General features: G+C 49.1%; 4 protein-coding genes, 2 long non-coding RNA genes and 2 other non-coding genes across 13 annotated transcripts in view; 4 read left to right on the top strand and 4 right to left on the bottom strand.

Moving 5' to 3' along the window:
- The window catches only part of LOC146423376 (neurofascin-like), a 69,126-nt gene extending 46,249 nt beyond the window's left edge, over window positions 1–22,877 (bottom strand). The window contains 19 exon segments of the mRNA XM_085044827.1: window positions 1–24; window positions 351–452; window positions 1,610–1,645; window positions 2,571–2,695; window positions 3,307–3,454; window positions 4,759–4,797; window positions 4,800–4,924; window positions 5,025–5,136; window positions 5,940–6,083; window positions 6,789–6,920; window positions 7,849–8,033; window positions 9,793–9,904; window positions 15,168–15,218; window positions 17,794–17,964; window positions 19,266–19,388; window positions 20,809–21,005; window positions 21,122–21,227; window positions 22,393–22,410; window positions 22,697–22,877. Coding sequence (XP_084900953.1) covers window positions 1–24; window positions 351–452; window positions 1,610–1,645; window positions 2,571–2,695; window positions 3,307–3,454; window positions 4,759–4,797; window positions 4,800–4,924; window positions 5,025–5,136; window positions 5,940–6,083; window positions 6,789–6,920; window positions 7,849–8,033; window positions 9,793–9,904; window positions 15,168–15,218; window positions 17,794–17,964; window positions 19,266–19,388; window positions 20,809–21,005; window positions 21,122–21,227; window positions 22,393–22,410; window positions 22,697–22,790 — 2,044 coding nt within the window. The 5' untranslated portion in view covers window positions 22,791–22,877.
- A 53,813-nt stretch (window positions 22,878–76,690) lies between these two features.
- Window positions 76,691–93,744, top strand: LOC146423375 (leucine-rich repeat neuronal protein 2-like). 2 transcript variants are annotated; one of them, XM_085044831.1, is made up of 3 exons: window positions 76,691–76,944; window positions 90,848–93,613; window positions 93,653–93,744. In XM_085044831.1, exon 2 carries the CDS (start codon window positions 91,095–91,097, stop codon window positions 93,123–93,125), a length of 2,031 nt encoding a protein of 676 aa, XP_084900957.1. In that variant the 5' UTR covers window positions 76,691–76,944; window positions 90,848–91,094; the 3' UTR covers window positions 93,126–93,613; window positions 93,653–93,744. The 2 variants fall into 2 exon arrangements, with proteins under 2 accessions (XP_084900957.1, XP_084900958.1); XM_085044832.1 differs by lacking the exon at window positions 76,691–76,944 and adding an exon at window positions 77,851–78,118.
- A 64-nt stretch (window positions 93,745–93,808) lies between these two features.
- On the bottom strand, window positions 93,809–113,181 carry LOC146423372 (protein Mdm4-like). 3 transcript variants are annotated; one of them, XM_085044833.1, is made up of 12 exons: window positions 113,102–113,181; window positions 111,992–112,066; window positions 109,421–109,554; window positions 108,288–108,337; window positions 102,136–102,197; window positions 100,910–100,997; window positions 99,659–99,819; window positions 97,641–97,757; window positions 96,649–96,732; window positions 94,603–95,429; window positions 94,321–94,514; window positions 93,809–94,175 (listed from the first exon to the last, which is right to left on the bottom strand). In XM_085044833.1, the coding sequence occupies exons 1-10, from the start codon at window positions 113,162–113,164 to the stop codon at window positions 94,887–94,889; spliced, it is 1,377 nt and encodes a 458-aa protein (XP_084900959.1). In that variant the 5' UTR covers window positions 113,165–113,181; the 3' UTR covers window positions 93,809–94,175; window positions 94,321–94,514; window positions 94,603–94,886. The 3 variants fall into 3 exon arrangements, with proteins under 3 accessions (XP_084900959.1, XP_084900960.1, XP_084900961.1); XM_085044834.1 differs by having other exon boundaries at window positions 93,809–94,546; window positions 94,691–95,429; XM_085044835.1 differs by having other exon boundaries at window positions 93,809–94,514; window positions 113,102–113,180.
- LOC146423374 (uncharacterized) lies at window positions 103,153–106,069 on the bottom strand. The gene is made up of 4 exons (XR_014847565.1): window positions 105,747–106,069; window positions 104,366–105,495; window positions 103,618–104,258; window positions 103,153–103,304 (listed from the first exon to the last, which is right to left on the bottom strand). It is a non-coding gene; the product is annotated as an uncharacterized LOC146423374 (long non-coding RNA).
- Window positions 106,139–106,589, top strand: LOC146423373 (uncharacterized). The gene is made up of 3 exons (XR_014847566.1): window positions 106,139–106,237; window positions 106,299–106,373; window positions 106,490–106,589. It is a non-coding gene; the product is annotated as an uncharacterized LOC146423373 (long non-coding RNA).
- A 7,263-nt stretch (window positions 113,182–120,444) lies between the features above and the next one.
- Window positions 120,445–120,517, top strand: TRNAK-UUU (transfer RNA lysine (anticodon UUU)). Its single transcript has one exon. It is a non-coding gene; the product is annotated as a tRNA-Lys (tRNA).
- Window positions 120,518–120,688: 171 nt separating this feature from the next.
- Window positions 120,689–120,761, bottom strand: TRNAK-UUU (transfer RNA lysine (anticodon UUU)). Its single transcript has one exon. It is a non-coding gene; the product is annotated as a tRNA-Lys (tRNA).
- Window positions 120,762–123,249: 2,488 nt separating this feature from the next.
- Window positions 123,250–138,541, top strand: LOC146423369 (phosphatidylinositol 4-phosphate 3-kinase C2 domain-containing subunit beta-like). 3 transcript variants are annotated; one of them, XM_085044824.1, is made up of 10 exons: window positions 123,250–123,307; window positions 130,359–131,249; window positions 132,231–132,331; window positions 132,418–132,578; window positions 132,650–132,770; window positions 135,655–135,766; window positions 135,864–135,943; window positions 136,408–136,471; window positions 137,090–137,472; window positions 138,292–138,541. In XM_085044824.1, the coding sequence occupies exons 2-10, from the start codon at window positions 130,410–130,412 to the stop codon at window positions 138,530–138,532; spliced, it is 2,103 nt and encodes a 700-aa protein (XP_084900950.1). In that variant the 5' UTR covers window positions 123,250–123,307; window positions 130,359–130,409; the 3' UTR covers window positions 138,533–138,541. The 3 variants fall into 3 exon arrangements, with proteins under 3 accessions (XP_084900950.1, XP_084900951.1, XP_084900952.1); XM_085044826.1 differs by lacking the exon at window positions 123,250–123,307 and having other exon boundaries at window positions 130,204–131,249; window positions 137,090–137,236; window positions 137,439–137,472; window positions 138,292–138,506; XM_085044825.1 differs by lacking the exon at window positions 123,250–123,307 and having other exon boundaries at window positions 130,199–131,249; window positions 137,090–137,236; window positions 137,439–138,431.
- The last annotated feature ends 1,282 nt before the right edge of the window (window positions 138,542–139,823 follow it).

Genomic DNA, 139,823 nt, shown 5'->3' with positions numbered 1-139,823 from the left:
CCTCCTCGAACTGAGCGATGTAGTCTGGGGACAGGTGGGAGAAGGGTGGGATGGGGTTTGATTTGATTTTCCCTGGCTGGGAAGGAAGGGATTTTGTGGAAGGGGATTTTGGGAGTGGGGATTTTGGGGATGGGGATTTTGGGGACAAAGATTTTGGGGATGGGGATTTTGGGGATGGGGATTTTCGGGAGAAAGGTATTTTGGAGATGGGGATTTTGGGGATGGAGATTTTGGGGACGAAGATTTTAGGGAGAAAGGGATTTTGGGGAGGAAGACTTTGGGGACAGGGATTTTGGGGACAGGGATTTTGGGGAGAAAGGGATTTTGGGGACGGGGATTTTGGGACAGACCCGTGATGGGGCTGTTGTTGTCATCGCCGGGGATCCACGTCAGCTTCACGCTCCTCTCAGCCAGGTCCGACAGCTCCAAGTCCCGCGGCCGGTCGGGTCGTTCTGTTGGAATGGGATCAGTGAGGCTGGAATTGTCCCAGGAATTGTCCCAGGAACGAGTCCCAGTTCCCACCACCTCTCCCAGCCCCTGGCGGGATGTGCTCCAGGGCACGATCCACGTCCTGAGGCTCTTTGTGGGACTGGAGAAGGTTTTAAAAATATAAATGTGGTCATTTCAGACAGTTCCTTGCCTGGAAATCCTGCCTTTTCCAGAAAAAATCCTGCCTTTCCCCGAAAAAATCCTGCCTTTCCCCAGAGAAAAACCTGCTTTTCCCAGAAAAAATCCTGCTTTTCCCAGAAAAAATCCTGTTTTCACCAGAAAAAATCCTGTTTTCCTCAGAAAAACTGGCAAGGGAAGCACCAGGTGCAGTTTTAGGGGAATTCGTGACTTTACACCAAAAAAGTGACATGAATTTGTTAGAAATCCCCTGGGTTTTTTAAAATTTGGTCACAAGGAGCAGCTTGTGCGATAAAAGGAATAAATTCCAGGTAAAAATTAAGGAATTCCACATGGGTTTGGGGTTTTTTTTCCCCCCATGGGGATTTTCAAGTGCAGGCAAAGCGATTCCTGCACTCGGGAAATGCCACAAAATTGGGACACAAAATGTGGTGGCATGGGACCTTTCCACCCATCTGGATGGGTTTTCAAGGACAATTTGGAAAAATGAGTTCCTTCAAGGACAATTTGGGCAGGACTTTGAAAAAAATCAGCTTTTTCAAGGACAATTTGGACAGGACTTGGAAAAATTATCTCCATCAAGGACAATTTGGGCAGGACTTGGAAAAATCAGCTTTTTCAAGGACAATTTGGACAGGACTTTGAAAAAAATCAGCTTTTTCAAGGACAATTTGGACAGGACTTGGAAAAATCATCTCCACCAAAGACAAATTGGGTAGAACTTGGAAAAATCAGCTTTTTTAAGGACAATTCGGACAGGACTTGGAAAAATGAGTTCCCTCAAGGACAACCTGGACAGGTCTTGGAAAAATCATCTCCACCAAGGACAACCTGGAATCACCAACTCCCAAAACTTGGAATCACCAACTCCCAATTTTTCCAGCTGCTACCCTTTCCTCTCGCAGTCACCGGCGACGGAAACCAAAACCAAGGCGGAAAAAACAAAAGGAAAAGGTGAGGAATTAGTGGGAAATCCTTTTACCTTTGGGTAAATCTCTCAACCGGTTAGCAGGGACGGCTGCAAGGTAAGACAGTGCTGGTTAACCAGGTTAGTTTAAGCTTGGGTGGCCAAAGGAGCACCTGGCAAACGTAAATTTTGGGATTTCAGCGGGAATGGATCCGGTTTGGGAAGCAGAGCGGGAATATCCTGACCCCAAAGATGTCCTTGGAGGGAAATATCAGCCTGGTGTGGGGTTAATGAGCCTTTAGGGGGGAGGAAATCTAGTTCAGGGGGTTATTTGGGATTTGGGATTCCGGGTTGTGGTGTTGCTGGGAATGGGAGGTGGCCAGGGGAGGATCAATCCCAGTTGGCCAAGCAGGATTTGGGGTTTGTGCGGTGGCAGAAATGGGGAATGGGGTGAGGTTTGTCCTTCCCTTACTGCAAAGGGGACACGCAAGGTCCACCCCAATCCCATTGCTCAGCACCCCAAAATCCCACTAAATTCACCCCCAGATTTCGGACTGTTCTCTTGGAGCTCCAACATCCCCCTGGGGATATTTTGGGCTGCGTGCAATAACAATTCTTTCCTATTTTCTGCTCTCAAACACCATGTTTTTGGACACCATTTCAATGTCACTGCCTGACAACGGAATCCTTGCTCTGCCAGCACCTCCCTGAGCATCCAGGGGACAATCCCAGAGCCTGGATCCCCTTTTCCTTGGGGTTAGGGGGTCCTGTGGGGTCAGGAATCATCCCAGGAGGGGACAATTGGGTCCTGTGGGGTCAGGAATTGTCCTAGGAGGGGACAGTTGGGTCCTGTGGGGTCAGGAATCATCCCAGGAGGGGACAGTTGGGTCCTGTGGGGTCGGGAATTGTCCCAGGAGGGGACAGTTGGGTCCTGTGGGGTCAGGAATCGTCCCAGGAGGGGACAATTGGGTCCTGTGGGGTCAGGAATTGTCCCAGGAGGGGACAATTGGGTCCTGTGGGGTCAGGAGGGCTTTACCCAGCACGGTGAGATAGGCTTTGGCCGAGTCCTTGTCCAGCTCCGTGCTGGCCACACACGTGTAGTCACCCTGGTCCTTCTCCATCACGCCGTAGATCGTCAGACCATCCTCTTCCTTCTTCATCCTTCGGGAAAACAACATCCCAAAACTCTGCCCCGGCAGAGGGTTGGGCGATCCCTGACAAAATCCAGCCAGAAAACCAACTGGGAATGGAGAACATCTGCGGGCTGGAGGTTTTATCAGCTGGGAAAGCTCATTTTATTCCGGGAAAATCTCATTTCCTAAGGGATCGCGTGCCCTGGGGTGTATCTGGGGAATAATCACATTTTGGGACAGCAGCCAACCCCAACCTCGTGCCCTGAGATCAGATCTTGCTTCCCAAGCAAGGAGAGTCAGGTACGGAAAGGAAATTAAAGCCGCGCCAGCCGCGGCTGAGGAATATTAATTTTGGGGCTCCAAGGTTTTATCAAGGTGTCCTGAAATATCCTGGAATAAAACCTGCAGGGAAGTCTGGATTTACTGATAAATCAGCTGTAATTGTTGAAGGAGCTGGCGAGATTAAAAACATCAAGAACATCAAATCTTGCTGAGGTGAGAACTCAGTATTCATCCCTGGAATAATTTTTTTTTTCCTGTTAAAAATATTTTTTTCCGTTAAAAACCCAGCAACGCCGGGATTCCATTAAAAACCCAACAACCCCGGGAGAGGAACCCACGGAATTTCGGGGCACTGACCTGTTCCCCAGGTACAGCGGGGCGTCGTCCTTGAGCCAGTTGACGGTCAGCCGCAGCGTGGGGTCGTGCTTGACCCGGCAGTGCAGCCTGGGCATGGTGCCCCTCTTGACCACCTGGTCCTCGGGGCCTCTCACGATCCGCGTGGGGTCTGTGGGGTCACAAAGAAAGGGGACACGGCCCTAAAGCCTCAGGACCACTCGTGATCTGGGTGGGGTCTGGGTGGGGTCAGGGATCATGTCCCAAAATCATCAGGTTCCCTGCAACCCTTGTGGGGTTTGTATGGGGTCAGAGATCATGTCCCAGATTCCTCAGGTTCCCTCATAACCCTGGTGGGTCAAGGATTGTGTCCCAAACTCCTCAGGTCCCCCACAACCCTTGTGGGGTTTGTATGGGGTCAAGGATTATGTCCCAAATTTCTCAGGTTCCCTCATAACCCTGGTGGGGTCTGTGTGGGGTCAAGGATCATGTCCCAAACTCCTCAGGTCCCCCACAACCCTTGTGGGGTTTGTATGGGGTCAAAGATCACATCCCAAAATCATTGGGTTCCCTCATAACCCTGGTGGGGTCTGTGTGGGGTCAAGGAACATGTCCCAAATTTCTCAGGTATCCTCATAACCCTGGTGGGGTCTCCACGAGGTCACAAATAGTTCCAGAAGATCCAAGATTTTAACCTCAACTGTTTCTCCTGGAAACTTCCAGAAAATTCAATATTTTGACCTCAACTGTTTCTGGTGCAAACTCCAGAAGATCCAAGATTTTAACTTCAGCTATTTCTCCTGAAAACTTCCAGAAAATCCAAGATTTTAACCTCAGATGTTTCTGCTGAAAACTGCCAGAAAATCCAAGATTTTGACCTCAACTACTTCTGCTGCAGCTTCCCAAAAATCCAAGATTTTAACTTCAATTATTTCTGCTGAAAATTCCAGAAGATCCAAGATTTTGACCTCAGCTATTTCTGCTGAAAATTCCAGAAGATCCAAGATTTTAACTTCAACTATTTCTGCTGAAGCTCCCAGAAAATCCAATATTTTGACCTTAACTATTTCTCCTGAAAACTCCCAGAAAATCCAATATTTTGACCTCAACTACTTCTGCTGAAAATTCCCAAAAATCCAAGATTTTAACTTCAACTATTTCTCCTGAAAACTCCCAGAAAATCCAAGATTTTAACCTCAGCTATTTCTCCTGAAAACTTCCAGAAAATCCAATATTTTGATCTCAACTACTTCTGCTGCAGCTTCCCAAAAATCCAAGATTTTAACTTCAACTATTTCTGCTGCAAATTCCAGAAGATCCAAGATTTTGACTTCAAATATCTCTGCTGAAAACTTCCAGAAAATCCAATATTTTGACCTCAACTATTTCTCCCGAAAACCCCCGGAAAACCCAACATTTTGACCTCAGCTACTTCTGCCGAATCTCACAGAAAACCCAAGATTTCTTTGCTCCTACCTTTGACCTCCAGGCGCACCTGGGCCTCCATCTTGCCAGGATGTTGGTGGCCACGCAGGTGTAGATCCCCTGGTCCTCCTTCCGAGCCATGAACATCTCCAAGCTCCCGTTCTCGTGGGCTTTGTAGTTCCCTCCATCCAGCATGTTCCCCTGGCCGTTCTTAAACCTCCCAACACCACAAAGTGCTGTTGGAAGGGAAGGGAAAAGCGGGAAAACCCAACTTTTCCCACCCCTGGGGATGGAGCGGGACGGGCTGCGGGTCTTACCAGCGCAGGGTGGGGATGGGGGAGCCGAAAAAGGGACAGTCCAGGCGGGTGTGGTTGTTCTGGATCACTCGGATCACCTGGTTCCTGGGCGCCAGGATCCGCGGGGAAACATCTGCCAAGGGACAGAATTCCAGCCATGGAGGGGGAGGAAAAATAGATTTTTCTGCTCCTTTCCACCCTTTTCTCAGTTTTTTTTTGTTTGTTTGTTTTATTTTCCTACTGATGCTTTCAAAACCTAGTAGAGTTTTTCCTTTCCCTCTCCTTCCATGACTCACATCCCAGGATTTGCTCAGCCTGGTTGGAATCCATGGGAATGGATTCCTCCTCCAAAGCCTGGGAGCTTTTGGAGCCTTTTTCCCTTTTTCCCTTTTTCCCTTTTTTCCCTTTTTCCCTTGGAGCAGCAAACAGCAAAATCAGGGAAAAAATATGGAAAATTTCTGCAGGGAAAAGGGGGTTTGGAGAAAACAGGGAGAATGAGTTTTATGTTGCCACGAGGGGGAATGGATTTAAATTAAAATAGGAGAGTTTAGATGGGATATTGGGAAGGAATTCTTCCATAGGAAGGTGAGGAGGGGCTGGGATGGAATTCCCAGAAAAGCTGTGGCTGCCTCTGGATCCCTGGAAGTGTCCAAGGCCAAGCTGGACAAGGCTTGGAGCACCCTGGGATCATGGAAGGTTCCATCTCCCACCCACGGCAAGGGGATGGAATTTTAGATGAATCCCAGAACCAACCAGGCTGGAAAAAGGTTGGAAAAGACCTTTAGGATCATTAATCCCAACCCATGACCCAACACCGCCTCACACCCAAACCCCATTATCTGAGATGAGCTTCGAGACGAACTTTCAGCTCCTTTTCCATCTGACCCATCCCGGGATTCCGCGGAATTCCGAGGTTTGGGTGCTGTCAGGACTCACCCAGCACGCTGACGAAGGCGTTGGCCAGCAGGTAGCCGTGCTCGTTGGAGGCGTTGCACTGATAGACGGCGCTGCTGCCGATCTGCGTGTCACGGAACACGATGGTGTCCCCGGCCACCTCCCGGCTCGGGTTGGGCGGAGCCGCTGCGAAAAAAAAAAATGGGGAGAGCTTCTTCAATTCTATTTCTGACCAGCAGTTCTGGTTTGTGCTCAGACGTGAGATCATTGGTTGGGATTTTGGTGGGATTTTGGAGAAAGAGGCAGCTCTGGCTTGTGCTCAGCCATGAGATCCCTGGCTGGGATTTGGGCTGGAATTTTTGGTGGGATTTTGGAGAAGGAAGCAAACTCTGGCTCATGCTCAGCAATGAGGTCCTCTGCTGGAATTTTGGTGGGATTTGGGCTGGGATTTTGGAAAAGGAAGCAAACTCTGGCTCATGCTAAGCCATGAGATCCTTGGCTGGAATTTTGGTGGGATTTTGGAGAAGGGGGCAGCTCTGGCTCATGCTCAGCCATGAGATCCTTGGCTGGGATTTTGGTGAAGGAGGCAGCTCTGGTTTGTGCTCAGTCACAAGATCCTCTGCTGGAATTTTGGTGGGATTTGGGCTGGGATTTTGGTGGGATTTGGGCTGGGATTTTGGTGGGATTTGGGCTGGGATTTTGGTGAAGGAAGCAAACTCTGGTTTGTGCTCAGCCACAAGATCCTCTGCTGGAATTTTGTGGGATTTTGGCTGGGATTTTGGAGAAGGAAGCAAATTCTGGTATGTGCTCTGCCATGAGATCCTCTGCTGGAGTTTTGGTGGGATTTGGGCTGGGATTTTGGTGGGATTTTTGACCCTGCCCCTCACTCACCCTCGATGGGCTCCCCGTTCACCAGCCACTGGATGGTGGGTTTGGGATTCCCGTTAGCCCGGCACACCAGCCTGCCGTCCTCGCCGGGAGACAGGATCAGGTTCTCCGGCTCATCCAGCCAGTAGGGAGCAGCTGGAAAAAAACATCCCGACCCCAGTGACACAGGGACAGCGGCACCACCCCCAAAATGCCCCTCTAACACTCCCTGGGGGAGGAAAACGATGGAAACATGGAGAGGATTTCCCAGGATGTGGTGAAGGTGGGGAAATCCTATTCCCTCTCCATACAAAACCACCCTCATTCCTATCAGAGAAACCCCATCTGCTTTTGGGGCAGCTGGGATAAGATTTATAATGGGAAAAGGGAAGATTTAGATGGGATATTGGGAAGGAATGGTTTGGATTCACAGCAGTGGATTCCTGCTCTGTGCTTTCCCTCAGAGCAGCGAACAGCAGAGAGGAAAACTGATGGAAAATTTCTGCAGGGAAAAGGGGGCTTGGGAAAAACAGGGAGGAAGAGTTTTATGTGAGGATATGGTGATAAGAAAGGGGGAACTTTGAAACTAAAGATTTGAAAGATTTGAAACTAAAATGGGAGAGTTTAGATGGGATATTGGGAAGGAATTTAAAGGTTTAAAATGAAGAAGGTTTAAAATGAAGAAGGTTTAAAATGAAAAGAGGCAGATTCGGGATCTTCTTTAGATGGGATATTGGGAAGGAATTCCTCCCTGTGAGGGTGGGGAGGGACTGGGATGGAATTCCCAGAGAACCCATGGCTGCCCAATCCCTGGGAGTGCCCAAATCCAAGTTGGACAAGGCTTGGAGCAACCTGGGGTCATGGAAGTTTTCCCTGCCCATGGGACTGGACGAACTTCAGCCTCCCTTCCAACCCAAACAATTCCACGAATCCCTGAAGAACACGGCTCCAGCCCATCCCCACCCCCAGGGCGATCCCCCGCCATCCCTCCCAGCATCCCATGAAGATCCCTCCCCAGCATTCCATGAATTCCATGAACTCCCAGGCGGGCAGCTCCCGAAGAGGGAAGGTAAAGGCGACGTACCCTTCACTCTCACCGAGATCGTGTGGCGGATGATGCCCATCTTGTTGGAGGCCAGGCACACGTACTCCCCGGAGTCCTCCTCGGACACGTTGGCGATGCGCAGCGTCTTGTTGAAGTTCTCCAGCTTCTTCTTGTGCGCCGGCAGGTCGCCGCCTTTCTTGTGCCAGTTGATGACCGGCGTCGGTCTGGGGAGAGGGGAGGACATGTGGCAGGACGTTTCCCCCCTTCCCCTTCTCTCTCTCTCCCTGATCGCTAGCTGGAGGTGAATGTCTCAGATTAAGTTGATAAACTTAATCCTAGCTATCGATCCTGGCGCCTGGAAGTCAAGGTGAGACACTGAGAGAATGTGAAGAATTTTTAAGTGACTGCAAATCCACACTCTTTTCCCTATAAAAACACCACGAAATCTCAGAAAGGTAGAAGGTTTTCTACATGGACATTGGAGCGTGAGGGAAAGTTTTCTCCCCAGGGTCTGGACGCAGCCCTGTGGTTACTTCTCGTGGGATTGAGTGAGGAAGTCTAATGTATTCCAGCTCCAAAATCGGATTTGGTAAGATCATTGGTTTCCTAAATTGTATTATTCCGGCTAACTTATAGGTACCTTTCTTAACATGCATTATAGTTCAAGTAAGCATTTCTTAACTTGCATTCTTAACTTGCATTAACTCTCCCTGATCGCTAGCTGGAGATTGATGGCTCAGATTAAGTTGATAAACTTAATCCTAGCTATCTATCCTGGCGCCTGGAAGTCAAGGTGAGACACTTAGAGAATGTGAAGAATTTTTAAGTGACAGCAAATCCACACTCTTTTCCCCACAAAAACACCACGAAATCTCGGAAAGGTAGAAGGTTTTCTACATGGACATTGGAGCGTGAGGGAAAGTCTTCTCCCCAGGGTTGGACGCAGCCCTGTGGTTACTTCTCGTGGAATTGAGTGAGGAAGTCTAACGGATTCCAGCTCCAAAATCGGATTTGGTAAGATCATTGGTTTCCTAAATTGTACTATTCCGGCTAATTTATAGGTACCTTTCTTAACATGCATTATAGTTCAAGTAAGCATTTCTTAACTTGCATTTTTGGAGCTATTTTTATAGTTCAAGCAAGCTTTTACCCCATAATTGCATTTTTAGCTATTGTAGTGTTGCAATTATGCATTCATTGTGTGTCTATGAGTGTAAATCTCTTCTATGTTTGTATGTTTGTTATTTTCTGCGTCTAATAAATGGTATTTTTAGACTAATCGACCAAATATCAAAGATCCTTGCAAACGGGACTAAGTCTTGGGGAGCTAGTTACCTTACAGCCTGGCAAACTGCAGAAACTCATAAAGCTTCTGTCTCCCTTGCAAGACAGGACATCAGTGCTTTTCCGAGGTGAGGGAATTATTCCCGAGGAAAGGGTGGTTATTCCTAAATAACGGGAGAATTCCCGCCCCTGGGAACTGCTCAGAAGCAGGGGAGAGGTCTGATCCAAGTGCTGGCCAACCCGCCTTCCTAAATCATGGTCCTGAGCATTCCCAGATCATCCAGAGCAGTGTTCTCTTCCTGGTTTTTCTGGGAATGCAGGATCATGGAGTTCTGGAATGGTTTGGGGTGGAAGGGACCTCAAAACTCATCCCTGACCGTGGTGTGGGTAGGACCATCAGCCCAGGACACTTCTGGAGGCACAAATGCTCTCTCCCACAGGGTGGTGAGGGTCTCCCTGGAAATTCCCAAACTTTAGGACAAATCCATGGGGAATTATCCTCGGACAAAGATCTGAAAACACCCGGTAACCTCAGCTCTTCCATTCGCTCATCAAGCTGGTCAGGAGCATCGTTAACAATCAAAAAGGTGGGAATGATCCCTTTTTCCCAATCTGTGAGTAATTCCATGCCCTGATTCCATGCCCAGATCCCAATTCCCGCCGGGAATTCCCGGGGATCGCCCTCCCCGTGGTACGTACACGCCGGAGGCGATGCATTCCAGCAGGAGATCCATCCCCCGGAGCACCATGTGGCTGCTGGAAGTTCCGTAGGGATACATGAAGCTGGGAGTCGTCTCCGGGATCCCTCGGGCTGGAATCAGCGGGAGAGAAGGAAAAACCGAAAACCAAAAACAAAACAAAAATAGAGAAAAAGAAAACGTGGGGGTTTTTAAAGTCTCCTTGGATGGTGGGAATCCATGGAAAAGGTCACCTCCCTGGCCATCCCGGGATTCTGAACTCACCTGGGAACGAGCCTGGAAAGGAGAGGATGGATTTGGGATTGGGAAATAGGGGAGAGAGAGGAAGTTGGGCAGGAAGGGAGGGGAAGGAGCAGCAGAGCCACAGGGATTGCTCACATTCCATCAGCTCCCGCTTTTCCTGCCCTCCCTGCCTCTGGAAAACGGGCTGGAATCAGATGGAATCGGGAAATATCGATGGATGTAACGCGCAGTGGAGAACAAAAGGACAAAAGGGCACGGGAAGGGTTTGTTCAGCCCCTGAGCTGCTTTTCCACTGAGATGTCCAGGATATGGAGAATTCCCGGAGCTCCAGCAGCACCAAGGAGGTTTTCCAGCCTTCCAGGAGGCCTGGAAGGACAGTTCCCCTTGGAAAGGGACAGCTCAGCCCCCAAAATGACCCATTTAGGGCTGGAAAGGGAAGTTTAGCGGGAAAAGAGCAAAGGGAAAGACACGAGACAGCTCCCTACGGATCCACGAGCAGGGAGAATTAATTATTCACGGAAAAAATTCCATTAAGGAGAGGGATGGTTGACCTAGATCTGGATCAGCGAGGGGAAAGCGGGATGGGATGGGATGGGCGGGAAAGCGGCAGCAGCGGGGAGGGGAGTTATGGGATTGGGAAAGGGGATGGGATGGGATGTTGGGATGGGATGGGATGGGATATTGGGATATTGGGATATTGGGATATTGGGATATTGGGATATTGGGATATTGGGATATTGGGATATTGGGATATTGGGATGGGATACTGGGATACTGGGATATTGGGATATTGGGATATTGGGATGGGATACTGGGATGGGATGGGATGGGATATTGGGATGGAATGGGATATGGGATGGGATATTGGGATATTGGGATATTGGGATATTGGGATATTGGGATGGGATACTGGGATACTGGGATACTGGGATACTGGGATACTGGGATATTGGATGGGATATTGGGATGGGATATTGGGATATTGGATGGGATATTGGGATATTGGATGGGATATTGGGATATTGGGATATTGGGATATTGGGATGGCATGGGATATGGGATGGGATATTGGGATGTTGGGATGGAACAGGAACAGTGATCCATGTGGAGATCCCGGTGAAGGAAAAGGATTTGGGATCCCAAAACTTCCTTGGCTCAATGAGTGGGAGGCAAGCAGGATTTGGGGAATTTTGGGAAACCTCCGGAGCTGCGGCAGGGGAAGGAGGAGGGGAGGGAGAACAGGGGCTGATCCTGGAATTCCCACCTTTGGGAAGGAAAACTCAACTCCATGGGTTGATCCATGGAATCCCTGGAATTAATCCCACACCCCACCTCTCCCACAGGCTCCACATGCTCTCCCAATTAGTCAATTAGGGATTAATTGATTACCAGGGCAGGAAAATCCCGATTTTATCCCAAAAAGCCAAGTTCTCCACGCCTGTTTGCATCCCTGCTCCCGAAAAAATCTCATTCCCAGCTAAACCCAGTGACTCCCAAACCTCCACCACGCTCAGGAAATTCTCCCATCAGATCAGGGAAGTGGAATTTATTATTTTATCAGCTAAAATCGGCTTTGATCAGGATTTATTCCCACTCCAGATCCCGTGGGATAACCGGAAGAGCTGAGGCAGCAGAGCAAGCTGGATTTTACTGTGTTAATGATGGCAATTAAAAATCAAGGGGATTAATTAGCACCCTCACAGCTTTAATGAACCTAAGCACAACACGGAGAAAAAGGGGATTTTTGCCTCAGCATGGCACCACTGACCAATAATCAATAGTAAGTAATAGATAATGAATATTAAATAATAAATAATTATTAGTAAAGAACAAATATTAAATAAAATAAATATCAAAAAAGTACTAAATGATAAATAAATGATAATGAATGGATGATAAATAAGTAAAATAATAAAGCATAAAGAAGAACTAATAGATAATACATAATAAATTATAAATTATAATTTATAATTTATAAATATTTCTCTGTTTCTAAGAGGGAGCAGCCAGAAATTCCCTCAGAACCAGAGGAAACTCCAGCTGGAAGTGTCAAGGTTTCCCTCATCCCTTTGGATGAATCCAAATCAGAAAAATAAATCCATCCCAGGGCTTTTTATTTTGGCTCAAAAGTCTACTCTGCTCCCAAGGTTTGTGAGAAAGGACTTGGGATCATCCCAGAAATATCCAGTTCTCACCCCGGAGCTGCCAGCTGCCCCTTTCCCATCCGGAATTCCTCCACCAGCTCTGTTTTCCAGACTGGGAAAAAGAGATCATTCCCAACTCATCCCAGCTTCTCAGCCAGGCTCAACCAGCCTCAGGTTTGCCAAAAAAAATTAGAAAAAATATATAAAGAAAAGAGAGAAAAAGGAACAAAACAAGTTCTTATTTCTGGTAAATTTTAAAAAAATATATATCTGCTAAAGAAATATCCAGTTTATCCTTTTAGGTTCTTTTTCCTCGGTAATTGCAGCCGGTTTGCCCATGGAATTCAGGGAATTGTGGCTCCGAGGTGACACTTCCCGTGGTCATCCCTCTCCGTGGGATTTGGGATAAATGTCCCACAAACCCTCCGTGCTCCACATCCACACCGGCAGATCCCACATTCCCAAGCTCGGGATTATCCCGGGAATGGGATCTGCAGCCTTCCGGAGCTTTTCCAGCCCTTTTCCAGCACCCCGAGGAGGAGCAGCAGAGAATCCCAAATCCTCGGGATTGCCGTCCCTCGCCGCATCCCAAACACTCCCTGCTTCCAGCATTCCCAGACAGCTCATTCCAGGGAGAATTCCAGGAAAAGGGCTGAGGGTCAGAGGTTTTGTCCCCCAGCTCGTTAATTAATGGGTTAATTAACGGAGTTCAGGTCTGCACAGGGGTGGGAGAGGGGATTGGAATGGGGAGGTTTTCCAGGGAATGTTACGACACGAGCAGCTGGAAGCTTCTGTGCACCAACAGAGGAACAGAAATCCATGGGATTGTGTGGCTAAAATCCCATTTTCCTGGCGGAGTGACCCTCAAGATCTCTTTTCCCTGAACAAAGGAAAAGTGGGAAATCCGGAAACCCAGGAGAACTCTCCACTAGAATTCCCTTTCTCCCTGTCCCTGTCCCATCTCCCCCAGGAGGTTCACACAACTCCCCCCGGAGTTGATTTTCCTGCCAATCCCTTTTCCCAGCCATTTCCCAACTATTTCCCAATTTCCCAGCCCATTCCAGCAGCGCTTCCCCCAAAGCTGATCTCACTGCGGAGCTTTCACTGTTCCTCATCCTCCCAACAATCCCATTCCCCATTCCAACATCCCGATTCCCTCCGCTGCGCCCAGCCTGGCACTTCACTCCTGCTCTCCCTGCTCCCAGCTGGCAAACGCCACCCTTGTCCCCAAAAGTCCCCGCGGGATGGGAACAGCGCCCTGGGCTGGGCCAGGCGACAAGGAAACTCCGGTTTCCAGGGATTTCACTCCAGGACGTTCCCGGGACGACCCAGGTCATTCCCGGGAGTGAATGTTCCAGCAGGGATTTCACTCCAGGAACATTCCCAGGACATCCCAGGACATTCCCAGGAATGAAAGTTCCCGGGATTTCACTCCAGGACATTCCTGGGACATCCCAGGTCATTCCAAGGAGTGAATGTTCCCAGGATTTCACTCCAGGACGTTCCCAGGACATCCCAGGACATTCCCAGGACATTCCCAGGACATTCCCGGGACATCCCAGGACATTCCCGGGAATGGAAGTTCCCGGGATTTCACTCCAGGACATTCCCAGGGCTGACCCCACACAGTCCCAATCCCAAAAGCAGCAGGAAGGGCAGGAGGTGAATCCAGCACTGGATTTGGGAGCGGGGATTGTCACATCCCTGGAATTCCCTGGGATCCCAAACCAGCCCCATCTGCCTGGGATCCCTAAAATCCCCCATAGCCGCCCTGGTCATCCCAACACATCCCTGACAATTCCAAGCCATTCCCAGGGCACTATCCTGCTTTTTTTAGTGCCTGAAGGATCATTTGGAATAGGATTTTCCCAGCAGGAGCAGGATCCAGAGGGAATTCCCTGCCCGGACAAATTTAGGATTTAGGGATTAATTTCTCACAGCAGGAGCAGGATCCAGAGGGAATTCCCTGCCCGGACAAATTTAGGATTTAGGGATGGATTTCTCCCAGCAGGAGAGGGATCCAGGGGGAATTCCCTGCCGGACAAAAGGAAGGAGCCTATGGAAGCATCCAGTACATGTCCAAGCTCTCTGCACACAAAGCACCCGGATTTCAGGAAAAGCCAAATATTCTTCTTTTTCCCCCTCCTCTTTTTCGCTCCTGGAAATCCCAGGGATGCTCCTTCTGGGAATGTTCTTCCTGGAGCCAGAGAAAAGAGGGAATGTGGGGTGTGATGTTTAAATCCTGAACATTCCCGGGGACAGGACAGGAGGGACAAAACTCAGCCATGCAGGGTCAGATCCTATAAACCCCAAACCCCCCCAAGCAAGGCTTAACTCATGGTCAGATCCTATAAACCCCAAACCTGGCTTAACTCAGGCTCAGATCCTATAAACTCCAAACTTCCCCAGCCAAACTTAACTTGTGGTCAGATCCTATAAACCCCAAACCAGGCTTAACTTGTGGTCAGATCCTATAAATCCCAAACTTCTCCAGCCAAACTGAACTCAGGCTCGAGTCCTATAAACCCCAAACCTCCCAAACCAGACTTAACTTGGGATCAGATCCTAAAAACTCCAAACCAGGCATAACTCGGGCTCAGATCCTATAAACCCCAAACCTGGCTTAACTCAGGCTCAGATCCTGTAAACCCCAAACCTCCCAAACCTGGCTTAACTCAGGCTCAGATCCTATAAACCCCAAACCTCCCAAGCCAAACTTAACTCGGGCTCAGATCCTATAAACTCCAAACCAGGCTTAACTCAGCATCAGATCCTATAAACCCCAAACCTCCCAAATCAGGCTTAACTCTCCCAGTCCTCGCGCGAACCTCGTGGGGTTTTTTGGGTTTGTTTCTGGGATTTTCCCCGGAATTTTTGCCTGGCTAGATTTCGGGCCGGCAGAGGGGACTGGGGCCGGTTAGGCGGGTCGGTGAGCGGGGTTAGGCGGGGCTGGGTTAGGCCGGGACCCCCAAAGCCAGCGTGGACTCACCGCGGTACATGGCGGGGGAATATCCTAGGGACGTTTCGTTATGGGGTTTCTCTGCAATCAAACAGAACACCGTGAGCGGCTCGGGGACAGCGGGGACAGAGCAGGGGGACAGCGAGTTCCCAAAAAACAGCGGCGGATTCCCAAAAAGTTCAGCGGCAGCGGGGATACGGAAGCACTCGGAGCGCGGCGACTTCCAGGACAGACACGGGAACGGGAGGGAAAGGGGCTGGTTTCCTTCTCCAAGGGGTGGGGAGAATTAAAAGTCCTAAAAATTCCCAATGAAAGTGTGGGAATTGTGGCGGAAGTGTTTCCTTGGAATGTTTTGCTCTTTGGGATCTTTTTCTCTTTGGGATTCTTTGGGAAAACCCAAAAATCGGATTGGTTTGGAGGAGAAAATGGGGGTTTTCTCTATTTTTTGGACTGCAAAGGAAAGATATTCCAGCTGTTTTTTCCCAGCTGGAAAATGATGGAGGAAGGCAAGGAAGAGATGGAATAATAATAATAATAACAATAATAATAACAATAATAACAATAATAATAATTCTACAGCAGTCAAATGAGTGACCTCATCCCTTTCCAACACTTCCATGGATAAAGCATTTTTTGGGTCACAATATGAGGAATCAAAACCTCAGTTCTGGAATTTTTAAGGAATCTGGGAGGCTCCCGGGGTGGAATTTGCCTCTGATCCTACAAGGAATTGTTTCCCAAGGAAAACTGGAAGAGAAGGAGCTGATTTTCCATTGGGAGTGAAGGAATTTGGGAGCACCTGAGGGGAGATTTTATCCATGAAAATCCACCAGGATTTCATCCACATTCCTTCCACAGCTGGATAAATCCATCAGGATGGAGCCTTTGGAGGCTCCAAACCCCACAGATCTCTGTTTGCTGGGATTTTTCCCAAAAATAAACACTGGGATTCTTCACCCAGAAAAATATTCAGAATTACTAAATAATATCCAGAATTAATGACCTTCCCACATTCCCAGCACTGGAATTATTTAATTCCTGGATTCCCTACTCCAGCTTTGCACAGAGGAGGAGCTGCTCGTCCCTTCAATCCCGTTTCCTGCCAGGAAATCAAATTAATTTCCTCCCACTGGGATTTGGGAGCACCTGGTGCTTCCCAAAAAACAGCCAGCACCTCCCAGGTGGATTTTACCGGGAATGGGTGAAATTCCCGGGAATGGTTAATGTTGTTCCTCAAGGATTTTGTCCCATCCTGCCCCAAAACATCTGAATCCCTCAGATCCAGCTCAGTTCCCACAGTTCAGCAGGAATTCCTTTTCCTTCGGGAATTCCTTTTCCTTCAGGAATTCCCATTCCTAGTGAAGAACCTGCCCTGAAAGAATCCATGGGAAAGTTCTGGAAAGAGCCCCTCTTGTCCCCTCCAGTGGGGACACCTGGGGACTCCATCCCGAGTGTCCCACCGCATTCCAGAGGCTCCTGGAGCGAAGGATTGCCAGGAATATCCAAAACCATTCCAAACCCCTTTTCCCACACCCAATCCCCTCGTGCAGCGCCAGAACCTGGAGGAAACCGCGGCCACTCCCTGGATATTCCACACTTCCCTGGAGGTGGTGGGAATGTCCAATCTCTGTCCAAACATTCCCTGTTTTGTCCCAAATACATGGAATTGAGGATTCCCGCGTCAAGTTTCCATTTCCCTGGAGATGGCGGGAATGCCCCAGCCGTGCTGAACATTCCCTGTTTTATCCCAAACTCGTGGAATTGGTGATTCCTGCACCAAATCTTGATATTCCACATTTCCCTGGAGAGGGTGAATTTCCCTGATGGTGTCAAAACACCTCCCTGTTTTATCCCAAACTCGTGGAATTGGTGATTCCTGCACCAAATCTTGATATTCCACATTTCCCTGACGATGTCAAAACTTCTCCCTGTTTTATCCCAAACTCATGGAATTGGTGATTCCTGCACCAGGTTACCTCTGGATAGTTTCCATTTCCCTGGAAAGGGCGGGAATGCCCCAGCCGTGCTGAACATTCCCTATTTTATCCCAAACACAGGGATTTGGTGATTCCCACATTTCCCTGGAGATGATGGGAACGCCCAATCTGCGTCAAAACATTCCCTGTCTTATCCCAAACCCATGGAATTGGTGATTCCTGCATTTCCCTGGAGATGGTGGGAATATCGAAACATTCCCAGTTTTATCCCAAACACACGGAATTGGCAATTCCTACACCAAGTCACCTCTGGATATTTTCCATTTCCCTGAAAATGATGGGAATGCTCCGTTTGTGTGGAAACATTCCCAGTTTTATCCCAAACACACGGAATAAGTGATTCCTGCATTTCCCTGGAGATGGCGGGAATATCCACGGTGAAACATTCCCAGTTTTATCCCAAACACACAGATTTGGCAATTCCTGCATTTCCCTGGAGATGGCGGGAATATCCATGGTGAAACATTCCCAGTTTATCCCAAACACACAGATCTGGCGATTCCAACCCCAAACCACCTCCAAAACCCCAAATCCACGAAGCCACCCAGGACCCACCCTCACCCCACCCACCCAAACCACAAACCCTTTTCCCACCCCGCATTCCCAGCCGGAAAACCCCGCGGAACAGAACCCAAACTGGTCGCCCAGTGGTCACTTACTGGTTTTGACTTTCAGGGTGTAGGGGTTCTTCTGCTGGATGGTGTGGGTGAAGTGGAATCTGGCGTTGCAGCTGTAGTCGGTCAGCGCGTCCTGAGCCAGGACGTTGGCGAAGTACAGGTCACCGTTGAGACCCTGGGACACCCGCTTGTCCTGCGGGATCGGCTCCATGGCTGCGGGAAAACGGCGGGAATTCAGTGGGGTTTGGGGAGAAAGGGATGGCAGAGGGGAAGGAGGGTGAGATGTGGTTATCCTAAAGTTGGAGGGAGGGTTGTGAATTAGTGGGAATGGCCCTAAACTACTAAAAACCATTCAAAATTATCAGCCGTGACCCTAAACTAGCAGGAATTACCCCTAAACTACTAAAAACAATCTGAAATTATCAGCCGTGACCCTAAACTATTAAAAATGATCCTAAATTATCAGCCATGGCGCTAAACTAGCAGGAATGACCCTAAAAACAATCTGAAATTATCAGCCATGACCCTAAACTATGAAAACACATCCAAAATTATCAGCCGTGACCCTAAACTAGCAGGAGTGACCCTAAACTACTACAAACAATCTGAAATTATCAGCTGTGACCCTAAATTATTAAAAGTGATCCCAAATTATCAGCCAGGGCCCTAAACTATCAAGAATGACTTTAAACTACTAAAAACACTCCAAAATTATCAGCCCTGGTCCTAAACTACAAAAAACGGTCCAAAATTATCAGCCGTGACCCTAAACTAACAAGAATGACCCTGAACTACTAAAAACAATCTGAAATTATCAGCTGTGACCCTAAACCATTTTAAATGATCCTTAATTATCAGCTGTGACCCTAAACTACCAAAAACGATGTGAAATTATCAGCTGTGATGCTGAACTAGCGGAAATGACCCTAAATTAGCAGGAATTACCCTAAACTACTAAGATTAGTAGTTAGATCCTGAATTATCAGCTGTGACCCTAACTAGCAGAAGCAACCCTAAACTAACAGAAATTACCCTAAACTAGCAGAAACAACCCTAAACGAACAGAAAGTGCCCTAAAAGAGCAGAAATAACCCTAAACTAACAGAAACAGCCCTAAATGAACAGAATTTACCCTAAACAAGCAGAAACAACCCAAAACTAACAGAAACAACCTCAAACCATCAGCAACCACCTCACCCACGGTTCTTTGAAACCCTGCCAGCGATGGAGACACCATTCCCAGGATTCCTGGTGGGAAGGGCTCTCCTGCCATTCCCGGATTCCCAGCAGGAACAGCTCTCCCGCCATTCCCAGGATTCCTGGCAGGAAAGGCTCTGCCACCATTCCCAGGATTCCTGGTGGGAAAAGCTCTCCTGCCATTCCTGGATTCCTGGCGGGAAAGGCTCTCCCACCATTCCCAGCGGGAACAGCTCTCCCACCATTCCCGGATTCCTGGCGGGAAAGATTCTCCCGCCATTCCCGGATTCCCGTCAGGAAAGGCATTTCCGACTCACAGCTGCTCATCCAGAAGATGACCGGCTCGGGCAGGCCGGGAGGAGGATTGCACTGCAGGCTCAGCGGAGCTCCTTCGTCCACCTCGATCACATCCACCTTCTCCTTGGGCCACAGCGGGGATTCTGGCGGGAAGGAAAGGAATCGTGTCAGGGAAGGAGGGAAAGATTCCCGCGGAGAAATTCCCGCTGGATCTGGCCTGGTTTTGGTGCAAAATTCATCTCTGCGTTTGTGAGATTCCATGAAATCTGTATCCTCAAATCCACACCCCCGAATCCATCCCTCAAATCCATCTCCTGAAGTCCAGACCCTAAAATCCATACCCTAAAATCCATATCTTCAATGTCATACTTTCAAATTCATGTCCTCAATTCCATCCCTTCAATTCCATCCCTGAAATCCATCCCTATAATCCACACCCTCAATTCCACACCCTCAAGTTCATATCTTCAATTCCATCCCCTCAATTCCAAATCCTCAAATCCATCCCTGAAATCCATACCCTCAAATCCATACCCTCAATTCCATCCCTGAAATCCATGCCCTTAAATTCATATCTTCAATCCCACACCCTCAATTCCATCTCTGAAATCCATACACTTAAATTCATATCCTCAATTCCACCCCTGAAATCCATCCCTGCAATCCACACCAATTCCACACCCTGAATTCCATCCCTAAAATCCATCCCTGTGATCCATCCCCTCAATTCCATCTCTGAAATCCACACCCTTAAATTCACATCTTCAATCCCACACCCTCAATTCCACACCCTCAATTCCATCCCCTCAATTCCACACCCTCAATTCCATCTCTGAAATCCATACACTTAAATTCATATCCCCAAATTCCATCCCCTCGATTCCATCCCTGAAATCCATCCCTGCAATCCACACCCTCAATTCCACACCCTCAATTCCATCCCTAAAATCCACACCCTCAATTCCACACCCTCAATTCCATCCCTAAAATCCACACCCTCAATCCCACACCCTCAATTCCATCCCTAAAATCCACACCCTCAATCCCACACCCTCAATTCCATCCCTAAAATCCACACCCTCAATCCCACACCCTCAATTCCATCCCTAAAATCCATACACTAAAATTCATATCCCAAATTCCATCCCCTCAATTCCATCCCTAAAATCCACCCCTTCAATCCACACCAATTCCACACCCTGAATTCCATCCCTAAAATCCACACCCTGAATTCCATCCCCTCAATTCCATCCCTAAAATCCATCCCTGTGATCCACACTCTTAATTCCATCCCCATAATCCACACCTTCAATTCCATCTCTGAAATCCATGCACTTAAATTCATATCCTCAATTTCATCCCCTCAATTCCACACCCTGAATTCCACCCCCAAAATCCACACCCTGAATTCCATCCCCTCAATTCCATCCCGACCAATTCCCCACCACCTCCAGCCACAACCCCATTCCTTCCCCTCTCCAGGACACCCCTGGATCCCTTTGAGCACCAAACATTCCCCCCAAACCACCCACAGCCCCGCTCGGCTTCCCGGGAATCACTCACTGGAAACCTGGAGGTGGATTTTGCTGGACAGCGCCGTTCCGTAGTCATTCCTGGCGAAGCACTGGTACTCCCCCTCGTAGTCGTCCGGCCGTCCCCCGCTGTGGAAATCGATGACCAAAGTCCCCGAGCGTCTCCTCATGGACACCTTGGGATCCTTGGCCACGTTGAAGAACTTCCCGTTCCGCGTCCAGGAGAAGCTGGAATTGAGAGGAGCTGTTGGATCCTCACCCGTGCCGTGCCAACAGCTGGGTGGGAGGGAGGCACAGCTGGAATTGCTCTGGATTTTGGGATGGAGGGATGGGAATTCACTCACGTGGGAACGGGATTGCCTTTGGCTTCGCACTCGATGAAGATGTTGTCCCTGGGATCCACGATGTAATCCTTGATGGACTGCTTGGTGATGGTGGGAGGCTGGGGCACTGCGGGAACAGGGAATTCTGTCAGGATGGGGGATACCCCCGTGGGTCCTGCAGGAATTCCTGCTGGGATCTCAGCTCCTTCCCCGGGCTGGGTGTGCGATTTGGGGTTTGGAAATTGCTGGGAATTCCCTCTGGGATCTCAGCTCCTTCCCCGGGTTGAGTGTGAGATTTGGGGTTTGAAAATTCCTAGGAATTCCTGCTGGGATCTCAGCTCCTTCCCCGGGTTGGGTGTGAGATTTGGGGTTTGGAAATTCCTGGGAATTCCCTCTGGGATCTCAGCTCCTTCCCCAGTTGGGTGTGTGATTTGGGGTTTGGAAATTCCAGGGAATTCCCTCTGGGATGTCAGCTCCTTCCCCGGGCTGGGTGTGCAACTTGGGGTTTGGAAATTCCCAGGAATTCCTGTGGGACCTCAGCTCCTTCCCCGGGCTGCATGTGTGATTTTGTGATTTGGAAATTCCTAGGAATTCCCTGAATTCATCACCCTTTGGAACATCACAGTGCCCAGACCCCAAAAAACCCCAATCCCCTCCCCAAATCTTGATCTCCTCAGGGAATATCCCAACTACATCCTCCTGCTCCCACGGGGTGAATCCAATGGGAATTCCTCCTGGACCTGCAGGGATCTCAGGAGGGCTGGGAAGGAATCCTGAGACATTCCTGGTGCAAGGAAGAGACTCCAAACCCCCAGGATGGCCCCAGAGGAGCTCAGACCTGGAATTTAGGAGGGTGGGAATGGGGAAAAGGGACACAGGGGCCTTGTGGCTGCAGTAGGACCTGGAATTTAGGAATGCAGGGATGGAAAAAGGGACACAGGAACCCCAAGGCTGGAGCAGCACCTGGTCCTGATCCCAAAATTTCAGATTCCAGCCCCTGGAATGAGATCCAAGGCTGTCTCCTCATCCCCCAAAATCCAGGGAGAAACGTGTCAGGAAGCCAGGAAGGGAATTCCACCTTTGTCCAAACTCAACCCCTGCAGGAACCATTTTTCCATGGCAAACACCACCTGGATCCTAATCCAGGGACAGCCAGGAATTCCTGCCAGCTTTTCCACACCTTTCCCAGCCCAGATGTGCAGGAAAAGTGGCTCCAAAGGGGTTGTGTCCCCCCTGTGCCACCCTCCGGGACCCCTGGTGCCCTTCTGGGGACAAGGACAGGCAACACTTACATTCACTCTGGATATTTGCTGTTATTCCCAAAGGGAAAGCGTAGAGGGAAAAAGACAGGAGGTTAATCCGGGAGCAAACCTGTTTCCAGCGCGGCCATAAAACAAATCCACGGGGTTTTTCCAGGGAGTTTTCCCAGGTTTTCCAGGCAAACCCTACACAAAACCCCTTTTTCCAACCCCACTCCCCATCCACGGGGGAGAAGCTCCTGCTGGCTCCAAACTCCTCTCCGGTTTTCCCACCTCCTCCCCATTCCAGCTGGGAATTTTCGGGGAGGGATTGGAGGGAATAAATCCCCAAACTCACAGTCCAGAGGGACCTCGATGGCACTGACGAGGTGCTGCAGGCAGAGGGCGAAGGCGATTCCCGCAAAGGTGATTTGGGATCTTCTCGGGGTCATCTTGGAGCTTTCCTGGGTAAGGCTTTGGGATCTCGGGATGTCCCTGGAATGACCTCAGGGTGGCACAGGCAGAGATCCTCAGCTGGGGAAAAAAAAATCAACCCCAAAATCACATCCCTGAGCCATTCCCAGCTCAAATCCCGGTGTTTTCCCTTTGGGAACGGAGAGTTTCCATCCAGGAAATGTTTGTGAGGAAGGATTGGGGTGGGAAAAGTGCCAGGAATGGTGGCCAGGATTTGGGGACAGCTCTCCTGAGCCCTGGATTGTCCTGCTGGAAGGATTTATGGGATTGTTTGTGCTCCAGTCCTGGACGGAGCGCTGGGATGGGAGGAGGAGGATGTGAGCTCTGCCCAGGGATCGGCAGAAAATTCCTGGGAGCAGTGGGATGGAAATGGAGGATCAGATAAAAAGGTGGATTTGCTGTTTAAAAGATGGAATTAATTGGAATTTATGCGCAAAAAAATATTTAGGAATATGCAATCCCTCAGGGCTTTGGGAGGAGCTCAGGGGTTTGGAGTCTCCCAAAAATCCTGGTGTTGATCCAGCAATACCCCAGGATTGGGATCTTCCCTCACTGTCCTCCAAACAATCCCATTCCCAGCCAGGCTCCAGATGTTTCCCTCCCTGGAGTTCTGATATTCCATAAAAGCTACGAAAATGACCCTAAATCCAAACCTTTGACATTCAGTGAAAACACAGAACTGATCCGGAATCCAAAATTCTGATATTCCATAAAACCCACAAAAGTGATCCTAAATCCTGACTTTGGCATTCAGTGAAAGCACAGAACTGATCCCAAACCCAAACCTCTGATATTCCATGAAAACACAACCAACCCTATATCCAGACCTTTGGCATTCAGTGAAAACACAAAACTGATCCTCAATCCAAACCTCTGATATTCCATAAAAACCACAAACTTGACCCTAAATCCAGACCTTTGCCATTCAGTGAAAACATAAAACTGATCTGGAATCTAAAATTCTGATATTCCATGAAAACACAACCCACCCAGCCAATCCAGGGGTTCCTCGGGGGGAAAATTCCATGAGTTTTTAGGATTTTCCCATCCCGATGCTCCATTTCCCTGCCATAAAATCCCCTGCTTGAAATTCCCTCCCAACAGAGACATTTCACGGGAAGGAGGGATTTAAAACGGGTCTAACTTGGAGGAGTTTGGGGCTGGAAAGTGAGGAATTTGTTGTTTTCCTTGGATTGGGGGGTAGGGAATGGCTGGGAAGTGAAGGAGGAGGATCCTGGCACAGATTCCTGAGGGATATTTGCAAATCCGGGAATGGAAAAAGGGCTGAAAACTCGGAATCCTGGAACGGTTTGGGATTGGGAAGTGATATCAAAACTCATCCCACGGGCAGGGAAACCTTCCCCAATCCCAGATTTCCCCAAGCTTGGACATTCCCAGGAATCCTGGGGCTTCTCCTACAACCCCCTGCAGAGCACCACCGCTGCAAAAAATACGGGAAAATCGGGAAGAAACGAAATTCCAGCCAACTTTTGAGCTTTGAACAGTCAAAGAATCTCCATCCCGAACCCAGGGGTGGAATCCTGGATGATCCATAGGATTGCAGTGCCCGGGAGCAGGGAAAAAGCAGAATCCTGGATGATCCATAGGATTGCAGGGAAAAAGCAGAACCCTGGATGATCCATGGGATTGCAGGGAAAAAGCAGAACCCTGGATGATCCATGGGATTGCAGGGAAAAAGCAGAACCCTGGATGATCCATGGGATTGCAGGGAAAAAGCAGAACGCTGGATGATCCATGGGATTGCAGGGAAAAAGCAGAACCCTGGATGATCCATGGGATTGCAGGGAAAAAGCAGAACCCTGGATGATCCATGGGATTGCAGGGAAAAAGCAGAACCCTGGATGATCCATGGGATTGCAGGGAAAAAGCAGAACCCTGGATGATCCATGGGATTGCAGGGAAAAAGCAGAATCCTGGATGATCCATGGGATCGCACTGAGCAGGAGCAGGGAAAAAGCAGGGAATTCATCCCCTGGGAATGCCAGGCTGCTCCAGGCTGCTCCAGGCTCCTCCAGGCTGCTCCGGGGCGCCTTTGTGCGGAGCAGATGTGGGCAGAGGGAACAATTCCCGGGAACAATTCCTGCCCGCGTAGGTGGATCGTGGAGAACACAGCCCGGCTTTGTCCCGCCGGGAACTGGGAATTCTCCCGGCACGGAGGCTGGAGTGGATCAGGGACATTCCGATCTAGGGGTGGAGAGGAGTTTTTTTCCGAAAAATTGGTGGTTTTGCAGCGGTTTTGGTGGATGGGAGGATTTGAGCAGAGCCTGGAGGGAAGGAGAAATCCATCCAAAGGGAGGGATGGAGGTGGGAAGGTGGGGGAGAGGAGGGTGGGATGGATGGAGCCAAAATGGAGCTTGAATCTGGGCCTCTGATGTTCCGCAAAAACCACGAAACTGGTCCCAAATGCAGACTTTCGACAGAAAACGTAAAACTGATCCAGAATCCAAACCTTTGATATTCTGGGGAAACACAAAACCAGGCTTAAGGGGGAAAAAGGGGGAAAAGGGGAAAAGGGGGAAAATGGGAAGAAGGGGAAAAAGGGGAAAAAGGGAAAAAAGAAGGGGAAAAGGGAATAAAGGGGAAAAAGGGAGAAAAGAGAATAAAGGGGAAAAAAGGGGAAAAAGAGAAAAGGGAAAAAAAGGGGAAAAAAGGGAAAAGGAATAAAGGGGGAAAGGGAAAAAGAGGAAAAAGGGGAAAATGGAAAAAGGAAAAAGAGGAAAGGGGGAAAAGGGGAAAAGGGGGAAAAGGAAGAAGGGAAAAAGGGGGAAAAGGGAAAAAAGGGAAAAGGGGAAAAAAGGGAGAAAAAGGGGAAAAAGGGGAAAAAAGGAAAAAAAGGGGAAAAAGGGGAAAAAAGGAAAAAGAGAAAGAAGGAAAAGGGAAGAAAAGGAAAAAGGGAAAAAAGGGGAAAAAGGGGGAAAAAGGGAAAAAAGGGAAAAAAGGAAAAGGGGAAAATGGGGAAAAAAATGGGAAAAAAAAGGGGAAAAAAAGGGGAAAAAAAGGGGAAAAAAAGGGGAAAAAAAGGGGAAAAAAGGGGGAAAAAAAGGGGAAAAAAAGGGGAAAAAAGGGATCAGGGCAGCCGGGAATTGTCCCCGCGGCAGCGGATGGTGCGGGGGAAGCTTTGGGATCGGCGGGACCAGCAGGACACTGCAATCCCGCTAATCAGCTTCCCACCCTCCTGCTGCTCCCCGCGCCTTTCCCTTCCACCCTCTCCCGCTGTTCTCCATGGTTTTCCCTTCCTCCGGGAAAAAAAAAAATAAAATAAAATAAAATAAAAAATAAAATAAAATAAAATAAAATAAATAAAATAAAATAAAATAAAAAATACAAAATAAAATAAATAAAAATAAAATAAAATAAAATATAAAATAAAATAAAATAAAATAAAAAAAAAAAATAAAATAAAATATAAAATAAAATAAAATAAAATAAAATAAAATAAAATAAAATAAAATTTAAATATCCCAGCTATTTGGGATTGTCGGTGGCTGAAAATGAAGGGGGTGTGGAGCGTTCCTGCATTTTGGGAATTTCAGGAATCTGAAAACTCCCTAAAAACCATTTAGGCATTCCCTAAAAAACTCCCGGGTTTTTAGGGAATGAGTTAAGATGGAAATTCCTGGTTTTCCCTTGGATTTTTGGGAGGGGAAACCCTTAACAGCCCTCCTGATATCGGAACTGTATTTCAATCGTAATAAATCATAATAAATTGTAATAAATCATAAAAAAATTTAATTTAATTAACCAGAAAAATCACCTGGTGGCTTAATCAGGATGTGCTTGGATTGGGATGAAGGAGGAAAGGATCTGGGGTGAGAAACAGGGATGGAGAAGGGAAAAATCCAGGTGGGAATGTGGGAAGTTGAGGAGCAGTTGGAAGGCACAGGACTCTCCCAGTGTCCCCTCACCTGGCCCTGGGGACACTGGGGGACACTGGGGTGCTCCAGCACCATTTTCCTAGAAAGAATTCTGACAGAAAATCCCAAAGAATCTGTGGGGTGGGGAACACTCCATTCCCCTAATCCCATTCCCAATGGAAAATCCCGAAGAATCCATAGGGTGGTGACTCTGAGGGACACTGGGGGACACTGGGGTGCTCCAGCACCATTTTCCTAGAAGGAATTCTGACAGAAAATCCCAAAGAATCTGTGGGGTGGTGACTCTGAGGGACACTCTGCTCCCCTTATCCCATTCCCAATGGAAAATCCCAAAATTTCCATGGGTTGGTGACTCTGAGGGACACTGGGGGACACTGGGGTGTCCCAGCATCATTTTTCCAGCAGGAATTTTGACAGGAAATCCCAAAGAATCTGTGGGGTGGGAGACACTCTGCTCCCCTAATTCCATTCCTGATGGAAAATCCCAAATAATCCATGGGGTGGTGACTCTGAGGGACATTCCAGGACACCGGGGTGTCCCAGTACCATTTTTGCAGCAGAAATCCCAACAGGAAATCCCAAAGAATCTGTGGGGTGGGCAACACTCCATTCCCCTTGTCCCACTCCCGATGGAAAATCCCAAAGATTCCATGGGATGGTGACTCTGAGGGACAATCCAGGACACTGAGGCTGCTCCAGCCCCATTTTCCCAGCAGAAATCCCAACAGGAAATCCCAAATATTCCATGGGGTGATGACCCTGAGGGACAACCCGGGTGCCTTGTCCCATTCCCAACAGAAAATCCCAAAGATTCCATGGGATGGTGACCCTGAGGGACATTCCCTTCCTCTCATCCCATTCCCGATGGAAAATCCCAAAGAATCTGTGGAGTGGTGACTCTGAGGGACTCTGGGGGACACTGGACTGCTCCAGCCCCATTTTCCCAGCAGAAATCCCAACAGGAAATCCCAAAGAATCTGTGGGGTGGGGAACACTCCGTTCCCCTTGTCCCACTCCCGACGGAAAATCCCAAATAATCCATGGCGTGATGACTCTGAGGGACAATCCGAGTGCCTTATCCCATTCCAAAGGGAAAATCCCAAAGTTTCCATGAGTTGGTGACTCTGAGGGACATTCCAGGACACTGGGGTGATCCAGCACCATTTTTCCAGCAGGAATCCCAACAGGAAATCCCAAAGAATCTGTGGGATGGTGACTCTGAGGGACAACCCAGGTGCCTTATCCCATTCCCAATGGAAAATCCCAAAATTTCCATGGGTTGGTGACTCTGAGGGACACTAGGGCTGCTCCAGCCCCATTTTCCCAGGAGGAATCTCAACAGAAAATCCCAAATATTCCATGGGGTGATGACTCTGAGGGACAATCCATTCCCCTTATCCCATTCCCGACGGAAAATCCCAAAGATTCCATGGGATGGTGACCCTGAGGGACAATCCCTTCCTCTCATCCCATTCCTGATGGAAAATCCCAAAGAATCTGTGGAGTGGTGACTCTGAGGGACACTGGGGGACACTGGACTGCTCCAGCCCCATTTTCCCAGCAGAAATCCCAACAGGAAATCCCAAAGAATCTGTGGGGTGGGGAACACTCCATTCCCCTTATCCCATTCCCCATGGAAAATCCCAAAGATTCCATGGGGTTGGTGACTCTGAGGGACAATCCAGGCACCTTATCCCATTCCCGATGGAAAATCCCAAAGAATCTGTGGGGTGGGGAACACTCCGTTCCCCTTATCCCATTCCCGATGGAAAATCCCAAAGATTCCATGGGGTGGTGACTCTGAGGGACAATCCAGGACACTGAGGCTGCTCCAGCCCCATTTTCCCAGCAGGAATCTCAACAGAAAATCCCAAATATTCCATGGGGTGGTGACTCTGAGGGACAATCCGTTCCCCTTATCCCATTCCTGATGGAAAATCCCAAAGATTCCATGGGATGGTGACCCTGAGGGACACTCCATTCCCCTTATCCCATTCCCGATGGAAAATCCCAAAGATTCCATGGGATGGTGACCCCGAGGGACACTCCATTCCCCTCACCCCATTCCCCACAGAGCAGCAATCCCCACCCTGACCCCGCTGGCACCTCAGGACACGCCGAGGTGACACCGTGCCATTGTCCCCAACGGAAAATCTCCTTCCCAGGGCCACCCATCCCACGCTGCTCCCGGAAAACCCACGGGATCTGGTGGCACGGGGGGACACCGGTCTGACCCCAGGGTGTCCCTGGGCCACCTCTCCCTGCTGGTGGCAGCTGGCAAAGGGTTAATCCGGGATAAAACCAGCCCTGGGATGAATCCCGAGCCGTGGGGAAGGGAGAGGTTTGGGGATTCCTCCAGGTTTGGGGAAAACGGGACAGAGTTTGTCCCATAAATCCGTGGAATTTATGAGTTTTCCGGTTAAACCAATCCCACGGTGTCTCCAAAGAATCCCAGAAAATCTGGGTTGGGATTGACCTCAAATCCCATCCCATAGCCAGGGATGTTTTCCACCATCCCAGGCTGCTGTCCAACCCTGCCTTAGGCAATTCCAGGGAAGTTTATTCCCAAAAATCCCAGCTGGTGATCCCGAAAATCCATGCTCCAGGTGCTTCCCAAAACCCCTGACAGGTTTGGTGATCCCAATCCCACTTCCCATCCCCGGGAATGGTGACAACCCTGGAAAACAGATGGAGTTTTTCCACAATAACAACGTGAAATCCCATTATTATCCCATTTTATTTATTCCCCCGAGCTCGGAATGAGGAGGAAAACACCATTCCCTGCTTTTTCTCACCAATCCCTAATTTTTTCTCACCAATCCCTACTTTTCTCGCCATTCCCTAATTTTCTCACCAATCCCTAATTTTCTCACCAATCCCTAATTTTTTCTCACCATTCCCTAATTTTTTCTCACCATTCCCTAATTTTTTCTCACCATTCCCTAATTTTTTCTCACCATTCCCTAATTTTTTCTCACCATTCCCTAATTTTTTCTCACCATTCCCTAATTTTCTCACCATTCCCTAATTTTTTCTCACCAATCCCTAATTTTTTCTCACCATTCCCTAATTTTCTCACCATTCCCTAATTTTTTCTCACCATTCCCTGATTTTCTCACCATTCCCTAATTTTCTCACCAATCCCTAATTTTTTCTCACCAATCCCTACTTTTCTCGCCATTCCCTAATTTTCTCACCAATCCCTAATTTTCTCTCACCAATCCCTAATTTTCTCTCACCAATCCCTAATTTTCTCTCACCAATCCCTAATTTTCTCACCAATCCCTAATTTTCTCTCACCAATCCCTAATTTTCTCACCAATCCCTAATTTTCTCGCCATTCCCTAATTTTCTCACCATTCCCTAATTTTCTCACCATTCCCTAATTTTCTCTCACCATTCCCTAATTTTTTCTCACCATTCCCTAATTTTCTCTCACCATTCCCTAATTTTCTCTCACCATTCCCTAATTTTCTCACCAATCCCTAATTTTTTCTCACCAATCCCTACTTTTCTCGCCATTCCCTAATTTTCTCACCATTCCCTAATTTTCTCTCACCATTCCCTAATTTTCTCTCACCATTCCCTAATTTTTTCTCACCATTCCCTAATTTTCTCTCACCATTCCCTAATTTTCTCACCATTCCCTAATTTTTTCTCACCATTCCCTAATTTTCTCACCATTCCCTAATTTTCTCACCATTCCCTAATTTTCTCACCATTCCCTAATTTTTTCTCACCATTCCCTAATTTTCTCACCATTCCCTAATTTTCTCACCATTCCCTAATTTTCTCACCATTCCCTAATTTTCTCACCAATCCCTAATTTTCTCTCACCATTCCCTAATTTTCTCTCACCATTCCCTAATTTTCTCTCACCATTCCCTAATTTTCTCTCACCATTCCCTAATTTTCTCGCCGTTCCCTAATTTTTTCTCACCAATCCCTAATTTTCTCACCAATTCCTAATTTTTTCTCACCATTCCCTAATTTTCTCGCCATTCCCCGGCATTTCTCACAACTTTTTTCCGTCACTTTCCCTGGAACTGTCACCCTTTGTCACTCAATCATCAGTTCCCAGTGTCACCACCTCTCCATCTGTCCCCTTCCGGAACGGGAATGAATTAATTGGGAGAAGATTTCGGCTCTTGGATAATGAATTTGGCAAAAATCCAGCTCAGGGGGGAGGCTGGGGGATGCCGTGGCTGGAAAAAATTCCATGGAAATAAAAGGGATTTTGGGGAATTCAAAGCCAGGTTGGGATTTAGGGTTTTCCCTGGAAAAAGGGGAAGGATGGGAGGAAGGATTGAGCTAGGGATGCATCAGGGTTTTATCCAAATTCCCTGAGCTGCCAAACCCTCCCAAAATCCCTGGAAAAGGTGAAATTTGTGTCCTAAAAATCCTTGGAAACACAGATTTCCCTTTGCCGGCACCACTGGAAGCAGGAGGGAAAAATCCATGGGAAAATTGTGGAGTTGAAAGCCGAGGAAAAACCACCAAGGAATGGGAAATTCCAACATTTAATATTGAAATTATTTAATGGGAATGAAAATATTTAATGGGAAATTTCAATATTTAGCTCCCACCTCATCTCTGATCCATCAAAACTTCCTGCTGGGAATATTTAACGGGAAAAGTGTGAAAATCCATTAAAAACCTGGAGCTGAGAGGGAAAGAAGGAGCAGGGAGTGGGAATGAGGGCTGGAGCAGCAAATTCCTGGAATTCCTCTGAATTCCAAGATCGGAGCTGGAATTCAACTTTAGTTTCCTAATGAAATAATGAGGTTTTCCCGGAAAAATTCAGGGAGAGGAGGAAAGATCCACAGGATCTGGGATTGATCTGTCCCAAAAAAAAACCATTCCAAGCTCCTTTTCCCACCTTTCCCGGGATAATGTGGGAATGCAGAGCCTGTGGAAAATTTTTATGGAAAAAACAGAATTTCCACGCGGGAAAGGTGAATCCCACATGATCCAGGCACAAAACCCCTGTAGGATTTTGGGAATCCCACAATAAACTCGGAGTGGGATGATCTGGATCACCCCTGTGGGATGCTAAACCCCTTTTTGGGATTTTCCCAACCCTTTCCCTGCCTCTCTCCCGCATCCCTCGGGATCTCATCCCTCTCTCGTAGCCATGGCAACGCCAATCCGAGCGGGAAAAGGGCAGGAATTGGGAAATTATTCAGGAGGAATGAGGGAAAGTTTGGATCCAACCCCCCGGAGCAGGAGGGAAAATCACCTTCCTCGCTCTTCCCGCCGGGAAAACGCTCCGGATTGATTATTAAAAAGGGAAAAGAGAACAAATTTCTTTGCTGTTGGGATTAATTAGGAGGAAAATTTCCCTGGAAGGATCCTAGGAGGAGCCTGGTGATCCCAAAACTGCTTCTCTGGTTCAGCTCCGAATTCAGGAAATCTCCACCTCCTCACATTCCAAGGATTGGGAACAACCTCCCTTTGCCTCTCCCATTTTTCCCTGTCCACAGCTGAGGTTTTCCTTCTCGCTATCCCAAAAAAAATCTCTACATCCCAGGAATGATACACTGAGCCTTCCACATCCCAAAAAATCCCCAAAAAATCCCCAAAAAAATCCACAAAAAACCCCCCAAAAAACCCCAAAAAAATCCACCAAAAATCCACCAAAAATCCACCAAAAATCCACCAAAAATCCACCAAAAATCCACCAAAAATCCACCAAAAATCCACCAAAAATCCACCAAAAATCCACCAAAAAATCCACCAAAAAATCCACCAAAAATCCACCAAAAATCCACCAAAAAATCCACCAAAAAATCCACCAAAAAATCCACAAAAAATCCACAAAAAAATCCACCCAAAAAATCCACCAAAAAGCCACAAAAAAGCCACCAAAAAGCCACCAAAAAGCCACAAAAAAGCCACAAAAAATCCACAAAAAAATCCCAAAAAAAACCCCAAAAATCCGGATCCAGGCCAGGTTTATCCCAAACCCCTCCATCCCGCGGCTCCACAGCCTTTATCAAAAATCCCAATTTTCTCCATCCCGCCGTTTTTTCCCGCTGAATGCCGAGCCGAGGGACACTGCCGGCTCTGTCCCCAAGTGCCACCCGGGGCCTGGCCCTTTGTCCCCGCGCCTGTTCCCAGATGTTCCCAGCTCCCCTTTGTTCCCCATCCTGCGGGAAAGCAGAGCGGAGACATCCCCGGAAAATTCCCGTTTAAACACCGGGAAGGAGATTCCCGGAGTTTTGGGAACAGGGAATAGGGATTTGTCCTTCCTGAACGGAGAATCCGGATATTCCTGATCCCAAAAATTCTTCCCTGATCCAAGGGTTGCTCATTCCGGAGGGTCTGAGTGTTCTCAACGCTTCCCAATCCACGGGAAACACCAATTCCCATGGAATATCAATGGGAATATATCAATGGGAATTATGGGAATATCAATGGGAATATCAATGGGAATATATCCCTTTTATTGGATAAAAGAGATCCAAACGGAATTAATTTGTCCTGGGAATTATCAGCCCAGGGAGGGAATCCATTCCAGCGGAATTTTGGGATAAACCACCCCAAATCCACCCCTCTGCCCCATCCCAACCTCCCTCACCATCCTGGGATTTGTGGTTTTCCCGGCGGTGAGAACCAAACTGGGAAAGAGCCAAACCCAAACCAGCAAAAAAAAAAGAGATTTAATTAAAAAATTTAAATATCCAGGCAGGGCCATCCCGGCTCCAGCGGTAATTAGGGAACAGATGGGGGAAGGAGAGGAACCTTTGTTGGGATAATTGTTGGAAAAGCTGAATTTCCCTGGAGGGCGGCGCGGGAAATTTGGGAGAGATTTTCCAGGGAATAAAAAGAGGGAATTTCCCGGCGATCAGGACTAATCAGGCAGGGCCAGGAGGGATAAAGTTGGTTTAAAAACAAAGCTCGGCTTTGGGGTTTTAAAGGGGGAATCGCCCAATCCCGTCGGCGGCTTCATTTGCATCTCATTAGCATCTCATTAGCATGCAATTCCCGTTTTCCCGGTTAAATGGTTGGGAGGAGGGGAGGCTGGGAGGAGGAGGTGGCTTGGGGACAGTTCGGGTGACACTTTTTGGGGTGAGAATTCCCATTTTCCAGCTTCCCGAGGTGTCCTCCAAAGATTCACCTTTTCCCGGATCGAATGTACCCAAAAATATCAGCAAAACCCAATATTTTGGAGCAAACATCCCAAATTTGGAATTAACATCCCAAAGGGAATTGCTTTTATCCCCACCACCAAAATTCCTTTTTTAGCCACAATTCTCAGAACTTCCAGGAATTTCCAGGGATCTCATCCCAGCTCCTTCCACCTCCAGGACACCCCAAATTTTCCCCCAAAAAGGACCCAAAAAACCCCTCAGGCTTCCTCTTCCCGCCTCATTAACCCACCGGGATAATTCCAGATCCGGATTTTCTGGGATTGCCCGGCGGGGAGATTTCCAACCGCCGGAAAATCGGGAATGGGAGAAGGATTGGGACAACGAGAGGATGGGATTTGGGATTTGAAACCCTCCAAGCCTCATCCCTGCTGATCGAGGGATTCGTTCCTCATCCCGGTTTTCCCTCGATCCCGTGGAATTCAATCCCGCTCCGGCCTCGGGAAGAGGGAACGTTAAAGGGAGATGGGATCTGAGAGAGGTTTTCATCAAAAGCTCCTCGGATATTCCGGCAGGATATCGAAGGGAAAATGGGATTTTGGAGAGATTTTGGCCATTCTGAGGTTTCCCAGGGAGAGGAGGAGGAGGATTGGGAAGAGCAGATGCTCGAAGGGTGACCCTGATGGCACCTCGTGGTCAGTCTGGGTCCTTCCCAAGGATTTGGGAATTCCTAGTGCCTGGAGAGACCTCAGGATCCCAATTTTCCTGGGAACAGAGTGAGTTTGGCTCTGGCTGTGGGGGTTGGAGCTCTGGGGAATCTCCTGGAAAGGGGTGATGTTCCCAGGAATTTCTCCTGACCCTAGAGATATTCCCAGGAATTTCTCCTGACCCTGGAGTTATTCCCAGGAATTTCCCCTGACCCTGAAGAAGTTCCCAGGAATTTCTCCTGACCCTGGAGATGTTCCCAGGAATTTCTCCTGACCCCGAAGAGGTTCCCAGGAATTTCTCCTGACCCTGGAGTTGTTCCCAGGAATTTCTCCTGACCCTGGAGTTGTTCCCAGGAATTTCTCCTGACCCTGGAGTTGTTCCCAGGAATTTCTCCTGACCCTGGAGATGTTCCCAGGAATTTCTCCTGACCCTGAAGATATTCCCAGGAATTTCTCCTGACCCCAAAGATATTCCCAGGAATTTCTCCTGACCCTGGAGATGTTCCCAGGAATTTCTCCTGACCCTGAAGATGTTCTCAGGAATTTCCCCTGATTCTGGAGACTGGAGATGCCCACAGGGCCTTTTCCTAACTCTGGAGATGCTCCCAGGAAGTTCTCCTGACCCTGAAGATATTCCCAGGAATTTCTCCTGACCCTGAAGATGTTCTCAGGAATTTCCCCTGATCCTGGAGAGTGGAGATCCTCACAGGACCTTCCCTGGAAAAGAGAGAAATCTCCAGGAATTTCTCCTGATCCTGGAGATGTTCCCAGGAATTTCTCCTGACCCCGAAGATGTTCCCAGGAATTTCCCCTGACCCTGAAGATATTCCCAGGAATTTCTCCTGACCCTGAAGATATTCCCAGGAATTTCTCCTGACCCTAGACATGTTCTCAGGAATTTCCCCTGATCCTGGAGAGCTGAAATTCTCCCAGGACATTCCCTGCCCCTGGAGAGTGGAGATGTCCCCAGGAATTTCTCCTGACCCTGAAGATATTCCCAGGATTTTTTCCCTGACCCTCTATGGGGTCCTCAGGAATTTCTAATCCTGGAGATTAGGATCCTGGAGATCTTCCCTGATCCCAGAAATTGGAGATGTCAGGAATTCCCCCTCATCCTGGAGAGAGATGTCCGTGGGAACTTCTCCTGACCCTGGAAATGTCCCCAGGATTTTTCTCCTGACCCTGGAAATGTCCCCAGGAATTTCTCCTGACCCTGGAAATGTCCCCAGGAATTTCTCCTGACCCTGGAAATGTCCCCAGGAATTTCTCCTGACCCTGGAAATGTCCCCAGGATTTTTTTCCTGATCCCAGAGAGTGGATTTATCCCCAGGACATCCTCGGAATGTCCCCAATGTCACAGCAGGACCTCGGGAGCTGGATGGACTCACTGGGAATGAATTCCCTGTCTGTATTCCCTGAGTTGGGATGGGGAAAATGAGGGGAATAAAGGGGAGAATGAGGGAGGGAAAGGAAAAATTAGAGGGGAAAAGGGGGAAGAATGAGAGGGGGAAAAAGGAAAAATAAAGGGGGAATAAAGGGGAATAAAGGGGAGAATAAAGGGGAATAAAGGGAAAAATAAAGGGGAATAAAAGGGGAGAATAAAGGGGAATAAAGAGGAGAATAAAGGGAAATAAAGGGAAAAATAAAGGGGAATAAAGGGAAAAATAAAGGGGAATAAAAGGGGAGAATAAAGGGGAATAAAAGGGGAGAATAAAGGGAAATAAAGGGGAGAATAAAGGGAAATAAAGGGGAGAATAAAGAGGAATAAAGGGAAAAATAAAGGGGAATAAAGGGGAGAATAAAGGGAAGAATAAAGGCGAATAAAGGGAAGAATAAAGGGGAACAAAGGGGAGAATGAGGAGGGAAATAAAAGGAAAAACAAGCGGGAATAAAATTCCTTTTATCTTCCTAATGAACACTCTGCATCCTAAAAACCCTCCAGAAATCCCAATTAACACCTCAGCGCCCCTTGAACTTCCCTCTCCTCCGCTCCCAGCATTCCCAGCTGTTCCCAATTCCCATTCCACCTTTCCCTGCTCGAAACCCCATCCCCAGCACATCCCACATCCCGGTTTTTTGGCTCCCAGTGGGGCAGGACAGGACCCTTCGGGATCCTTTTCCCCCCAAAAAGCAGCTGGGAGGAGATTTTGGGATGAGTGGGGTTCCGAGGATGGGCTGGAGCAGCCGGAAGGATCCCAAACCTCTGGATCTGAAGGAACCATTCCCGCTGTTCCCTCTCCTCCTCCGGCGGAGCACGAGGCTGTAATTATCCCAAATCCCATTTTTTTTCCCTGCCCTCTGGACAGAAATAGCGGGAGGGTGGCACAGATCGCTCCGAGGTGGCACAGTTTGGGATTGTCGCATCCCGAATTGTCACATCCCGAATTGCCGGATTGTCCCAAAGCTGCCCGGGGCCAGGGTTGGGAAATCTCCCGGGAATTGCCTCTTCACAGCCTCTCCCGGCTGAGGTTTAGTGGGAAAAAGATCCCAAATATTCCCAAAGCTCCTCCGTAGCCTCTCCTGGCTGAGGTTTAGAGGGAATGAGATCCCAAATATTCCCAAAGCTGCTCCATAGCTTCTCCCAGCCCAGGTTCAGTGGGAATGGGATCCCAAATATTCCCAAAGCCCCTTCACAATCTCCTGGCTGAGATTTAGTGGGAAAAGGATCCCAAATATTCCCAAAATTCCTCTGCAGCCTCTCCTTGCTCAGGTTTAGTGGGGAAAGGATCCCAAATATTCCCAAAGCTCCTCCACAACCTCTCCCTGCTCAGGTTTAGTAGGAATGAGATCCCAAATATTCCCAAAGTTACTCTGCAGCCTCTCCCAGCCCAGGATCAGTGGGAAAAAGATCCCAAATATTCCCAAAGTCCCTCCACAGCCTCTCTCCACACAGGTTTAATGGGAAAAGGATCCCAAATATTCCCAAAGCTCCTCCATAGCTACTCCCAGACCAGGTTTAGTGGAAATGAGATCCCAAATATTCCCAAAGCTCTTTCACAACCTCCCAGCTGAGTTTTAGTGTGAATGAGATCCCAAAGTCCCCCAAACCCCACTGTTCCCACCCCATTCCAGGGCTAATTGCACCACCTGCCCTCCCTCATCCCAGCAGCTGCTCGGGGTCAGTCCAGCCATCCCAACCCCCTTTCCACCGGACAATAGGGTGGGAATTGTTTTTCCATGGAGAAAAAGGGTTTTGTTTGCCTCCTGGGGTTTTCCAGCCCTGGGATATCCACGGGAATCCCTGGTTTTCACCCTCACTGCTGTGGGGTGGAAGAGGAACTCTGAGAGCCATCCATGGGTGGGAATTCCTGGGAAGTGTTCCTGGAGGAATTGTCCCCATGGGGCTGGGATTGTCCCCACGGAGATGGGATTGTCCCCATGGAGATGGGATTGTCCCCACAGAGATGGGATTGTCCCCACAGAGATGGGATTGTCCCCATGCTCCTTTCCCAATTCCCTGTGCTCCCACACCCTTGGAATTTGGGCTGAAAAAAAAAAGAAAAAAAATCCATATCCCACATCCACAGACTGAAAATTTATAGGGAATTTTCCAGCTCCTCCTTCCCTGAACTTCCCAGTTCCTCTATGGGAACCATTCCCACCTCAATCCCAAATCCAGGATTTGGGTCCAAACCCTGCCAGGAAGATCTAGGAATTCCCAAATCCCCCCAGTTCAGCTGTACCACCTCAATCCCAAATCAGGATTTGGGTCCAAACCCTGCCAGGAACATTCAGGAATTCCCAAAATCCCCCCAGCTCAGCTGTGCCACTCCCAGGAACAGTTCCCACCCTGATCCCAAATCCAGAAACAAAGTCCAAACCCTGCCAGAAACATTTAGGAAGCATTGACCCCTCATAGGAACAATTCCCACCTCGATCCCAAATACAGGATTTGGGTCTAAACCCTGCCAGGAACATTTAGGAAGGCCAAACCCCTCATAGGAACAATTCCCACCTTGGTCCCAAATCAGGATTTGGGTCCAAACCCTGCCAGGAACATTCAGAAAGCCCAGACCCCTCCCAGGAATCATTCCCACCTCCATCCCAAATCCTGAAACAAAGCCCAAACCCTGCCAGGAACATTCAGGAATTCCCAAATCCCCCCAGCTCAGCTGTTCCACTCTCAGTAACAATTCCCACCCTGATCCCAAATCCAGAAACAAAGTCCAAACCCTGCCAGGAACATTTAGGAAGCCCAGACCCCTCATAGGAACAATTCCCACCTCGATCCCAAATCAGGATTTGGGTCCAAACCCTGCCAGGAACATCCAGGAATTCCCAAATCCCCCCAGCTCAGCTGTGCCACTCCCAGAAATCATTCCCACCTCAATCCCAAATCCAGAACTTGGGTCCACCAGGAATATTTAGGAAGTCCAGACCCCTCATAGGAACAATTCCCACCTCGATCCCAATTCCAGAATTTAGGTCCAAACCCTGCCAGGAACATTTAGAAATTCCCAAATCCCCCAAGCTCAGCTCTGTCACTCCCAGTAACAATTCCCACCTCAATCCCAATTCCAGAAATCAGATCCAAACCCTGCCAGGAACATTTATGATGTCCAAACCCCTCCCAGAAATCATTCCCACCTCCATCCCAAATCCTGAAACAAAGTCCAAACCCCCGCCAGGAACATTCAGAAATCCCCCAAACTCCCCCCAAAACCCCCAGCAACAACCCCCACCTCCATCCCGACCCCAATCCCATCCACAAGGGTGGGAAAAGGCAGACAAAAGAACCAGAATCCCTGGAATCAGCAATCCGGGAGCAGCCTGCTGCCCTGGGCCGCGGCCAGCTCAGCCTCCCAGCTGTCACCCCAGACGGGGTCAACCAAAAACGCCAGCTGCCGGAACGGCCGGGGATAAATCCCTGCGGGGCTCTGGCAGCTGGATATCGGGGCTGGCCGGACGGGGACGGCAGCCCGGGATGGGGAAAATCAGATTTTTGAAGGACGTTTTGGGATAAAGTTCGTCCTCTCCGCGTGTGCGAAATGGATTTGGCGAGAAACGGGGAAAAGTGATTTTTGTGTTGGTGAAATGGTGTTGTGTTGATGTGTAAAAATAAATATGTGGGTGGATTGGACTGAATTCCAGATTTTTCTGGGAATAAAGGGAGGAGAGCGGAGTTTTGACGGGAAGTTTGGTTTCGAGATGTTTTGCGTTGGGATTTGAATTCTCCGGATTCAGGGGGAGAAGGAAATGGGATTTTTAAATGTGGGATCACGGAATGGTTTGGGATGGGATGGGATGGGATTTAGGGATCGTCCAGTGTCACCACAGGGACACCTCTGCTGTCCCAGGGTGCTCCAGGCTGGCTTGGGACACTCCAGGGATCCAGGGATTCTCTGGGAATTCCATCCCAGCCCCTCGCAGGGAACAATTCCTTCCTAAAATCCAACCGGAATTTCTCCACCATGGACTCGAATGACAAATTCATTAGGTGGATAGGGCTGGATTTGGGATGGAGGTGGGAATTTGGGATTTGGGATGGAGGTGGGAATTTGGGATTTTGGGATGGAGGTGGGAATTTGGGATTTTGGGATGGAGGTGGGAATTTGGGATTTTGGGACGGAGGTGGGATTTTGGGATTTGGGATCAAGGTGGGAATTTGGGATTTTGGGATTTGGGATCGAGGTGGGGATTTGGGATTTTGGGATTTGGGATCCAGGTGGGAATTTGGGATCGAGGTGGGAATTTGGGATTTTGGGATGGAGGTGGGAATTTGGGATTTTGGGATTTTGGGATCAAGGTGGGAATTTGGGATTTTGGGATTTGGGATCGAGGTGGGAGTTTGGGATTTTGGGATTTTGGGATTTGGGATGGAGGTGGGAATTTGGGATTTTGGGTTTTGGGATCAAGGTGGGAATTTGGGATTTTGGGATTTGGGATCCAGGTGGGAATTTGGGATCGAGGTGGGAATTTGGGATTTTGGGATCAAGGTGGGAATTTGGGATTTTGGGATTTTGGGATCAAGGTGGGAATTTGGGATTTTGGGATTTGGGGATTTGCGATCGAGGTGGGAATTTGGGATTTTGGGATTTTGGGATTTGGGATCGAGGTGGAAATGGTTCCTGCAGAGGAACCAGGAAGTTCAGGGAAGGAGGAGCTGAAAAATTCCCTATAAATTTTCAGTCTATGGATGTGGGATATGGAATTTTTTTCAGCCCAAATTCCAAGGGTGTGGGAGCACAGGGAATTGGGAAAGGAGCATGGGGACAATCCCATAACTGCCACGAAATTCCACTAATTTCTGGGTAAAACTGGTGTTTATCCAGGGAATATTTCCTTGGATCATCCCAGAACTGCCACAGAATTACACTAATTTCTCCATTTGTGGATAAAGCTGGTGTTTATCCAGGGAATATTTTCAGCCTGGACTCATCCCCTTGTCCTGGCACTGCAATTCCTGCTGCAGATTCCCTCTGCCTTCCTTCCTTGTAGTTCATTCAGATCCTGAGTTTCCACACAAATCACATCCTGAGTTTCTGCAAAAATCCGATCCCACTGTTCCCGCAAAAATCCGATCCCACTGTCCCCACAAAAATCTGATCCTAATATCCCCACAGAAATCACATCCCAAGGACTCCACACAAACCTGATCCTGATGTCCCCACATGATCACATCCCGAGTGTCCACAAAAATCAAATCCTGGTGTTCCCACCCGAAGCAGATCCCGATATCCCGAGAAAAATCAAATCCCAAATTTGCACACAAATTGCATCCTGAGGTCCCCACAGATCCCAAGGACTCCACACCAATCAGATCCCAAAGTTCCCACAAAAATCCAATCCCAATATCCCCACAAAAATCAAATCCTGATATCCCCATACAAATCCAATCCCCAATTTCCACACAAATCAAATCCTGATATCCCCATACAAATTCAATCCCCAATTTCCACACAAATCACATCCCAAAGTCCCCACAAAAATCAAATCCCAATATCCCCACAAAGATGCAATCCCGATATCCCCACAAAAATCAAATCCGAAAGTTCTGCACAAATCCGATCTCGATTTTCCACACAAATCACATCCTGATGTCCCCACAGATCCCAAGGTCTCCACACCAATCAGATCCCGCAGTTCCCACAAAATTCAAGTCCCAATATCCCCACACAAATCACATCCCAATATCCCACAAAAATCAAATCCCAATATCCCCACGCAAATCAGGTCCCGAGTTTCCACACAAATCACATCCCAAAATCCCCAGGCAAATCCGATCCCAAATTTCCACACAAATCACATCCTGATGTCTCCACAGATCCCAAGGACTCCACACCAATCAGATCCCAATATCCCCACAAAAATCAGACCCCAATATCCCGACACAAATCCAACCCCGATTTTCCACACAAATCAAATCCTGAGGTCCTCACAAAAATGCAATCCTGATATCCCCACGCAAATCAGACCCCAATATCCCAAAAAATCAAATCCCAATATCCCACAAAAATCAGATCCCAATACACAAATCCCATCCCACAAATCCCATCCCAATATCCCCACGCCAATCAGATCTCAATATCCCACAAATCCCATCCCCACATCCCCCACAACATCCCCTTCTCCAGCCCCGATGTCCCCATGCCGTCACAAGTGCCACCGAGGGAATGTCCCCAAGGCTCCTGGCACGTGCCACACAAAGCCACCATTGTGTCCCCACCCCGCTCCCATCTGGGATGGCACCGACCCCATCCCAAGGCCATCCCCACAAGGAGCCTTTGTCACCAGGTCTGGTGGGAAGGTCAAAGCCGGATTTTGGGAATGTGACACTGCCGGGGTGACAGCAGGGCTGGGAGAGCCTCTGGGGGCTGGGATGAGCTGGTGGGACAAGGGACATCGTGGGGAGTGGGGACATCGGTGACACACACTGAGAGGAGCACGGGAAAATTGGGAAAATTCCCAGGAGTGGGAAAATGAGGGGAAATAAAGGGGAGAATGAGGGAGAAAAAAGGGAAGAGTGAGGGAATAAAGAGGGAGGGGAATGAAGGGGAGAATGAGGGGGAATAAAGGGGAGAATGAGGGGGAAATAAATGGGGCAGAATGAGGGGAAATGAAGGGAAGAATGAGTGGAAAAAAGGGGAAGAATGAGTGGAAAAAAGGGGAAGAATGAGAGGAAAAAAAGGGGGAAAACGAGGGGGAATACAGGGAAAAATGAGGGGAAACAAAGGGAAGAGTGAGGGGGAATAAAGGGGAGAGTGAGGGGAGGGAAAGATCCTCCTGGGACTGGGAAGAGCTGGTGGGACAAGGGACAGGCTGGGCCTGAGGGCTGGGGACGGGGAGTGGGGACATCGGTGACACACATGGAGAGGAGCACGGGAAAATTGGGAAGAGGGGAAAATTCCTAGGAGTGGGAAAAATGAGGGGAAATAAAGGGGAGAATGAGGGAAAATAAAAGGGAAGAAGGAGAGGGAATAAAGGGGAGAATGAGGGGGAAATAAATGGGGGAGAATGAGTGGAAAAAAAGGGAAGAATGAGCGGAAAAAAGGGGAAGAATGAGGGGAATAAAGGGGAAAATGAGGGGAATAAAGGGGAGAATGAGGGAGGAAAAAAGGGAGGAGTGAGGGGGAGAAAAAAGGGAATAAGGAGAGGAAATAAAGGGAAGAATGAGGAGGAATAATGGGAAGAATGTGAGGGAAGAATGGGAAGAACAAGGGGGAATAAACAGGAGAACGAGACAGAAAAAAGGGGAGAATGAGAGGGAATAAAGGGGAGAATAAGGGGAAAAAAAGGGAAAACGAGGGGGAATAAAGGGAAATTTCACCTGGGGAAAAAGGGAATGCTGGGATTCATTCCCTGCCCCCAGATTGGGGGTTTATCCGGTAAAAACTGATGGGAATATCCAATAAAACCTGCTGGGAATAGCTAATAAAAACTGCTCTGATTATCCGTCAAAACCTGCTCTGAATATCCACAAAAAACCTGCTCTGAATATCCGGTAAAAACTGCTGGGAATATCCAATTTAAACTGCTCTGAATACCCAACAAAAACTGTGAGGAATGTCCAAAAATCGCTGCTCTGAATATCCAAAAAACCCTCTCTGAATATCCACCAAAAACTGCCAGAAATATCCCATAAAACTGCTCTGAATATCCCCCAAAAACTGCCAGGAATATCCCATAAAACTGCTCTGAATATCCCCCAAAAAATGCCAGAAATATCCCATAAAACTGCTCTGAATATCCATCAAAAACCAGCCAGAAATATTTCATAAACCTGCTCTGAATATCCACCAAAAACTGCCAGGAATATCCCATAAATCTGCTCTGAATATCCCCCAAAAACTGCCAGAAATATCCCATAAATCTGCTCTGAATATCCCCCAAAAACTGCCAGGAATATCCCATAAAAACTGCTCCTAGAAGGATGGGGAGCCGAATTTTGTCCATGAGGGAAAAAATCCTCAAAGCCACACCAGGAGGGAGTGGATTTTGTCCCTTGATCCTAAAAACCCTGCAGCAGGATCCCAACAGAATTCCAGCTGGATTCCCAAAGAACTCCAGCCAGATTCCCAAAGAATTCCAGCCAGATTCCCAGAGAATTCCAGAAGGATTCCCGAAGAATTCCAGCAGGAACCCCAAAGAATTCTGACAGAATCCCCACAGAATTCCAGCAGGATCCACACAGAATTCCAGCAGGATCCCCAAAGAATTCCAGCTGGATCCCAAGAGAATTCCAGCTGGATCCCCAAAGAAATCCTGCAGGAACCCCAGAGAATTCTGGCAGGAACCCCGAAGAATTCCAGCTGGATCCCAAGAGAATTCTGGCAGGATCCCTGAAAAATTCCAGCAGGATCCTCGAAGAATTCCAGCAGGATCCCTAAAGAATTCCAGCAGGATCCTCGAAGAATTCCGGCAGGATCCCAACAGAATTCCAGCTGGATCCTCAAAGAATTCCAGCAGGATCCCTGAAGAATTCCGACAGGATCCCCACAGAATTCCAGAAGGATTTCCGAAGAATTCCAGCAGGAACCCCGAAGAATTCTGACAGAATCCCCACAGAATTCCAGCAGGAACCCCAGCAGGATCCCCAAAGAATTCCAGCAGGATCCCAAGAGAATTCCAGCTGGATCCCCAAAGAAATCCTGCAGGAACCCCAGAGAATTCTGGCAGGAACCCCGAAGAATTCCAGCTGGATCCCCACAGAATTCCAGCAGGATCCCCAAAGAATTCTGGCCAGATTCCCAAAGAATTCCAGCTGGATCCTCAGAGAATTCCAGCAGGATCCCTGAAGAATTCCAGCTGGATCCACACAGAATTCCGGCAGGATCCCAACAGAATTCCAGCAGGAACCCCAAAGAATTCCAGCAGGAACCCAAGAGAATTCCAGCTGGATCCCAAGAGAATTCCTGCAGGAACCCCGAAGAATTCCAGCTGGATCCCCACAGAATTCCAGCAGGATCCCTGAAGAATTCCAGCAGGATCCCCACAGAATTCCAGCAGGAACCCCGAAAAATTCCTGCAGGATCCCCAAAGAATTCTGGCTGGATTCCCACAGAATTCCAGCAGGATCCACACAGAATTCCAGCAGGATTCCCAAACAATTCCAGCAGGATCCTCAAAGAATTCTGGCAGGATCCCCAAAGAATTCCAGCAGAAAGGAACCTCAGGAGGTCACCCGGAGCAGCCACTGGGAATGGGATCAGCTGAACTGGAATTTTTCCAGGTGGAGTTTAAAATCCCAAATTTTGGAGATCACGGCCTAAAACCCACGCTGGAGATGGGAAACGGGAAAATTCCCTCCCTCTCCCCATCCTACTGATCCAATAGGATAAATATCCCTGTTTTCCCCTTTTTTTTTCCTGGATTCGAGGGGGAACAGGGCGGTGGGAATTCAGGGAATAATGGGGAATTCCCAAATTCCCGGGAGGACCTTCAGCACCCTGGAGAGCTGCCTGACCCAAGAGGATCCTTTTCCCATTCCCGCCCTCGGTATTCCCAAATTTTCCAGAGGATTTTTGGCTGCCAAGTCCCTGGAAGTGTCCAAGCTCGGAGCAGCCTGGGATTGGAGCTTTTCCTGCCTATGGAATGGGATAACTTTTAATTTTCCCAAATTTTCCAACCTGAATCATTCCAGGATCCTCGGGAAAACCAGGAAAATAGGGGGAAAAAAGGGAATTTCAGTGCGTTTTTCACACATCCGAGACATTTCTCCCTCTGGAACAATGGAATCATCCGCGCCAGGAGATTTCAGGAGGAATTCGGGATTCGGGCTGACAGCGCCGCGGGATCCAATCCCGAATTCCTCTCCAAACCTCGGGCTGGAAAAGGGCAAAATTCCCGTGCCAAGGAGGCGGGAAAAGCTGCCAGGAATTCCAACCAACCTCCAGCTGCACCCATCCCAGTTTTCAAATCAATCCCAGTTTTCCAGCCCTCCAGGTTTGCTGCCAAAGGTGGGAAAGGAAAATCCGGGAATTTTGGGATTTATTGGCTCTTCCCGAGCTTGGGTTGTGTAAATTTTCCTCTTCCCTTTGGATTTCCTTCTGGAAAACTGGGAAAGCACCAACCACCTCCTGTTTGAAAGGAATGACAGGAAAAAAATCCCCAAATGTTGATTTGGAAGGAAAATTTCCATTCTTTCTCCCCCCCCCCGTGCCCTTGGTGCTGCATGCCTGAAAATATTCCCTGGAAAAACACCAGTTTTATCAGGAAATGTGGAAATTAGTGGAATTTTGTGGCAGTTCTGGGATGATCCAAGAAAATATTTCCTGGATAAACACCAATTTTATCCACAAATGGGGAAATTAGTGGAATTTCATGGCAGTGATGGGATGATTCCAGAAAATATTCCTTGGATAAACACCAGTTTTGTCCACAAATGGGGAAATGACAGTTATAGGATTCTCCCAGAAAATATTTCCTGGATAAACACCAGTTTTATCCAGAAATTAGTGGAATTTCGTGGCAGTCCTGGGATGATCCAAGGAAATATTCCTTGGAAAAACACCAATTTTTACCCAGAAATCGGGAAATTAGTGGAATTTCGTGGCAGTTCTGGGATGATCCCAGAAAATATTCCCTGGAAAAACACCAATTTTACCCAAAACCGGCAGAAACCAGCATCTGCATCCCTGAGGATAACAGGATTGGATCCCAAAACAACGGGACGAGACCCAAAGGCACCTGAAGAGGCTGGAAAAGTGGAATTTCTCGGGAATTTCTGCCCATCCCGGTTTGTTCCTGGGTCAATCCCCATCTCATTTAACCGGAATGGTGATCCCTGTAAGCCGAGGGATAAATCCTCCTCTTTTTTTAATCCATAATAACCCAGCCTGGTTTCTTTCAGCTCGGGATTAGAGGGGGAAAAAAAGGAAAAAGGGAGTGCAAAGAGGGGGGATTATGGGACATTAAAACTTCCAGCAGGTTCGTCCCGAAATCCCTGGAATTACACCAAAAATTATCCTGGATGGGGAAAGGAATGAGCTCCAGGAAAAAGGAAAAGGTGGAGCAAAAATCATCCAAGAAATTGACATCCTGAAAATAAATGAGGTTGGGAAGGAATTTCCTCCAGGGCAGGAAGGAAAATCAGATTTTCCTGACGAGATTTGAGAAAAATTGTAAGGGAATCCAAGCCCTGGGATGGAGCCTGATGGCATCCTAAAAAATAATTTAGGAATATTTTGGGAAGAGCAAATGGAACCCAAGGAATAAAGGGAAATGCCAGAGGGGTTTTTCTTTATTTTTTTAAGTTGTTTCCTCACAGTTTTTGCTGCTAAAATTCAGATAAAATCTGATTTTCTGCACATTGCTCAGTGGGTTTAAATCCTCCCAATTCTGCTGCTTTTATCCCACCTGAAAAAACGTGGAAAGCAGAGAATTCCAGAGCTCCCAGAAACCAGAGAAATGAAGGAATTCCTGCCTGAAATTCCACATTTTCCCCCCTGCGACTGAGATGGGAGAGGTGGATTCCTCCCAGACGAGGAAATTACAATCCCACGGCAAATCCACTCCCCCAGAGCGCTCCGGCATGGAAAACAAATCCAGAAATTCCTGCCCAGCCCTGCCAGATAACATCAGCGCCTCTGAAGTTTCCTGGGAATGAGGCTGCTTGGTTTTCCCAGATTTCTCAAGCAAATCCCAAAAACTTTCCCTCAAGCAAATCCCAAAATTCCTCCTTCCCTGTAGAGCACCAAGGGCAGGATGGAAACCCCATTATTATTTCGTATTTTTGCCCATTTTTGACCCTTTTTTGGGGGAAATTTGACGCCACAGCATGGATTTTATCCCCTAAAAAACCCCAAAAACAATGGGATCAGAGCAAAACAAATCAACCCTTATCCATCAATACCTCTGGGAAAATTGGGATAATTTTATCATTTTATCATTTAATCATCAGCTGGGAGAAGAGATGATTGGTTTGGATTGGATTCCTCACCACAGCAAAATTTGGGATCGGGATGAGGATGAGGATGGAGTTTTTTTAATCCCAAAATGAACCCCAAGCCAGGCCGAGATCCCAACTCCCGGAAACAAAATTCCCTTTTCCAGCAGAACAACTTCCCCCCCGGGCCAGCCGAGCTGCTTTTCCATGCATTATTTATGGAGGATTCACGTTACAACCACACACAAAACAAAAAAAAATATATATAAAATAAAACCAGGGACAGGCAGCAGAGACAGCCCAGCCGGGCAGCTGGTAAAGGGGGGAAAAATTAATTAAAAATTAAAAATTAAAAATTAAAAATGGGAATCGATCAGAAAACGCTGGATTTCAGGAGGTTTTTGGGGTTTTTTTCCAGGATGGAAAGCAAAGAAGTTTCCTCGGAACAAAGCAACCCCTCGGCGCCTGCCAAGGGGGGAGTTTTTTTTCCAGGAGCACGGGCGGAAAGAAAGGAGTCAGCATCCCTGGAAAAGTCACAGGATTCCTGCTTTTGTCCTCGGCAGCTGCCGGGAGCACCCCGGAAACAGCGCAGCGCCACGGGATCCATCTTAAAGCGGCCGGCCTTGTCAGAATTCCAGCTTTTCCCGCAATTCCCGCAATTCCCGCAATTCCTGCAATTCCCGCATCCCTCCTGGCAGTGTTTCCCTGTCTCCCGAGGCAGCCCGGAGCAGCCCGGGGTGACTTTCAGGAGTGTGGAGCATTCCCAAGGACCTGACCTTGAGGGAGGAAGCGGCAGGGAGGATTCCAGAGGGGGAAAAGCAAAACCCAGCCGAGCAGGACGCGCCAGCCTTGCCCAGGTTGGGCAGGGAGGGACAGAAGATTGCTTTTCCCAGCCCAAAATCCCGCTTGGAGGAGGGAAAAGTGCCCCTCAGCAGGGGGTTTTGGGGAATTCTCGTTTCCAGGGGTCTCTCCAGGGTGGGAGGAGTGTTTTTTCTGCTCGCTGTGCTCCAAGGAGCACCTGAGGCCGTGGAAAAGGGAGGACTCTGATCCATCCCTGCTCCATCCCTGCTCCAGCCCAGCTCCATCCCTGCTCCAACCTAACTCCATCCCTGCTCCATCCCGGTTCTCCATCCCAGCTCCATTCCTGCTCCATCCCAGTTCCATCCCAGTTCCATCCCAGCTCTCCATCCCAGCTTCAACCTAACTCCAGCCCTGCTCCATCTCCATCCCTCCTCCATCCCAGCTCCATCCCTGCTCTCCATCCCAGCTCTCCATCCCAAATCCCATCCTAGCTCCATTCCAGCTCCATCCCTGCTCTCCATCCCATCTCCATCCCGGCTCCATCCCAAATCCCATCCCAGCTCCAATCCCGGCTCTCCATCCCAGTTCTCCATCCCAGATCCATCCTGCTCCATCCCAAATCCCATCCTAGCTCCATTCCAGCTCCATCCCTGCTCTCCATTCCATATCCCATTCCAGCTCCATCCCAGCTCCAATCCCAGCTCCAATCCCATCTCCATCCCCGCTCCAACCCCTCTCTCCAGGCCCCACCGCTCCCCCCTCGGCCTCCCCGCACACGCAGCCGAGCTCTCCCCTCTCCCTCCCCAGCCATTCCCGAGCTTTTCCCGGCCATGGCAGCGGCCGCGGGGATCCCAGTGATTCAGCACTTTCCCCCCCGGTTCCCGGAGGCCGATCGATGCCCGGGAGCCGCTGCGGGAGGATGCGGACCGCGCTGCTGCCACTCACAGCCGCCGCTCGCCGCCCGGGCCCGGCGCTTCCCGGCGCCGCATCCCAGCCCAGGTGCGTTTTCCCGACGGATTCGGCCGGCCCGGGATGAATCCGGAGGGAGAATCCAGGGGGAAGGAGCGGCGCGCTGTCCCCGCCAGGCTCGGAGGCCCCAAAGTTGCGCTGTCACCCCAAGGTCCCCGCCGGGGCCGCGCCGCCGCTCCCCCCGCCCCGCCGCCGCGGGATTTTGGGATCCTGGCACGCGCAGGGAGGGACGCGATGCCGTGACGTAAGAGCCAAAATCCCATCACATGCCCCAGCTCCCCCCTGCCGGGGTCCGGCGGGTGAAAACCGGGAGATGCTGGAGGTCACCGAGCCGCTCGGGGACCCCAAACCCGCCCGGAGGACGCGGAAATCCCTGCCGCGCCCCGCGCCGAGCATCCCCCGGGATCCTCCCGCAGCCCCGCGATTCCCGAGCCCGGCTGTCCCTTACCGGCTGGCCGCGGCTCGCTGCGGGCTCGGGGAGGACTCGGTGCGCCGCACTGCGCGCTCCCGGGCGCGGCCGCGCCGCACTGCGCGCTCCCGAGCGGGCGGAGAGCGAGCGGGAGGAGGAGGAGGAGGAGGAGGCAGGGAGGGGAGGGAGGGAGGAAGGCTGGAGGGGAGGGCGATGAGCGAGGGGAGGAGTTAATTAGCGGCGGCCTTAATGAGCAGCTGCAGCCGCGGCGGGCTGAGCGGAGCCAACCCCCCGGTTTGGGGAGAGAAAAGGGGATTTTGGGGAGGGCGGGACGGGTTGGGGTCAGCCCAGGGTGACGGGTGGCACAGCTCGGCTCGGGCTGCGACATCCGCGGGTGGCACTGGTGGCACTGTCCCCGCCGGGTGACCCCGCGGACCGGCCAGTGATCAGAGCCGGCCGTTAATTAAACGTTTAATTAAAGCCTCCTCCCCCCCTCCCCCCGATCAGAGCTGTCTGGTTTTAATTAAATCTCCCCCTCTCCCGATATTTGTGGGTTTTCTTCTCTTTGGGGTTTTTTTTTAATCTCATCCCGAAAATTCTGCTGAGGCTGCGGAGCTGGGATGGATGGAGGATGGATGGATGGATGGATGGAGGGATGGATTTTCATCTCTGGGATTTCATCTCTGGGATTTCATCTCTGGGATTTCACCCCTCTGCCGAAATTACAGATCTAAAGATGAAATATTTTATACCCGTGAGGATAAACACATAAATTAAATAAATTGGATGTGCCAGAGGAAATAATGAATGGAACGAGGGAATGGTTTGGGTTGGGAGGGAGATTAAAGATCCCTCATTCAACCTTTCCTTGGACACTTCCAGGGATCCAGAGGCAGCTGAGGATTTTCTGGGAATTCCATCCCTCCCCGGGAAGGATTCCTTCCCAATATCCAACCCAAATTTCCCCCTTTTCCTGGCACTCCAGGCCCTTTTCCAGAGCATTTCTCCATCTTTCCCGTCAGGTCCTGGAAGGTCACAGTGAGGTCATTCCAAAGATTCTCCTCTCCAGGCTGAACAATCCCGATTTTTCCCAGTTTTTCCTCACTCCCGAGCTGCTCCATCCCTCTTTCCCGAGCTGGGAATTCCAGAGCTGGAATTCTGCAGGTGGAGCCTCACCTGAGGGGTTAGAGGGTCAGAATTCCTGATTTATCCCCAAAAAAAAATCCATTTCCAGGTGTCACCATCCCAGGGAAATGAGGGGGAAAATTCAGAATTCCCACGTCGGCAATTCCACATGGAATTTTTTTCCATCCCCAGCTTTGCTGGATTGCCAGAGGGGAAAAAACCTTCCTGGGGGGATGTGGGGAAGGAGCTGGAAATCCCAATTCCCACGTGGAATAACAGATCCAGGCAGCAGCTGCTGGCAGGGGGTGGAGGGAGATAAATCAATCAGGAATATTCCGGAGCAGAGCAGAATTCCAGCTGCCCGGAGGTGGGGAAAACAGGGAAAAAGGGAAAACCATCCTCAGGGATCGGCAAGGAAGGGGGAAAAATTGCTGGAGTTAAATTTGGGGATATTTTTTCCATTAAAGTCGGCAAAGACAGGGATCATCAACAAAAAAAAAATTTTAAAAATTTAAAAATCTGGAAGAAAAAAATCCTGGAATTAAATTTGGGGATATTTTTCCATTAAAGTCGGCAAAGACAGGGATCATCAAAAAGAAAAAAAAAATTTAAAAATGTGGAATTGAAAAAAAAAATGGGGAAAAAATCCTGGAATTAAATTTGGGGACATTTTTTCCATTAAAGTCGGCAAAGTCAGGGATCATCAACAAAAAAAAAGAAAAAAAAATTAAAAATGTGGAATTGAAAAAAATCTGGGGAAAAAATTGCTGGAATTAAATCTGGGGATATTTTTCCATTAAAGTCAGCAAAGTCAGGGATCATCAACAAAAAAAAAAATTTTAAAAAAAAAAAATTTAAAGTGGAATTGAAAAAAAAGACTGGGAAAAATCCTGGATTAAATTTTGGGGACATTTTCCATTAAAGTCAGCAAAGTCAGGATCATACCAAAAAAAAAAAAATTAAAAATTAAAAAATGTGGAATTGAAAAAAAAATCTGGGAAAAAATCCTGGAATTAAATTTGGAGACATTTTTCCATTAAAGTCAGCAAAGTCAGGGATCATCAACAAAAAAAAAAATTTTAAAAAAATTGAAAATCTGGAATTAAAAAAAATCCAGGAAAAAAAAATTCTGGAATTAAATTTGGGGACTTCTTCCCATCAATGTCGCCAAACTCAGAGATCATCAACAAAGGACAAAAAAAAAAAAAAATCCCAGAGCTCAATTTGGGGACATTTTCCCACCAAAGTCACCAAAAAGTCAGGGATCTTCTCCCTGACGCTGCAGCTTTGGGAACATCAGATTTCACCAGGCTTTGCCTTTTTCCCCCCAGATCCGGTTGTTCCGCTGGATTTTGGGAGGAAATCCTCCTCCTCCGAGCTGCTGATCCCTGCGGGTTCCCGAGGGATCCAAGGGCACGCTGGACTTCTGGAAAATCCCCTTTTCCCCCCTTTTCCCTGTGAAAATTTTTCCCATCTCCTCCATTCATGGCCACAAACAGCAGGAAGGAACTAAAATATCCCTTTTTTGGGAAGTTTCCGTGGAAAATCCAATCTGGGAGAGGTTGCTGCACTCCTATCACAAAAAAAATCTGATTGATACAACTCAGGGCTGAGTTTTTGGGATGAAAATTGAAAAAAGTGAGGTGAAAATTCCTTATTTTTCCATGTAGGTTCCTCTGGAAGAGGTGGGGAGCAGGAGGAAAAGCTTGGAATCTGCTCGTGGAGGAAAGGGGTGCAAAAATGATAAAAATTCCCCAAAAAAAATAGTTGGAAACTCCAGAAAAATCCCAGTAATGGAATGGGAAACTCATCCTGCAATTCCAAGATCCGTTCGGGATGGGGGAGTGTTGGAATCAGCAGGAATTTGGGTTTTTTCTGGGAAATCCCATCCCAAATCCAGCCTGGATCTTCATCCTCTCCCAAAACCCCAGGGAAATTCCCCAGGGATCCATGGCAATCCACTCATCCCGGTTAATCACGGGATGGAAAAGCGGGAAAATGAATCCTTCCAGTCCCCTTGGGAAAATATTGATCCGAAGGAAAGGATTGGGGAAAGATGGATTGGTGGGTGGGATTGAGACTTTGGGGTGAGCTGGTGATGGATGTGCAGCCCAGGGACTCGATTTTCGTGGATGTGCCTCCCAGGGATTGGGATTTCATGGATGCACTCGGTTTTCATGGGTGAACTCAGTTTTCATGGATACACATCCCAGGTTTTCATGGATCCACATCCCAGGTTTTCATGGATGCCCATCCCAGGCACTCAGTTTTCATGGATTCACTCGTTTTTCATGGATGCACATCTCAGGGACTGGGATTTCATGGGTGCACTCCGTTTTTAGGGATCCACATCCCAGACATTCAGTTTTCATGGATCCACATCCCAGGCATTTGGTTCTCATGGATCCACATCCCAGGTTTTCATGGATCCACATCCCAAGTTTTCATGGATGCACATCTCAGGCACTCGGTTTTCATGGATGCACATCCAAGGTTTTCATGGATGCACATCCCAAGAACTCAGTTTTCGTAGATGCACATCCCAGGTTTTCATGGATGCACATCCTAGGCATTCCATTTTCATGGATGCATTCGGTTTTCATGGATGCACATACCAGGTACTTGGTTTTCATGGATCCACTCCATTTTCATGGATCCACATCTTAAGCACTCAGTTTTCATGAATTCACATCCCAGGCACATGGTTTTCATGGATGCACTCAGCTTTTAGGGATCCACATCCCAGACATTCCATTTTCATGGATGCGCATCCCAGGGACTCAGTTTTCATGGATGCACTTGGTTTTCATGGATGTGCACCCCAGATTTTCATGGATCCACATCCCAAATTTTCATGGATCCACATCCCAGGCACTCATTTTTTATGGATGCACATCCCAGATTTTCATGGATGCACTCCGTTTTCATGGATCCACATCCCCAGTTTTCATGGACGCACATCCCAGGCACTCAGTTTTCATGGATTCACTCTTTTTTTTTTTTTTTTTTTTTCATGGATTTCCACCCTAGGCACTCAGTTTTCATGGATGCACATCCCAGGAACTGGGTTTTCATGGATGCACTCAGTTTTCATGGATGCACATCCCAGGTTTTCATGGATGCACATCCCAAGTTTTCATGGATGCACATCCCAAGTTCTCATGGATGCACATCCCAGCACTCAGTTTTCATGGATACACTCAGTTTTCATGGATGCACTTGGTTCTCATGGATCCACATCCCAGGTTTTCATGGATGCACTCAGCTTTTAGGGATCCACATCCCAGACATTCAATTTTTATGGATGCATATCCCAGACACTCAGTTTTCATGGATGCACATCCCAGGGACTCAGTTTTCATGGATGCACTTGGTTTTCATGGATGTGCATCCCCAGTTTTCATGGATCCACATCCCAGGCACTCAGTTTTCATGTATCTACATCCCAGACATTCAGTTTTCATGGATTCACTTGTTTTTCATGGATGCACATCCCAGGGACTGGGTTTTCATGGATGCACTCAGTTTTTATGGATCCACATCCTAGGCATTCAGTTTTCATGGATGCACATCCCAGGTTTTCATGGATCCACATCCATGGCACTCAGTTTTCATGGATGTATATCCCAGGTTTTCATGTATCCACATCCCAAGTTTTCATGGATACACTCAGTTTTTATGGACACACATCCCAGCACTCAGTTTTCATGGATGCACTTGGTTCTCATGGATCCACATCCCAGGTTTTCATGGATCCACATCCCAAGAACTCAGTTTTCATAGATGCACTTCCCAGGTTTTCATGGATCCACATTCTAGGCATTCAGTTTTCATGGATCCACATCCCAGCACTCAGTTTTCATGGATGCACTCAGTTTTTAGGGATCCACATCCCAGACACTCAGTTTTCATGGACGCACATCCCAGGGACTCAGTTTTCATGGATGCACTTGGTTTTCATGGATGTGCATCCCAGGTTTTCATGGATCCACATCCCAGGCACTGGGTTTTCATGGATGCACTCAGTTTTTATGGATCCACATCCTAGGCATTCAATTTTCATGGATGCATTCGGTTTTCATGGATGCACATCCCAGATACTTGGTTTTCATGGATCCACTCCATTTTCATGGATCCACATCCCAGACTTTCAGTTTTCATGGATCCACATCCCAGGTTTTCATGGATTCACATCCCAGGCACATGGTTTTCATGGATGCACTCAGCTTTTAGGGATCCACATCCCAGACATTCAATTTTTATGGATGCATATCCCAGACACTCAGTTTTCATGGATGCACATCCCAGCCATTCGGTTTTCATGGATACACTCAGTTTTTATGGATGCACTCAGTTTTCATGGATCCACATCCCAGGGACTCAATTTTCATGGATGCACTTGGTTTTCATGGATGTGCATCCCAGATTTTCATGGATCCACATCCCAGATTTTCATGGATCCACATCCCAGGTTTTCATGGATCCACATCCCAGGTTTTCATGGATCCACATCCCAGGCACTCATTTTTTATGGATGCACATCCCAGGTTTTCATGGATACAGTCAGTTTTCATGGACACACATCCCAGGTTTTCATGGCTGCAATCCCAGCACTCAGTCCTCATGGAGCAGCAGCTTTTCCCATTTCATGTCAATCATCCCATTTCCCTCGTGGAATTCCCTGGACACGGAGCTTTCCCGTCTGTATCCATGGGCAGAGGGTTTGGCCTCATTTGATTCCCTATTAAAACAGGAATTAAATCCTGGATCGGGAGTTAAATCATGAATCCCGAGTTTGTTATTCCAACACAAGCAGGAAAAGCGGGACAAATCCCGAAGTGAATTCCTTTGGGACAATAATTTGAATCCAAGGAGAGAGAAGCGATCGCTCCTTCCCCGAACATCCAATTCGGAGCTCCGCCGGCACAAAAGGAGGGAAAATCCCAATTGAAATTCCCAAAAAAACCGCCATCCGCGGGCGGGGACTGCCACCTGCTGTCCCTGCTCCGGGGGAATCCTTGTGTCGTTCCCAAATCCCGGAGCTGAGGGAATTCCGGGGAATTTTGGTGGGAATCACATCGGATCTCAGGATCTCTTAGATCCTGCAGGAATTAGGCTTTTCCCGGGGAAAAAATCCTGGGAAAACCACTTTGGGAAGCAGAATCCAGCCTGGAGCGAATCCCATGGATCTGCTTGGCCACTAGATCGCAGCACAACCCCAATTTCGGCATTCCCGGCGGGAAAAGGGAGCGGCTGGAACATCTGGGAATTTCTGGAGCGAAAATCCAGGTGGGAAATGGTGCGGAAAGAAGGACAAGGCCGGGAACATCCCTGCCCTCAGGATGGATCCAACCCGCGGGAATTTCTGGGAAAAAAGAGACTTGGGCATTTTCCAGCTTTTCCAGAGCTTCCCATTCCGCGGGAAAAAGGTTGGAATGGAATCGCCGGGTTTGTCACAATCCTTGGGAAAACTCGGCGGGAAACCGGATGGAAAATCCTGGAATTTTCAATCCCCGGATTGGAGTCGGCGATCCCGAGGGATTTTCCAGCCTCAGGGATCCTGGGATTCTGTGCAGGATGTTCCTGGAGGTCCTGAATTCCATCCCTGGCAGTGTGGGATATTCGGGGGATGAGGATGTAATTGCCAGTGGGCAGAGGAATCTTCCACATCCCTGGATTCCTGTCCTGTCACATCCCTAATTCCTTCCCTTTTCCCACTCAGATTCCCTAATTCCTGCCCTTTTCCCTTTCACATCCCAAATTCCTGCCCTTTTCCCTTTCACGTTCCCAAATTCCTGCCCTGTCACATCCCTGGATTCCTGTCCTTGTCCCATTTGCATCCCCAAATTCCTGCCCTTGTCCCACTGCAGGGACAGGATCACATCCCCAAATTCCTGCCCTGTCACATGCCCAAATTCCTGTCCTTTTCCCATTCACATTCCCAAATTCCTGCCCTTTTCCCATTCACATTCCCAAACTCCTGCCCTGTCACATCCCAGAATTCCTGTCCCTGTCCTATTTTCATCCCCAAATTCCTGCCCCTGTCCCACTGCAGGGACACATTCACATCCCCAAATTCCTGCCTTTTTCCCACTCCAGTGACAGGATCACATCCCCAAATTCCTGCCCTGTCACATCCCTGAATTCCTGTCCTTTTCCCACTCACATCCCCAAATTCCTGCCCTTGTCCCATTCACATCCCCGATTTCCTGTCCTGTCACATCCCTAATTCCCGTGCTTTTCCCTTTCACATCCCCAAATTCCTGCCCTGTCACTTCCCTCATTCCTGCCCTTGTCCCATTTTCATTCTCAAATTCCTGTCCTTGTCCCACTGCAGGGACAGGATCACATCCCCAAATTCCTGTCCTTTTTCCTTTCACATCCCCAAATTCCTGCCCTGTCACATCCCCGAATTCCCACCTTGTCACATCCCTGAATTCCTTCCCTTTCCCCCTTTCTGCATCTCCTTCCCTCACCAGATGAATCACCGGGAAAAAATAAAACCACCTGGAATTCCCTCCCTCCTTTTCCCCTCTATTTTTCCTCCATTCCCTCTCTTTCCGCTGCCTTTCCCAGCCTGGCAGCTCCCAAATTCCCAAATTCCAATCTCACGAGGTGTTCCAGAGGTGTTCCAGAGGTGTTCCAGAGGTGTTCCAGAGGTGTTCCAGACTCCCGCGGCTGTTTGCTATTCCCGGCAGGATCATCCCGAGACACCGAACTGCTCTGTTGATCCTGCGGAGGGAATCGATCCCGGCGCAGCTCGGCGCCTCTGGAATGTTCATCCCCGAATTCCCGGGAGCGGGAAGGATCGGGAATTGGGAATGGAACCATCCCAGAATTCCCGGGAGCGGGAAGGATCGGGAATTGGGGATGGAACCATCCCGGCATTCCCAACCCGTCTGGAATTGAGCTCCGCCCGTTTGAGGCTGGGGATGGAGCAGAGGGTTGGGATTTAGGGAATGTCGGCAGGGATGGACGTTCCAGGGCGGGAAGCTCCCATAAAATCCTGGATGTGGGATTTGGGGTTTGGAACGGGATCTGAGCCTGTAGGGTTCCTCCCAACCCAAACCGTTCCAGGATTCCATGTGGGGATTCCATGTAAGAATTCCATGTGAGTATTCCATGATTCCATGTAAGAATTCCATTTAAGAATTCCATGTAAGGATTCCATTTAAGAATTCCATGTGAAGATTCAATGTAAGAATTCCATTTAAGAATTCCATGTAAAGATTCCATGTGAAGATTCCATGTAAGAATTCCATGTAAGGATTCCATGTAGGAATTCCATATAAAAATTCCATGTAAGGATTCCATTTAAGAATTCCATGTGAAGATTCAATGTAAGAATTCCATTTAAGAATTCCATGTAAAGATTCCATGTAAGGATTCCATGTAAGAATTTCGTGTGAGGATTCCATGATTCCATGCAAGGATTCCATGCAAGGATTCAATGTAAGGATTCCATGTAAGAATTCCATGTGAAGATTCCATTTAAGGATTCCATATAAAAATTCCATGTAAGGATTGCATGTAAGAATTTCGTGTGAGGATTCCATGATTCCATGTAAGGATTCCATGTAAGAATTCCACGTAAGAATTCCACGTAAGAATTCCATGTAAGAATTCCATGTAAGAATTCCATGTAAGAATTCCATGTAAGAATTCCATGTAAGGATTCCATTTAAGGATTCCATGTAAGGATTCCATATAAAAATTCCATGTAATGACTCCATATAAGGATTCCATGTAAGAATTCCATTCCATGATTCCATGTAAGGACTCCATGTAAGGATTCCATATAAAAATTCCATGTAAGAATTCCATGTAAGAATTCCATGTAAAAATTCCATGTGAGGATTCCACGTTGGCACAGCAAAAACCACCAACTCCCAAATCCTTCCCAGAGATCCTAAAGCTCCTTGGGACAGGAATTGTAGGATCATGGAATATCCCGAGCTGGAATGATCCCGAGGGAATTCCACCAATTAACGCTGGAATTGAACTAATTAAAGCTGCAATTCTGCCAATTAATGCTGGAATTACCCCTCAGAATGCTCCAAATAACACCAGGAAAAATAGGGAAAAGGAACTGGAGTTTCCCATCAGCAGCAATCGGGGAAATCCCTCAGTTAATACAATAAAAAATTAAAATTCCGGGATTTTTATTCCTTTTCCCTCCTCTCCAACAACCCCGCGGATATTTGGGATTTCCTCTGAGGAATTGAATGGAAAAACCTCCAGGATTTTCCAATGGATTCCGGCAGAGCTCCTGGAATTTAAAACATTCCCGGGGGGAAGGATGGGAATAAATCCCGGGAGTTGACCATAAATCAAAAATTAATCTCCGCGGAGCGCCGGGCCTGTCCCGATCCTTCAAACTGCAAAACAGCGGGAATTTATCACGGGAATTGCTGCGGGGCAGGGAGGGGTGGGGAGGGAAAAATAGGTGAAAAAACAGGGGAAAAATCAGTGGGAGAAAAAAAAATCAGGGGAAAAAAAACCAGGGGAAAAAATCTGGGAAAAAAACAGGGGAAAATTTAGGGGGAATTTATCACGGGAATTGCTGCAGGGCAGGAAGGGGTGGGGATGGAAGGGCAGGGAGGGAAAAATGGGGGAAAAACAGGAAAAAAAACAGGGAAAAAACGAGAGGAAAAATCAGCAGGAAAAAAAAAATCAGGGGAAAAAACAGGAGAAAAAAAAAAACAGGTGAGGAAAAAAACCAGGGGGAAAAAACAAGGGAAAAACAGGGAAAAAATCGGGGGAAAAATCAGAGGGAAGAAAAATCAGGGGGGAAAAAATAGGGGAGAAAAACAGGGGAAAAAACAGGGGAAAAATCAGCAGGAAAAAAAAATCAGGGGAAAAAACAGGAGAAAAAAAAACAGGGGAGGAAAAAAATGGGGAAAAACAGAGGAAAAAACAGAGGAAAAATCAGGGGAAAAATCAGAGGGAAGAAAAATCAGGGGGGAAAAAACAGGGGAGAAAACAGGGGGAAAAAACAGGGAAAAAATCGGGGGGAAAAAAAAAACCCCATTGAGCATTCCAGGCCAAATTCCCTCTTGGATTTGTTTTCTGGGATGCATCCGGAGCATTTTGGGGAAAAAAAACAACAGGGAAAAAATAGGGGGAAAAACAGGGGAAAAAAAATAGGGGAAAAAACAGGGAAAAAATCAGGAAAAAAAAAAAAACAGGGAAAAAATCAGGGAAAAGAAAAAAAAAAAAAAAAACAAAAACAAGGAAAAAAACCAACGCAGGAGAAATTAAGGAAAGAAATCCCAGAATCACTGAGGCTGGAAAATCATTCCAAGGTCACCAAATCCAGGCTGTGCCTCATCCTTGTCACCCCGAGTGTCACATCCAGGAATTCCTTGGACACCTCCAGGGATGGGAATTCCAGGTGGGAGAGAATTCCGGGAATTCCCTGGAATCCTGGAATTGGGAGGGAGAGGAGCTGGAATGGGAATTGCAGCCTTTCCAGAGGGAAATGTTGGATTTTCCAGGGAGGAGGGGAAAAATCTCTCCCAGATTTTCGTTGGGATGGGAAAACTCTGCATCCAGCGGAATTCCAGAGAATCCTTGGATGCTTTGATGTGGATATCTTGGGAAGGGGAGAGGAGAGGAGAAGAACAAAGAGTTTCCATGGATTCTCCAGGGAATATTTTTCCAGGATCAGCTCCGGAGCTGCAGCCTCCACATTCCCACATTCCCACATTCCCATGGATCCATCCCCAGTTTTAAAGCTGATTCCTCCGAATTCCAAAATAGCTTTTCCCTCCCTTCCACCATTCCCGGCAATTTTCACCGCTTTTCCTTTGAAAAAATTCCTTTTGATCTTTTTTTTCTTCTTTTTTTTTTCCCTTTTTTTTTCTTTTTCCTCTCCCTTTCTCCCACAAATTAAGCCCAAATTCATCAGCAGGAATTTCTCCCGCTGGAATTACTCCCAGCACCTCTGGCTAGGGATGGAATTGTTCTATTTCCTTAAAAAAAAAAAAAAGATGGATGAGGAGATGAAAGGAATTTATTGGAATATTTCCCTGGAGGTGGCTTTGGAGTCTCCTGGAGCACTCGGGGACAGCTGGGACACTGTTCCCTGAAATTTGCATTTTATGGAAGTTTCTCCTCCTGTTCAGAGTCGGGATTTTTTGGGATGTTGCTCCCAAATGTTGGAATATTTTAAGGAATGGGATATAGGAAGTATGGGGGTTCCAAAGCTGCCTGGGTAATTCCTAGAGGAGAAATTCTGCACTTCCATCCCCTTTCTTCCCAACCATTCCCACTGCTTCCCAACCATTCCCACTGCTCCCTACCCATTCCCATTCCATTCCCATTCCCATTTCTGTTCCTTTCCACCCATTCCCACCCCTATTTCCACCCATTCCCACTCCTTCCCACTCCCATTCCCATTCCCATTCCTTTCCACCCATTCCCACCCATTCCCATTCCCATTCCCATTCCCATTCCCATTCCCATTCCCAAATTCCCCTTCCCAAATTCCCCTTCCCATTCCATTCCCATTTCCATTCCCACTCCTTCCCACCAATTCCCATTCCTTTCCACTCATTCCCACCCATTCCCTCTCCTTCCCACCCATTCCTACTTCTTCCCTGCTCCTTCCCACCCATTCCCACTCCTTCCCACCTATTCCCATTCCTTTCCACCTATTCCCACCCATTCCCATTCCCATCCCCATTCCCATTCCCATTCCCATTCCCATTCATTCCCATTCCCATTCCCATTCCCATTCCCATTCATTCCCATTCCCATTCCCATTCCCATTCCCATTCCCATTCCCATTCCCATTCATTCCCATTCCCATTCCCATTCTCATTCCCATTCATTCCCATTCCCATCCCTGTGGCTAGCACAGTTTTTCCCATGAGAAGTTTTCTTGTGTTTTGTAAATAAAGATAAAGTTTGGATGTTGTTGGAACAGTGTCCCAGAACTTGGGCAGTGCAGGCCTGGCCAATCAGGCCTGGGGGAAGGCTTCTGACTGACCAATCTGGGTGACTTTTGAGAACTCTATATATGAGATGAAATCAAAACAATAAAGGTCATTCCTTCTTGCCACTGAGAACCGATGCATTCATTACTCTGCTAGCTGCTCAACAGCGACACATCCCCATCCGCATTCCCATTCCCATTCCCATTCATTCCCATTCATTCCCATTCCCATTCCCATTCCCATTCCCATTCCCATTCCCATTCCCATTCATTCCCATTCCCATTCCCATTCCCATTCATTCCCATTCCCATTCCCATTCCACTCCCATCCCCATTCCTTTCCAACCATTCCCACTCCTATTTCCACTCATTCCCACCCACTCCCTCTCCTTCCCACCCATTCCCACTTCTTCCCATTCCCATTCCCATTCCCATTCCCTTTCCCATTCCATTCCCATTCCCACTTTTTCCCACTCTCTCCCACCCATCCCCATCCCCATTCCCACCTCCATTCCCATCCCCATTCCCATTCCCATCTCCATTCCCATTCCCATTCCCATTCCCATTCCCATCTCCATTCCCATTCCCATTTTTCCCACCCATTCCCATTCCCATCCCATCTCCATTCCCATTCCTATTCCCATTCCCATTCCTATTCCCATTCCCATTCCCATTCCCATTCCATCCCCATTCCCATCCCCATTCCCATCCCCATCCCCATTCCCATCCCCATCCCCATTCCCATCTCCATTCCCATTCCCATTCCCATTCCCATTCTCATTCTCATTCCATTCCCATTCTTTCCCTCCCATTCCCACCCCTATTCCCAGAGATTTCCCCGCCACCATCCCACGCTCAGCCCTCTCAGCCCGGCACGTCCATTTGCTGGATGCACAAACACCAGCTAATTAGCGTTGTCCCTAATTAGCGTCATCCCTAATTAGCGGGATGCTGCCAAGGGAAGGAAAACGAAGGAAGAGGAGAGGGAGAAGAGGGGGGAGGGATGGGGAAGGAATAAAAAAAAAAGGAATATAAAAGACATGGAGATAAAAGGTCGGGATAAAAATAGAAATTAAGTCTTTCCCTCGGATTCCCTATTCCCACCTGGAGCTCCGACAGCATTCCTGGGAATTCACACTGCCGGGGAGGAGCGACAGGCAAATCCTTCCTGTCCCTCCTTCCCTGAAAATGGGAATCCTGGGATCAACTCCCGTCCCCTGCTGGCTTTGGGTCCTGTCTGGGAGGGCAGGAAAGAGGCTGCAGAAATCATGGAATCATGGAATTGTTATGGAATCATCATGGAATCATGGAATTGTCATGGAATCATGGAATGGTTTGGGTGGGAAGGACCTTAAACTCATCCCATTCCATGGGCAGGGACACCTTCCATTATCCCAGGTTGCTCCAAGCTCTGTCCAGCCTGGCCTTGGACATTCCCAGGGATCCAGGGGTTCTTTTCCTGCCTTTTCCATAGGATTTGGGTTCTTTTCCTGCCTTTTCCATGTGATCAGAGCTCTTTTCCTGCCTTTTCCATGGGATCAGAGCTCTTTCCCTGCCTCTCCCGAAGCCCTGGAGAGCAGATTTGATTCCAGCCCTGGTTCCAGCAGCAAATCCAGCCTTCATCAGGTGCTATAAATATCCCTGTCCTTCTCCCAGGCTCAGCTCTCATTCCAGCAAAACCCAGGCTTGGAATATTCCCAAAAATCCCCTTCCTGCATCCCTCCCATCATCTTTCCAGCCCACATTTTCCTCGCCCAGCCTGATCCTGGTGTGATTCCATGGGAATTATTCCGTCGGAAAAATTCCATCAGAATAATTCCATCAGAATTATTCCATCGGAAAAATTCCATCAGAAGAATAATTCCATCGGAGTAATTCCATCCTAAATTTTTTTGGGGACTTGGCCTGGAGCATCTCCAAGGACTCTCCACGAGTCCTGAGCTTCCCAAAAACCCCAAAAATCCCAAAATCCAACTCCATGTTGGATTCACGGAGTTCTCTCTTCCCAAGGACTTCCCAAGGATTTTCCGTCAGTCCTGAACTTCCCGAAATCCCCACGGCAGCGCTGGATGCATGGAGCTGTCTCTTCCCGAGGAATGAATCCTCATTAATCCTCCCCCTGTCGTTAACCGCGGCATTTAATTAATAAATTAGCATCTGGTTAGGTCTGGACAGGAGATGGATCAGCAGGAATGAGTCTCCAGAGGCCATGGAGTGTTGGGAATGGGAAAATCCTGTGGGAAGGAAGGGATGGGTCTGGGATGGATATGGGATGGATATGGGATGGATATGGGATGGATTTGGGATGGATCTGGGATGGATATGGGATGGATATGGGATGGATATGGGATGGATATGGGATGGATATGGGATGGATATGGGATGGATATGGGATGGATATGGGATGGATCTGGGATGGGTCTGGGATGGATCTGGGATGGAGATGGGATGGAGATGGGATGGATGTGAGATGGATGTGGGATGGATGTGGGATGGTTATGGGATGGATGGATATGGGATGGATATGGGATGGATAGGGGATGGATATGGGATGGATGGATATGGGATGGATGGATATGGGATGGATATGGGATGGATCTGGGATGGAAATGGGATGGATCTGGGATGGATCTGGGATGGATCTGGGATGGATATGGGATGGATATGGGATGGATATGGGATGGATATGGGATGGATATGGGATGGATATGGGATGGATGGATATGGGATGGATATGGGATGGATATGGGATGGATGGATATGGGATGGATATGGGATGGATATGGGATGGATATGGGATGGATGGATATGGGATGGATATGGGATGGATATGGGATGGATCTGGGATGGATATGGGATGGATATGGGATGGATATGGGATGGATATGGGATGGATATGGGATGGATATGGGATGGATGGATATGGGATGGATATGGGATGGATATGGGATGGATATGGGATGGATATGGGATGGATGGATATGGGATGGGTATGGGATGGGTATGGGATGGATCTGGGATGGATATGGGATGGATATGGGATGGATTTGGGATGGATATGGGATGGATATGGGATGGATGGATATGGGATGGATATGGGATGGATGGATATGGGATGGATATGGGATGGATATGGGATGGATATGGGATGGGTATGGGATGGATATGGGATGGATGGAAATGGGATGGATATGGGATGGATGGAAATGGGATGGATATGGGATGGATTTGGGATGGATATGGGATGGATCTGGGATGGATGGATCTGGGATGGATAGGGGATAGAGAATCCCTGGAATCTGGAAAGGACCTCTTCACCAGGAGCTGGAGGGACAGGGCACAGGGAATGGCTCATTCCCTGGGGATATTGGGATATCCTTTAGGATATTGGGATATCCCCATATCCTAACTGTGAATATTATAATATCCGATATTATCCCTTAGGGATATCGGGATATCGGGAAGGAATTCCTGGCTGTGAGGATGGGGAGGGCTGGGATGGAATTCCCAGAGAATCCGTGGAATCTGCCCAATCCCTGGAACTGCCCAAAGCCAGGCTGGAGCACCCTGGGATCAGAAAATCTTCCATCGTGGAATGGGATGAGCTTAAGGTCTCTTCCCACCCAAACCATTCCATGATTCCATGATTTTTCCAGCCCAGTTTGTCACGATCTCTCTCCAGCAGCAGCAGCAGCCACATTCCCATATTCCCACATTCCCACATTCCCATATTCCCACATTCCCATATTCCCACATTCCCACATTCCCACATTCCAATATTCCCATATTCCCATATTCCCACATTCCCACATTCCCACATTCCCACATTCCCACATTCCCACATTCCCATATTCCCACATTCCCACATTCCCATGTTCCCACGTTCCCATGTTCCCATATTCCCATATTCCCACATTCCCATATTCCCACATTCCCACATTCCCATATTCCCATATTCCCACATTCCCAGCCCATTCCAGAGCCATTCCCTCTCACCTGGCACCTCAGGAACATCCCACCCACCATCTCCACCCCACCCCAAATTCGGGATAAAACCCCATCAGATTCCTTCCCTTCCCCAATCCATTAAATTCCTCATTTCCCTCATCCACCTTCCCTTCACCTCCAGCTTTCCCGGGAATTCTCCGCCAGGCTGGAATTATTATTCAGGGGAAGGAGTGGGAGAGAAGCTCCAAACGCAGAGCTCCGGAGCGACTCCTTAATCACCCTCATCATTAGCTAATTGCCGCAGCCCGCTCCGAGGGGAGCGCGGGAGGTTAAATTTAGACGGAGCGACCGGATCTATTTTTGGGGAATTCGCGGATCCCGCCTGCCGCTCTTCCCGGGGATGTCAACACCCCGGGAATGGCAAAGCCTGGCGTTCCGTGGGCTCCCAGCAGGAATTCCTGGGAATGTGGGAATGTGGTGAATCCTGGGAAATTGATGGAATCAGGATCCTGATGGATCCTGCGCTCGGGTTTTTGGGGGAAAGCTGTTCCGTGCCTGGTTTTGACAGCATCGTGTCCAAAGGAATCTCGGGATGTGCCAAATCCTGCCCAGGATCCATTTCCCTCCATTTCCGGGATCCCAGACTGGCAGAATTCCTCGCTCTCCTCATTCCCTGCTCCTCATTTTCAGAGCTCTTTTCCAAGCCCTCCTGGTGACATTCAGATGGAGCTCCAGCAGCAGATCCGGAATTTCCCACCTCAATCCCTAATTCCCATTGTCCTCCCGGAGCAGGGCTGGGAATTCCAGATCCAATCCCTGATTCCTGTTTTCCCCAGCAGGAGAAATGGGAATCTCCCATACCAATCCCTCATTCCCATGAGCAGATTTGGGATCTCCAGCTCCAATCCCTGATTCCCATTATTCCCAGCAGCAGATCCAGAATCTCCAGCTCCAATCCCTCATTCCTGTTATTTCCAGCAGCAGATTTAGGATCTCCCACCCCAATCCCTCATTCCCATGAGCAGATATGGGATCTCCAGCCCCAAACCCCTGATTCCCATTATTCCCAGCAGGAGATTTGGGATTTCCCACACCAATCCCTGATTCCCTGCAGCAGATTTGGGATCTCCAGCTCCAATCCCTGATTCCTGTTATTCCCAGCAGGAGAAATGGGATCTCCCACACCAATCCCTGATTCCCATTATTCCCAGCAGCAGATTTGGGATCTCCCACCTCAATCCCTCATTCCCATCAGCTCTGCAGCCACACTGCCTCCTCTCCCTTTCCCCCACCCCAACCCATGTATTCCCAATTTTTGGGACCCCGGAAGGAGCTCTGTCACCCCTCAGCCACACCCTCACCACCATCCCTTCGGATTCCGCTTTTCCCAAGAAAACCAGCAGCAGGAAAGAGGGGAAAAAAAGTCAAAACCTACAAACACATTAGGACAACAGATCCATCAAGAACTCGTTAATTCCTGCCAGGAGCTGCTTTAATTAACGAATCCCGGGAATGCGGCAGAGCCTCGTGGCTCCCGCGGCCACCTGAGCGCCGCTAATTAAATGCCGGTTGAAATTCCCCGGAATCTGGCAGGGAACGTTTCTCCCTCTGCCAAGTTTTTCTCCGCAGCCTCCGAGTTCACCTCGTTTGTCATTGTCCTCCCCGTGCTGGAGAAGGGGGAGTTTCTTGGAAAATATTCCCGGTTTTCTCCTCTGCTTCTTCCCGAGAAGGGCTTGGGAAAGGTTGTTTGCTTCTCCCCCTCGGGGGGTTTGAGCCAAATCCCAATTTTCTGGTGGATTTTTGGAGCTGTGGGAGTGTTGGCGCTGCTGCTTTCCATGGAATGTCATCCTGCTGGGTCTGGTGGGAGATGTCCCTGCTCAGGGATTTGGGGACTTCCAAAGGTCCTTCCCAACCATTCCGTGGTTTTGGGGAGATTTTCCTCAGCTAAGGTTTTCCTCATCTAAGATTTTCCTCATCTAAGATTTTCCTCATCCAATATTTTCCTCATCCAAGATTTTCCTCAGCCAAGATTTTCCTCATCCAAGATTTTCCTCATCCAGGATTTTCCTCATCCAAGATTTTCCTCATCTAAGATTTTCCTCATCCAAGATTTTCCTCATCCAAGATTTTCCTCATCCAAGATTTTCCTCATCTAAGATTTTCCTCATCCAAGATTTTCCTTATCCAAGATTTTCCTCATCCAAGATTTTCCTCAGCATCCTCAGCCGTGGAAAATCCTCGTTCCTCGTCCCACCCCTGGGTGAGATCTCCAGTGGGATCCTCATTCCCTGAGGATGCTCCTTGGCCTTCCCAGACATCCCTTGGATCATTTATCCCTTCGTGTCACATTTCTCCCCAAGATTTCCCAACCAGAAAATTTCCAATCAGCAGAAAAGCTGCAGGAAAGTTCCGGAAGGGCCTCGGGATCCAATCCCAGCTGGGACTCTGGGGGCAGAGGGAGCTGAGGGCCTGGAATAGCTGAGCCTGGAACCATCTGGAGCTTGGGAACACCCAGGGAAACAAAACCTGCTCCAAGAAATCCAGGAAGGGTGGTGAAGCCTTTTGGAGAGGAGAGCAGGAGAATCCATGGTCTGAGAGTTGGGAGAGGGATTTGCATTCCTTTCCTTTCCTTTCCTTTCCTTTCCTTTCCTTTCCTTTCCTTTCCTTTCCTTTCCTTTCCTTTCCTTTCCTTTCCTTTCCTTTCCTCTCCTCTCCTCTCCTCTCCTCTCCTCTCCTCTCCTCTCCTCTCCTCTCCTCTCCTCTCCTCCCCTTTCCCTTTCCCTTTCCCCTTCCCCTTCCCTTTCCCCGAACTTCCCTTCCCTTCCCTCTCTTAAAATAAAATATTCCCAAAATAATGGGATTTCTTCACCCAATTCCAGCCTCCTCCACACTTCCCGCCGACCTCTGCTGGCAAAACCAAACAGAATCCATTTATCCACAGGTTTCCCGATTTCCCGGAATTTTTTTCCCTCATCCCTAACTCTCCTCACGGTCCCTTTGATGTGACAATCCCAGGCGTTCCCTCAAACACCAATTCCATAAAACCCACAGCATTCCCACGCTGGGATTTGCCCAGCAGGGACACTTGAGGCATCAAAAGGAATCGGAGATGAGGTTTGGGAGGAATTAGAGATCCCGAGGGAAGGAGGGACACGGCAAACACCGGGATGTCCCCAGCTCTTGTCCCTTCCCACCCAGAAATTCCAGCTCCAAACGTCCCCACGGTGTCCTGGTTTTCCTCGGGAATTTTCCAGGGAGCATTTTGAATTCCTGGAAATGTCACCAACCCGAGGAGGGGACACGGGGTGGCTCTTCCCGAGGGGATTTGGAAGGGACTGAGGGAGGCGACATTCGATCCCAGAAATCAGAGGATTGCAGGAATTCGGCATTCCAGGATTCTCTGGAATTCGGGAAATGGCTTTGGGAAGGAAAAAGCATCCAGCAAACCCCCACGGGCAGCGCCGGGGCCTGACCTAAATCCATCCAGACACCCCAAAAAATCCCAAATAAACCTGGATTCCTTGAGCCAGATCCCACAGCAGGGGAAATTTGTAAAAATCTGGGGGAGATTTGGGATTCCAGGACCAAACGCCCCACAAACCACCCCAAACTCTCTGGTTTTTCCTGCTCCAAAGCCCGAATTTTGGGATCTCAAGCACCGGAGCTTGAATTTTGGGATCTCTCCTCCTCCAGGATCGGCATCCCTGAGCTCCCAGCCTCCTCCTCCTCCTCGAATCCCAACCCTCTTCCCACCCTCGGCGAGGCTTTCCCTCCTCCTCAGCAAACCCGGGGAGAAATAATCCGAGGATTTGGAGATGCTCGGTCGCCATGGCAACCCCGCAGGCTTCCTCCTCCTCCTCCTCCTCCTCCTCCTCCTCCTCCTCCTCCTCCTCGGATCGTTTTCCCTGCCGATGGAATGGGATCATTTTCCATCCTTTCCCACCCAAACCATTCCAGGAATTCCTGACTCCATCCTCGCACTCTGAGCTTCCCTCCCTCTCCCTCTCCCTGTCCTTTTCCTCCTTTTCCCAGCCGGAAATTCCCAATTCCCGTCGCATTCCCAAGGCTCCGATCCCCCTGGATCAGCCCAGCTCTGGGGTTTGTCCCTGTCCAGCCCTGCTGGTGGCACTGGGACAGCTGGGATTGTCACCAGTGTCCCCTAGCTGTTCCCAGTGCTGGGAGCTGGGGCAGACTGGGAGAAGAATGCCATGTTATCCATAAAAAAACATGTTATCCATAAAAATCCCTGCTATCCATGTTATCCGTGAAAAAACCTCATGTTGTCCATTAAAAACTCCCATGTTATCCGTAAAAACCCTCATGTTATCCATAAAAAACCCCCATGTTAGCCATAAAAACCCTGTGTCTTATCCATTAAAAACCCCATGTAATCCATAAAAAATCCCTAATGTTATCCGTAAAAAAAACCCCACGTTTTCCATTAAAAACTCCCATATTATCCCCAAAAAAACCCACAATGTTATCCATTAAAAACCCCATGTTATCTATAAAAAAACCCAGTGCTATCCATAAAAAACCCTCATGTTATCCATAGAAAAACCCCACACTATCCATAAAAAACCCCAACATTTTCTATTAAAAAAATCCCATATTATCCATTAAACCCCCATGTTATCCATAAAAAAACCCCATGTTATCCATAAAAAACCCAACATTTTCCATTTAAAAAATCCCATGTTATCCATAAAAAACCCCATGTAATCCATAAAAAACCTTACGTTATCCATTAAAAAACCCAATGTTATCCATAAAAAACCCAATGTTATCCCTAGAAAAACCCCACACTATCCATAAAAACCCCCCACATTTTCCATTAAAAAAATCCCATATTATCCACAAAAAACCCCATGTAATCCATAAAAAACCCTCATGTTATCCATAAAAAACCCCCACGTTTTCCTTTAAAAACTCCCATATTATCCCAAAAAAAACCCACAATGTTATCCATTAAAAACCCCATGTCATCTATAAAAAACCCCAGTGTTATCCATTAAAAACCCCCACGTTTCCCATAAGAAAACTCCCACATTATCCATAGAAAACCCCATGTAATCCATAAAAAACCTCACGTTATTCATAAAACCCCCAATGTTATCCATAAAAAACCCAATGTTATCCCTAGAAAAACCCCACACTATCCATAAAAACCCCCCACATTTTCCATTTTAAAAATCCCATATTATCCATAAAAAACTCCCATGTTATCCATAAAAAACCCCATGTTATCCATAAAAAACCCTCACGTTTCCCATAAGAAAACTCCCATATTACCTATAGAAAACCCCATGTAATCCATAAAAAACCTTACGTTATCCATTAAAAAACCCAATGTTATCCATAAAAAACCCAATGTTATCCCTAGAAAAACCCCACACTATCCATAAAAACCCCCCACATTTTCCATTAAAAAAATCCCATATTATCCACAAAAAACCCCATGTAATCCATAAAAAACCCTCATGTTATCCATTAAAAAACCCCCACGTTTTCCATTAAAAACTCCCATATTATCCCCAAAAAAACCCACAATGTTATCCATTAAAAACCCCATGTTATCTATAAAAAAACCCAGTGCTATCCATAAAAAACCCTCATGTTATCCATAGAAAAACCCCACACTATCCATAAAAACCCCCAACATTTTCTATTAAAAAAATCCCATATTATCCATTAAACCCCCATGTTATCCATAAAAAACCCAACATTTTCCATTTAAAAAATCCCATGTTATCCATAAAAAAACCCATGTAATCCACAAAAAACCCCACGTTATCCATTAAAAAACCCAATGTTATCCATAAGAAAACCCAATGTTATCCATAAAAAAACCCATGTTATCCATTAAAAAACCCTCATGTTATCCATAGAAAAACCCCACGTTATCCACAGAAAAAACCCCAATGTTATCCATAAAAACCCCATGTAATCCCTAAAAAAACCCACTTTATCCATAAAAAACCCCACATTATCCATAAAAACCACACAAACAGGGATTCTCGGCTCTGTTCGCCCCTGGAATTGCTTCCCAAGGCGGATGTGAAAGTCTCTGGGAATGGGGAAAGGACAAACCCTCCTGCCGCATTCCCTTTTGGGCTCTAATTCCCGTTATCCCAGAGTTTTATGGGATCAGCCGGGATTCAGGGCAGCTTTTATGGTGGCTGTGAAGCAACCCCAAAACAGGGGAGTAAAGGGAGGAAAAATTCCCATTTCCATTCCCATTCCCATTCCCGGATCGTGGGAAGGGCGCCAGGAAATGGGAATTTGGGAATGCTGATCTAATTTGGGATTGCGGGAGGAAAAACGGGATTTGGGATCCCATTGGAATTTGGGGGAATTCTCGGAACGTGGGGAGGGAGAGGGACAGCAAGGGAAATCCGGATTTGGGAATTCTCCTCCAGCTTGGGAAAAAGGGATAAAATCCCATTTCCATCCCAACCGCAGGAGCGACCTTGGCTCGCCCCATAAATTTATGGGAATCCCAAAATCAGTTGGAGGCTGAAATGCCTTTATGGATTGAAAATTCCCAGCTCCAGCAAAATCCTGGAGCAGGAATTCCCTGCATCCAACACCCCCTTGTCCTCCTGGGATTTTTTTCCCTGTTTTTTGGGGGATTTTGGGGATTTCTCTGTGCAGTTTTCGATGCCCAAAGCGGCACTAAAAGTGGAAATCTGTGGAATTTCTGTGGAAATTCCATAAAATTCCATAAAATTTTATGGAATTTTATTTATATAAAATTTTATTCCATAAAAATCCATCAAATTCCAATAAGGAATATCCTCATCCCGGCAGGGATTTATGGATAACCCTGGAAAACGGGGTCAGAACGCCATACAAAATCCCCTCCGAGATTCCCAAATTCTCCCAAAATTCCTCCTGAATTTAAATCCCTAAATTCGACGGTTTTCCTAAAAAATGGGAATGAAACCTCCAGGTTTGATCCGTGAGGAATCACGGATTGGGATCTGCAGGAAGCGAGGGAAAGAGGGAATGGGAAGAAAACAGGGAATGAATCCTTTAAAATCCCTTTTTCCAGGGCAAGTCCGGGAAGTTTTGGGGTTGTTTTTCCTCGGAATTGCAGCCGCTGGATGAACGGGAAATCCTGGGAAGCAGGGCAGGGATGGATAACTCAGGAACAGATGGAATTACGGCTCCATCCTGCACCGTAAATTCCCACTTTTGGCTTTCCAGAGCCAAAAATTCCCTGCTGAATCTTTCAAAACCCGGAGGGATTTGGGTTGTTCCTCGCAGGGAATCTCCCACCTGGATCCAGGGAAAAGCTGCAGGTGGATTTTCCCAACTTTTCCTGGGTTTCCCTCCCTGCTGGAATCACGGAAGGAAAATAAAATCCATGACCCCGACAGGAATTCCCACAGCTGGATAACCCCAGCAGGATTTTCCAGGAGCGATCCCGATGGTTTTCCCAGCAGATCTCATCCCTGCTGAGAGGTTCCGCAGTGCTGCTTGGCTTGGATGATTCCCAGGAAGAAGGAGAGGATGGAAAACATCTGGGAATGGATTCTGACCATCCCAGGATCCGGTGGGAATCCATAGGACAGGAGGTATCACTCCCAAAAGGGGTGGGAGCTGCCGGGATCCCAAATCCATGAGGTTTTCCCGATCCAGAAGGGGAAAAAAAGACCTTGGAGCTCTTTGTCCATCCGGGTGTGGTGGAGCCGAGCCTGGCTGAGGTTGGCTTATCCCTCCGAACCGCCTGGTTCTCCAGGAAAATTCCTCAGGGGAAAATTCCTCCAGGAAGTTCCCGAGGAAATCCCAAGGGATAAAAGGATGGGAATCTCCTCCCAACCCCACAGTTGTGGGGTGGGAAAAACCCACCCTGAGACCCGAGAAAAGCCAAGTTTAAACCCCTTTTTTTGGGGGAATTTTCTCAGGATTCTCCCGGAGCAGGCCAGCGCTGAGGCAGCAGGGAAGATAAATCAGCTCCACCTCGGCTGCAATCCCACGCGGTTCAAACCTGGATCGGGCTGTTCCCCATCTCCGGAGCGGCAGGAATTACTCATCCCCTGCAGCAGCTCGGGAATGCCAGGAGGGTGTGACAGACAGGGGTGACATGGACAGGCAGGGGTGACATGGATGGGGGTGACATGGACAGGCAGGGGTGACATGGGCAGGGGTGACATGGACAGGCAGGGGTGACATGGATGGGGGTGACATGGGCAGGGTGACATGGACGGGGGTGACATGGATGGGGTGACATGGACAAGGTGACATGGACAGGGTGACATGGGCAGGGGTGACATGGGCAGGGGTGACATGGACAGGGTGACATGGGCAGGGTGACATGGGCAGGGTGACATGGACAGGGGTGACATGGACGGGGTGACATGGACAGGGGTGACATGGACAGGGCTCCAGGCCACCCGGGAGTGGCTTTTTTCTGCCCCCAGAGAATGTCTGGAGCAGCGGGAAATCCTGATTCCAGTTCCTTCCCTCCCCTGTAGCAGGAAAAATTCCTGATTTCAGCTCCTTTCTTTCCCCTGGAGCAGCAGGAATTCCTGATTTCAGCTCTTTTATTTCCCCTGGAGCAGCAGGAATTCCTAATTCCAGTTCCTTTCTTTACCCTGGAGCAGCGGGAATTCCTAATTCCAGCTCCTTCCCTTCTCCTGGAGAAGAGGGAATTCCTGATTCCAGCTCCTCTCTTTCACCTGGAGCAGAGAGAATTTTTGATTCCAGTTCCTTTCTTTCCCCTGGGGCAGAGACAATTCCTGATCCCAGATCTTTTTTCCCCTGGAGCAGCAGGAATTCCTAATCCTAGTTCCTTCCCTTCCCCTGGAACAGCAGGAATTCCTAATTCCAGTTCCTTTCTTTCCCCTGGAGCAGCGAGAATTCCTGATTCCAGTTCCTTTCCTTCCCCTGGATCGGCAGGAATTCCTGATTTCAGTTCCTTTCTTTCCTCTGGAGCAGTGGGAATTCCATATTCCGGTTCCTTTCCTTCCCCGGACAAGGGGCTGGCTGGAAATTTGGTCACAGGGATGATCCTGGTGATCCTAAAGATCCTAAAGGATCCTGATGAAGAGAGGGTTGAAATAAAGGCAAATCGTAATGGGGTTTTTATTGTAAAAAAAGAAAAAAGAAAAAGAAAAAAATCCGCAAACCAACCCCAAATCTGAGTATCCACAGCAGCAGGATGTGGGCAAGGGAACAAAATCCACTTTTTTCGGGTGGTTTTTGGGCTTTCCAGCCCACCAGGACCTCCACAGGGGATTTTCCACGTGATGTTAATGGGATTTGGCAAAAATAAAAGGACATTTCCTCGCGTGACCCAGAGCTGGGTGAAACCTCCCGTTTTTCCTTTCGCCGTCGGAAAATCCTCTGATCCCGGGAATGCTCTGCCAAGCTAGGAGGGATGCTAAAATCCAGCCCTGATCCCTCGGAGCAGAAGGGGATGTCGCTGCTGCCACCCCAGCGCCTCCAGGGTCACCTTTGGGTGTCCCAAAAGGACCTCCCGGGAGCTCCAGGCTGGGAGGATCCAGCGGGAAAATCCTGCCGTGGGATGTCGCGATGTCGTGGGAAGTCCTGCCGATCCAGTTTTGCTGTCCCCACCCCAAATCCTGCCCTTGTCCAGCCCGGCAGCTGGGGGTGACAGAATTTTGTCACCACCTCATTTCGGTGTTTCCACCTCCATTTTTCCCAGTGTTGGGAATTTTGGGTTCTCCCCCTTTTCCCCTGAGGGAATTTTGGGGTCCCACCATCCCATTTTTCTCTGCGTTGGGGAATTTTGGGGTCCCACCATCCCATTTTTCCCTGCTTTGGGGAATTTTGGGGTCAAATTTTGGGTGTCAGGGTGGGTGGGGCTCTCCATCCCCGCCGCTGAAACGGGTGGCACAACCGGAACCCCAAATCTGTCGTTTTTCCCGGTTTTTCCAAGGTTAAGAATCCCTGGACATCCGGATTTTTGGGGGAAATGAGCCCCAAATGAGCAGCGCATCCTGAGCTGCCAAACCCCTCGGGGTGTCCGCGCTGTCCCCTGGGAGGGCGAGGGGACAGGAGGGGACAACGAGCTGGCGAGGCCACAGCAAGGCGCATCTTTCCAAAGCCAAAAATTCCCCGTCGAATCTTCCCAAATCAAAAAAAACCCGGTGTGATCGTCCCAAATCCAAGAAATCTTGGTGGGATCTTCCCAAATCCAAAAAATCCCAGTGGGATCTTTTCAAATCCAAGAAATCTTGGTGAGATCTTCCTAAATCCAAGAAATCCCGGTGGGATCTTCCTAAATCCAAGAAATCTTGGTGGGATCTTCCCAAATCCAAGAAATCTTGGTGAGATCTTCCCAAATCCAAAAAATCCCGGTGGGATCTTCCCAAATCCAAGAAAACCCGGTGGGCAGGAGGGGATTTGGACCACCCCGAAGGGTGACCCCAACCCGCGGGAAGGGCAGCAGAGATGCTCTGCGGTCGCTCAGCATTCCCGGGAGCTTTCCCAATCCCTCGGGAACATTCCCTGGAGCTTTCCCAATCCCTCGGGAACATTCCCGGGAGGTTTTCCCTCCCTCGGGAGCATCCCCGGGGAGCTGCCGGAGCCGCAGGGGTTAAGGCGCTGCCGGCAGCAGCCGCTCGGGTGGGCGGCACGTCGTGGCGCCGAGGCTGGAGCGAGGGGGAGGAGGATCGGGGAAGGGAGGAGGAGGAGGAGGAGGAGGGGAGGAAGAGCTCGCAGGCAGCTCGGGCTGCGCGGCTGCGAAGGCGAGCGGAGGGTGAAGAGCTCTCCCCGCCGCCTCCCGAGGGTCAGCGCGGCCGGAGGGTCCTGCTGGCCTTGTCGCCGCCCTGAGGGACGAGGAGAGATTCCAGCCCAGGAGGTGACAGCTCGGCAGCCAGCCGGCCCTTTGTCTGCCACATGTGCGGGCAGCTGTGGCGGTGACAGCGGCGCGGGGACGGGGACAATCCCGGGGTGAGTTGGGGGCCGTTTGGGGTTCGGCGGTGCTTAATTCCGGGGTGGATTTGGGGGAAATCCTGCGCTCTGCAGCAGCGCCGAGCCCGTTTGTTTGGGGTTGGGTTGGTTTTTTTTCCCTTCCAGAGCTTCGTTTTCCCTGCTAAACGGTGGGTTTGGGGAGGAAAGGGGGAAAAAAGGTGGGGAAAAAAATCGGGAATGGGCAGAGAGCCGGGAGGGGTGCGGGAGGCAGGCAGGGATGGAGCTGCATTCCCGATCCTGGAAACTCCGCTGGGATCGAGAGGATTCTCATCCCGATGGGGATGGAATGGGGATGGGAATGGGAATGGGGATGGGAATGGGAATGGGAATGGGGATGGGAATGAGAACGGGAATGGGAATGGGAATGGGAATGGGAATGGGAATGGGGATGGGAAAGGGGATGGAGATGGGAATGGGATTAGGAATGGGGATGGGAATGAGGATGAGGGAGGCCGAGGCGGCGGGATGCGCTGGGGCTGAGCCGCCGGCGGGGCTGCGATCCAGGCAGGATGCGATCCAGGCGCTTCCCGGCCATTAACCCCTCGGTTCCCGAGCGCAAATATGACAGGAGGGAGGCGGAAAAGCGGCTGTTGAATCAAATAAACACGGCGGCGCTCCTGCCCTGCCCTCCCTCACCTTCCGCCGCCGCGGAGAGGGGACAGCCCGCCGGGAATGGCGGGGGGACAGGCGGAGGTGATGGCAAAGGACACTCGGGAGCGGCCGCGGTGTCATTTTGGTGTCGTTTCGCCCATTTCCGTGCTCGTTCCGTGTTTACCTCCCCCTCCCCGGCGCTGCCCCTCCCCGCCGCGGCGCCGCCCGCAGTGCCCGAGCGCCGTGCCAGCAGCCAGCCCTGCCCGGGCCGAGCCGAGCCGAGCCGAGCCGGGCCGAGCCGTGCCACCGGGAGAGCCCCGGGAGCATCCCGGGAAGGGCTCGGGGCTGCCAGCGACCTGCTCGCCCATCCCGGTGCTCGCCCACCTCCCCCGGCTCGTGGCAGAGCCTGGAAAAAGGGGGTTGGAGGTGCCCAGGAGCAGCGGCTGGAGGCGCAGGGATTGTCCCAAGCTGGTGTGACACCCAGCGGGTGGCAGGGAGTGTTCAGGGCCGGGAAAAGGCCTCGGAGCGGCGCTGGCAGGGAGGGTTTGGCCGGGAGGTGCAGGTGGGTGCTGCCGTCACTTTTTGGGGGGAAAAGGATGGCCGGGATCGGCCTGGACCCGCCAGGGCTGGCAGCTCGGGAGCCACCTGTGTCCCCTCCGTGTCCCCTCTGTGTCACCTCCTTGTCCCCTCTGTGTCACCTCCTTGTCCCCTCTGTGTCACCTCCTTGTCCCCTCTGTGTCCCCTCCGTGTCCCCTCCGTGTCCCCAGCTCGGATGCCGCCCTGGCGCCCAGCCAGGACCCAGCCCTGCCTGCCCCGATCCTGCAGCCCGGCTGCTGCCGGAGCGCCTGGAAAAGCTGCCAAGGGAATATTCCATCCCTACCCTCCTCACCCCGAGCCGCGCGGTGACGCCAGGTGCCTCAGGGCGACATTCCCGGCCTCGGGGATTGTCCTGGGGTGTCCCTCGGGGATGTGGGGTGGCATCTCCCAGCTCCGTGGGGTGTAGGATTTTGATCCGGCTCTGCCGAGGCTTTTCCCGGTGTTCGCGACTCTCCATTTCCTGTGTCTCCGCCTTGCTGGGGCTGTTTTGTCACCTCGGTGTCACCTCTGGAGGTGGCAGGGCAGGGCAGGGCTCAGCCTCGGCCATTCCCAGCCCTTTCCTTTGGCTGCTCCGGGTCAATCCTTGGGAATTCCAGGGAATTCTTTCCTCCTCCGCGGTGGAAAACTGAGGGAGCTGAGCTGTGCCAACACCCCCGGCAGAGCCGGCAGGATCCTCTGGAAAAGGGTCAGGAATTCTGTGGGATTCCTCTGGAAAAGGGTCAGGAATTCTGTGGGATCCCTCCGGAAAAGGGCTGGGAATTCTGGAGGATCCCTCTGGAAAACGGTTGGGAATTCTGTAGGATTCGTCTGGAAAAGGGTCAGGAATTCTGTAGGATCCCTCTGGAAAAAGGCTGGGAATTCTGCTGGATTCCTCTGGGAAAGGGATGGGAATTCAGTAGGATCTCTCTGGGAAAGGGTCAGGAATTCTGTAGGATCTCTCTGGAAAAGGGTCAGGAATTCTGTAGGATCTGTCTGGGAATTCTGCGGGAACCCAACGCCATCCCACCTCAGCAGGGCTGGGGAGCAGCAGGAATTCTCTGTTCCCAAATCTCTGGGAATTGAGCTGGAATTGCCTTCCTGAGGGTCTGAAGGAGCTGTTCCCATTCCCATGGAAATTCCCATTCCCACAGAATCTCCCATTCCCTTGGAAATTCCCATTCCCACGGAAATTCCCATTCCCATGAAAATTCCCATTCCCACAGAATCTCCCATTCCCAAGGCGACCACCCTCACCTCCTTCTCCCTCTGGCTCATCCCTGATCCTCATTTCATCCGGAAAAATCCCATTTCCCTGCCATTTAGGGACACAATCCCAAATTTCCTGGATTGCTAGGGCAGGGATGCTGGGAAGGTCCATGGGGAAGGCTGGGAATGTCACCTGTCCTGGTGACATGAGGGAGATTTCCCGCTGGTTTTTTTCCCAATTTTTTTCCCCAATTCCAGAGTTCCGGCCCCTGGAATGAGGGTTAGGATCCCGGGAGGCACCGGTGACTTCGGTTTTATGGGATTTTTCCCGGGAAAAATGCCCTCCAGGCGCTCCGGAGCTCCGGAAGGAGAATTCCAACCCCAGCCGCTGCTTCCCGGGATAATCAGGAAAACGGGATGAGCTGATAACTCATCCAGAAATGTCCCTGTGGATAAAACCCTGAACTTTTGGGGTTTTTGGGGCGGAAATTTGGGATTTTGGGGTGGAAATTTGGGATTTTGGGGTGGAAATTTGGGATTTTGGGGTGGAAATTTGGGATTTTGGGGTGGAAATTTGGGATTTTGAGGCGGAAATTTGGGATTTTGGGGTGGAAATTTGGGATTTTGGGGGATCCCATTTATCCTCCTGGATAAGCCAGATCACTTCCAGCATCCCTTTATCCAACACCAAGGAATTCCAGCATTCCAGGACATCCATCTGATGATGGAATGCTCAGGAAAAAGCTGCTCCAGCAGCTGGATTTTAGGATTTTTTTGGGAATATCTCTCTTGTCGTCCCCTCTCCATCCAGCCGGGAGTTCCTGGACATCATTCCCATGGAAAATTCCCAGATTTCCAGCCGGGATAGGGGCTGGGAAACCCCCCCCCGGCTCCCCCTGTGAACGCTGGCAGCTGGAGCTGTTTGCAAACAGTCGGGAAAAAAAGCAGGAATTATGTGGCGGCTGGGTTTGGAGAGCGATCCGGAACGACAAACAAACGTGGGGAAAATTGGGATTCGTTCCCAGGCGATTCACAAAGGGCTTAATTGGGAGTGAAGTCTGGGGTTGCTTTGCACCCAAACTCCATCCATGAATGATTTGGGATGAATTATTCGGGATGAATTATTCGGGATGAATTTTTCGGGATGAATTTTTCGGGATGGATTTTTCGGGATGGATTATTTGGGATGGATTTTTCGGGATGAATTATTCGGGATGAATTTTTTGGGATGAATTATTCGGGATGGATTTTTCGGGATGAATTATTTGGGATGAATTTTTTGGGATGAATTATTCGGGATGGATTTTCCGGATGAATTTTTCAGGATGAATTATTCGAGATGGATTTTTCGGGATGAATTATTTGGGATGAATTTTTTGGGATGAATTATTCGAGATGGATTTTTCGGGATGAATTTTTTGGGATGAATTATTTACCGGCTCAACCAGGTTTTCCCTCCATTTTCCCTGATCCTCTCCAGGCTCTGCAGCCTCTCCCAACCTCCCTTACAAACCCATTTTTCCATGGAATTTAGAACCCAAAATAATAATAATAAATCACTCCCAGATGGAATTTGAGGGTCAGGGTTTTGTCCTTCCCGGCGGTGAAAAATGAGATTTTTCCAGGTTTAAGCTGGGAAAAAAAAGAAAAAAAAATTCGGGAAGAGAGAGGTTTTAATAAGGCTCGTTTGGAATTTAAAAAGCTTCATCAGTGAGGAATTTGTAATCAGCAGGAAAAAAAGGGTTTTGCATCTTAACCAGCTTTTCCCAAAGGATGAGAGGAGAATTCAGATCTTTGGTTTAGGGGGAAAAAAAAGAGCTTTGCTCTTCCCTGTCCTGATTCCCGGCAGGAGCGTTGGGAATAAAGCGGGAAAAGGATGAAAAATGTGAATTTTGGCTACTTGGAAAAGGGAAAAAACCCCAAAAATGGGTTTTTTCCCTATTTATGATCCATGAAAAACGATCCGGTTTGGTCTGAGCTGGGAGAAGCTTTTCCATCCTGTGCTCGTCGCCTTTTCCAGAGGATGATCCTTCAATTCCAGGGAATATTTTGGGTCCTCAAACCATCCTTTGACTCCTCATCAAAGCCTCTCCCTTCCCTTGAAATCCCAAAAAAATAAATTAAAAAGAAAAAAAAAGGGGAGAGGAGGCTTTGATCCCGACTTGCAAATTGCTGCGGAGGTTTTTCCCGGGAAGGCTTTGATTCCCATGGAAAATTCTGATTTTCGCTCCCATTTCCTGAGTCACTTCTCCCAACTCCCACTCGCTGCTCCCACCCTGGGTTGTCCCAAACCCTGGGACATTCCCGAATTCCCGGTTTTCTGCGGGATTCATCCCTTTATCCGCGCCCAGGGTGGGGATTGGGGTCAATCCTTTGGAATTTTGGGGCTGGAATTCCCCGCCGAGCTTCCCTTTCCATGGAATTCTTGTTAAATTGGATAAAAAAATGGGATTTCAGGGATGTTTTCCAGCTGTTTTTATGGTTGTTTGAGAATTCCTTGGCTCTGTTTTTCCCGGTTGAATTTTCTTGGGAAATGCCTCCTGTCCTTCCTCCAGCAGGGTTGTCCTCGCTTGGATTTTCCCGATTTTCCCGATTTTCCCGGTTTTCCGCAGGCTTTGGGGTTGTTTCCATCCCAAACCATCCCAAACCATCCCTCTGGAATTTCTGCTCCGAGGCTGGCAGCAGGAATTCGGGATCTGCCTTTGCCTTTGGGTGGGATTTGTTAGGGAATGGGAAATCTCCGGGATATTTCTGGGATTTTTCTGGGATTTTCTGGGATTTTTCTGGGATTTTTCTGGGATATTTCTGGAATATCTCTGGGATATCTCCAGGGTATTTCTGGGATATCTCTGGGATATCTCTGGGATATCTCTGGGGATATTTCCGGGATATTTTGGGGATATTTCTGGAATATTTTTGGGATATCTCTGGGACATATCTGGGATATCTCTGGGTTACTTCTGGGATATCTCTGGGATATTTCTAAGCTATTTCTGGGATATCTCATCTCTGAGATATCTTTAGGATATTTCTGAGACATTTCTGGGATTTTTCTGGGATATCTCTAGGATATTTCTGGGACATTTCTGGGATATCTCCGGGATTTTTTCTGGGATATTTTTGGGATATCTCTGGGATATTTCTGGGATATCTCTGGGATATTCCTGGGATTTTTTCTGGGATATTTCTAGGATATCTCTGGGATATCTCTGAGATATCGTTAGGATATTTCTGGGACATTTTTGGGACATTTCTGGGATATCTCTGGGATATTTCTGGGATATTTCCGAGATATCTCCAGTCACATGGAGAAGCCACTCCCAGCGTTTGCCATCCCATTCCTGGTCCATGGAATTCCATTCCCGGCAAGAGGGAACAGGGATGAGCTTTTCCCGCTGCGTTTTCCAGGTTTTTCTGTTTCCTGTCGCAGAACCCCTGGAAACTGCGGGATTTTCCCATGGGAATGAGGGGGATGAGCAGCCGGGATGCACCTTGGATCCCCAAAATTTTCCCTGCTGCTCCAGCTCCATTCCAGCTCCAAACCTTTGCCTCATCCCACTTTTTCCTCCCACGGATTAATTCCCTTTCCCCTCCTCTCCCGGCGGCCAGCGGGATGATTTTATTCCCAACAAACCAGAGGTGGATTTTGCCGGGAATCATCTCCATCCCTCACCCTGGGGAGGTTTTTCCATCACTTCCCACTCCGCTGGGTGCAAAATCCACATCCCGCTGGAAAATCCCTGAGACCCGGCGAGGAGCTCATCCATCCCCCCCCAAAAAATCCCATAAAAAACCCCAAATCCCATCCTCCCCAGCTCCCCGGCGCTTCCAGAGGGATTCGCTTCCATCCCCCGGATCCGCTCGGTGCCCGGGGAGGGGTGAGGCAGCCAAAATCCTGCCTGGCAGTTGCCATGGCAACCGTACGTTTTCCTGATGATTCCTAATGACTCCTCGGCATTCGCGCCAATCCAGGGGGGTTTTTTTGGGGATGCTGGAGGTTGTTTCTCTCCCTTCCCGGGTTTGGATCTGCTTTTTGCAGTGGGAAAAGCCTGGATTTGCTCTTTCCCTTGGTTTTTTGGGGTTTTTTACTGCTGGATATTCCCTCCTTTTTGCCCTGTCCTGCAGCCAGAGATTCCAGATGTGGGATTGGTCAGGAATTGGGAGCTGGGACACCTCTGGCTGTCCCCTGCTTGTCCCCTCGTGTCCCTGTGGTAATTCCAGAGGCATCCAGGTGGCATCCATGGGGCTTTCCAGCCATGGATCCACAGGGCAGGATCAGCTCTGCCAGGAAGATTCCAGATCCTGCCGGGATGTCACTCCATGGTGTCCCCAAGCCCTCGGGGGCTGTTTGGTCACCCCAGCCCTATACGGCACTCCATCCCTGGGATGCTCCAAGGAAAAACAGGGAAAGGTTTCCTGGGATTGGGAAATCTCTGATCCCACAGGAGCCATCCCGAGTTTTCCCCCGCTGGAATTCAGCAGGAGCAGTTTTGGGGATCTCCCCTTTCTCCAGCCCTCATCCCAGCGCCCATTCCCGACTCTGGAATCCCCTGGAATTCCCTCCCGGCTCCCTTTCCTCCCGGAGGAGCAGCTCCATCCATGGATGGAGACACAAATCAGCCCAAAGCGGGAAGATTCCGTGCGACATTCCCGGTTCTCCAGCCTCTTCCCCTGCGGCATTCCCACCCGCCGAGCCGCAGGAATGTTGTTTCCAACTGCAGGAACCGCTGGAGAAACACCAGGAGAGATCCCGGGATGGGTTGGGTTTTAATCACACCCTGGAATTCATTCCTGGCTTTTCCAGCTTTAATAACCTGAATTTCCCCTCCCAACCCTCCCTGGCTGGGGGAGTTTAAAGAGTCTGGATTTATCCCTCTGGAGGGAATTCCACATATTTCTTCCCAAAATATCCCGAGGGCAGTGCTGGAGCAGCCAATGGCCATTCTCAACCTCTGGATTGGGAGGTTTTCCACCCAATCCAGCATCCTTGGGGTGCTGGGAGCCACAATTTCCAGTATCCCACTGGGAACGGACTGGTTTGGATGTTCTCCCGAAGCCTCTCTGTCCTTCAGATCCAATCTCGGCTGGGAATCGTGGCAAATTTATGGAAAACCACGCGGATGTGGAGCTCCGACCCTTTGACTTTGCCCGGAGCATTCCCAGTCCCATCGCGCTGCCCTCGGCCTTGGCCTGGGAAGGGGAAGGGGGAGGATCGGGGGGGGAGCTGCTCTGCAAATGAGGCGGCGTTAATGATTGGTTAATTAATTAATTATGGATCATTCCCGCCGGGAAGCTGATCCGCTGGGAAGGTCATTGGGAATGATGCAGCAGAGCAGCAGCAGCAGCAATGTCCCTTGAGTGTCCTGGAGATCCCTGTGCTCCTTTATTAGGGAATGGGATGGGATATTGGGATATTGGGATATTGGGATATTGGGATATTGGGGTATTGGGATATTGGGATATTGGGATATTGGGATATTGGGATATTGGGATGGGAAAATAGTCAGGAAAGAAAGCCCCGGGAAGGGCTAGGGGAGTTGGGGAGGATGGAATTTGGAATTTTTGATGGGATTTGGGGGGCTGAGCTCCTCGCTGGGCTGCCAGAGAGGGATTTTCCAATGGGATGTGGATTCTGCACCCACCGGAGGGAGAGGAGATGGAAAAATCGTCTGGGATGGGATGGGATGGAATCCTGGGATGGGATACTGGGATATTGGGATGGGATATTGGGATGGGATGCTGGGATACTGAGATGGGATACTGAGATGGGATATTGGGATGGAGACCCTCGTGTCTCCAGCAGTCAGGAGCAGCAGGGAAATGGACAATTCCATGTGGGAATTCTCCTCCCTGGGGAAGCCGCGGCGCCGCTCGTCTGTCTGATCAGAGCAGGGAGAGATAACAGGAAGCGATCCCAGCATCCCTCCTCATTCCCAGCTCCTCCGCGGGACTGACTCGGTTTTCCCAAAGGGTTCAGTATCCGGAGCTCTCCAAACCCTTCCCAAGGGGCTCAGGGTGGAGGAATCCTTGGAACAAACACCTCGTCCCGAGCGCTGCGGGCGTTTCCCCTTCACCCCAGCCGGGCCGGTGCTCTTTCCCTGCATCCCGATGGAGAGATCCAGCAGGGAAACCCCCTGGATCTCTCTTTCCACCTCCTGAAAACCGGGATCAGCCTTTCCCGTGCCTTCCCTGCGCCGCCGGGCTCAGCCACTCGGGGTTTGACGAGTCCCTGGCGCTGTCACGTTGGCGAAGCTCAACAGGAGTGATCCCAGCCTCTGGCAGCTGCTGTGCTTCCCGATCCATGTCCTCCCTTCCTGATCCATGTCCTCCCTTCCCGATCCATGTCCTCCCTTACCGATCCCTGCCCGAGGCCTCCCCGGGCTGAGGGAGTGGCAGGAGGTGGCTCAGGGTCACAGAGTCCTGCGGGAAAAGGAAAAGGGGGAAAAAGAGCTGCAGGAATGGTTTTGGGTGGATGTGCCAGGCTGGGGGGTCCAGCTGGGGTCCGGCTGGTCCGGCTCTGCTCACCTGGCCTGCTCACCTGCCCTGCTCACCTGGCTCTGCTCACCTGGCCGGACACTCCAGCCTGGAGCGACAGGGGCAGGGACATCGAGATGAGCCATCCCTCGTTCCGCGGTGACACCAGGAATCTCCCGGCTAACCCTGGGGATGGAAAAGAGATGGAGAGTGGCTGGCAGAGCGATGTTTTCCCAAGGGAAAGACCACCCCAGCCCAGGCTGTGCAGCCCCCAGGCCGGGGGTCTCTGGCAGGAGCCGCAGGTCTCAATTCCCGCTGCGATCTGTCACCTTCCCCTCGCCGGCAGCTATAAATACACGCCAGCGCTCCCAGCGCCTTCCCCAGCGCCCTGCGGAGGAACAGCGCGGAGGATGCTCCGGAGGGGGAGGTTTGATGGATGAGAGCTGCGCCTGGCGCCGCAGCGGGATGGAGAGCCTCGGGGGTGGCAGGGGGTGACAGGGGTGTCACCGTGCGGAGGGAGGGCGGTGGAGACCCCCAGGGATGTGCAGATCCTTGGAGCAGGGTGGGCTCGGATTTATCCCTGATTATCTTTTATCCCTGATTCCCTTTTATCTGGAATCCCAGCGATTCCAGTCGTGGGATTGGTCAGGAATTGGGAGCTGGGACACCTCTGGCTGTCCCCTGGTTGTCCCCTCGTGTCCCTGTGGTAATTCCAGACCATCCCGGCCATGGATCCAGGTGGGATCCATGGGGCTTTCCAGCCATGGATCCACAGGGCAGGATCAGCTCTGCCAGGAGGATCCCAGATCCTGCTGGGATGTCACTCCATGGTGTCCCCAAGCCCTCGGGAGCTGTTTGGTCACTCCAGCCCTTGACAGCATTCCATCCCTGGGAAAAACAGGGAGAGGCTTCCTGGGATTGGGAAAACTGAGATCCCACAGGAGCCATCCTGAGCTTTCCCCCACTGGAATTCCGCGGGAGCAGTTTTGGGGATCTCCCCACTCTCCCTGCCCTCATCCCAGCGCCCATTCCCGACGGGATTTAACACATTCCGGGTGCTAAACCTGGACAAAATTCCCAAAATTCCCACGGAATCACCGCCGGCTCCATCTCCGCTTTTCCAGCCGGGCTCTTGGCCTCCCCACCTGGGACTGAGAGCAATTGATTCCCGCAATCTGCCCGCCGATCGCCGCCGAGGAGAACAATTAGCAGGGCACAAATTGCAATTGTCATCTCGCTCCCGGTTTTAATTTGCCCTAATGAGGGCTGAGTGATTCCGGCGCGCTCCTCCTCCCCTCCCGGCCCCTCTGGCAGCCCGTTTTTCCCGGGATGCAGGGAAAAGCCGTGAATTTCAGCCGCTTTCCGAATTCCAGAGGCGATAGAAGTTGGATTTGAGGGCTGTCGGTGCATCCTGCTGTGGCACATCCTTTGGCACTTCATCCCAAATAACGCTCGGTTTGCATCCCCTTCCTGATTTTCTGCTCCTCGTGCATCCTGAGCCATCCTGGGATTCTCACATTCCCGATGGATCCACATTCTCACGGAATTCCCTTTCTCTGGAATGCTTCGTTTAGATTGAGGATGATGCTGGTTGGGCGTCGAGTACCGAGCGAGTCTCCGGCTGGAAGTGCGTGATTCCCGCGGAGATCCCGTGGGAAAATATCATGGTTTGGTGGAGCATCCGGAAGTTTTGGGGGGCTTGGAGATGGAGAAATTGGGATTTGTGATGGAGAAAGTGGGGTTTGTGCAGATGGAGAAATTGGGATTTGTGTGGATGGCGAAATTGGGATTTGTGCAGATGGAAAAACTGGGATTTGTGCAGATGGAGAAATTGGGATTTGTGATGGAGAAACTGGGATTTGTGATGGAGAAATTGGGATTTGTGATGGAGAAATTGGGATTTGTGATGGAGAAATTGGGATTTGTGATGGAGAAATTGGGATTTTGATGGAGAAATTGGGATTTGTGCAGATGGAGAAATTGGGATTTGTCTTCACTCACCCCCTGCCCCAGCGCCTGTTTCCCCAAAAACTCCCATTTTCCTCTTTATCTTGGAAACCCGAGAGTTTAAAGGCTATTCGAGGGATGGATGTGAAAGCAGATCCAGCAGATCCAAACCCGGGAAGGGAGAGAAACAACATCCAGCATCCCTTCCCTCCCCAACCAACCCTTCCTGACCCAAACCAACCCTTCCCGACCCCAAACCATCCCTCCCCGAGGCTGGAAGCAGCAGGATGGGAACACCAAGCTGTTTTTCCAGCTCTCCTGATTAAATCCCAGCCGGGCAGAGGCAGAGAAGCTCTCGATAAGAAGCAGGCGCTGCTGCCCGCGGGCTGCCGAGCCTGAGCCGCTCCCGGCTGCGTTTTTATCTCCTGGCTGCCTCCCAGACCAGCGGGAATTACGTTATCGGCCTCCCTGCCAGGCTCGGGGAAAATAAAAAACATCCCTGAGCACAAAACAAGGATTAAGGGAGGCTGGGAAAGGAGGTGGAGCAGCATCGGTGGGTTTGGAGAGATTGTGGAGCTCCTGGGTGATCCAAACGCTGTCCAGCCTGGCCTTGGACAATTCCAGGGATGGGAGAATCCCTGCCAGGGCTTTTTCGCTTTCCCAGGGAAGGATTTGTTCCCAAAATCCCATCTAAACCTGCCCTGCTTCCAGGAAAAGCGGCCTGGTGAAAGCAACAAGGGAATATTTCCAAAGCTGCTTTTCCCGAGGAAAAATCCCGGCAGGGACTTTTGCCAGGTGTTCCCCGGGTTGGGGAAATATTTATTTTGGGAATGGCATCCCGAAATGCCGCTGGGAACAGCACGGGGTGGGACACGCGTGGGGACACTGCTGTCACCCTCGGGGGATTTCGGGGGGAGTGAAGCGGCTGGAAAAGTGGGGTGGGAATGCTGGGAATATCCTCCCATCCCGGGAAAATCCTCCCATCCCGGGAAAATCCTTCCTTCCCAGGAAAACCCTCCCATCCCAGGAAAATCCTCCCATCCCGGGAAAACCCTCCCATCCTAGGAAAACCCTCCCATCCCTGGAAAACCCTCCCATCCCGGGAAAACCCTCCCATCCCGGGAAAATCCTCCCATCCCGGGAAAATCCTCCCATCCCGGGAAAATCCTCCAATTCGGGAAAAGCGGCGGTGTTGGCATTCCGGGGATTCGGTGGGGTTTGGGGGGAGTTGGGAGGTGCTGGGGGGTCCTGGATTTTCCTGGGATTTTGGGATATTGGGAAGGAATTGCTCTCTCGGTGAAGATGAAGAGGGGGTGGGATGGAATTCCAAGAGAATTCCCGGAGGGTGGTGGATTGGGAGAAGCTGGAGAAGCTGGGAAAGCTGGAAAAGTTGGAAAATACGGGAAAGATGGAGAAGATGGAAAAGTTGAAAAAAATGGGAAAGATGGAGAAGACGGAAAAGCTGGAAAAGCTGGAGAAGATGGGAAAGATGGAGAAGCTGGAGAAGCTGGAGAATATGGTAAAGATGGAGAAGTTGGAGAAATTGGAAAAGCTGGAGAAGTTTGAGAAGGTTGGGAAGCTGGAGAAGGTTGGGAAGCTGGGAAAGATGGAAAGCTGAGGAAGATGGAGAAGATAAGAGAATCCAGAGAATATGGAGGAACTGGAAAAGATGGAAAAGCTCTCCCAGTGTTCCTTTCCATTTGAAACCGTGAATTTTAGTCCCAAATTTTCCCAAAATCCAGCATTTCTCCACCAGCTCTGACCCCGCCAGTCACACAAACACCTGGATTATCCAGGAATATCCAGGATTTTTCTCAGCCATCCCTGCTGCAACCCTGATCTGCGCTGGGAAAAATGGGATAAAATCCACTTAAGGACACAAACCAGCAGAGCTGAGGGATATTTCCCTGGAAAACAAGGGTTGGATTTCTCAGTTTTGCTCCACAGCCTGAAGAAAATAACTAAAAACCCCGAAATTCCTCCGTAATATTTTTTCTTAAAGGAGAAAACATTCCGAGATATTTGAACTGCCGGAGAGTTTTTATAGACCCAAAACCATCGAAGCACTTAAAAGGAAAAGCTGAGTCCATCAGAAGGGAGTGGGAATCGATGGATCCATCCTTCCCTTTCATGCCGTTTCCCCAGGAGCTGCTTTAAAAGCTGAAAGCCTCGCAGCAGGAAAAGAGGGAAAAAAATCCAGGATCAATCCTGGAGGAGTTGATGCTGGAATAAACTCGGCTCGGGAGCACTTTCCCGGGAGAAAAGCAAACTTTGCTTTTCGCCATTCATTTATTTTTTCCTGCTGGGTGAGATGTTTTTGAGGGAGGAAAGGTTGGATTGGGGTCAGAGCAGGGCAGGAGAGCTGGAGGAAATCAGGGAATAAAAATTTGGATGGATGGGGAGAGGGGCAGGAGGTGCCAGGGGGATGAAAGCCATCCCAGCTTTTCCCTAAACATTCCCAGTTTTTGGGGAATGTTTCTCCCCAAGGAATGACCCACTGGAGGGTTGAAAATGGGGCTGGAGCTCCTGGATGTGGGAATTCTGAGCTGGGGAGGATAAAGGACAGGGAGCAGAGCCTGAAGGAAAATTATCCCCATGGATAATTATTCCCAATACAGAATTATTCTGAATCTGTTCAGACACAGATCTGGGGGCTGTCGGGGGTCCTGGGCAGATTCCATGGGATAAACCCACCCAGATCCTGTGGGATGGGAGGGCACAGAGCATGCCATGGATATAAAATGGACTAAATGGATTTTTTGGAGGGTCCTGGGCAGATTCCATGGGATAATCCCACCCACAATTATCACCCTGCAGGGCACAGTTGAAGCCACGGATATAAAATGGATTAAGTTGATTTATTGGGTTATTTTGAGGGTCCTGGGCAGATTCCATGGGATAATCCCACCCAGATCCTGTGGAACAGGAGGGCACAGAGAATGCCATGGATGTAAAATGCAATAAATGGATTTTTCAGGATGTTTTGGGGGTCCTGGGGGTCCCACACTCAGCTTTTCCCCTCTCCACTCCAATGCTTGCTCCCCACAAGCCCATCCCCTCCCCTAACAGAATCTCCCTGTTTTCCCAGGAATGCCCTTGAGGAGGAGCCGGGAAGATGCAGCCGAGCTCGGGAACAACCCCTTTGAGGAGGAAGCAGCTTCCCACCTCCCCCTGAGGCTGCCCCCGCTGCCATGATCCCACATCTCGGGGCTCCAGCCAGGCGCTGACACTTTCCGTGGCTCGCATGGAGCATCTCCCCCCTCGGGCACCGTGCCCACCTCACCACCCCCCTTCGGCCACCTCCGGACGCCCGCAGTGACCTCTCCCAGCCCAAAATGCGAGGCCTCCAGCCCAGCTGCCTGCTGCTGTGCGCGGTGGCGGCCAGCGCCGTGCCCACCGTGCCCTGGAGGGTGCCGTGCCCGCCGCGCTGCGTGTGCCAGGTCCGCCCGTGGTACACGCCGCGCTCCGCCTACCGGGAGGCGGCCACGGTGGATTGCAACGACCTCTTCATCACGGCCGTGCCGGCGGAGCTCCCCGAGGGCACCCAGACGCTGCTGCTGCAGAGCAACAACATCGCGCGGCTGGAGGAGGGCGAGCTGGGCTACCTGCGCAACCTCTCCGAGCTGGATTTGTCGCAGAACAGCTTCTCCCGCGTCGGGGATTTCGCGCTGGGGGAGATGCCGCAGCTGCTCAGCCTGCATCTGGAGGAGAATCAGCTGTCGGAGCTGCCCGACGGGAGCTTCCCGGGGTTGGGGAATCTGCAGGAGTTGTATTTGAACCACAACCGGCTCCGCAGCATCGCTCCCCGCGCCTTCGCCGGGCTGGGCAGCCTGCTGCGGCTGCACCTCAACTCCAACCTGCTGCGGACGCTGGACAGCCGCTGGTTCCAGGCGCTGCCCAGCCTGGAGATCCTCATGGTGGGCGGGAACAGGGTGGACGCCATCCTGGATATGAATTTCCGGCCGCTGGGCAACCTGCGGAGTTTGGTGCTGGCCGGGATGCACCTGCGGGAGATCTCGGATTTCGCCCTGGAGGGGCTGCGGAGCCTGGAGAGCCTCTCCTTCTACGACAACGAGCTGGCCGATGTCCCCAGGAGGGCCCTGCAGAGGGTGCCCGGCCTCAAATTCCTGGATCTGAACAAGAACCCGCTGCAGAGGGTGAAGCAGAGCGACTTCGCCGACATGCTGCACCTCAAGGAGCTCGGCCTCAACAACATGGACGAGCTGGTGTCCATCGACCGCCTGGCCCTCAGCAACCTGCCCGAGCTGACCAAGCTGGACGTCACCAACAACCCCAAGCTGTCCTTCATCCACCCCGAAGCCTTCCGGCGGCTGCCGCGCCTGGAGACGCTGATGCTCAACAACAACGCCCTGAGTGCCTTGCACCGCCGCACGCTGGAGTCGCTGCCGGGGCTGCAGGAGATCGGCATCCACGGGAACCCTCTGCGCTGCGACTGTGTCATCCGCTGGGTCAACGCCTCGCGCTCGGTGCGCTTCATCGAGCCGCAGTCCACGCTGTGCGCCGAGCCGCCCGAGCTGCAGCGGCGCACCGTGCGGGACGTGCCGTTACGGGACATGACGGAGCAGTGCCTGCCGCTCATCGCCGCCCGCAGCTTCCCCGCGCGCCTGGACGCCGAACCGGGTGACGCCGTGGCTCTGCACTGCCGGGCGCTGGCCGAACCGGAACCGGAGATTTTCTGGGTGACGCCGGACGGGGTGAAGCTGCTGCCCGGTGTGGATGATCCCAAATTCACGGTGCACGCCGAGGGGACGCTGGAGATCCGCGGGGTGACGGCGGGTGACGCCGGGCTGTACACCTGCGTGGCTCACAACCTGCTGGGCGCCGACACCCGCAGCGTCCGAGTGTTGGTCAACCACTCCTTCCCGCTGGGCCCCGAGCGCCTGGAGCTGCTGGCCGTGGATGTCCAGCCACACCACATCCTGCTGGCCTGGCAGCCTCGCCTCAACGCCGTCTCGTCCAACCTCACCTGGGCCAGCTCGGCGCTGGGCTCCCGGCCGGACGCGGCGAGGATCCCGTCGGGAACTCACGCCTTCAACATCACCCGCCTGCGCCCCGCCACCGAGTACTGGGCTTGTCTCCGCGTGGCCTTGGTGGCCTCGCCGGCCAGGGTGGCCTGTGTCGCTGCCAGGACGAAGGAAGCCACGCCGGGGCCGCTGTGGGGTCGCGGGACGCTGGGGACGGCGGTGCTGCTGGTCGTGCTGCTGCTGGTTGTCGGGCTGGCGGCTCGTTTGGGATCGGAGCGGGATGGGATCGGAGGGACAGGGATTGTGGTTTACCCCGTGCTGGCGCAGCCCCGAGGCAGAGTGCTGGCCGTGGAGGTGCAGGCTGCACCCCTGGATTGCTGAGAGGGGAGGATTTGGGGGGGATTTGGGGTGGGTGGGGAGGGGGGAAGTGTTTTTTTACCAAAAAAAAACTGATGGAAGTGCCGAAGTGGACGGCGGGAAAATGGGATTTTATGGATGTGAACTCGAGGATTTGGCCGTGGATCCCGGAAAAACCCCGGGAGGGCCCCAACAATGGGGTGAAGAGCCATAAAAACGATCAGATCACCCCAAAACTGTGTCCCCCCTGGACTCATGGGACACCCCAGAGTTGGCACTTTCCTCGCTGGACATTCTCTGCTTTGGAAATACAAAAAAAACCTTTAAAAACCCTAAAAAGCAAGAGGTTTTCCTTTGGGATCCATGCAGGGTTTGGGGTTCTTTGGGTGGATCCTGCAAGGAGGGAGAGCTCCTAGTGCCACCTAGTGACCTCTGTTCCCAAAAAAAAGCTGGAAAAGGGATAAAAATCCTCTTGGAATTGCCACAGGGAATGGGAAATGGGAAAGGGGAATGTCAGAATGGGATTGGGAATGAGCTGGAGAACAACAGAGCAAATCCAGAGCCATTCCCAATGGATTTGGGAAGCTCCATGGGATTTATAACCTGAGAGCTGTGGATTAAAAAACTGGGATTTATTTCCTCACCTGGGAGCAAGAAAATCTTCACCCTGCTTACCTTAATAAAAAAAAAAACAAAAAACCCGGGAATAAAGTTATTTTTCTATATTTCAGGAAAACCAATCCCAAACAAACTCCACCATAAATATTTATTTTTATTATTTTTTATCTCACGGCTCCAAAGGCATTGCACAGGTCGGACTTTATGGAAAAAAAAATCATTTCCCAAAAGTCACAGCTTTTCCCAAAGTTTCTGGTCTCGGTCGGATAAAGAATCCCAGAGAAAAAAAAGAATTGGAAAATTGAGACAAGTTCCAGGCTTGACTCCGAGGTGTTGCTCCCTGTTTGATTTCCATGGAAAAAGTGGATTTTGGAGAGGATCCTTGGTGGGATTTAAACCTTAGTTCTCTTTGGTTTCGCTGGAAATTGGTGGAATTGGGGTTTGAGTGCAAGAAAGCTCTTTTTGGGGTTATTTTAGGGACAGAAAATCCTGATGACCATTCTGATCCTGCACCACAGAGCTGTGAAACTGGAATTGGAGTGCAAGAAGTTTCTTTTTGGGGTTATTTTTGGGGTAGAAAATCCTGATGACCATAAGAAACCTCTTTTTGGGGTTAGTTTTGGGACAGACAACCCAATTACCCCATAAAAATCCTGATGCCCATCTTGATCTCCTTCCTGCACACACTGAGGTCATCAAGATTTTTATGGAATTGGGGTTTGAGTGCAATAAATCTTTTTTTGGGGTTAGTTTTGGGGCAGAAAATCCTGATGACAATCCTGATCCTGCACAGAGCTCTGAAATTGGAATTTGAGTGCAAAAAGCCTCTTTCGGGGGTTATTTTAGAAGCAGAAGATCCTGATGACCATCCTGATCTCCCTACACACAGCTCTGGATTTGGGGCTTGAGTGCAAGAAATCTCTTTTCAGGCTTATTTTTGGGGCAGAAGATCCTGATGACCACAAGAAAACTTTTTGGGGTTATTTTCGGGGAAGAAAACCCCGATTACCCCATAAAAATCCTGATGACCATCTTGATCTCCTTCCTGCACACACTGAGCTCTGGATTTGGGATTTGAGTGCAATAAATCTCTTTCTAAGGTAATTTTCAGGGCAGAAGATCCGGATGACCATAAGAAAAACCTATTTTCGGGGAAGAAAACCCCGATCACCCCATAAAAATCCTGATGACCATCTTGATCTCCTTCCTGCACACAGGGCACGGCGACCTCTTCCTCTTGAGCATCCTGGCGCACCTAAAGCAGGCCACCAGGTGAGCCGTTTTCCCATGGACAATATTCCCATCCCGAGGCCGGTGCTGGCACAGGAAGCAGGGATTCAGCAGGGTTTTGATGCTCTCCAAAGATTCCACCTCCTCCTCTTCCTTAATCCCGGAAAAATCCCGATTTTTCCCATCCCGCGCCAAATCCAAGGACTCGACGGAGCCGCCGGGATCGGCGCGGGGTTTGGGTTCTCCCAAAAAAAGGTTTCTAGGTTGTCCTACCGGGGCTGAAATGGTCCTCCTGCAGTCTGGGACGTCCAGACCCTCATCCCGCTGCGGGTTTTTGATGGAATTGAGGCTGGAGAGGGACAGGGAATGGGGCAGTTTGGGGCAATCCCGATACCAGTCCTTGCGCAAGGCCCAGCAGCGATAGCAGTACCTTTTCCCCGGGGAGTTGAATTTCTTGCATTTGGAGCACTGCCAGCAATCCTGAGGGGTTTAAACCAGAAAAAAATAATCAGTTTTGGTGGATTTGTTGTTTTGTGCGGGTGGGAAAAGCGGTGGGGAAGCCTAGTTAAAAAAATTTGATTTATTAGGGATTTATCAGCTGGAAAAATCAGCGTTTGGGGTTGGATTCCCATCAAGGAATTGATTTTTTCCCCTTTGTGATCTCTCCCTCATGGAATTCTCTCCTTCCTTTCTCTCCCAGCCCTCATGAAGAATCCAAGATGGAGAAATTTACTGGAATTTTTTAATCTCTCGCATGAAATTCCAAGGGAAAGCTCCTGGAATGGGCTCCATGCTGGGGCAATTTATTGGAATTTTTAACTGGAATAAGCTCCATGCTGGGGCAATTTATTGGAATTTTTACCTGGAATCAGCTGCAAGCTGGGGCAGTTTGCTGGAAAAATTCTGCTAAAACCATTAAAATTCTGCTAAAACAACTAAAATCTGCTGAAACCATGAAGTTTTGCTAAAACCATTCAAATTTTGATAAAACCATTTAAAATTTCTGAAAAAACCGATTAAAATTTCTGCTAAAATCAGATTTGGGAAAAGGAACAGGGTGAGAACTCAGGAATTATTCCTGGTTCTTCTTCCCACCTTGTTTTGTCATTAAAACAGGAAAAAAAGTGGTGATTTGTCCTTTCCAGGGGACAAATGACACCACAAAGCGTCACAAAAAATGGGATTTTCCAGAAGGGGATTCTCTTCCCATCCTATGGAATGGAACAAGAGGCAGCTCCACAGACAGGACTCAGAGAATCCCTGATTTTGTCATGGAAAAAGGGGATTTTCCCCCCAAAAATGGGGTTTTTTTCCACCAAAAATGGGGTTTTTTGAGTATAAGTTCAGTGATTTTGGGGCATCTCCTTGAGATTTCCAAGGACAATCCACCAGACCTCCTTCCAGAGGAACACCATGGAATTAAAACCTTATTAAAACCTCATTAAACCTCATTAAATACTGATATCCATGCCTGGATATCCATATAACTTCATCCATCCTGGGGGTTTTTTTGTTTATTTTTTGGGGGTTTTTTTGTGTGGGTTTTTTTGGGAGGGTTTGTTTTTTTGGGGGGATTTTTTTAGGGGTTTTTTGGTTGTTTTTTTGGTTTGGTTTGGTTTTTTTTTGGGAAACCCACCAAGAAAATCTACTTTTCCCACCCCAAATCCAGCAGGGAACGCTGATCCCAAGGAATTCCCACCTCTGCAGCAGCCTCCGTGTCTGTGTCATCGCTCAGGCACTGGGAATCCTCCAGCTCATCCCCACACACATCCTCCTCAGGCACCTGGAATTATGGGAAGCATTAGAAAAGTGTGAGAATGTCAGAATAATCCTGATTTATCCTGTGCCTGGAGCTGCACACCCCAATTAATGATTGGCTAATCACCCTGCTCATTAAGTCGCTTCTAAAAGTGAACTAAAAGCTTTTTTTCTTGGATTTTTTGATTTTTTAAATTTCATTTTAGGGTTTTATTTAGGGTTTATTTATTTTATTTCAGGGTTTTTATTGAGGAATGTTGGGAATTCTTCATTGTTTCTTGCAATCCAGGATTTTCCTCTTGGAGTCCTCAGCAGGACTCCATCTTAAAAAAGCCTTTTCCAGCCTTAATTCCATTATTTTTTGTTTATAATTCTTATTAGAAACCCACTTCAGTTGCTGGCTGACATTGAATTCATTTTAAATCAATTTTATGCCTTGAAAATATGGATTTAACCCCAAAATACAAGGAATACATCATCAAAAATATAAGGAATGGTGACATTGTTTTCTGAATATAATTTACCCTCTGGATGGGGATGAATCTAGCTTTTCCACAACATTTTCTGAATATAATTTACCCACTGGATGGGGATTGATCCAGCTTTTCCAAGCAGCATGGGATGAATCAAACCAGGGAAAACTGTTGCTTTTTAATTAAATTAAATTATTATATAATACATATAATATAAAATGAAATTCATTTAAATTAAATTATTTTTATAATATATATAATGTATATTAAATATAATGACATTAAATTAAACTAATCAAAATTAGATTAAATTATTATATCTATTACATATATAAATATAATGAAAGTAATTTAAATTATTTTATTATATATAATATATAAAAATATAATGAAATTAAATGAATTTAAATTAAATTAGTTTTATTTAATTTTTAATTGGATTGAATCAAAGCAGAGGTACCTTGGTGTCACTTTCCGTGAGCTCCACCTTGATCCCAGCGTTCCCCTGATCCAAAGGACATTCATTCAGGAACCACAGGTCATCTGTGGTGTCCGAAACGACGGCAGTGTCAACATCCTGGGGGGGAAAAATGGGAAAAAAATCCAGGAAAAGCTCTCAGGAGCAGCTCCATGTCCAGCACTGCTCCCTGCTCCTCTCCAAACCAACAAATCCCTCGAAAGCTCCTTCCTGGGGCTCCTCACAGGGCTCAGAAATCTCTTTTTCCCTATTTTCACCTCACAGATTCCCATTTTTCCAAATTTCCACCTCAAAGATTCCAGTTTTCCCAATTCCCACCTCACAAATTCCTCTTTTTCCCAATTTCCCCCTCACAGATTCTCATTCTTCCAGCTTCCACCTCACGGATTCCCATTTTTCCCCATTTCCACCTCACAGACTTTTTTCCAAATTTCCACCTCACACATTGCAATTTTTTCCCAATTTCCCCTCACAAATTCCCCTTTTTTCCCAATTTCCCCTCACAAATTCCCCTTTTTTCCCGATTTCCCCTCACAAATTCCCCTTTTTTCCCAATTTCCCCTCACAAATTCCCCTTTTTTCCCAATTTCCCCCTCACAGATTCCAATTTTTCCAGCTGCCACCTCACAAAATCCCCTTTTTTTCCAATTTCCACCTCACAGGCTCCTTTTTTCCCCAATTTCCCCCTCACAGATTTCTGTTCTTCCAGCTTCCACCTCACGGATTCCCATTTTTCCCCCAATTTCCACCTCACAGATTCCCATTTTTCCCCCAACTTCCACCTCACAGATTCCCATTTTTCCCCCAATTTCCACCTCACAGATTCCCATTTTTCCAATTTTCCCCTCACAGATTCCCTTTTTCCCCCAATTTCCACCTCTCAGGCTCCTCTTTTCCAAATTTCCCCCTCACAGATACCCATTTTCCGAATTTCCACCTCACAGATTCCAATTTTCCCCTCACAAATGCCCTTTTTTTTCCTAATTTCCACCTCTTAGGCCCATTTTTTCCCAATTTTCCCCTTACAGATTCCTGTTTTTCCAGCTTCCACCTCATAAATTCCCATTTTTTTTCCAACTTTCCCCCTCACAGATTCCCCTTTTTCCAATTTTCCCCTCACAGTCTCCTTTTTTCCAACTTTCCACCTCACAGATTCCCCTTTTTCCAACTTTCCCCTCACAAATTCCCTTTTTTTTCCAATTTCCACCTCACAGGCTCCTTTCTTCCCAATTTCCCCCTCACAGATTTCTGTTCTTCCAGCTTCCACCTCACGGATTCCCATTTTCCCCTCAATTTCCACCTCACAGATTCCCATTTTTCCCCCAATTTCCACCTCACAGATTCCCATTTTTCCCCAATTTCCACCTCACAGATTCCCATTTTTCCAATTTCCCCCTCACAGATTCCCTTTTTCCCCCAATTTCCACCTCTCAGGCTCCTCTTTTCCAAATTTCCCCCTCACAGATACCCATTTTCCGAATTTCCACCTCACAGATTCCAATTTTCCCCTCACAAATGCCCTTTTTTTTCCTAATTTCCACCTCTTAGGCCCATTTTTTCCCGATTTTCCTCTTACAGATTCCTGTTTTTCCAGCCTCCACCTCATAAATTCCCATTTTTTTCCAACTTTCCCCCTCACAGATTGCCATTTTTCCCAATTTCCACCTCACAGTCTCCTTTTTTCCAACTTTCCACCTCACAGATTCCCCTTTTTCCAATTTTCCCCTCACAAATTCCCTTTTTTCCCCAACTTCCACCTCCCAGGCTCCCCTTTTTCCATCCTCCAGCTTGGCTACCACCTCACAACATTCATCCCAGCAGAAAAAAAAATCCAAAAAACCCCACAAATCCTGAAATTCCCAGAGCTAAGCAGGGAGAGTTTGCCTTATTTAAATCCACTAAAAATCCCCAACCACCCCCTGGGAAAGGCGAGAGGAAGAAAATCCCAGAATGGAAAGGGAAAAGGGAATAAAAACCAGGAATTTTGAAGTGCTACACACCTGGTTGGTCTGGATATCCGTGGATCCATTACTCCTGGAATTATAATTGCTCCTGAGGTTTCCTAAAAACCACCAGGGCAGCCCAGCTACATCCCATTCCTCAAAAACCAGCTCCACTTTGGGTTTTTTGCTCCTGGAGAGGTTTTCCGTGGAGTCTTGGTCTGGAAAAACCAAGTAGGGTTTGAGTTATTTCATAGTAAAATTGGGAAGAGAAAAACAGGGAAAAATTGGATTAATTAGGTTTTTTTTTTCTTTTTGCACCAGTGGGATGGACTGGTGGATCTGGAAAAAATTATGGGAATATTGCAGTATTCCCAGTCCTGGTAATTGAATTTTTATCCCAAATTTCCCCATAGAAACTTCCAAACCCTGATCTCAAAAAAAACCCTCACTGCCCTCCCACCATAAATTATCTTTATTTTTCATCTCTCAGCTCCAAAAGCATCACACAGGTCAGATTTGAGGGAAAAGACATCCCAAGGTTGAGTTTTCATCCCGATTTTCCACAGGGAAACACAAAAACTTCCCAAATCAGCCCTGAGGGAATCTCTGGAATAACTCAGGATGCAGAAAGGAGCAGTTGGAATTCAGGTTGCATATCCTGAGTTCCCAATCTGGGCTCAAAGGATAGTTTTGGGGTTTTATTTTTGGTGGATTCTGCTGGAATGCCTGGAGATTTCTTGCTGGGTCACTCCTGAAGTGAAAATTAGCCAAGGAAGGGGGAAAATTAGCCAAGGAAAGATGGGAAAATTAGCTAAGGAAAGGGGAAAAATTAGACAAGAAAAAGGGAAAAAAATTAGCCATGGAAAGGGGGGAAAATTAGCCAAGGGAGGGAAATTATGCAAGGAAAGGGGGAAAATTAGCCACAGAAAGGGGGAAAAATTAGGCAAGAAGAGGGAAAATTAGGCAAGAAAAAGAGGGAAAATTAGGCAAGAAAGGGGGAAAAATTAGCCAAGGAAAGGGGGAAAATTAGACAAGGAAAGGGGGAAAATTAGACAAGGAAAGGGGGAAAAATTAGCTAAGGAAAAGTGGAAAAATTTGAAAACAAATGAGGCAAAATTAGAAAAGAAATGAGGCAAAACTAGAAAAAGGGTAAAATTACCCAAGAAAGAGGGAAAATAGATCAAGAAAAGGAGTAAAACCACCTAAAAAAAGGGGGGAAAACTCCCCAAGGATGGTGACGAGCTCAATTCCCTCCTCCAGGATTCTTCCAGATTTATAAACCTCGGGAATTTATAAATTTCCCCTCACCTTCCCCAGGGTCACACTTGGCCTCCGAGGCAGCCAGGGCAGAGGATTTGCTGTCACCCTCGGCAATTCCCGAGTCGGATCCTTCCTCCTGGAGGGAGGGAAAAAAGCAGGAATGAGCCCAGCAGAGCTTGCAGGGACAAGGGGATGCAGCACTTCCACCGCCAGGCACCAGCTGCAGGGCGAGAGCGAGCGGGAGGGAGGAGGAAAATCGATGCACAACAAAAAAAAATAGAAACTATTTCCATTTTACACAGCCTGAAGCCGCCAGAATCGGCACAGAAAATAACCTAGGAAAAACCTTTAGCTTGGCCAAAAAGTCCCCAAATTGCTGTTTTCTTTAGTCTGGCCAAACAGCCCAAAATAGTAATTTTATTTCGTCTGGCCAAATATCCCAAAATTGTAATTTTCATTAGCTTGGCCAAAATAGTAATTTTCCTTAGCCTGGTCAAAAGTCTCAAAATTCCCATTTTCTTTAGTTTGGCCAAAAGTCCCAAATTTGCCATTTTCTTTAGCTTAGCCAAACATCCCAAAATAGTAACTTTCTTTAGCTTGGCCAAAAGTCCCCAAAATTGCCATTTTCTTCATCTTGGCCAAAAGTCCCCAAATTGCTATTTTCTTAGCTTGGCCAAACATCCCAAATTTGCTGTTTTCTTTAGCTTGGCCAAAAGTCCCAAATTTGCCATTCTATTCATCTTGGCCAAAAGTCCCCAATTCCCATTTTCTTTAGCTCAGCCAAAGTCCCAAAATTCCCATTTTTCACGGAACAAAACCAGGATTTTGTGACTCCCAGCTCCACCTTTCCTCACCCCAACCCACCCCTGGAGACGCATTTGGAGTCGCCAAGATTTTTCCTAGGTTCCCAACTCTTCCAAACAACCCTAACTCCACACGGAATTATTTAGCCATTCCTACTGGGCGAAAAAGGTGGGAAAAAGTGGGGGAAAAGCAGGAAAACCACGGAGCAAGCTGGGAAAACCGAGGCTTGGAAGTGCTGCAGCCCGGAAAACGCGCTCAGAGACTGGAGCTCTGCGAAGAGAACAGAGAAGGGTCGCTCTGTCCTTTGCTTTGTGGACTCCGAGAACTTTTATTTTGCAATTTTGGATTTTTGATCTTTTTCCCCCAAGGAAATGTGAAGATGTTGGCAAAAGTTCTGGCAGTCCACCACGCACAGGTACAGAGAAGGGGAGCTCTGTACGAGACAAAATCCACCGCAGTGGTTTTTTTACCTTCGGCTGGTCTGGGCTGGGCTTAGCGGCGAGCTGCTCCTTTGGGAGAGTCTGAGCGGCATCTGCAGATGGCAGGTAAAAACAAGGAAAAACTTCCCAGGAAAAACCCACTCGCACCTCACGCCGCCTGGGGAAACCAGCCAGGCTTGGCAGACCTTGGAAAAAGTCACCTAAAGGATGGTGGTGTTGTCCTAGAGTGGGGGTTTGGGGATTATGGGGTTTGGGGCTTGTTGGAGAAGCAGCTGGGTGGAAAGTCTGGATCTTCTTCCCAAAAGGAAAATTTATTCCTTTCCTACAGCCTGACCTTGGAAAAATTCCCTAAAGTATGGTGGTGTTGTCCTAGAGTGGGGATTTGGGGATTTTGGGGTTTGGGGCTTGTTGGAGAAGCAGCTGGGTGGGAAGTGAGAACCTTCTTCCCGAGATGAAAATTGGTTTTTTCCTATACCTGACCTTGGAAAAATCCCTTTTTGGGATTTTTTTTTTTTTTTTTTTTGATTACAGAATCTGGGCCTTGTTGGAGAAGCAGCTGGATAGAAAATCAGGATCTTCTTGGGGAAAAATTGCTCCTTTTTGGAAAAACTTGGAAAAATTCCCTAAAGTATGGAGTTGTCGCCCTAGAGTGGGGATTTGGGGATTTTGGGGTTTGGGGCTTGTTGGAGAAGCAGCTGAATGGGAAGTGAGAACCTTCTTCCCAAGATGAAAATTGGTTTTTTCCTACACCTGACCTTGGAAAAATTCCCTGAAGTATGGTCTTGTCTTCCTAGAGTGGGGATTTGGGGATTTTGGGGTTTGGGACCTTCTTGTTGGAGAAGTAGCTGGATGGAATGTCAGGATCTTCTTCCCAAAAGGAAAAATTGTTCCTTTCCTACAACCTGACCTTGGAAAAATTCCCTAAAGTGTGGTGGTGTTGTCCTAGAGTGGGGATTTGGGGTTTGGGACTTTGGGACCTTCTCGGAAAAGCAGCTGGGTGGAATTGAGAACTTCTTCCCAAGATGAAAAGTTGTTCTTTTCCTATACCTGGCCTTGGAAAAATTCCCCTGAAGTATGGTGTTGTCATCCTAGAGTGGGGATTTAGGGATTAGGGACCTTGGGACCTTCTTGCTGGAGGAGCAGTTGGGTGGGAAGTGAGAACCTTCTTCCCAAGATGAAAATTGGTTTTTTTCCTACACCTGAAAATTTCCTACACACTTGGAAAAATTCCCTAAAGTATGGTTTTGTCATCCTAGAGTGGGAATTTGGAGATTATGGGGTTTGGGACCTTCTCGGAGCAGTAGCTGGATGGGAAGTGAGAACCTTCTTCCCAAAGTGAAAATTGTTCTTTTCCTATACCTGGCCTTGGAAAAATTCCCCTAAAGGATGGTGGTGTTGTCCTAGAGTGGGGATTTAGGGATTTGGGACCGTGGGACCTTCTTGCTGGAGAAGCAGCTGGATGGAACATCAGGATCTTCTTCCCAAAGGGAAAAATGATTCCTTTCCTACAACCTGACCTTGGAAAAATTCCCTACAGTACGGAGTTGTCGTCCTAGAGTGGGGATTTGGGGATTATGGGGTTTGGGTCTTGTTGGAGAAGCAGCTGGGTGGGAAGTGAGAACCTCTTCCCAAGATGAAAATTGGTTTTTTCCTATACCTGACCCTGGAAAAATTCCCTAAAGTATGGTCTTGTCTTCCTAGAGTGGGGATTTAGGGATTAGGGAGCTTGGGACCTTCTCAGAGAAGTAGCTGGGTGGGAAGTGAGAACCTTCTTCCCAAAGTGAAATGTTGTTCTTTTCCTACACCTGACCTTGCAAAAATCCCTTAGAGCAGAAATTTATGGATTACAGGGTCTGGGCCATGTTGGAGAAGCAGCTGGATGGAAAGTCAGGATCTTCTTGGGGAAAAATTGCTCCTTTCTTGGAAAAACTTGGGAAAATCCCTTAGAGTACAGACCTGTCTTCGTGAGGGAGAAATTTATGGATTTTGGGGTCTGCGCCTTGTTGAAGCAGCTGGAAAGTCAGGATCTTCTTCCCAAAAGGAAAAATTATTCTTTTCCTACAGCCTGACCTTGGAAAAATCCCCTAGAGTACAGTCCTGTCATCTTGATGGAAAAATGTATGGATTTTGGGGTCTGGACCTTGTTGGAGAATCTTCTTCCCAAAATGAAAAACTGTTCCTTTCCTATACCTGAACTTGGAAAAATCCCTCAGAGCAGAAATTGATGGATTTTGGGGTCTGGACCTTGTTAAAAAAGCACCTAGATGAAAAATCAGGATTTTCTTCCCAAAGGGTAAAATTCTTCCTTTTCCTACAGCCATCCCAAGCTGCCACAAAGCAGAATTCCAGAGGGTGGGGAATCCTACCTGGAAGAACAAGATTTTTTTTTTTTTTTTGAAATCCTGAGGATTCCAGCTGAGGAAAAACACCTTCCTGAAGGGTGTGGAGTAAAGAAAGGCAAATTCCATCCACACATCCTGAACACAGCTGGATCCAGCAGATCATCAGGAGTTCATTAATTAAGAAGAACAATCCAATTAAGAGGAATTTTTCTGAGTCTGAACAAAAGATCCCTGTTGCATTTAGCAGGGAAATTCCCAGCTGGATGAGGATGATTCCCACCAGGAATCTCAGATAAATAGGGAGGAGCTCAAAGCTGTTGCTACAGGAAGAAAATTCCACCCCAAAGTGGAATTAACTGGAGCAAAACCCAGGATGGGAAGATGAGAGAGATTTATTTCAATATTTTCTGCTCTCTTTTCTTGCTTCCTGCTTTTCCAGCTGCTGATTGTTGAATTCCTGATGGAAAACTGGATGGTTCATCCATCACTGCCTGGGCTCTGCAGGGGTGTTTGAAAGGAAGGCTCAGCCTGCCAAAAATCTGATTTTCAGGGAGGGAAAACACTCCAGGTGCTGGAAGGGTTCCTTTTGTAGCCAAGATATTCCAAATAAAATATCCTGAGGGTGGGAGATTCCTAAATATACCTCGGAGAGCCTGACTGGGGGGGAAACTGGACAAGGAAAAGAGGAAAATTAGACAAGGAAAAGAGGGAAAATTAGACAAGGAAAAGAGGGAATGAAACAAGGAAAGGGAGGGAAATTAGGCAAGGAAAAGAGGGAAAGTAGACAAGGAAAAGTGGAAAATTAGGCAAAGAAAAGAGGGAAATTAGGCAAGGAAAAGAAGGGAGGAAAATTAGACAAGGAAAAGGGGAAAATGAGGCAAGGAAAGGAGGAAAATTAGGCAAGGAAAGGAGGGAATGAAACAAGGAAAGGGAGGGAAAATTAGACAAGGAAAGGGAGGAAAGGCTGAAGGAAACCAAACAGCTGGGAAGGAAGAAGGAAAACAGCTGGAAAAGGAAGGCAAACAGCTGGAAAGGGGAAGGAAAACAGCTGGAAAAAGGGAGGGAAAACAGCTGGAAAGGGAAGGGAAAGAACTGGAAGGGAAGGAAAAGAGCTGGGAAGGAGGGAGGAAAACAACTGGAAAAAGGGGAGGAAAACAGCAGGAAAAGAAGGAAAACAGCTGGAAAAAGGGAGGAAAACAGCTGGAAGGGAAGGAAAACAGCTGGAAGGGAAGAAAAGGGAGGAAAACAGCTGGAAAAAGGGAGGAAAAGAAGGAAAACAACTGGAAAGGGAAGGAGAACAGCTGGAAAAGAAGGAAAACATCTGGAATGAGCTCCCTGTGCATCCCAAGGTCTGCTGTGCCAAGCTGGTCCCACTGCTGTCACTCTCAGTCACTCACACCCAGCCAGGGAACTCAACCACACACTGCTGGACAGGCAAAGAGGCTGTTTCCAAAAAATTCTGCTGGAAAATAAAAATTCTCCAAAGGATCTTCTGCAAAAATAAATCCAAGGTAGAGAATTCAACCCTTTAGGGTCACGTTTGCCTCGAGATTTCCTGAAGTTTCCCTCAAGTTTTCAAGTTTTCCTCAAGTTTTCCTTGAGTTTTCATCAAATTTTCATCAAATTTTCATCAAATTTTCATCATATTTTCATCATATTTTGATTTTTCACCAGCTTTTTTCCACCTGTGCCTGAACCCTTCGGAAGGATTAAATCCATTTTGTCAATTTGATTCCAAAAATCCCTGGGAAATTGGGATCCCTGTGGCCCAAAACTCCACAGCTCTCCCAGTGCAGTTGATTTTTCCCCCAGTGAAAATTTTGATTTTCCCATTATTTGCAGCAAAATGAGGTTGACTTTTCCCCCCAGTGAAAATTTTTATTTTCAAATTATTTGCAGCAAAATGGGGTTGATTTTTTTCCCCCAGTGAAAATATTTATTTTCCCATTATTTGCAGCAAAATGGGGTTGATTGGTTGATTTTCCCCCAGTGAAAATTTTGATTTTCACATTATTTGCAGCAAAATGGGATTTTTCCCCCAGTGAAATATTTTATTTTCACATTATTTGCAGCAAAACAGGGTTGATTTTTTCTCCAGTGAAAATTTTGATTTTCACATTATTTGCAGCAAAATGAGGTTGATTTTTTCCCAATGAAAATTTTGATTTTCACATTATTGGTAGCAAAATGAGGTTGATTTTTCCCCCAGTGAAATATTTTATTTTCACATTATTTGCAGAAAAATGAGGTTGATTTTTTCCCCCAGTGAAAATTTTGATTTTCACATTATTTGCAGCAAAATGGGGTTGATTTTTTCCTCAGTGAAATGTTTATTTTCCCATCATTTGCAGCAAAATGGGATTTTTCCCAGTGAAAATTTTGATTTTCACATTATTTGCAGCAAAATGCAGTTTATTTTTTCCCCAATGAAATATTTATTTTCACATTATTTGTAGCAAAACGAGGTTGATTTTTCCCCCAGTGAAAATTTTTTATTTTCACATCATTTGCAGCAAAATGGGATTTTTCTCAGTGAAAATTTTGATTTTCCCATTATTTGCAGCAAAATGAGGTTGATTTTTTCCTCAGTGAAAATTTTTATTTTCACATTATTGGTAGCAAAATGAGGTTGATTTTTCCTGCAGTGAAAATATTTTATTTTCACATTATTTGCAGCAAAACAGGGTGGATTTTTCCCCCAATGAAAATTTTGATTTTCACATTATTTGCAGCAAAATGGAGTTGATTTTTTTTCCATAGTGAAAATTCCCAGCAGGAATTGGCTGCAAGGGAAGCAACTTAATTGGGGAATAAATTTTAATTTTATTCTGATTTAATTCCTCTCAGAAGCTGCAATGACCTTTAAAGGTTTGATTGCTCAGTGGGATTTTAATCTTTTGGAGATTATCAAAACATAAAATGAGGTGAGAGCAAGGTGAAAAAATACTGAGAAATCAATAAAAACTGGGATGGGATATTCCAGCCACACTCATTTATAAATCCAGTTTTTTGCCCTGTTTTTCCTCCAAAATTTGGGATTTTTGGCTCCAAAACTTGGGATTTTTGGCTCCAAAACTTGGGATTTTTGGCTCCAAAACTTGGGATTTTTGGCTCCAAAACTTGGGATTTTTGGCTCCAAAACTTGGGATTTTTGGCTCCAAAACTTGGGATTTTTGGCTCCAAAATTTGAGATTTTTGGCTCCAAAACTTGGGATTTTTGGCTCCAAAACTTGGGGGTTTTATCTCAAAGTATAAAACGAGGTGAAAGCAAGAAGTTGCATCTCTGAAGCTAAAAAATTACTGGGAAATCAATAAAAACTGGGATGAGCTATTCCAGCCACACTCATTTATAAATCCAGTTTTTTGCCCTGTTTTCCCTCCAAAATTTGGGATTTTTTCCTCCAAAATTTGCGATTTTTGGCTCCAAAATTTGCGATTTTTGGCTCCAAAATTTGCGATTTTTGGCTCCAAAATTTGCGATTTTAGCACTCTTTGAGATTATCAAAATATAAAACGAGGTGAGAGTGAGAAGTTGCATCTCTGGAGATAAAAAACTAATGGGAAATCAATAAATTTTTGGATGAGCTATTCCAGCCACACTCTTTTTTCGCAACTCCACAGGATTTTGGCACAAAATTTAGGATTTCTCAGCAGCCACATCACTCAAGCAGCTCCTGGCACACAGAAAAGGCACAAAGTCCAAGAGGTTTCCTGGTCACAACCTCGCAGAGAAGTTTATTCCTCCTGATTTTCCCACTACTCACCTTGGCAGAGGAATTTTTGTATGGAATTTTGTATGGAATTTTGGATGGAATTTTGGATGGAATGAGCCCAACCTACCTGGGGGAGCAGCAGCTGTCAGGTTCCTTTTCAGCATTTCGTACACAGGGCTGGGGAGGAGGGAGAGGAATGAGATGATTAACTTCTGGAGCAAAAATCCCCCAAAAAATCCACCAAAAAATCCCCCAAAAAATCCCCAAAAAATAATTTAAAAATTCCCCCAAAAATAAAAAAAAATTTTTTTAAATCCCAAAAAAAATCCCAAAATAAACAAAAAGTCCCCAAAAATCCCAAAAAATATCTCCAAAAAATCCCCCAAAAATCCCCCAAAATCCCAAAACAATCCCCCCAAAATCCCCCAAAAAATCCCAAAGAAATCCCAAAAATATCCCCAAAAAATCCCCAAAAAATAATAAAAAAATTCCCCAAAAAGTCCCCAAAAAAAACCCCAAAAAATCCCGCTAAAAAAAAAAATCGCATTTTATTGCCCACGGCAACCCCAGAAACTAAAACATCATATGGAATTTTTGCCTAGAAGGACCCCAAAAACCACAGCCTGCTTTTTTCCCAGAGATCCCAAAAATCCTAATGAATTTTTGCCTAGAGGGATCCCAAAAACCACTGATATCCCAGAAATCCTAGTAAGGGTTTTTCCTAGAGATCCCAAAAATCACAGTGAGGTTTTTTTCTTCTACAGAGACTCCAAAAACTATAGAGAGGAGAGGAGGAAAGGGAAAGGGAAAGGGAAAGGGAAAGGGAAAGGGAAAGGGAAAGGGAAGAAGAGAGAGAAGACCTTCCTTTCACCTACCTGGTGAAAAGGATGAAAAAAGGGAATTTTTTCCCCTCACCTGGATGAAAAAATGTATTTTTTTCCCCTCACCTGGATATAAAACAGGGAATTTTTTCCCCTCACCTGGATGAAAAAAGGGAATTTTTTTACCCTCACCTGGATGAAAAAATGTATTTTTTTCCCTTTACCTGGATGAAAAAAAGGGAATTCTTTTTCTCCTACCTGGATGAAAAAAATGTATTTTTTCCCCCTCACCTGGATGAAAGAAAAGGGAATTTTCCCTACCTGGATGAAAGAATGGATTTTTTCCCTACCTGGATGAAAGAATGGATTTTTTCCCCCTCACCTGGATGAAAAAAGGGAATTTTCCCTCACCTGGATGACAGAATGTATTGTTCCCTACCTGGGGTCCTTGACAGAGAAGCTGTCCATGCCCAGCAGCTCTCCCAGCGGATCCTCCCCGCAGTGCACCAGGTGCTGCTGCCGCTTGTCGTACAGCTGCCTGGCCATGATGTACTGCCCCAGGAAATGCATCACCTGCGGGTTCAGACACACCTTCAGCACCTCTGAAACCCCAAATCCAGGGGAAAACCTTCAAAACCCCAAAAAACCCCTCCAAAATCCATGGAAAAACCACCAAAATCGAAGGAAAAACCTTCAAAACGCAAGAAAAAACCTCCAAAATCCCCAAAAAAACCTTCAAAATCCATGGGAAACCTTCAAAATCCATGGGAAAACCTTCAGCACCCCAAAGCCCCCAAAATCCCATGGGAAACCCACAAAATCCCTTGAAAAACCCCCAAAACCCAAGGAAAAACCTCAAAAATCCAAGGGAAAACCTTCAAAATCCATGGAAAAACCTCCAAAATCTACAGAAAAACCTCCAAAACCCAAGAAAAAACCTCCAAAATCCCACAGAAAACCTTCAAAATCCATGGGAAAGCCTTTAAAACCCAAGAAAACACCTCCAAAAAACCCAAGAAAAACCTCCGAAATCCACGGGAAAACCTTCAGCACCCCAAACCCCCCAAAATCCCTGGGAAAACTTCCAAAATCCCTTGAAAAACCCCCAAAACCCAAGAGAAAACCTCCAAAACCCCCGGAAAACTCTCAAAATCCATGGGAAAACCTTCAAAACGCACGAAAAAACCTCCAAAATCCCACAGAAAACCTTCAAAATCCATGGGAAAGCCTTTAAAACTCAAGGAAAAAACCTTCAAAAACCCAAGAAAAACCTCTGAAATCCATGGGAAAGCCTTCAAAATCCATGGGGAAGCCAGCAAAACCCAAGGGAAAGCCTTCAAAACCCAAGAGAAAACCTCCAAAACCCAAGGAAAACTTTCAAAATCCATGGGGAAACCTTCAAAACACAAGAAAAAACCTCCAAAGCGCAAGAAGAAACCTCCAAGATCCCTGGGAAAGCCTTCAAAATCCATGGGGAAACCTTCAGAATCTAGGAAAAACCTCCAAAATCCAAGGAAAAACCTTCAAAACGCAAGAAAAAACCTCCAAAATCCCAAAAAAAACCATCAAAATCCATGGGAAAACCTTCAGCACCCCAAAGTCCCCAAAATCCCTGGAAAAACCTTCAAAATCCATGGAAAAACCTTCCAAACACAAGAAAAAAACCTCCAAAATCCCACAGAAAACCTTCAAAATCCATGGGAAAACCTTCAGCTTCAGGGTTGAAATACACAAAAATAAGGATTCAGCTTCATCCCAATTCCCCAAAAAAAGCAGGGATAATGTCAGGTATGTGGTTATCCCATCTTTATGGAAATTTTGGATTTCCCTGGATAAATAATGGAAGATTTCACATTTATTCTTGACTGAAATGAAGCCATTTTAGCCAAGACACATCAGAAAATCAAAATATTTTGCACAGAAAGGGTTGAAATACAGAAAAATAAGGATGCAGCTTCATCCCAATTCCCAAAAAAAAAATCAGGGATAATGTCAGGAATGTGATTATCCCATCTTTATGGAATTTTTGGCTTTCCCTGGATAAATAATTGAAGATTTCACATTTATTTCAATTCCTCTGAAGGCATTTCAGTCACGATACATCAGAAAATCAGAATATTTTGCCTATAAAGGTTGAAATGGAGGAAAATAAGGATTCAGCCTCATCCCAATTCCCAAAAAATCAGGGATAATGTCAGGAATGTGGTTATTTTTTTACAAAAATTTTGATTTCTCTGGATAAATAATTGAAGATTTCACATTTATTCTTGACTAAAATGAAGCCACTTTTGTCAAAAGACACATCAGAGAATCAAAATATTTTGCCTATAAAGGTCGAAATGGAGGAAAATAAGGATTCAGCTTCATCCTGATTCCCCCAAAAAAATCAGGGATAATATCTGGAATGTGGTTATCCCATCTTTATGGAATTTTTTGATTTCCCTGCATAAATAAATGAAGATTTCATTTATTCTTGACTAAAATGAAGCCATTTCAGTCACAATACATCAGAAAATCAGAATATTTTGCATGAAAGGGTTGAAATACAGAAAAATAAGGATTCAGCCTCATCCCAATTCCCCCAAAAAAATCAGGAATAATATCTGGAATGTGGTTATCCCATCTTTACAGAAATTATGGATTTCTCTGGATAAAAAAATGGAAGATTTCACATTTATTCTAGACAAGACAGATTAGAAAATCAGAATATTTTGCCTATAAAGGTTGAATTGTAGAAAAATAAGGATTCAGCTTCATCCCGATTCCCAAAAAAAAAGCAGGGATAACATCTGGAATGTGGTTATCCCATCTTTACAGAATTTTTGGCTTTCCCTGGATAAAAAGTTGAATTTTTTGCATTTATTCCAATTCATCTTAAGGCATTTCAGTCACGATACATCAGAAAATCAGAATATTTTGCATGAAAGGGTTGAAATACAGAAAAATAAGGATTCAGCTTCATCCCAATTCCCAAAAAAAATCAGGAATAATGTCAGGAAGGTGTTGTCACCTCCTTGAGGGTGAAGGTGTCCCCCTGAGCTCCTGCAGCCTGGAGGATCCTCAGCAGGGCCAGCGAGGGTCTGACCTGCAACAGAGCAGAGCTGGGTGGAATTGCAGGGAAATGGAAAATAATCTTTGGAATGATTGTGGGATTATCCTTGTGGGAGATAAAAAAATCAAAAAACAAGCAAAAGAAAGCAAAGCAAAAAAAAGCCAAACATAATAACAAATCCCCCCCAAAAAAACAAAAAAAATCCAAAACAAAACAAAAAAACCCCAAAAAACAAAAAAAACCCCAAAAAACCAAAAAAAAACCCCAAAACAAAACAAAAAAAACCCAAACCCAAAACAAAACAAAAAAACCCCAAAAAACAAAAAAAAACCCCAAAAACAAAACTAAAAAAAACCCACAAAAACCCCAAAACAAAACAAAAAAAATAGCCCAAAAAACCCACAAAAAACCCCAAAACCAAAACCAAAAAAACCAAAAAAAAAACCAAAACCAAAAAACCCAAAAAAAACCCCAAAACAAAACAAAAAAAAACCCAAAAAAACCCCAAAAATTCCCAAAACCAAAACCAAAATCAAAACAAAAAAAACCAAAATAAACCACACCAAAAAACCAAAAAAACCGCACAAAAAATATCATTAATATTCTATATAAATTGAAATTAATACAGAAAATTACAGTATTTTCTATATATTATTATACAAATAATGTATTAATATATATTATTTCTACTCATATATATTGTATATAATATAGATAATATATTTATTACTATATACAACTATATATATCTATTAACATATGTATACCTATATGTTAATATAGAAATTAATACAGAAATTAATTATAGAAAAATGAAGAGTCAGTCTCATCCCAATCCTCAAAAAAACTGAAGAAAAATTAAAATTTAAATCCAATTTTTCCTTTTTTTTTTCCTCTTTAAAATATCCATAAACCATTGATATGATAGAGAACAAATCAAGGATAAAATCATCCTGATTTCAATAAATTCTGGAGAGGTTGGATTGATTAAAACTCACTGCTGGGAGTGGTGGAGATGCTAATTAGCTGCTGATTAATTAGGTGCTGATTAATTAGCTGATTAATTACCTGCTGGGTCTGGCCCAGGGTGATCCTGCAGGGATTCTCAGCTGCTGCCTGCTGGGAGCTCATCCTGCTGGGGAGCTGGGCTGGGGAGGAAATTAATTCAATTTAATTAATTCTAATGCAATTAATTCAAATTCAATTCATTTGAAATTCAATTCATTCAAATTCAATTCATTCAAATTCAATTCATCCGAATAAAATTAATCCGAATTCAATAAATTCGAATTCAATTCATCCGAATTCAATTAATTTGAATTCAATTAACTTGAATTCAATTCATCCAAAGTCAATTAATTTGAATTCAATTAATTTGAATTCAATTCATCCAAATTCAATCAATTCAAATTCAATTCATCCAAATTCAGTTCATCCAAATTCAATAAATTCGAATTCAATAAATTCGAATTCAATTCATCCGAATTCAATCAATCTGAATTCAATTAATTTGAATTCAATTAACTTGAATTCAATTCATCCAAAGTCAATTAATTTGAATTCAATTAATTTGAATTCAATTCATTCAAATTCAATTAATTCAAATTCAATCAATTCAAATTCAATTCATTCGAATTCAATTCATCCAAATTCAATTCATCCAAATTCAATTCATCCAAATTCAATTCATCCAAATTCAATTCATCCGGATTTTAAAAAGTAAAACCAAACTTAAACTGGATCAAATCTTGATCTTGGGCTCAGCGCTGGAAAAAATGGATTTATGTGTTTGTGGAGCTCAAATTGAGATTAAAATTTTTGGTTTTTTAGACAATCCTGGGCTGGATTTGTTGATCCTAAAGGGTTTTTTCATGCTGGGAATAAAGCAGTTCTGCCCTGCTCAGATCAGGATTTGTAAAAATACGTAATAAAAAAATTAATATCATTAAAATAAATATATATAATAAAATCTGTAGTATATATAATAAAATGGATAATAAATAAAATATGTAATTAAAAGTAATATAATTAAAATAAATATATATAATAAAATACATAACATATGGAATTCTGGAATTCCTGCCAGTGACACAGCACTGGAATTCCCAAATTCTGGAATTCCCAAATTCTGGAATTCTTGGCAGTCACAGAGCTCTGGAATTCCCAAATTCCACAATTCCTGTCAGTGACACAGAACTGGATGATCCTGGAGTTCCCAAATTCCAGAATTCCTGGCAGTGACATAGCACTGGATAATCTTGGAATTCCATAATTCCTGTCAGTAAAAAAAGCCCTGGATAAGCCTAGAATTCCTGGAATTCCTGGCAGTGACAAAACTCTGGATAATCCTGGAATTCCCGGCAGTGACACAACACTGGAATTCCCAAATTCCAGAATTCCTATCAGTAACACAACCCTGGATAATCCTGGAATTCTGGAATTCCCAAATTCCTGGCAGTGACACAGGCCTGGAATTCCAGAATTCCTGGCAGTAACACAGCCCTGGAGGATCCTGGAATTCCCAAATTCCTGGCAGTGGCAAAGCACTGGATAATCCTGGAATTCCTGGCAGGGACACAGAATTGGAATTCCGAAATTCCAGAATTCCTGGCAGTGAAAAAACACTGGATAATCCTGAAATTCCATAATTCCTGGTGGTGACACAGAACTGGATAATCTTGGAATTCCATAATTCCTGGCAGTAAAAAAAAGCCCTGGATGATCCTGGAATTCCCAAATTCCTGGCAGGGACACAGAACTGGATGGATAATCCCGAAATTCTGGAATTCCTAGCAGTGACAAAACACTGGATGATCCTGGAATTCCCAAATGCTGGAATTCCCAAATGCTGGAATTCCTGGCAGGGACACAGCACCAGAATTCCCAAATTCCCGAATTCCTGGCAGTGACACATCCCTGGAATTCCCAAATTCCTGAATTCCTGGCAGGGACACAACACCGGAATTCCCAAATTCCCGAATTCCCAAATTCCCGGCACTGAGGGAACTCGATGATTCCATCAGCAAACATCCCACAGGGTGGAGGCAAAGAGCAGCTGAGTCACAATTCCAGGGAATTCCACACATTCCATGGATTCCCCAGGGAGGAACCACAATCAGCACATTCCCAACCTCCCTGATTGTCCCAAAATTTCAAAAAAAAAAAAAAAAAAACAGCTGGATTTGGGGAATAAATGGATTTTTAATGGATTTTAAAATGAATTTAAATAATAAAAAATTTAAGTAATGAAATAATAAAATATAATAATAATAATAGATATAATAAAATAATAAAATAAAATTTAATAAAATAATAAAAAATCATATTAAATTAAGCAATAAAATCATTAAATATAATATAATAACATAATAAAAATAATATAATAAAATAAGAAAATACAATTTAAAAATTTAAGCATTATAAACCACTTTTCCCAGTAAAATTCCCCCAAATTCTACCCGATTCTCCCAAAATTTCAAACCCAAAAATCTACACTTACCCACCTCGACTTTCCTCTGCCTGCTGGGAAGATTTTGGGATGATTTTCCCAGGATTTTGGGATGGAAAAACTCGGAATTTCTCCCTCCAAACCCCACCCAGGGAGGGGAGGAGTTACTGTTTGAAATTCTGTCCCGAAGAGGAGGAAAATCCTTGGATTTCCTCTCCACCCCCTTCCCGGGAAAAGGGAATTTTGGGATCAGATTTAACCCCTTCCCTGCTGATTTGATCCCATAAATTGTATTTTTTTATCACCTCAGCTCTCAAATTAATTTTTGGGGTTAATTAAGATTTTATTGCTGAGCTTTAAAAATATTTCCAGGCTGCAAATATCACCAAATCAGTGATTTAAATCCTTCCCTGTAAAACTGGAGGATTCCCTAAAATTCCCTAAAATTCTATTTTTTTTCAGTATTTTGAATTATTTGGAAGCTGAAATAAAAATGGTGACGATTAACCAAATCCCTGCTGCGTTTCCACTTTAAATAGAATTTAAAAACTTTTTTTTTTTCCCCCCTTAAAAAGAGAATTTTCAGCAAATCGAAACCAAACTGGAATCGGTTGGAACTTGACTTTGAAACACGTGGAGGAAATTCCGAAAAAAAAAAAAATAAAAAATAAATAAATAAAAAGGGGAATTTCCAGCTCGCTTTCGCTTTCTTTTTAATTTCCAAAAAATATCCCAAATTTGAAATCTAAAATCCCAAATTTTCACCCCAAAACCTTAAATCTCAACCCACCTGGAGCCGAAAGGGGATGAAAAACCTCCAAAAATAGGATTTTTTTTAGGCTTCAAAAAATGTCTCTGGAGCAGAAAAAAGTCGCAGAGGAAATGGTGAATCACCAAAAAGTCACGAAAATTCAAGTTTTTTTCCACTCCAAAAGCTCAGCCTCGCCACGGGAAGGAGAAATTTGTCAGTTTTTTGGACTGAAAGTTCCTTTTTAAGACACTAAAAATCCCCTCCGGGTTGGAGGTTTTTGAGAAAAGAAAGATTTTAAGCGGCTGGGGAGTGGAATTTAAAGAATTCAAACTGAGTTTTGGGGTTTGGAAGTCGGAAAAAAATGGGTTTAAATTCGGTTTAAAGTGGAAATACAGCAGGGGATTGGGTTCAGGTGGGAGAGCTTTTTGGGGTTTTTAAATAAAGGGAAATACTTGAAAAAAATATTGTGATTTGAGGTGATTTTAGGTAAAAATCTGTGTTTGTGATCACTTTTTTGAGTTTTCAAATAAAGGGAAATACTAAAAAAAAACCTTCGGGATTTGAGGTGATTTTAAGTAAAAAATCTGTGTTTGTGAGCATTTTTTTCAGATTTCAAATAAAAGAAAATACTAAAAAAAATCGTAATTTCGAGGTGATTTTAGGTAAAACAGCCTATGTTTGTGACTTTTTTCAGATTTCAAATAAAGGAAAATACTGAAAAACAAACTTGTGATTTTAGGTAAAAATCTGTGTTTGAAATCACTTTTTTCAGCTTTCAAATAAGGCAAAATAAATTTAAAAAAAACCCAAAAAACTCGTGATTTGAGGTAATTTTAGGTAAAACAACCTCTGTGTTTAACCGCTTTTTTCAGATTTCAAATAAAGCAAAATACAAAAAAAACAAACTCCTGGTTTGAGGTGATTTTAGGTAAAAATCTGTATTTGTGATCACTTTTTCGAGTTTTCAAATAAAGCAAAATACTAAAATCAAACTCGTGATTTTAGGTAAAAATCTGTATTTGTGACCATTTTTTTCAGATTTCAAATAAAGCAAAATACTAAAATCAAACTCGTGATTTTAGGTAAAAATCTGTATTTGTGACCATTTTTTTCAGCTTTCAAATAAAGCAAAATACAAAAAAAAAAAAACAATCTCGTGATTTTAGGTAAAAATCTGTGTTTGTGATCACTTTTTTGAGCTTTCAAATAAAGCAAAATACTGAAAAAAAAAACTTGTGATTTTAGGTAAAACAGCCCTGGAGGAGAAGCTTTAAAGCTTTAAAAAAAAACCTTTTAAAAGAACCTTTTTAGCACTGATGTGATCATCAAGTCACCGGTAATTAAATTTGTCTCCACCAGAGGCCCTGAGGGGTTTTCACGCCTCAAATCCAGCCCATCTAATTAAAAAAAAACACAAAAAAATCCCCAAAAACCCAAAAAAAAAATCACTTTTAAAAATTCTGCTTTATACCTGAGGTGAGTTTTGCGGCTGGCATGGAACTTTGGTGCTGCTCCCCCCAAAAATCTGCCAAAAAATCTGCCAAAGCTTTGCTAAACGAGAGAAGATAACGAATAAAAAATAAAAAAAATAAACGTTGTGCAACATCTCCTTTGGTGGGAAGCGGGAGGGAAAAACAAAAGTGATCTTTAATTCAAATTACAATGAGAGAATTGCTCTGCAAACGTCCCTAAATGGGTTTGGGATTTGGATTTAAATCTGTTTTAGGAGGGAAAAAATGGACTTTTTAATGAATTTGGGATAGCAGAGCTTTCAACACCCTGAATATCCTGGAATAAATCTATTTAAATCTATTTTAGGAGGTGAAAAAAATGGATTTCCATGGATTTGGGATAGGGCAGAGCTTCCACCACCCTGATTTGTATTTAAATCTGTTTTAGGAAGGAAAAATAGTCTTTTCTTAGCTGATAGTTCCTTGAGTAAATCAAACTGGTGTTTATATGATCAATTCCTGGGTTGTGTCCACCCTGAACATCCTGATTTGCATTTCAATCTGTTTTAGGAGGGGAAAAATGTGGTTTTTTTAGGGTTATCCACGCTAGCTGATAGTTCTTTGAGTGAATCAAAGTAGTGTTTGTGGGAAGAATTCGTGTTGATGAGGGAGATTGGGTGTGAGCTCAGCGCTGAAATCATGGAATTAAAGTGGTTTGGGATGGAAATGACCGAAAAGTTTATCCCAAAATGATCCCAAAATGACGCCAGAATGATCCCAGAATGATCCCAAATTGCTCCAGCCTGGCCTTGGACAGTCCCAGGATCCAGGAACAGCCACAGTTTATTTGGGAATTCCATTCCATCGCTTCCACCCTCACAGGGAAGGAATTATTCCCAATATTCCATCGAAACCTTGGAATTCCCGTCAGTCCGAAGCCGTTCCCCCTCTCCTGTCACTCCAGGCCTTTGCAAACATTCCCTCTCCGCCTTTCCCCCCTCAGGGCACAGTTAAAGCACCCAGAAAAGTCCCTTTTCGCGGCGGGGCGATGCCGCTGATCCCGGAGCTGTGTGGGAAGAGATAAAGTTCCTGCCGCTCCCACCGCCCCACGCCCCTCCCGCCGGCACCGCCTCCTTCCTCCCCGCCGCCCCGCCGATCCCCGCGGCGCCGTGCTCACCCTACAGCCGCTCCATGGGCTCCGGGCCGGCCTGGGGAGGGCACGGAGCCCCTAAACCCCCCGAGGGCTCCGCGCCTCCATTTTAGCGGGGAGCGGGCCGCCGCTTCCCCTCACGGCCAACATGGCGCCGGGGCATGGAGCGGAGCGGGGTGTGCTGCTAGACGGGACGCGGTGCCGCCGAGGGGGTGTGGCGCCCCCTGGTGGCTTGGAGGACCCCGGCGGTGCGTCTCCTTAGCCCTGTTGGAAAATGTTAACAAATAATTAAAAAAAAATAAAACTAATAACAAATATATTAAATAATATTAAATGATAAATACATAATAAATATCGTGTCTAGTAAAGTATAATATTATATATTGTGCAAGATAACGAATTGTAATAATTTAGTAATTTATTGCTTTTAATTTAGTAATTTATTATATATAATTATATTATGTATATTACAAATTATTTATTATTTATGATTATATATAGTTTATTATACATATAATTATTTATTATATAATTAATAAATAATAATTCGTTATTTATCAGATATAATAAGTATAATAATAAATAATAGAATGACGTCCATAACAAATATAATTATAATAATTATAATAATAATTTTATTAAATATAGGTAATAATTGTAATTATTACTAATAATTTCGTAAATTTTTACTCGTAGTAAAAAGTCAACAAACTATAATTATTAAGCAATAAATAAAATAATAAAACTTAAAAATAAAAAAAAGTCAATATTATCTCAAGTCTCAGTGCTCTTTGACACAAGACCATCGCATATTTTCAGACCTCATCAGCACGAAATCAGTGGAGCAGGCAGCAGGAGCATTCCTGCCTCAAGGACACCTGGAATTATTAAACCTTAAGGATGGAATAAATCAAGATATCGATGCTGGCTATGAGAACATCGCTGACTGGGCAAAACACTCAAGGTCCCTGAGCCCTAGAGCTGAGCTATCTTCGTTTGAATATCCATCTGGACATTGGAATATTCTCCAGGACATTGTCATATCCACTGGATAACAGAATATCCACCTGGATAATAGAATATCCACTGGAATATCCACCTGGATAATAGAATATCCACCTGGACAACAGAATATCCACCTGGATAATAGAATATCCACTGGAATATCCACCTGGATAATAGAATATCCACCTGGATGTTATAATTCCCAACTCTCTTCATTATAAACCCCTCACTTCCCTGCTCCAGGCCACCCTGCCTTGTCAGGAGGTTGTACTGAATGCTCTCCAGAGGTTCCTTCCAATGGATCCACACGCTTGGAAAATTCCCACTAATCCTGGCAGAGGAGCAGAGCTTGGGAAGAGACCAAAGCTTGGGAAGAGACCAAAGCTTGGGAAGCGACCAAAGCGGAACCGCTGCGAGTAAACAGCAAAATCCGCCGCGACGGGCTGGATTTGTGGCCGAGCAACCCAGGCTGGACAGAAATAAGTCATGTTTTTCTCGGGGGAGGGAATCGCACACCGGGAAAGGATCCAAATTCCCGGAAAAAACCGGGATCGGCCGCCCTGGGCTGTACGGTGATAAGGGCGGTGGAGGCGTGTCGAACCCAGAGCCCGGATAGCTCAGTCGGTAGAGCATCAGACTTTTAATCTGAGGGTCCAGGGTTCAAGTCCCTGTTCGGGCGGTTACAGTTTTCCACAAATTAATCCTATTTTTTTTTTATTTCTTGCCAGAATTCCCCGCGGGCACAGCAGAGACCCTCCGGCGGGCAGCGCCGGTCGCGCCGAGGGTGTAAAAAGGGTTTATTTGGGTAAAAAAAAAAAAATTCTGCGGGAAAAAAGAGGCAAAACACTAACGCCCGAACAGGGACTTGAACCCTGGACCCTCAGATTAAAAGTCTGATGCTCTACCGACTGAGCTATCCGGGCTCTGCTGCGAACGGGCCTAGCGTACGAATATCGGGCTGCACAAGGGGTGAGAGACTGTCGATACTGTCCCTCCCTGCACCCCACTGTGTGCACCCCACTGTCTGTACCGCCTGCCTGAACCCCATTATCTGCACCCCACTGTCTGTACCCACTGCCTGTACCTCCTAGCTGAACCCCACTGTCTGCACCCCACTGTCTGTACCGCCTACCTGAACCCCATTATCTTCACCCCATTGTCTGAACCCCACTATCTGTACCGCCTACCTGAACCCCATTATCTTCACCCCACTGCACCCTCCTAATTCCATCTCCCCGCCCTTAAACCCTTGCCTGCACCCCATTATCTGCAGCCTCCTGCCTCCATCTGCCAGCCTCAAACCCCACTATCTGCACCCCCATCTGCACCCCACCATCTGCCCCCACTGCCTGCACCTCCCTGCCTTAAACCCCACTATCTGCACCCCCGACTGAGCTCTCCCTGCCTGGACCCCACTGTCTGCACCCCACTATCTGCACCCCACTGTCTGCACCCCACCCTCCTGCCTGCCCCTCACTGCCTGAACCCCTTGCTAATTAAACCCCCTAATTAACCTAATTGAACCCCCTAAGTGAACCCCCTCTGCCTGCCCCCTGTGCCCCCCGGACACTCCTGGTAAATCCCGGGGTTCTGGCACAGCTCAGGATCCCAACAAACCCACACCGGGCTCATCCCACACCTTTTTTAATCCCATTTCATCTTTTATCCCATTAACCCCGCGGGCTGTGGGTCCCCACTGCCGGCTTTGGGGTTCCCCCAGCAAAGTGGGGTTCAGAGGGGAAGAGGAGGACAGGGAATGATCGATTCAGGACAGGGAATGATCCATCCCGGGACAGGGAATGATCGATCCCAGGACAGGGAATGATCGATCCAGGACAGGGAATGATCCATCCTGGGCCAGGGAATGATGAATCCCAGGACAGGGAATGATCCAGGACAGGGAGTGATCCATCCCAGGACAAGGAATGATCCATCCAGGATAGGGAATGATCCATCCCAGTACAGGGAATGATTGATCACAGAATAGGGAATGATCGATCCAGGACAGGGAATGATCTATTCCGGGACAGGGAATGATTGATCCAGGAATGATCGATCCAGGACAAGGAATGATCGATCCAGGACAGGGAATGATTGATCCAGGACAGGCAATGATCCATCCCAGGACAAGGAATGATCGATCCCAGGACAGGGAATGATCCATCCAGGACAGGGAATGATTGATCCCAGGACAGGGAGTGATGTCCCTGCACACGAGGCTGGTTGGGCCTGCAGGGACATGGGGTCACCCCAAGATCCCAACACCTCCTCGCACACTTGGTGAATCCCACAAACCCCTCTCTCCTCCCGGGGAACCTCGCGGAAGGCCGGGCTAATCCCCTGCGCTCCATAATCCCGGGATAATCTGTGCCTGCGCTAAACCCGAGCCCAGCTGTGCCCCGCGGCTCTCCCAGGCGGCTCTCCTGCCATTCCGGGTGTCACTGTCCCCTGCTGCTAGGGAAAACACAGCCCGGCCACCTCTGCCAGCCCTCGGGCACGTGTGGCCACTCGGGGTGTCTCCCGGGTCCGGCTGCAGGGGTGGCAGTGTCCCCAGCCAGCTGGGGGGCTCTGGGGGGTGACTTTGGGGTCCCCAGGGATGTCCCCGAGGGTGGGGGAGGTGGAAGGGGACAAGGGCAGAGCGGTGGGAGCAGCTGGGAGTCCCGGGATGGGGACACGAGGGGAGAATGTCGCCGGGATTCGGTGGGGAGGGCTGGGAGCATCCCGGGGACAGGCGGGGGGACAGCGGGGAGGGATGTGGGGACAGCGAAGGAGGATGTGGGAATGCGGGGACAGCGTGCCGGGGGTTCCGTGGGGCAGCCGGAGCGTCCTGGGGACAGCGGGGGACATTCGGGGGACACCAGCCGGGACTCTGTGCAATGCGGGGCACCCCGGGGACATTCAGGGGGACACCGGGGGACACCAGCTAGGGCTCTGTGCAATGCGAAGGGAGACCAGGAGCATCCCGGGGACATTCCGGGGGACATCGGGGGGACACCAGCCCGGGCCCTGTACAATGCGGAGCACCCCGGGGACATTCGGGGGACACCGGTTCGGGCTCTGTGCAATACGGAGGGAGACCAGGAGCACGCCGGCGACATTCCGGGGGACACTAGGGGTAATCGGCCCGAACTCGGTGCATTGCGGAGCATCCTGGGGACATTCAGGGGGACACCATGGGGCACCAGCCCGGACCCTGTGCAATACGGAGCACCCCGGGGACATTCAGGGGGACACCGGGGGACACCAGCCCGGGCTCTGTGCAATGCGGAGCGCCGCCGGGAGATGGCCCCGCACCGCCCCGCGCTCTGCCCACCATTGTCCGCCGCCTCCGCCGCGATGCTCCCGCCTCCCTCCCGCCTCCCCCCGGCTCCTCCCGCCTCCCCCCGGCTCCCCCCAGCTCCTCCGGGCTCCTCCCGCATCCCTCCGGCTCCTCCCGCATCCCCGCCGCCGCCGCCGCCGCTCGGAGCAGGTAGGGCCGCGCCGGGAGCTGGGGGCTCCGCCGGGCTCCTGCCGGGCTCTCCCCGCTGGGAAATGATGTTTTAGGTGGAAATTCAGGGCTGCGCGGCAGTGATTTCCCCTCGCCGAGGAGCTGCGGGGCGTTCCCGGCGCTCCCCCGGAGCTGCGGCAGCGCGAACCCCAAAAACGCCGCGGAGGTTGTGGGGGACGCCGGGCTGTCCCTGCCTGGGGTTTGGGATGTCCCCTGGGGCCGCGGGGACAGGGGTTTGGGGGGTCCGGGGGAGCGGAACAATGCAATGGACCCCGAGGAACGGCGGAGTTGGTTTTGGGTAAAAGGGATGGGGATGTGGGGGTTCTGTCCCCTCCCGGCGGGGCTGAGACCCCCCCAGTGGCACAGGGGTGGGGACAGGGGTGGGGACAGGGAAACAGGGGAGAGAAACAGGACAGAGAAATAGGGAAGGGATGGGGACAGCGGGCACTGAATCCTAGAAGGATTTCGGTCATTAGGGACCTTAAAGACCCTCTCGTTCCCACCCCCTGGTGAGCGATGGCACCCTCCGGATCCGCCATGGGGACAGGGCCAGGGACAAGGGACAGGGACAAGGACAAGGACAGGGCCAAGCCAGCCCTGCTGTGGGGCCGAGCAAACCCAGCAGAGCAGTTTTAGGGCCAGGAGGCTCTCTGCGGGGATGCTGGGCGATCTCGGGGTGCTGCAGCTCCCCCTGCGCATCCCAAACTTGGCGGGGATGCTCCTGGAGAAACTCCAGCGGTTTGGGAGTTGTTACCCTGCAGGGATCTATCGACCCCGAGCCTGTGAGGCCGAGCAGGGCTGGGATTGTTGCCGGGATCTGGGCCGGGCTCGGCGTGACCGGGAAAATCAATCCTTCCCTCCCGGAGCGGAGGGATGGGAAAACAGGGAGCTGCGGGTGAGGGAACCTGCCTGGATCTCCCAGGAAAATCAGCCTTTTCCTCCCCAAATGGGAGAAATGGGATAACAGGGAGCTGTGGGGTGAGGGAAACCTGCCTGGCACCAGCCTTTCCCAGGAAAATCAACCTTTTCCTCCCCAAGTGGGAAAAACGGGAAAACAGGGAGCTTTTGGGGTGAGGGAAACCTGCCTGGATCTCCCAGGAAAATCAACCTTTTCCTCCCAAAGTGGGAGAAATGGGGTGACAGGGAGATGTAGGATGAGGATACCTATCTGGATCCCAGATCTCCCAGGAAAATCAATCCTTTCTTCCCAAAGTGGGAGTGATGGGATAACAGGGAGCTTTTGGGGTGAGGAAACCTGCTCGGCACCTGTGTTTTCCAGGAAAATCAACCTTTCTCTCTCAGAGCAGGAGGGATGGGATAACAGGGAGCTGTGGGGTGAGGGAACCTGCCCATCCCGGATTTCCCGGGCTAACCGCCCCGGCCAGGCGCCTGCCCCACCTCCTCGCCGCCGAAATTCCACAGGGAGAGGATCCAGAGGATCAGCCCTGCCCTTCCAGCCCGGCGTTTGGGATGCACTGGGATGAACTGGGATGCACTGGGATGGGGAAGGGCTGAGCAAGGGCGAGGGGCTGGCAGGTCTGGGGTCCCTGCAGGGAGCAGCATTCCCAGCCCCATCCCGCTTTTCCTGGGCCGTGTCCTTGGCTCTCTGGCGGGGCACGGGGATGCTGCGGGACGAGCATCCCCGGGAGGGAATTCCCACTGCAGGCTGTGGGGTGGACCCGGGGAGGATTTGGGGCTCCTGCGCCCTAAAATTTGCTGTGGGTGTTGCCTGGGGTGATCCATGTCCTCCTCCCTGCATCCCGGGATTTTCCATGTCCTCCCTGCATCCTGGAGTGATCCCTGTCCTCCATCCATGTCCTCCTCCCTGCATCCCAGGCTGTTCCTGGGATGTCGTTCCTGCATCCCGAGGTGATCCATGTCCTCCTCCCTGAATCCCAGAAGGATCTCTTCCCTCCTCCCCCACATCCCGGGATGATGATTCCTGTCCTCCTTTCACCATCCCGGGATGATCCCTGTCCTCCTCCCTGCATCCCAGGATGTTCCTGGGATGTCGTTCCTGCATCCTAAGATGATCCATGTCCTCCTCCCTCAATCCCAGAAGGATCCCTGTCCTCCCAGCATCCCAAAATGCTTCCTGCCCTCCTCCCCATATCCCGGGATGATCCCTGTCCTCCATCCATGTCCTCCTCCCTGCATCCCGGGCTGACCTGTGTCCTCCTCTTTCCATCCCAGAAGGATCCCTGTCCTCCCTGCATCCCGGGGTGATCTCTGCCCTCCTCCCCACATCCCAGAAGGATCCCTGTCCTCCTCCCCAGCATCCCGGGATGATGATCCCTGTCCTCCTTTCCCCATCCCAGGATGATCCCAGTCCTCCTCCCTGCATTCCTGTTCTCCCTGAATCCCAGAATGATTCCTGTCCTCCTCCCTGCATCCTGGAGTGATCCCTGTCCTCCATCCCTGCCCTCCTCCCCACATCCCAGGCTGATCCCTGTCCTCCTTTCCCCATCCCAGAACGATTCCTGCCCTCCTCCCTGAATGATCCGTGTCCTCCCCACATCCCGGGATGATCTCTGTCCTCCTCCCTCCATCCCAGAAGGATCCCTGTCCTCCTCCCCACATCCCGGGATGACGATCCCTGTCCTGCTGCCGCTCCGCCCGCGGGCGCATCTGGCTCGGGGAGCAGGAGCCCCATGGCAACAGGGAAGGGCTGGAGCGTTCGCCATGGATACAGAGCAGATCCTCCCCCGGGATGGCGATGGGCAGCGGGAGCAGCCAGCCTCATCCTGCTGCTCCTTCCCAGCGCATCCCGGCAATCCTCCCCACGGGTCAGCTCTCCGGGGCGCCTTGGGGCTGTTTGGGGGCATTTTTGGGGCATTTTGGGGCCATTTTTAGGGCATTTTGGGGGCATTTTTGGACCGTTTTTGTGGCATTTTGAGGGCGTTTTGGAGGCATACGGCGGCCTCGAACTGTGCGGTTTATTGGGGCACTTTTGGGGCTATTTTGAGGCATTTTGGGGAGATTTTGGGGCTCCAGCCCCTCCTGCCCTGCCGCCCCGTGCCGGAGCCGGGTGGGTGGCAGGGAGGAAGCCGAGATTTGCATGGGACACGGCTGGTGGCACCGGGGACAGGTGGCACCAGGGATGTCACCCCCACAGTCCCCCAAAACCCCAGCCCTGGGGCGGGGTGGGTGAGTAATCCCGAAACTCCGGCCGTGGGTGTGACACGGGGACAGGAGGGGACACGAGGTGGCAGGGTGGGAGGGCTGGAGCTACCTGGGGACAGTTTTGGGACACTTTTGGGGCGATTTTGGGGCGATTTGATGGCCAGCTGGCATCCCCCACAGGGCCAGGAGTGGGATTGTCACCTCCCCTTTGCCCCATCCCTGTCCCCTTGTCCCCTCCATCGTCCCCATCCCGATGCCTCCAGGTTTTCCCTCCCTTCTCACTGCTCCCCATTGGGGTTTTGGGGATTTTCTCAATCCCAAACCTCTCCAGGGCAGGATTTCCTCCCGAGGAGGGTGGAAATCCGTGGAAAATGATGGAAGAGCCTCTGGCATCATCCAGCTCCACATCCTGCCTGCTCTGGAGAGCAAACCTGGCTATTAATAGGAGAAAAATCAGCTGGAAGAGCAGGAAACTCCTGCAGGACGGGTCGGAAACGGGGTTGGATCATCGGGAACAGGGATGAAATCCAGGCTTTTCCTCCTGGAAAACCCTTTGGCAGCTCCAAACCCCCTCTGGAAATCTGGGAATCCCTCGGGGTTTGGGATTGGGATTTTTGTGGGGAATGGGAAGGGAGATACCTGGAAAAGTCTGCCGGGATGGGATTTGGGCAGAAATCCAAATTTCCAAGCCTCTTTCTCTTCCAGAGGGTTGGATTTGCTGGATTTGGGGTTTGTGGCTCCAGGAATGAAACCCTCCAGGGGTTATTTGATTTTTTTTATTTTCCCATGATTTTTGAGATCTGGTTCCCTTTTGGGGCTTCCAGTTCCAAACCGGGATGGGAATTCCAAATTTCCTCAAAACCCAAAGGGCTTTCCATGGGGGATCCAAAAATTCCCCTTTTCCCTTAATTTTGGGGAGAATCAAGACCAGAGAGCTCCTCTGGGAGCGGGAAGAGCAGATCCCACTTCTCCCAGAGCTGCCAGAATCCATCACCCCCAAAATCCTGGAATAAAATCCTGGATTCCCGAGGACATCCCTGGAGTTCTGTGCCTCCAGGGAGCTTTGTGGTGACAGTGACAGTGGCAGGGATCGTTCCAGAGGCTGGGAATGCCGGCAGGATGGATGGAGGGAGAGGTGAAGGCTTTATCCTCTCTCCCTCCCTCTCTCCCGGCCGGATTGTGAATGGATTGGGAATTGTCTCCCTGATAGGCATAACCTCCATCCGGGAATGTGGATTCCTGGGAATCCCAGATGCTGCAGGATGGGGCTGGAGAGGGGGAAGGGAGGGATGGAGGGGTTGGGGTGAGCAGGGAATCCTTGGGATTCTATCCCTGGACATGGGGAATGCAGGGTTGGATGTGCCAGGGGATCCCATAGGATCCTGAGAGGGGAATGAAGGGAAAAGAGGGATGGGAATGCTCAGGAAACTCCTGGAATTCTGTCCCTGGGCATGAGGATTCAGGATTGGATCTGTCAGAGGATCCTATAGGATCCCGAGAGGGGAAAGGGAGGGATGGAGGGGTTGGGGTGAGCAGGGAATTCCTGGAATTCTATCCCTGGGCACTGGAAAACAGGGCTGGATCTGCCCCAGGATCCTGTAGGATCCTGTGAGGGATGGGAATGCTCAGGAAATCCCTGGAATTCTGTCCCTGGGCACAGGGAATGCAGGGCTGGATCTGCCATGGGATCCCGTAGGATCCTGAGAGGGGAATGAAGGGAAAGGAGGGATGAGAATGCTCAGGGAACCCCTGGAATTCTGGCCTTGGGCACAGGGAAAACAGGGCTGGATCTGCCCCAGGATCCTGTAGGATCCTGCAAGGGGGAATGAAGGGAAGGGAGGGATTGGGGTGCTCAGGGAACTCCTGGAATTCTGGATTGAATCTGCCCCGGGATCCCACAGGATCCTGCTGGGTTCCCCCAGAGCAGGGCTGAGCCCAGGGTGGCCCCAGACCCCTCACCCTAACGATGGCCCCATTAAATTCCCATTAAACCCCCTAGAGCAGGAGGCTCTGGCTGAGATCAGCTCCCACTCCTGGAGGGTGATTTTGGGGCTTTTCCATGGGCTTTTCCAAATCCTTCATCCTTCAGCTGGGAAGGGGAAGGGCTGAGCCACCTGCTTAGGGTATCCCCAACCCAGGTGACATCCCCTGGGGGCAGAAAAACCCCTCAGTGTGGCTTTGGGTTGGCTCTGTGGGGTCAAACCTGCTTCCCACCCCATTCCCGTGGCAATTCCAGCCCCACACGCTGGATAAACCCTCCCATGTTTATCTTGGAGACCAGCGCCGAGCTGTGGCTTCCTCAGCCGCAAAAATCACTTCGGGGTTTGTTGCTTTTGGGTTAAAAGCAGATTTTTTTTTTTTTCCCACTTTGTTCGGCTTCCAGCAGCCCCGGCGCTGCCAGCTTTTGGGATTTCTGGTTTTCCAGGAAAAGCCCCCAGCTGCCAGCAGGGCAGGGAACATTCCCAGCCTCTCAGCCCCCCCGGAGCTGGTTTTTTCCAGCACAAAAATGCTGGATGAGCTGGCGCTGGGGGGCTGAGAGGGACAGGGAAGGGGACAAATCCCCTGGGAATGGCAGAGCCTGGAGCAGCTCGTTAGGAGCCATCTGGTCCTGCGGAGCGCGGGGTCAGCGCGGTGGGGAGGGGTGACATGGCTGGGGGTGACAAAGAGCCCACGGGGCCACCGTGGGGGGCTTCAGGGACACCAAAGGGGCTTCAGGGACACCAAAGGGGCTTCAGGGACACTCAGAAGGGTTTTAGGGTCACCTATGGGCTGCCCATCCGTTCAGCCCTGCCTTTCCCCATTCCCATCCATTCATCCCATGCCTTTCCCCATTCCCAGGCACCCGTGGGCTGTCCATCCGTTAATCCCATGATTTTTCCTGTTCCCAGCCATCCATGGGCTGCTCATGCATTAATCCCATGCCTTTCCCCATTTCCATCCATTAATCCCTGGCCTTTCCCCATTCCCAGCCATCCATTGGCTTCCCATCCGTTTATCCCATGCCTTTCCCCATCCATTCATCCCACGATTTTCCCCATTCCCATCCATTAATCCCTCACCTTTCCCCATCCCCATGCATTCATCCCATGCCTTTCCCCATTTCCATCCATTAATGCCTGGATTAATGGATGGAAATTTCCCCCATTCCCAGCCATTTATGAGCAGCCCATCCGTTCATCCCATGATTTTCCCCATCCATTCATCCCATGCCTTTCCCCATCCATTCATCCCATGATTTTCCCCATCCATCAATCCCTCACCTTTCCCCATTCCCACCCCTTCATCCCATGCCTTTCCTCATTCCCATCCCTTCATCCCATACCTTTCCCTATCCCTTCAATCCCTCGCCTTTCCCCATTCCCATCCATTCATCCCATGCCTTTCCCCCTCTGTTAATCCCATGTCTTTCCCCATCCATTTATCCCATGCCTTTCCCCATCCCCATCCCTTCATCCCATACTTTTCCCCATCTGTTCATCCCGTGCCTTTCCCCATCCATTAATCCCTGGCCTTTCCTCATTTCCATCCATTTATCCCATGCCTTCATCCCTCACTTTTCCCCATTTTCATCCGTTCATCCCATGCCTTTCCCCATCCGTTCATCCCATGATTTTCCCCATTCCCATGCACTAATCCCTCACCTTTCCCTATCCCCATCCCTTCATCCCTCACCTTCCCCCATCCCCATCTGTTCATCCCATGTCTTTCCCATTCCCATCCATTCATCCCATACTTTCCCCATCCATTAATCCCACACCTTTCCCCATCTCCATCCATTAATCCCTCACCTTTCCCCATCCATTCATCCCATATCTTTCCCATTCCCATCCATTAACCCACACCTTTCCCCATCCCCACCCTTTCACCCCTCACCTTCCCCCCCCATTAACCCCTCCGTTCCCGTCCCCAGGAGCAGCAGCATGCCGTTCTCCTGACGCCAGCCCCGCAGGCAGTGCCGGCCATGTCCGGCCCCGGCGAGCACTGGCCGGCGCTGGAGTCGGTGGGGCTGAGCCGCAAGGAGCTGGCGCTGGCCGAGGCGCTGCAGATGGAGTACGACGCCTTGTCGCGGCTGCGGCAGGACAAGGAGGAGAGCCGCGCCAGGAAGGAGCGGCGCCGGGAGCCACCCCTCATCTCCTGGGATGACCCCGCCGACCGCAACGGCATCAAAGCCACGCGGGGACTCTCCGGCTCCGACCCCACGCTCGGCCCCGCCGTCCCCGAGGGTCCCCAGGTGTCCCCTGCTCCCCGCCCGGACCCCCAGCCGTGGCGGAAAGCCCCCCTGAGCGGGGATTACCTGTACATCCTGGAAGGCTCGGGACGGGATTTCCTCGGCGAGCCCCTCAACGGCTCCACGCCCCGAAACGGCGCCGGCTCCCCCAAAAAGCTCTCCCCGCCGCCGCTGCCCCCCCGGCTGCCACTCTGGGCGTCCCCCGAGGGCGGCCAGCGCTCGGGCAAGGTGTCCCCTCCACCCGCCAAGGGGCAGGGCCAGCCCAGGGACATCAACATGTTCTCGGTGGCGCAGGACAAGCTGGCGGGGCGCCGCATCTGCCGCGAGGATCCCTACGGCATCGACGCCATCGCCTGCCTCAACCTCAAGGCCACCTACGAGGCCGAGGTGCTGCGGGAGGCGGCGCGGGGCTGGAAGGAGGGCAGGAGCATCCTGGAGAAGGAGCCGGGCGGGAAGCCGGTGGCGCGGAGCAAGACGATGCCGCCTCAGGTGCCGCCGCGGGCCTACGGAGCTCGAGCCGGCGGCGGGAAGAACCTGGCGGCCAACAGGAACCGCAGGATCTCCGTGGAGCCGGTGAGGGGATCGGGAGGGGTCCTGCGGGGATGCTCAGAGGGGGTTTAGGGCCATCCTGAGGGGTTTCAGGCCACCCTGAGGGGCTTTAAGGGCACCCTGAGGGGTTCCGGGCCATCCTGAGCGGTTCCAGGCCATCCTGAGGGGCTTCAGGCCATCCTGAGGGGTTTCAGGCCACCCTGAGGGGCTTTAGGGGCACCAAAAGGGGCTTTAGGGACAATAAAAGGGGTTTCAGGCTACCCAAAGGGGCTTCAGAGCCACCCTGAGAGGCTTTAGGGCCAATGAAAGGAGGTTTAGGGCCACCCTGAGGGGCTTCAGGGTCACTCTGAGGGGCTACAGGGTCACCCTGAGGGGCTTCATGGCTACCCAGAAGGGATTTAGGGCCACCCTGAGGGGCTTTAGGGCCTTTCTGAGGGGCTTCAGGGCCACCCCAAGGGGTTTTGGGGCCACCCTGAGAGGCTTTAGGGCCACCAAAAGGAGCTTTAGGGCCACCCTGAGGGGGTTCAGAGCCACCCTGATGGTCTTTAGGACCACCCTGAGAGGCTTTAGGGCCACCAAAAGGAGCTTTAAGGCCACCCTGAGGGGGTCCAGGACCACTGTGAGGGGTATTTGGGCCACCAGAAGGGGCTTTAGTGCCACCCCGAGGGGTTTCAGGGCCACCCTGAGAGGCTTCAGGGCCACTCCAAGGGGCTTCAGGGCCACCAAAGGAGGCTTCAAGGCCACTCAGACAGACTTTAGGGCCACCCTGAGGGGCTTCAAAGCCACCAAAGGGGGCTTTAAGACCATCTCGAGGGGCTTGAAGGGCATCAAAAGGGAATTTAGGGCCACCCAGAGGGGCTTCAGGGCCACCAGTCCCCACCACAGTGGCCCTGAGGTGTCCCAGGCCTCTCCAGCGGGGTGTCCAGTGATCCCCACAGGGGTGGCCCTCAGGCTGGACCCCCGGGGGTGACCCCAGCTGACCAGAGCTCATGCCCTGCCCCACAGGTAGCCCCCAGGCAGCGCTCACTAGCCAACGGCTACGAGCTCTTCGAGGTGTCCGAGGAGCGGGACGAGGAGGTGGCAGCCTTCTGCCACATGCTGGACGTGTGAGTACCAAAACCCCCCCAAACCTCAGGATTTTTGGGTTCCCCTAAAATCCCCGGGGATCCCTGAGCCATCCCTCCCTCCCCAGGCTGCGCTCCAGCTCCAGCTCCAGCACGGAGGATTATTCCCTGACGGGGTTGGTGTGGAACTCCATCAACCCCAGCCCGGAGCAGCTCGGCCACGGCGTCAGCCTGAAGGTGACAGTGGTGTGTGACAGCCTGAGCGAGCCGCTGACCTTCACCTGCGACTGTGAGTGTGGCCCTCGGGATGCCCGGGATCCCCGGAATTCCCGAAATTTCCGGAATTCCCTGTCCCCACAGGCTCCTCCACGGTGGACCTGCTGATTTACCAGGCGCTGTGCTACACCCATGATGAGCTCTGCGCCGTGGATGTGGAGGAGTTCCTGCTCAAGATCTGCGGCCTGGAGGAATTCTTGCAGAAGTGAGTGGCTGAGGATAAGGGGAAAGGGAAAATGGGGGAAAAAAGGGGGAAAAAAGGGGGGAAAAATGGGAAAATCCCATCCCGGGCACTCCAGGGTGTGATCCTGGTGAGCACAGCTGGAGCTCCAAGGCTCAGAAACCTTGGATAAATCCCTGGAAAAGGTGGGAGAGGGATGGGGGGACTAGAGGAGAATCAGGGTGAAGGCAGGGATGGGTGTTGGGCACACCCTGAGGGGCTTTAGGGTCACCAAAAGAGACTTTCAGGCCACCCTGAGGGGCTTCAAGGCAACCCTGAGAGGCTTTAGGGCCACTCAGAGGGGCTTCAAGGCAGCCCTGAGGGGCTTTAGGGCCACTCAGCAGGGCTTCAGGGCCACCAAAAGGGATGTCAGGCCACCCTGAGGGTCTTCAGGGCCACCAAAGGGGCTTTAGGGTTACTCAGAGGGGTTTCAGGGCCACCTCAAGGGGCTGTTCCTGGGGTCGCTGAGCCCCTGTGGTGCCACACAGCCCTGTGCAGGTGGGCACAGGTGGGCACAGCAGCCCTGAGGGGCTCAGAGCTGCCGGGGATGGATCCATCCAGCTGTGGGCTGGCATTCCCAAAGGGATGAAGCCCTTTTCCAGCAGGGAGCAGCCCCTGGGCTCAGAGCAGGGCATTCCCTAAAGGACATTTCCCATATCTCCCTCTGGGAAAGCCCCAGGACACAAAGCCCCTTTTGTAGCTGAGCTTTTCTTCCCCCATCTTCCCGTGGCCCAGGAGGTGCTGGAAGTGCCAAATCCCTCCCTGCAGAGCTGCTCAGGGCTCTGGAGCTCCTCATGGCATCCTGAGCCGCTGGCATTGGCTTCCTGTGGGACTGAGCCAGGGCTAATCCACCCTTTCTGCCGGGAGCCAGCAACGTTGGCTGGAGGGGGTTCTGCTCCAGGGTGCTTCCCATGCCTGGGGATCGGGATGTCATTCCCTGCTCCACGATGTCATTCCCAGCTCCAGGATGTCATTCCCTGCTTCAGGATGTCATTCCCAGCTCCAGTGTTCTGTCATTCCCAGCTCCAGTGTTCTCCTGTCATTCCCAGCTCCAGGGGTACTTCCCATGCCAATGGGATCGGGATGTCATTCCCAGCTCCAGGATGTCATTCCCTGCTCCAGGATGTCATTCCCAGCTCCAGCATTCTCCTGTCATTCCCAGCTCCAGCATTCTCCTGTCATTCCCAGCTCCAGTGTTCTTCTGTCATTCCCAGCTCCAGGGGTACTTCCCGTGCCAGGGGGATCGGGATGTCACTGCCAGCTCCAGGGTGGTCCCTGTCATTCCCAGCTTCAAGGTTCACCCTGTCACTCCCAGCTCCAGGGTTCTCCTCTCATTCCCAGCTCCAGCATTCCCCTGTCACTCCCAGCTCCAGGATGTCACTCCCAGCTCCAGGATTCTCCCTGTCACTCCCAGCTCCATGGTTCTCCTGTCATTCCCAGCTCCAAGATGTCACTCCCAACTCCAGGATTCTCCCTGTCACTCCCAGCTCCAGGATTCTCCCTGTCATTTCCAGATCCATGGTTCTCCTGTCATTCCCAGCTCCAGAGTTCTCCCTGTCATTCCCAGCTCCAGCATTCTCCTGTCACTCCCAGCTCCAGGATTCTTCCTGTCACTCCCAGCTCCAGGGTTCTGCTGCCATTCCCAGCTCCAGGATGTCATTCCCAGGTCCAGGATTCTCCCTGTCATTCCAAACTCCAGGGTTATCCCTGTCATTTCCAACTCCAGGATTCCACCTGTCACTCCCAGCTCCAAGGTTCACCCTGTCATTCCCAGCTCCAGGATTCCCCCTTATCCCACCTGCAGGGCATCCTCTAGCTCCTCAAATGCATTCTCTGCTTCCCATGGATGCCTGGAGTGGGTCCCACTCCAGGGGTAATTCCCATGCTGGGGGGATCAGGATGTCACTCCCAGCTCCAGCATTCTCCTGTCATTCCCAGCTCCATGGTTCTCCTGTCACCTCCATCTCCAGGATTCTCCCCAGTCCCACTCTCAGGGCACCTCCATCCCCTCAGATCCCTGCCCTGCTTCCCACGGATCCCTGGCAGCTCCTGGCAGGCTGTGCTGCTCCACACCCGGCTCTGGCTCTGCCGAGGGGAAGGAGGGAGAACAATTCCTCATTCTTTGCCTTTCCTGGTGCCACAAAAGTCCCTGCGCAGGCAGGGCGGCCACCCTGAGCCCCAGCCAAGCTGCCTGGCCCTGGGAATGTCGGGATGGGGCGTTGCAGGAGGGATTTTGGGGTGTGGGATGAGCTTGTGGGGCTCTCCCTGCACATTGGGAAGCCCCAAGTTCATCCAGCCCTGCAGGGAGTTCAGCCTTGCTGTTAGCCCAAGGCTGCCTGGCCATGGGATATGGGGATGAGGTAATTCCAGGAGGGATTTTTGGGGTGTGGGATGAGCTTGTGGGGTTCTCCCCGCACATTGGGAAGCCCCAAGTTCATCCAGCACTGCAGGAAGTTCAGCCTCACCCTGGGCCCATCCCAATGCTGCTTGGCCTGGCCGTGGGATATCGGGATGGGGTAATTCCAGGAGGGATTTTTGGGGTGTGGGATAAGCTTGTAGGTTTCTCCTTGCACATTGGGAAACCCTGAGTTCATCCAGCCCTGCAGGAAGTTTGGATTTGTTGTGAGCTGATTCCAATGTTGCCTGGCCATGGGATATCAGGATGGGATTTTTGGGATGTGGGGTGAGCCTGTTCCCCTGTCCCCGCAGCAAACACGCCCTGGGCAGCCACGAGTTCATCCAGCACTGCAGGAAGTTCAGCCTCACCCTGAGCCAATCCCAATGCTGCCTGGCCATGGGATATGGGGATGGGGTAATTCCAGGAGGGATTTTTGGGATTTGGGATGAGTCTGTTCCCCTGTCCCTGCAGCAAACACGCCCTGGGCAGCCACGAGTTCATCCAGCACTGCAGGAAGTTCGACACTGACATCCGCCTGCAGCTGCTGCGGAGGAAGGCGGTGCGCGGTGACCTGGCCCGCACGGTGCGTGTGGCACTGGGACACTGGTGTCACCTCCCAGTGACCTGATGGGACACGGGGGGCAGTGTCACCTCCCCGCTCAGCCCCTCTGTGTCCCCAGGCCAGCGATGACCAGAGCCCGTCCACCCTGAACCACCACATCCACCTGCAGGAGCGGCCCATCAAGCAGACCATCAGCAGGTAGGGCAGGGGACACGGTGGCACTGTCCCTGCGGTGGCGTTGTCCCCACAACGGCGCTGTCCCCACAGTGGCACCATCCCCCGGGTGTCACCGTCCCCGTGGTGTCATCATCCCTGTGAAGGCACCATCCCCATGGTGGCACCGTCCCTGCGATGGCATTGTTCCCGCAATGGCGCTGTCCCCACAGTGGCACTCTCCCCATAGTGGCACCATCCCTGTGGTGGCACCATCCCTGTGGTGTCACCGTCCCCATGGTGGGACCATCCCCATGGTGGCACTGTCCCTGTGGTGGCATTGTCCCCACAGTGGCCCTCTCCCCATAGTGGCGCCATCCCCACAGTGTCACTGTCCCTGTGGTGGCACCATCCCCACAGTGTCACCGTCCCCATGGTGGCACTGTCCCCATGGTGACACCATCCCCAGTGCCACCCGGCCGGGGCTCAGTGCCACTCGCTGTCCCCAGGCAGGCCCTGAGTCTCCTGTTCGACACCTTCCACAACGAGGTGGACACGTTCCTGGCGGCTGAGGTGAGGGCTGGGCTGGATTTCGGGGGTTTGGGGTCACTCAGGGGTCACTTGGGATTTGGGGTTTCCTCTTTTCCATGTGGGATCCTAAGGGAGAAAGGATGGGAATTGGGGAATGTCCTGAGTGGGAAGGGAAGGAGTGAAACTCCTGGCCCTGCACAGAACGATCCCAAAACCCTACCCTAAAGCAGAGTTACCTGAAACAGAGGCCGAGACAAGGTTAGGAGAATAAAAAGCAGATTAATTCATTAAAGCCCTTTAAGGTACATTTAGGGCAGACAGAGCTTGCTCCAGAGGCTACGCCCTAAACTGATCAATCACGAGATCTTCACCTTTGATAAATTCTCTCTTATTAATATATCAGCCCCAATTCTCCAATCACACCTTCAGGTGATGATGTTAATTACTCCAACTTTGCTCCCCAAATTCCCTGTTGTTACTTATTTCGGGGCTCTGAGGCAGCAAAGTGTCCTTAGGTTCCCAACCGAGAGGAATTATTTTGTATAAAATGCTGACAGCAGAGCTTTCCAGCGCTTTCCACGCTGCCTAGAGCTGCACACCAAAACACAGACACACGAAAAATAAAAGCCAAAAACCCTTCAAACATCACCCACCTTGCAGGGAGATTTCCCTCTGAAGGCTGAGCGGGTGATCCAGTCGGTCATGGCGATCTGCAACGCGCTGGCGGCCGTGGAGTCCCAGGAAATCACAGCTGCCCTCAACCAGATGCCTCCCTGCCCTTCCCGCATGCAGCCCAAAATCCAGAAGGTGAGGTTTGGGAGAAAATCATCCCATCTGGCTCTTTGCCCTCTTTCCTCACCGCGTGGAAAATTCCGGAATTTTCTGGGATTCCTGGCTCTGGCAGCGCGGGGTGGTTACATAAAGGTCACCTTGGCAGCGCTGGAGCTCAGGGGTTTCTTGTGGTTTCTCTTTTTATTTTTTTGGGTGGTTTTTTTTTTTCCTTCTGCAGGATCCAAGTGTTCTGGCCAAGAGGGAAAATCGAGGTATTTCTGCTCTCCTTTCTGGGCTCGACTTGGCGGCGCTTTTCATCTTCCAACCCCTCCTCCCCTTTCGACTCTCGAGGCCAAAAACGGGTTGGAAACCGGTCTGGTTGGGAAAAAAAATAGAAGAAAAAAAAAAGAAGAGAGGGTTTTGGGGTTTTGTGGCTCCCTGTGAAATCCAAATGGGAAATTTGGAATTCTCCTACTCATTCCTTCTCTCAGGGGTCCCAAATCCAGGCTTGAGGGATGAATTGCCTTTTGCTGCTCTTAGAATTATGAGGCAGATGCAGTTAAAGGGTTTTATTTTGGTATTTTAATAGGATGTTAGGTGCACAGCTCTTCAAAGGTGGAGCACGCCCAGATGCACACCCTGTATAATTTTTGTATTTTTTAATTTTTTCAGCGTATATAATTTTTATGGACTTTGACAATTAGTGTATCTGTCTAGAATCCCCCAATAAGAAACCCAATAAATGAAGAGATGTCTCTTTATTTTAAAGAAAATCTCCCCACATCAGGCTAGAGCTCATATTATAAAATATATTCCAGAGAGAAGGTTGAAACCTCGAGTTTTTGCTAGCATGGAGCTCTCTGCTTTTTTACTGAAGGTCTTTCTGCCTAAACACCCCAAAGAACCCAAAAAGAACCTAAGAACCCCAAAACTAAGCAGAATTTCAGACTATAAAAATTCCAAGCTTGTAGGCTAAGGGTATGGGGGATATGGAGATGTAAAAGGTACAAAAATGTATAAAAGGTGATATAAAAATCCAAAAGGGTGTATTAAAAGGGTCGGGATTGATCCCCTGATCCTATTTCCCGCAGAGAGGATCGTGGAGAGCCTGACTGCCGCCATCCTCAACCTGGTGGAGCTCTACTGCAGCACCTTCAACGCCGATTTCCAGACGGCCACACCTGGCAGCCGCGAGCTGGGCGTGGCTCAGGAGGCACGGCTGCTCACCTGTCCCCTCTCCTTCACCGTCTATGCCACCCACCGCATCCCCATCACCTGGGCTGCCAGGTGAGCTCACCTGGGTGGGGTTGGGGTGGGGGGAAGGAGGGGTGAGACGCCCCAGGTTGGAGATGGGGGGAAGAGGGATGGTGGGAGTTGGAGGGTTGGGTGAGGGAGGGAATTGTGGAATGTCCTGAGTGGGGAGGAATCGGTAATTCTGACTGCTGGGATTCGCCAAAGTACCGCAGAGTGTGTGGGAATGCTGGCACTGGGACACCGCAAAATCCCACTGAGTGCCTGGGATGTCCCAAAATACCACCATGTGCCTGGGAATGCTGGCACTGGGACACCCCAAAATCCCACGGAGTGCCAGGGAATACTGGTGCTGGAATGCCCCAAAATCCCACCATGTGCCTGGGAATGCTGGCACGGGGACTCCCCAAAATCCCACTGAGTTCCTGGGATGTCCCAAAATGCCACCCTGTTCCTGGGAATGGTGGCACTGGGACACCCTGAAATCCCACTCCATGCCTGGGATGTCCCAAAATCCCACCGAGTTCCTGCAATGTCCCAGAATCCCGCCCTGTTCCTGGGAATGCTGGCACTGGGACATCCCAAAGTCGCACTGAGTTCCTGGGAATATTGGCATTGCCACCCGGTTCCTGGGAATGCTGGCATTGGATGACCCCAAAATCCCACCCTGTTCCTGGAATGTCCCCAAATCCCCCCATGTTCCTGGGAGTGCTGGCACTGGGTCATCCCAAAATCCCACCATGTGCCCAGGAATGCTGGCACTGCCATCCTGTTCCTGGGAATGCTGGCACTGGGACACCCTAAAGTCCCACTGTGTGCCTGGGATGCCCCAAAATCCCACCCTGTTCCTGGGAATGCTGGCACTGGATGACCCCAAAATCCCATCAGGTTCCTGGGAACGCTGGCATTGGGACACCCCGAAATCCCACCGAGTTCTTGGGAATGTTAGCATTGCCACCCTGTTCCTGGGAACGCTGGCACTGCCACCCTGTTCCTGGGAACGCCCGGCAGGGTGGGATGTCACCGCAGCTCCGGCTGGGCTGGCTCACCCCGCACATCACAGCCCGCTCCCGGGGGAGGTGACAGCCGGCCCCGGGGAGGTGACAGCCGGCCCCGCGCCCCACGGCAGCGGCGCCCCTTTGTTGCGCCCCTCGGTGCCCGTGCCCGGCGCGGGGGGCCCGGGAGGGGCGCGGGGGTGGCGGCAGCGGCGCCGGCAGCAGCCGCCCCGCCGGGGACCCCTCGCCTTTGTCCCCGCGCTCAATGCGTTCCCCTCGGTGAGTGGCTCCGAACAAAGGCTGGAGCCTGGGAAATGCCGCCAGCCCCTGACCCCCGGCGCCCCCCGGGCCGGCCCGGATTGTCGCCCGGCACCTGC

The sequence above is a fragment of the Lichenostomus cassidix genome, unplaced genomic scaffold (genome assembly GCF_008360975.1).
Source record: "Lichenostomus cassidix isolate B80296 unplaced genomic scaffold, HeHo_3.0 HiC_scaffold_549, whole genome shotgun sequence".
NCBI classification, from domain to species: Eukaryota; Metazoa; Chordata; class Aves; order Passeriformes; family Meliphagidae; genus Lichenostomus; species Lichenostomus cassidix.
The sequence above is the reverse complement of the archived record's forward strand: the minus strand, read 5'-3'. Positions and strand labels throughout refer to the sequence as shown.

Coding starts and splice junctions, on each gene's coding strand:
- LOC146423369 (XM_085044824.1), top strand. CDS start 130,410: ATGTCCGGCCCCGGCGAGCACTGGCCGGCGCTGGAGTCGGTGGGGCTG. Junction 132,332..132,417: donor TTCTGCCACATGCTGGACGT/GTGAGTACCAAA, acceptor CTCCCTCCCCAG/GCTGCGCTCCAGCTCCAGCT. Junction 135,944..136,407: donor ATCAAGCAGACCATCAGCAG/GTAGGGCAGGGG, acceptor CGCTGTCCCCAG/GCAGGCCCTGAGTCTCCTGT.
- LOC146423372 (XM_085044833.1), bottom strand. CDS start 113,164: ATGAGCTCCCAGCAGGCAGCAGCTGAGAATCCCTGCAGGATCACCCTG. Junction 102,198..108,287: donor GACAGCTGCTGCTCCCCCAG/GTAGGTTGGGCT, acceptor TGCCATCTGCAG/ATGCCGCTCAGACTCTCCCA. Junction 100,998..102,135: donor CCAGCCCAGACCAGCCGAAG/GTAAAAAAACCA, acceptor CCCTCCCTCCAG/GAGGAAGGATCCGACTCGGG.
- LOC146423375 (XM_085044831.1), top strand. CDS start 91,095: ATGCGAGGCCTCCAGCCCAGCTGCCTGCTGCTGTGCGCGGTGGCGGCC.